Below are 125,598 nucleotides of genomic sequence, written 5' to 3' on the forward strand. Positions count from 1 at the left end.
AAAAGAAACTGGACTGTATCTTACGTTTTTTTTTTCAATCTTTGTTATATATAAATTGGTAGGAATAGCTTGACCTTCTAATATTGGGGTAGAGGGCCCTATGTGCCACCATGCATGTATATATATACCAATAAATAAATAATGTTATAGGGAAGTGTCTGCATGACCCATGTGATCATATGAAATGAAACCAATAAAATTAAAGAAAGCTGTACAAAAATCACACTTGTCCAAAACCCTCTACCCACCTCACGTACCATCATCTTATTTTTACCCAAATAAAACGATCCATCCATATAACCCAAAAGTTCCATTTATTTTTTTCCTTCGTCATAATAAAATCTATATATTTATTAAAAATGTGGAATCTAGTGCTTTTCCTCGACCAACTTTAATGCGTACAACTTTGCATCTGATGATTCTCATTTAAACATCTCTCTCTCTCTCTCTCTCTTACTCACTCGTGTGTATATATATATATATATATATATATATATATATATATATATATATATATATATATATATATATATATATATATATATATATATCCAAATTAATTAGTACAAGCTAGTTTAATCATATCAATCTAAACCTACAAAAAGAAAGTCCTCCTTCACGGAATATTAATATTGTTCTTAGAACTGTGACATTGATTATCAGTACTATGAAGAACTGACACATTTTTTTTTACATAAGCATCTGTATATATAACTCAGATTCACGTATTCTTGGCTATCTAGGAACTTACTCGTACCTCTTCCACCTATTATACCTGATACGAATACTTCTCACTAGTTCACTTACTTGCATGCCAACTAATTTAATATACAATTTCAAAATTAACTTTTACTTTAATCAACATTTATATATATATATATATATATATATATATATATATATATATACACACACACATCGCTTTTCTAACAATTATTTGCTGCTATAGTTAGCCGTAGACAGGGTTTCTGATGGAACAATTCTCCAGTATGAAGTATGAACTATGCAGATTCTCCCATAATCGTTATTAATACATACATACATATATATATATATATATATATATATATATATATATATATATATATATATATATATATATATATATATATATATATAGAGAGAGAGAGAGAGAGAGAGAGAGAGAGAGATAGTGTGTGTGAAGAGATGTTTAACAGATGAATCCATTGTATCGTTTGGCAGTTTAAGGATGCGAATTACATAAAGCATTGTTATTAATGTGCAAAACAAATGAAGATTCTACTCAAGGATTACTCAACAGATGATATTATTTAGTCTGCATAAAAAATTATGCGTCGTTCAATAGTTATTCTGCAGAATAACTTGTATGTTTTGAAAGTCTGTGTGCTAAACTTTACCACCTATACCTACATGTATATATATACACTGGTTTTTACTAACCCTACTCTTGATAATATTTCACACCCTTGTTTAGTTTGTAGCAGTTTTTGTTTGTGATGTAATGGTTATTGGGTTGGTTGAGATATGCAAGCCTAAGATAATTTAATACTTGGTCTTTCTACTTTATTTACTTTTGTCGTGTTAAATTTTATTCCTAAACTACTATAACGGATATATATGTATCATAAATTTATTTCAGAGAAACACCAAGGCACACTAATTATGACACACCTCTATATTCATATAAGTACATACAGAAAATCTGTGTGGGGCTTTACTACAAATTAAACTAAAGGTTCACAATTAGTTAACCCTCATTGATAATTCCTCCTGAAAAACTCAAGTATCTTTCTTTTCTTTTTTTCATTTTTAGGTTAAAATAAAATTAATTTGAAATAAAGGAAAGATAATTAGAAGGGGTAAAACGAGTGATAAAATATATATTATATATATATAGAAATGTTGAATAGGCTTTTTTCTAAATTTCATTATCTGTCACGTCATTTTCATGTCTCTAATAATTCAGAAGGCTCTTATCTGATGAATTGCCAGTTTGTACCAGAGCTGAAGGGTACCTGCTGTTTGACAACATAGACTCGTAATACGACACACTTGGTTTTTTTTGTGTGATACCCCTATTGGCCGTGTTTGTAAGTTGGTGGCTAAACTTTTCTCACCACTTAAGATCCATCTGGTTTATTCAGAGTAATTAACATTAACTCAGTTCATTATCTCACTAATTAACCAGAAGGGGGTGATTAGTTAGTTTCTAGAAGAATCTGCGTGTGTGGGATTTGTGTGGATGAAAACGAAAGAGTGAGAAAAAAAGGGTAGCATGGATTAGGCATTAGGAAGAAAAAAGAAAAAAAAAATGGTGATGAGTGATGAGTGATGAGAGGCAAAACTGGGATGAGTGTGTTGAGATGCAGAATGGGTGTGGGTGGGGAAGGGTTGATGGAAAGGACAGCACTAGTTGTGTTGTGTGTGTATTATATATATTTGTAAAAGTTACCTCTTGCCAATGCCGACTCAATGCGCAATTCAAGGCTTTTCCAAGGGTTCTTGTCCTAAACCACTTAAATCTTCATCCCTTACTTAGTACTATCATAATTAGTTACTAATACGTGTTTAAATTAGAAAAATAAACATCTATGTTTTTTTATCATATTATTAGTGATGAAAAATTTATTAGTGTCAATATTCAAATTTAAGTCACACGTGATAAAAAAAAATAGTGAGATATATAGGAAAAGTCATACTCAAAGGGTGAAGATTTCGTTGTTCTCAAATTGTGAAACACTTTAAAATCTAAAATTAGAAAAATAGTGTTATACTGATTTCACAACACGAGATGTTGCAAAATTGGGTGAAAGATTTAGAGCATGGAACATTAACAGATGTAATTAACGGATTAATGAAAATATTGCATAATAATGAATTTGTATAAAAGGAATACTTTAGGATGACATTGGTTTCAAATAAGTAAAAATGTAAGAATAAATTGAAAATCATTAATGAAAAATTGGACTAATAGATATTAAATGATTTGTTTATAATTAATTAGCTATTCTATATATTTCTGTCTTCACTTCACTATACACACTTTACTGGCTATTTATGAGATTGAAAAGTAAATTTCCAATATTACATTTTTTATATCAACAAGTTTAATTTTACTTAAACCTCATTTTCATCTTCCTAATGTGGTTATTTGACCAATTTGATTCTTTCATTTTTTTTTCAGAAATATTTAATATATTATTATATATATATATATATATATATTGACATTTACAGTAATATTAAAAAAATATTTAAAGATTTTATTTTATTTACATGTTAACAGATTGATATTAACAGATTAACTAAAAATATGTATTTTTTTTAAAAGATTAAATTCACAAAATGAAATCCATTTTAAAACTATACAAATTTAAGCTTTTAAGAAGACTTTGTTGTTTTGAAAATTTTAACACATAATTAAGCAATTCTTTCAATTATACTTTTATGTGGGGTTGAGTGATTAATATTTTTAGTAGACTTTTAATAATGTGGAGTTTTATATTGTACTTATAATAGAATATTAAATGCTATTTATTACTCTCTTTTCATTTTTGAAAATGTAAAGCTGAAAATAATATGATTACGCTTTTTTTTTAATTTTCAACGTTCTTTTTACATTTTAATTAATTTATTTATATATTTGCATTAATGATGTAAAAAACTCTCATAACATTTTTATTAAAAACTTATTACATTTATACAAAAACCTTAAAACACTGGCAGAAATAAAGAATATAATAAAATAGTAACGGAAACTTTTCGTACATATGAAATTGGTGGAAATCATATCCAGAGAATTTCTATATTAGGATAATTTATTTTAGGATATGCAGTTAAATGTTTTAAATTTTTGCTATAAATCTTATAAACATCTAATATCTGAATAGTAGAAATCGAATAAAATAAAATAAAAATACCATAATTAAGTCTAACATTTTAAGGACAACTTTATGTAAGTTATAATTATCAGAGAAAGTAATGATAACAGTACTGCAGGCATATGTACGGATTAATCGATAATGTAAGGGTAAAAACACACGTAATTGTTGTAAACTAAAAATTTTAAATATTGTTGAATACTACCCTACTTAGGAGTGAACAACGATAACGTTGAATCGAAAGTATAATTTTAATTTAGTATTTAAAATTTATATCAACCATTTAATTTATTGAATTAATTAGATTTGAATTGAGTTATAGATTTATATTAAATTATTTTTTTTAATATTTTTTATTTGATAAATATAGTGAATATTAACTAAAAAACATGAAATAGATTATGAATTTATATAATTTACTATAAAATTTTAATAAAATACTACCATATCAAAATCAAAATTTAAAGTTTAAAATCTATTTACAAATTTATAAATATTAAAATATAAATTTGAATTTAATCAAATATCTATAAAATTTAAATTTACTATATGAATTTGATCGTAAAAATTTATTTTACTCAATTTTATTTATCTAACATTATCTTTTATTCGATCCAATCATGTGTTCAAATCTACTTAAAATTCTTCGAACTCAGTAAGATACAATCTTTTACTTTGACCTAACACTAGTTTTTCAAAAATCAATTATAATATAATAGTTTATAAAGAAAATCTTAATATACAATATTAACTTTTTATACAATAAAATAATTTAACCAGACATGTTTTTTTAAAAAAAAAAATATTTGATATTTTAATTAAAGTTAAATATATTTTTATGTCTTAATTTTTTATTTCAAATTAAAATAATCCATTTTCTAAATTTTGGATCAATTTGGTCTTCTATATTTATAAACACGTGAATATAATATTTTTAACTAATATTTGTTATTAAGTTTATCTAACATTTCAAATACATTTTTTTAAATAACATTGAAGTAAAGATATGTTAAACAATATAAACGATTCAAATGTTATCTTAAAACGTTAAATAAACTTAACAAAATTTAATTAAAAGAATTAAATCCACGTATCTCTAAAAATGACAACTAATTTATACTTATTAGAGATGATAATTGTAAGAGTATTTTTCAATATATTTATACTTGGCTTCAAAACGATAACATATATACAATTCTGCAATTACTATACTTATTCAATTTACAAAAAATAATGAATTCAGTAAATGTGAATTTGAGTATGTGTATAGAGTTTTAGACTTGTACTACATTCATTAATAAGACTTTTATGGTTGTCTGAAACTAAATTAACTATGTCTATAGAGACATGTAGACAAGTTTCACATCCCAAGAATATATGTGGTAAATTCGAGTTCGATATGCTCCATATAAGTGTAACACAAAGTACTCATCCACATTTTTTTACCCACAACTGTTATAAAGGACCATGAAAGCGATTGATAAATAACTTCGCACTTTGATGACCACCAAGTATCACTGATAGTGACATAGCATCAAACTTAATATCAGTATATGTTTGGAAACATGATAACTCAGCATGTACAAAATACATTTTACTTTTTATAAATTTATTTTTTCATTGCTTATGGACTCATATATATAAGATTTTGGGTAATTTTTTTTTCCTACTGTTGTGTTTTGTAAAAGGAAAAAAACAAGTCATTATGTTATAGAAAATTTTCACTTAGTGACTTTTTTTTAAGGTTTAATTATTTTTTATTTATTTTTACTTTGATTTTTTTTATTAAAAATTTATTCAAAATAGTTTGTTTTGATGATGGTCTAAATTTTTTATATTTTTTGTTTGATGTTGTCGTCAATTGTTTACGTGAAATAAAGTTTTTAAGTATTTGAGTTTTTTTAATAATTTAAGTATTATTAATTAAATTAATATTAAAAAAATAATTTTATTGAGTATCTAAAACTTTTATAATTTGTTTATGTTTTTGTTTTAGTAATTTTAAACATAACACCATCAAATTCAATAACGAATCTTTATAATTTTAGCTATTTTTAAAAAAAAATGTATTGTATTTTTTTTTTCAAATTAAATACTAAAAAAATCAAACCAACCATATGAAAATATAAAACAATATCATTTGATAAAAATAATTAATATTTTAGAATTTCATTTTTTACAATCCAAATTTATGGGATTGTGTTTGAAACTATAAAATCATACAGCCAATTTAGATAATAGCTATTCAATTAAAAAATATATTTTTTAACAGATTTATAATTAAAAATAACTAAATTTACAATAAACTCTAAATTTAATTATGTTTTTTATCACCTAAAAATAATTAAGTTTATTTAATTGTATATGTAAGATTACTAATATTTTTTCACTCGTTAAAATACCATCATCTCTTTTATAAATAAAACACGATATTAAGTAAATATTTAATAAGAAAAAGTCATATTATTATAAATTAAAAGCTTTAACAAATTAAAATAAACACACAGTCTTTAGTTTTACAAGAATAATAAATTAGTTTATTGATAACATTCTTAACTTCAATTAAAATTTCAAAAGTTTAGGATGTTTTACTTAAACTACCACTTCATGAAAAGTACATATTAAGCTATATATGGTAGTTTCTTGCATATACTGAATAACTTTTCCATGTAAAAATCTATATATGACTTTTCATAATTAAATGTATTATCCAAGTGATTTCAAAAATAATAACTAATTATTAATGTTAAGCTTTTTATAAATACAAACAAAGAGAGTTAATTAACTTTAAAAAACTGAAAACTCAAATTACATAAAATCTAAATCAAAACATAATTAAACCTTTAATTCTATAATTGTCATTACTAACCCGTCAATACTATACAATGAGAAACTGTTAATACTTTTTGTTTATACTTATCACAAATAATGAGTGAGGAAAAGAACGACATAATAAACAGCACTTCTCATGCCAAAATCATCAAAATCTTTTTGTAGGATAAACGAAGTTTAACCATCTAAATTAATATGTTTAATGTATGGAAAATTATTTTCAAGATCGCCAAGGATTAAGTATGTTGAAAAACATGAATATTAATAAAAGTTTATAAAACACTATTTTGCAAAGAAATTTCACATTTATTATACGAAAATATTTATATTTAATGTAAAGCGCTATTTTACTATAAGTTTGAATTTTTTTGATAGGAAAACAAATTTAAAAACTACAACATTTTATTACTTTTTAGTTGACATTTTATAAGTTTTAGTTTCTAAAATACAATAATCTCTACAAATATAGATTATTTATATTTTTATTCTAAAAGGTCAGTGGGAATGAAAACACTTTTCCGTAATCAGTATATATTATTCTCATTTCATTCTATTACATATTTCTCTTACTTTTGGTTTATTTTTTAATGGAATATATTTTCATTTTTTCCAATAACTAAATACCGAACTATTATGTTTATAAGAAAATCAATCATAATCATTTTCATTGACAGATGAGAAAATTAATCCTGGACATAAAAATCTTAGAAATAGAATTCCTAGAAATTTAACATCATGGTCGTTTTAATTTGTATGCTCACAACCATTTTAAATTTAGATTATAATATTATTAATGAATAACCAATAATCATAATTCCTAATAATTTATTAAAACCAAATTATTAAATTAAAGCAAAATTTATATTATTTTGTGTCGAGAAAGGTGAATCAGGTAGTTATGTGTGAAAGATTTGTAACATATTATTTAGTTTAATTGGTCGGATGATGTTTAATTTTATTTGAATGTATTAGTTTAGTAGTTGTTTTTAAAAAGATGTTAATTTGAATCTTAATTAGAAAAATGTCTTAATTAAATTATTTTTAAATAGAAATTATTAAAGTTAATAAAAATATTAATATTTAAAATCACTTACAAATATATTTTAATAATTAATACAGTTTTAAAATCGAATACCAATGCATCTAAATATATGTCGGTATCATCGAAGTAATTAAAATGTATTATTTTATTTTGTATTTATATATTTGAAGACGTCGTCAAATTTATAAAGTCTGCAAGATTTACTCCCCCACTCATTGGATTCAATTAGCGCCAAAATGTATATCCGCACTAACCTGAAAGTACCGTTACCTTTTCACAATCCAACGGACACAATTCACTTCAAGCTCCCAAAGAAAATCTCGATCGTCCATCAAACCTTCCAACTTATTCAATTCAATTTTCAAAATCTCGAGAGGGAGAAAGAGCTGTCACTACCAGAGTCTTCCTCAGAACACCCTTTCTCCGGCGACACCACAATAAATTCCGTTTTCATTTCACCGAAGTCCGAAACTCTCCTTCTCTTACATAATAAATGCCGTTTCATTCCTTTTGCGCTTCTTGCAATTCATAACGCACGAGAATTTATGGACGCTCACGCTTTTTCCTTTCGCTTCAACTGACCTCGGCCAAGCCTTTTCCGCACGTTTCGGGAACGCTTCTCCAAACGGCGAGTCGTTCAGAATAACACCACTGCCAACTGCACCGCTGTTTGGCGAGATCGGCTTCGGATCACTGTTCAGAAAAATATGGAACCGAGCGAAACGACGTCGGATTCAGTTCCGCGGAAATTGGCCAGGCAATTGGATTTCACCGTCGTTTACGGAGATCCTCCGCACCTGAAACTGCCTCCTCCGTCACCACCGCCGCATTCGCTTCTGGAGCTCTCATCGCATTCTCCGTTGCAGTTGCAGTTAAATTTGCAGACACCGGGGCAACGGCCGTGGTTATGTTCGGAGCAGCAGGAGCAACAGCCCTGGCTACACTCACCGCGACCGAAGCTAGTTTCACCGGTTCGTCGATTTCCGCAGCCGGTGCAGAAACTTCCGGTTAAGGTGTTGCCAGTGGTGTAAGTATTCTTATGGCTCAAAAGAAAGGAAATAGAAAACGGTAGCGTTTTGAATTTGATTAGCCCTGTGTCAATGATAATGAATGCCCGGATCGTGCTAAAGTGTGCCGATATGCGTTAAGAGTGTTGAATTGGATATATGTTTTGAAATTTAGTACGATAAAGATTGTTCTTGGCTGACATGATTTGATTAGATGCCTCCAAAAAGTAATGATTCTTGAGAATTTTGAGTTTCATAATTAGTTTGGTCCCTGTTTTCGAATAATCTTTATGTTGTAGTCCCTGTACAAAGAAACTCTACTCTCTTTAGTTCCCTAATACATACATTTAGTCTATTTTCGTTTGACTGTTGTATAATTGTTCTGACTAAAATGGATTAGAAAATGTATGAGTAAGGAGTAAAATGAGTTAAAAAAAAGTGTGCTTCCTGGGAACTAACGAGTACTAAAATGAGTTATTTCCAGGTATAGAGACCAAAACATAGAAGAGTTGTAATTAAACAGGAAAGTTATAAAGGTGAGATGGGTACATAAGTACTGGACTAGAGTGTTTTTGGTGGAAAATGTAAGTAGCGATCGATTTTTTGGACTGGAAGCCTTGAATTCCTTCGTGCAATTGATAAATCATTTCAATAATCATAAATATTTGCATCCGAATGCAATGTGGGCTCATTGTTATCATTTTGAGATTGGCTATAGTAATCTGAATTGTGGTAAAAAAGGCAAAGAGTGTAGTATGCATTTTGGGAAAAGAAGTATCTTAAATTTGCTACTAAACTTAATGCTACTCGATAGAGCTAAATTAGTTGTAAAGGAAAAAGCTCCAAATATTTTATTAGTCCATATAATAAGGGGTTAGAAATACTGTTTCATCTCTGTACTCACTATTAAGTTTTGCGTCACAGTAAGAACTTTTGTACTAATTTGAATGTGAACTTATTTGCATTCTTTCAGGAAGTCAGAGTCTCCTATATCACAACCTCGATTTAATGTGGAATTAAAGGACACGACACCAAAGAAACAGAAACAATGTAACTGCAAAAATTCTAGATGCCTCAAATTGTAAGTCCTTTAGTTTATCCGAATGAAAAACTTATATCAAGAATACTTATCTCATGGCCACACAATCTTGCACGTTTTTTTCCTGCTCTCTCTCTTTAACATGAAAAACCTAATTTGGCAAATGAAATGATAGGTATTGTGAGTGCTTTGCAGCTGGGATCTATTGTGATGGCTGCAACTGTGTAAATTGTCATAATAATGTGGATAATGAGGCTGCCAGACAGGAGGCAGTTGGAATAACATTGGAACGGAACCCAAATGCTTTCAGACCAAAAATTGCTAGCAGTCCGCAAGAACAACGAAATTCCAAGGTTTAAAATTCCTCGAACTCCCTCAAAATTCAATTCCAAGGTTTTTTAATGGTACTTAATGCTCTAGGTTTTGGTGATATTTTAGTTGACGTGGTGCATTTTAATGTCTTGTATGAACACAGGAAAGTGAAGCTCAAGTTATAGGAAAGCACAATAAAGGATGTCACTGCAAGAAATCTGGTTGCCTCAAGAAGTATTGTGAGTGCTTCCAAGCCAATATCCTCTGCTCTGAAAATTGTAAATGCATGGACTGCAAGAATTTTGAAGGAAGTACTGAAAGAAGAGCAATTTTTCATAGAGAGTATAATGTAGTTCACATCAATCAGGGAACTAATGCTGCTGTAACCGAAGTCGTTGGATCATCTGGCTATAGAAACCATATAACACCCAAGAGGAGAAAAATTCAGGAAATGTTTTCCGGAAAGTCAGCTGCGGATCAAACTGTTAACACGACTGCCCAATACCTACAGGTGCTTTATTCTTTGCCTTTTTGAGTCTTGACCGGATTTACTCGGATCTATGTAAATAATAATGTACTAATTCTTTATGTAGCAGGTTCATTGTAATTGGATTGGAAAATGAAAATCATATGAATCCAACAATGCAATAACTTTTTCTTGTAATTATAGCATCAAATCAACAATTCAATCCTTGTTGTATCCCTTGGAACCCTTGATTTCCTTATTGTTTACCTGTTAGTTTACTGATCAATTTCCTCCATCCCTGGAAATCCAAACATAATGTAATGCTTTTTTACATTATTTTGCATTTTAATCAGGAAACTGATCTTATGGCTTCGTCGTTTTCAACTCTGTCATATTCCTTTGTTTCTGACCAAGTCAACACAAGAATTTCAGGGTCTTCAAGGTCTATGTACCGGTACGTGACTTTTCTAATGATTATTTGACGAATTTCTATATACTTTACGTATAAGTGTCAAGGAATTACAGCTAACAATTTATTCATGCTGAAGGTCGGTATTGGCAGATGTCCTCCAGCCACAAAATGTGAAGAATCTCTGTTCACTTTTTGTTATTCTCTCAAGAGTATCTGCAAAGACTAAAGCAGGTTTTGAGCAACTCATGGATGTATACTCTATTTATCATTTTCAGAATAATTTTATTTTTTTCTAATGGTGGTGAATGATTTTATATTCCGAAAATTAAATATGTACTTGTTATCTAAGGGATATCTTAGGGAGAAGTGCTGTTATATGTCATGATATATTTTATTGGGGAGTTACAGGGAAATAGTAAGCAATTGGGAAAGTATTATGGGTACCAGAACAATAGTTAACTGATTCATATTCAAAGTAATGATATTGAATTACGTTCGAATGCTAGATGCTCAAAGCTTTGAATTTGCAATATCTGATGGGAAACTATTGTCGTTTAATAAAGTTAATGAGTTTTTTTTTTTTTTTTTTTTTTCAATGAAACTAGTGTCACACTAATAATATGACTAAGGAAGGGGGAACTGGTAAAAAAACCCTTAGAGGACCTTTCATACGCAGAATACTTTCAGCAAATTTTCATCTTTGAATTGGTTAGTTAGGCGATCAGATCATGAACACCACTAATGTGCCTGAAGTCTTTCATTTTTTGCCATAAACGTGCTTTGGCCACAATTGTCATCATGCAGTTGCATACCTTTTGGAAATACAGGTTTCAGATTCAGGTGTACTGCTCACATTTCTGACAATAGTTGTCTTTCTGTGCTGCTCTATAGCTTTCACTCTTTCCATATTTTCCTGACATGTTTTATCTGTACCAAGTTTGAATTTTAAATGTTTCCCAACTTTTCAGAAGCGAGAGGGAAAATAGATCGACAAACAAAAGCTGGGAACTTTAAAGCTTCCGTTGCTTCATCAGCTAAATCGCTACAAAAAACTAAGGATGTTCGCCAACCGGTCTGTGATGATCACGTGAATAAAGCTGTGGCAGATGCAGTTGATATTGCCAATTATAATAGGCCATTGTCACCAGAAACACTGGCATTGATGTGTGATGAACAGGACAATATGTTTTTTGGAAATACTTCTGCCGATGGAGCTTCATATCAAAACTTTCAAAAGTCATTAAATTCTGATGGAAGCTCGGATGCTTACGGAGAGCAGGAAAGGCTTATAATGACCAAACTCTTGGATGTTCTTCGCGAACTCGTTACTCTTGGTAGCATGAAAGGTTAGGCTTTAGTGTCATGGTGTTCTAGTCTTCACTATTACAATTTTGCTTGGCAGAAATGATCTGGGTGTTTTTCTGTTAAAAATTTTCTGTAATATTCTATAAACAGTCATTGGGGAAAGTCCCGTTTGAATGACATAGCTAACAATTTTTTTACTTATGTGTTGTGACAGGAATACTAACTCAGCTGACCATGTAGTATGTCCATACCTACTAGTCTCACTCAGCTAACTTGTATGTAAACAACTTGCATCATCATAATCATAAAACTAAGAATGTCAGGCTAGAGCAGAAAAATTAGAAGACATAGCCACCCATAGCAGACCCCCCTTGTTGCCATGCTTAAGCTTATTATGTAAAGCAAGTAGCAATTCTAATGAAAGCTAATTAACTAATATTATTTATCTATACGTTGTAGAAACGTGCTATTATTCATCGACCAAGAAAGGTGAGAAAAGCAAGAAAGAACCTGCAGACCATGGCAATATTGGGGCCGAAACTGGCGTTGGTAGTGAAAAGAGAAATAATACCAGTTGCATTGCAAATTACCCCATCTCATCTGTTACTAAAATATCCCAAACATTTATGCCATAACTAAGGGACATGTTGATAAATGATTTTTCGTTGACCTGATTGGTTGTGAAAAATGTTGCTAGTGTCCGTGCACCAGCCAGGAATTTCTGGCACTGATGTGCATTAATTTCCCTTCTGTAAATTAAAGGTTATGTAGAATTACAAGATAACTGCAACCACACTTCTTTGCTGCGCTGACATCTCAACACCATTTAGTATTGCCTTGAAACATTGGTCAATTTTGATCTTTTCGATATTAACAGGAACATTGTTGTGTTCATAATGCCACAAAATTCTGTTGAATGAAACGGTTTAATTATACAAGGGAAATCCATTTCTGGTTTTCGTTTGATTAAGACAGCTACTGTGTGTGTTCCTAGTTTTAAGGGTTATAGAATATTATTTATATTTGGATATATAGTTGAGGATTTTGTAAGAAGGTCAAATTATAGAATATGATAAAGTGAGACCCAGTTCTCATCCCACAAGTACAATTTTAGGGTAAAATTAAATTTAAATCTAAATTTAAAGATGATTTTATGGTTTGTTGTTTACATTTGTTTTTGTTTATTTTATGAAGCTTATTATCAAGTCATTCCCAAATTTGAGTCGCTCATCCTTAATGATTTAGATAAAGTAGGCCATTTTAACTTGGATAAATTTAAAATAGAGTATGTGAAAGTCAATATCCGCTAAAAATAAAATAGAAAGTGACGTTCTAAAACATCGGAACTTATTCAATTATTGAAAAAAATAATAATAACAGTATCAAAATTCTTTTAATTGCTTAGAATATGACATTTTATAGTAATATACCAGTCACATTTCTGATGTTTTATTTTACTCCGATGAACATAGTTTCTTAATTTTGGGATATATTCAAAGCCAAAAACTTAGGAAACTGTGAAAATACTTGTTATTTATTTATTTATTTTTATTTGGCAAATAAGGATTAAAATTGGAAAGCCTATTAATCACTATTTTATAAATCAAAGCCTTAAATACATTTTGAAAAAAAGATATTTTTATAGAAAATGCAGTTTCAATAAGTTGAATTAAAGAGTATTGTAGATGTTTTTAGATAATTAGTTATAAGTCTGTCGATGAAAGCTGTAGAAAATTAATAATCTTCTAGATAATCCATTATTTATTGAGTTATTTTTTTGTCAGGATAGATAATCATTTATCGTTAGTGAAAATTACATCATTACTTATTTGGGTTAATTGATTTCTGTGATTATGGTGTGAAAATTTGAGCTGTTTTGGTTTCTACAATTGGACGTAATATACTTTTTGTCAACCAATTTCATTAAATGCTTTTTTTATTAATGATTTTAGTCAAAATTTAATATTCTTGTTTAAATCAAATTTGAGAATGTACTTTTGAAATTTAAATACGTTGGACTTCAAGTAACCAATGGGTTTTATCATTGAAAACTAAACAAGAATTACTCTTTCTATAACTGTAACAATAAGATAATAAAAGAAAGAATTTAGACTAAAGAGTAGAATTGAGATACTTAGTATTAAGTGTAGTTGGAGTTTCAAATTGTGATTATCCTTAGGTTGATCTTAGAAAGGAATTTCTTGATATTTTTATGTGTGATTAGAAAGTCATTGAAGTGAACAATGAAAATATTCTAAGCATTATATAGTATTTTTTTCATGAAATTTGTAAAATATTCTTAAATCACTTAATAAATTTTAAAATTAAAATAAAATTGATTTATTCTTAAGGGTTAGTACGCGTTTAGCTCTTAAACTTGATGTAAATTTACAATTCATCTCATATTTTAAATTTTGATTTTAAAACTATATATATGAACAAAAATTAAGAAACCGAAAAGAACAATATTTAGTTATTTATAAAGTTTGAGTACCAAACTCTAAATTTGGAAGAGACGAATTCCAAGCAAACTTTCCCATACTTAGTGTTGCTCCTCGTAATTTTCTTATTGCATAGGTTTGGAAAAGGGAATTTACAATATGAAAATGTACCTGCCTTAGTTAAATTTAACTTAAAAAGTTAAAATAAAAATAAAATTTGAGGGCCTTTTATCAGCTGTATTAATAATTAAGATACTGGTCCACCATGCAGAACTTAAATCGCCATCCACCACAGAAGCATGTTTATGAATGATAGTTAAAATGAAATTACTCCACAACTAACTTAATAGCATTCGACACTGCAATTTTCGTAGTTTACCTCTTCCTCTCCTCTTGCTATGGTGGTTGGTTCTTACTCACCCAAAATCCAAACAAACTTGGCGGGAAAAGACGCCATTGAAGAAGGTCAAAGTCAGAGTAAGCTCCTATCTCAGTTCCGGCCAGGGCCAGTCCTAGTAGGCCACACGCGCAAGGTATATAATAATAATAATCATCATACTCACTAGCTTATATATGAGTGTTTCATTTTCACTAACTGTTGAACTCGCGAATCCGGTGACGGATCCTCTGTAAACAAACTCTCCTCCAACGAAGGAAGAGGTATTATCAAAATTCGTAGCATCATTTCATTTTTTTTTTATAAATTCTGATTCATTTGTCAGTTCAATCGCATGAACCTTATTACAGATCAGGATATTGGCGTCAAATCCAAAGGCAGATATAGAGAACCTTGAAGAGTTGCTACAGGAAGATAATTTTCTTCTTGAATATGGAGTTAGGTAACTGATTCCATAATTCGATTCTTCTAGAGTTTGTGACTTTTGAATCGGTAGTTTTGTTATTCCGATCTGATTCGTTAATTTGTTGATTTTGAATCCTGGAAAGGAGAACAAGGACGGTTTCCGGTGTTGATTTTGAAGTTGAAGGAAAGCGGTATACAGAGAAAAAGGCCTGCAGTTGTTTTTCTTCACAGTTCGTAGAGTGACAAAGAAGCGGTGCGTCCATTGCTTGAGGTTGCTATGGTACCACTACTACGTCTTCTCTGCTTCACTCAATCGGTTATTTTTTACTTGCATTTATTTGTACTGTTCTGGTGTGCGATAATTTGATTTGATTGGATTATAGTAACCGATTTTCTCAGGCGCATGCGTGGCGATGTTAGGTAGCAATTCGGGTTCATTGTCGTTACTATGGAAAACGTGCAACCAACACAACCATCTATCTCCATCCATGTAGTATTGCTATGCTATTTACTATTGAGTTTTTTTACCGCATAATGTTATTTATGAAAACAAAAATTTCAAATAAGAGAAAAAAAATTCCATTAATGATGTTTAGTTCATTTTCCCAAAAGAAAATATCAACCAAGTCAGATAAATAAAATATAAAAAATTTGAATTATATGTCAATTCCACATCTAATTTATTTCATATCCCGTAATTTACTGGAAGGAGTGAAGGAGAGGAGAAACTGGGAACGAGAGAAAAAAATTGACTTACACTTTTTAGTTTTCTCACAGTCGATACTTTTACGTATTTCTAAACAATACTTTTCGTAACAAATAAAATAGTAAGATTCTATTTCTCTTTTTCCCTACTTTTAGATGAAACTCCTAGAAGCATTTTCTCTTTTTCTTAAATATGGACCCTATTCTTTTGTATCTATTAGCCACTTTCTACTTTTATTCATCTAATTTATCGGTAATGTGTAACTCAAACTTGATGGGATTGCAGTTCAGTTTTAATTTTTTAACTGCTCCCCAATAATTTACTCATTTACGCATTCAAAGTGACGGTAACAAGAAGTTAATTGAATTGTCTATAAAGCCCGGACACGTCGTTTCGTGTCCAACACGTATCAGACATCGACATGTACATACTTTTAGGACACATGTGTCAATAAAATGTCTAATTTGAAAGATAATTTTTTGTCTTTGACATAATTTTGACATGACTCCAACATAATATTAATAATCACAAATTCAATGATATTTTAAACAATCCATAAACTTGTAAACTTATCACATAATTTTCTATTATGATTATAAAAATAAAGAAAAAAAATTATATGATCACTATTTTTTACTTTTTTGGATATAAGATAGATAGGTTAAATTTATTTTTGTGTTAGTTGACAATATATTAGTTAAAAATTTGAAACTAATATATATATATATGCTAGGTCTCGTGTTCTGTGTTTTTTCAATTTAGTCATATCTTCCTACCTATGTGTCCGAGTCTCTGTCTGTATTCAGACTTCATACATTGTAAGTTTCAGGGAAAGAGCCGACTTTGAGGAGTCATGCCTACACCGAACTTTTTAATCCTCTTCAACTTATACTACTTGAAAGATATGTATGTGTCTGCTTATCAATGTATTTTCTTTTTTTATAAATATATTGAAAGGATAAGGAGAATAAAGAACATGGGTTTAAACCTAAAGAATGCTAAGAAAAAAAAAAAAAAAGTGAAAGTGCAGAATTAAAAGTTACAGGAAGGAAAGAGAGAGGAAACCAAGGAACAATTTATGGAGATATAAAAAAGTATATACAGTTGAAGTGTATTTTAGTAGTAAAAAATTGTAAACGAAGATTTTCTGGAACTTATTATTACAAGAGAGACAACTTGTTGTGCCTGATTTTTCAACATTTTTCAGTCATAAACATTATTGTTATGATTGAAGTTCCTTTTATTATGCGCGCAACTTCTTTAAAAAAGAGAAGAAGTAATCACTTGCTCCAGTTTTTCAGAATAAACATGAATCACTGTTTACAACGGTTTTTAATATAATCAACTGTTTTATAATGCCTTTTAAATCATACGTAGTAACTTATGATTTCTTTAAATCTCTAAAAAATAATTACTAAACTATTTAATATTAGGATTACTTCTCTAATCTATAATTGTCCTAAGGGGATGATGTCTGGTATAATTAAATGGTAAGCAATTTTCATAAAAAAAAAGGTAAATAAGTTTTAAAAAAGTGTAAACTAAATGTAAACATGGCCTTTATTATACTTGGTGAGTTTGTCATTGTATATATAGTTCAATTATTTCTTTAATAATAATAATAATAATAATAATATAATAATAATAATAATAATAATAATAAATAGAAACATATAGGAGGAGAAATTAATGTTAGTATAATCTAGTATATAATTTTATATTTCAAAGAATAATTTCACTGTTCAAACTGTTTGAGTAAGACCTAGAAGGGAATGTACATAATTAATGTACTCAATAGGGGTACTATTCATTCAAGCATGCCAACAGTCTATAACTGAAGTCTATAACTGAAGGTCAGCCTAGTATTTATGAATTCAATTATTTCGCCTGAACTGTATATATGCTTTAATTTATTGTTTTTAACATCATTGAGAATGATCACGTGTATACAATTTCTATCTGTAACTTTGTTCTTGTTATGATAGTGCGTTTGCAGTTAATACTACATATTAATCTCAAAATTTTATATTTTCTATTAGGTTCGGGACAGAATTGCTCCAGGTTTACCTTCACAATTTGATTCACCTTATTCAATTCCAACCTTCGTGCCCTGTCTTATTCTTATCGGTAAGACCCTATTGTATGTGCTGTACATTGAACATTTTCAAATCCAATCTGGCTCTATACCTTAACAATAACAATATAGATCTCTGATCCATCCACATTTGTCAACTTAGTTATTCGTTTTAGGTTTTATGAATTTTTAATGCTAACATATGGAATTGATCATTTGCTTGGATTTTGGGAACTATAGGTGCGAAAGATCCCCTGGAAATTCCAAGAGCAAGGCAAGCCTGGTATACAGAAAGTTTCACTGTTTAGATAATTTCAAGGTATGAACCTGAATTGTTTGGTGACTTCGGTGAGAAATTTAAACTTGCCATTGTGATCATCCGCTATCACTTTAATAAGAATGGATTTAACAGTCGGTCGAAACCTGAATCTTCCGATTTAAACGAACAAAAACGATAAAGGCAATTTCAATAATAATAAAAATGACATGGAGCACTGATGGTGGAGATTTTAGATTGAAGAGGATCCAAATGAAAATCCAATGTAAGAAGATCCATATATATATCGAGATGTTGAGACTTGGGAAACGACACATGTGTTGTGTTGATCGTAATCTGAGTTGGGTAGAGTTATCATGTCATGATAGCATTGAGGTGAGTTGTTACTACTAATATACTTCGAATGTGAATTTTCCACAAAATGATGAACACTTGCTGGAAAATTTATTATATATTGTGCATGGATCACAAGGTGAATTGAAGACATACTCAAAGCAACAGGGCATGCTTATGCTAATGTTATAGTGGATGTAAAAGGTGAGTGATCGAAACTCTTAATAATTGAGTCACATATGCTCTTAAGTTTTAGCATAATAGTCTCAATTGAGTCACATGTGCTATGTTTTGTTACAATAAGAGGATTGCTCATTGGGAATATGGTTTTGAGTGATGATATTTTAATATAAGTCAATTTATTATATATTTTTTTCTTTGACAATACTAAACCTGTCCAAAAAAACCGTTATCTAATCATTAATATTGTTAAAAACACTAAACATTAACTAGTTAGAAACACTCTTCACGACTTAAAATATGAACATTGTTTTTCAAAAGAGTAACAGTTTAACAAGACAATTATGACAACAACTTTTAATTAAAAATAAGATATGAATATATCTATTATTAGCTAATAAAGAAGAATTGAAAATAAAATAAATAGTTTTGTCAGCATTTGATATTATAATATGTAGTACTTGTAAAAAAAGGGATGTCGAGAAAAGTTTTACCAAATCTCAAGGGAACATTCAAATTTCTAGTAAAAATGAAAATCCTAAACTAATTATTCAACTTAACGTTTTAATATCAGTAAAGTGCTCTCCCAATGGTTCAAAATCTTAATATAAAGAGAGGAAGGTGAGAACAAAAATGAAACAAAGCACAAAGAAAAGAGGGTTGGGACATCCGTACATTGAAGACTATTGCCATGACTTTTCCTTTCAGTCCTTCCTCGTCTTTTTCTTATATCATATTATCCAACACCATGATTAACTAAATCCTTGTTTACTGGATTAGATGTAATGATCAAATTGTCTTTTCTTTTTTTTATATTTATATATAGTTATATATTTTGAATTGACAAAGGATTGCGATTCAATAGAGTATACTTAGGTTTTGCTTTGAGAGATTAAAGCATACATATTTTTTATAATAAGGATAGGTGACAATGAAAAGGAAGAAAATTCTAATTTGTGAGCTTATAAGAACAAGAGAATGGATCACTAAAGTCTAGATCCAACAATATTCATTTGTATACTTTTACTTTACTAGTTGAATATAAATTTATGATACTGACATAGTTGGAATTAGATTTTATTATCTCACTACCTTGTTTTCTTAATTTATAAAGTAAAGATTTTTGTCTTTTTCATTTCCATCGATCCTTATCGTGAAAAAATATATTCCAATTGTATAACCTATTGAATTACCATATTTTTTTAACTCAATTAAATAAAGCCGAATTAAGTTGAAGGATTTAAAGATGATTAATAAGTTTTACAACTTCAACTAATATGGTTGATCAAGCCACAATAAACAATACACATAAAGATTAAACATCAATGGTGAAAAATAATATAACATTGTATATAAATATAATCATAAATTTACTCATAAATATAATCATAAAGTTGAATAGCAATCTAAACAAAAAGATTAAAAAGAAATGAAGGTGTTTCTTAGGAATGTCAACGAGACGGCAGGGTATGCATAGTAGTTCCCCATATCCTATTCGTTGGATAAATATTCACCTCGTACTCTCTTATCTATGTCCGTCGAGTATCCGTTATATGGATACCTGCTTAATTTTTTAATATCCACGGATATTCACGGGTACCCATGGATATTACAAAAAAATAAATGAATATTTAACAACATATTTTAATGGTAAATTCAAATAAAATACAATACATAATATTCATAAATTTCAAACAAAGCCTAAATAACTCATTTAAATAGTGTTGAATGACAGTTTATAAAAAAATAATTTTTTTTAAAACTAATTGATAAAAAAAAAGAACTCATTTATAATCAATATGTTAATATTTTAATAATCTTTTTAATTTAAATTATAGTATAGCAGTACGTGTATCCACAAGTACGGATATTATGATACCCGTATCCGTCCCATTAACATACGGGTATAAAAAATCCCCGTACACGTTACCCACGAGTATCCATTTACAATATTCATTTCTTACTCATTACGAATTTTATCTGCAGCTATCCGCAGGTATAAATTTTTTTGACATCCCTAATGTCTCCGGTGGATGTATGTTCCAACCTTCTCTTCTCTGCACTTGGTTCCTTTACTGGCCATGTCTTTTATGCTCTTATATGAGACTTCAAGCTAAAAGGAGAGTATTCTACAAGTTGAGACAAAACTTAGATTTATTGGGTGAAGTCCGTAAGCAATGTTCTTATGATCTCTACCTGCAAATCTCACTACCTAGGCTAGGATTTGTTGTCGCCATACGAAACATGATGTGCAAGATATATTGCTCTTTAGTTTGTGGTTTGACTGAGCAAGAAAAAGTCTAACTTAACACGAAGTTAATTATAGTTAAATAATGAGCAATGTTAAATTAGTTAGTTTGCTTCTTGCATATGGTCAAGTTAAACTTAATTCCAACCCAATTTAAGAGACCTAATTCAATATCAATTCAAATATATTAAATTCATATTTAACTTAAGTTAACTATTTGAGTCACAAATTAATATGAGTGTATTATTTAAATTTGATTTATATTTGGTTAATTTTTTTATATATGAAATAAAAGTATTAAACCTTTATTAGAAAAAAAATTGTGTAATTTTAATAATTATTTTTATAATGAACTATTATTCTAAGTAATTTATTACTACATTTTAAAAAAAATTGATCATATAAAGAGTAAAATTAAAAAGTTAATAAGTTGTTTTATTAAATTTTAACAAAATTTGTTAAGATAACATGAATGATTTTAAAAAATAGAATTTTACTTGTGAATTAAAATTTATTAATCCGAGAGTCTACTTGTATTATTTACAGAAAGGAAAAAAAAAATAGAATATTGGGATAAGAGAGACACAATTGTGATAATTTAACCCCTCACTCTCTACAGCAAAATGTGTGGATACATATATATATATATATATATATATATATATATATATATATATATATATATATATATATATATATATATATATTTTAAGCCATAGACTAATCACAATCAGTCTTGAGCCTTTGATTAACCTAATATTTTTCCTTTCATCCATATTATTTGGGTCAGTTGACACATGGTAATAATTTCAACATTCAATCATTACAACCCAACTGCCAAAGTCCCGTAATTATAAGAACCGTCTCAAAGAACTCACTCTCACCCTGAATCCCAAACGAAAATGGCGGAAAAAGAAGCCATTGAAGAAGCTCATAGCAAGCTTCGATCCAAGTTCCTTCAAGTAATTCGTTTTAGTACTAGACGACGATGTGAATGTATAACCCAATCGACTTCATTCGTTAACTTTCACAATCTTGCTATGTGTTGTGCAACGATTCGTTTAATTTAATCTCATTCTTATGTATGATGCTTGATCAGTTTTCCCCATAGTTCGTCGTTATAAGAAAGCGGTGAGTCGTTTGTATGAAAACTCTCCTCCAACGAAGGAAGAGGTACTGTCATTATTGACATTTGCAACGTCTTTTGCTTATTTTTATTTGTTTCTTAATTTTCATTGTCGTCTTGTTCAATCGCCTGAAAATTATAGATGGAGATAATGGAATCGTGTCCGAAGATGGAGACAGAGAACCTTGAAGAGTTGCTTCAGGAGGAGAACTTCTACTTGGTTATGAACTGGCCAACTGGTGAATGGGATGATGTAGGTGACTAATCAATTTCTTAGGAGTTGAATTTTGAATCGGTATTTTTGTTATTCTGATTTGATTTTGTGCTTCAGGAGCTCTGGGAGGGCGAGAATGAGAATTTGGAGTATGTAGGTCACTAATTAATTCAATTTCGTCGGAGTTGAATTTTGAATCGATATTTTTATTATTCTGATTTGATGGTTTGCTTGAGAGATAACCTCATTGATTTGGGATACTCAGGAAGCTCACTCCGGAAGAAGGATACAATGGCTGCCGGTGGTGATTTATAAATTAAAGGAAAGCGATGAAAGCGATGAGGAGAAGAGAAGGCCAGCGGTTGTTTTTCTTCACAGTATGAACAAAAACAAAGACTTCTTGCGTCCATTGCTTAAGGTTCTTCTCACCTCATTTTTTTTATAGGTTTCTTCTTAGTTTTATTACGAGATGGAGTTGAATCATAACATCTTCCACTTTTTTTTGTTCTAATTTCCTTAAAGGGTCTTGCAGTGTTCTCAGGACACTGCATAACAATAATTAATATGCATTTAATTTTATAAATTTAATACATTTTGATTTCATTTAAGGTTAAATCATTCTGGAAGTTCTCATTTTTGTAGCGAAATATCAAGTAAGTCAAGTCCTCCATAATTATTTGACTCAATTGAGTCCCTATTTTTTAAAATTTATTGCAATCAGTTCCTTTCCGTTAGTGCTAATTATGTGTCACGTGTCAGCACGTGATTTTTTTATTTTTAACTTTTTTTTATATTTTTTAAAAAAATAAAATAAAATTGCCACATGTCAATCTGACATTGTGCCTATTTTTTAGCACTAATTATTTGACTCAATTGAGTCCCTATTTTTTAAAATTTATTGCAATCAGTTCCTTTCCGTTAGTGCTAATTATGTGTCACGTGTCAGCACGTGATTTTTTTATTTTTAACTTTTTTTTATATTTTTTAAAAAAATAAAATAAAATTGCCACATGTCAATCTGACATTGTGCCACGTGGCAGAGACAGTGTGATGTGGCAGTACGTGTCACTATTGGATGTCAAAAGTCTCGATGTAGTCTTTGTATTTGTTATTTTGTCTCAATTTGGTTCCAATTTTTTTAAAACTAAACCAAATTCATCCCTATATTAGATTTAATTTTTATATAAATTTACAATTGTATTTTTATTATAATTGATATTTTTAACAAAATTAAGTTTATTTAAATGTATATTTTACATTGAACTTTATTTAAATATTGTTTCAAATATTTATATATCAATAATTTATAGACAAATGTTAGAATTGTTATAATTTTTTTTTTAAATTTTATATTTGAATTTATAAAGTTTTTATTTTTAAAGCAACTCTAACATTTAAATTAAAAATGGGAGGACCTACTTGAGATTCACTACAAAAATGGGGACCTATGGAATGATTTAACCTTCATTTAAAGACAAAAATATCATAAATTTTATTTAATATTTATTAACAAAAATTAAAAAATAATTAAATAATAAAATAAATATATTTTAATGTTTTTAAAAATTAAATATAATTAAATATAAAATAATTTAAATTAACAAAAAGAATAAAAAAATAATGTTAAATATTTAAAAAGTTTGTAAAAAATATTAATAGAAATTTTTTTTAGTAAAGACTTTAAAAATTTAAAGTTTTTGTTTTGTATCACAAAGTTATTGTTTAAAAATTTAAAAAGTTATTTTTGATTTTATAAAATTTGATATATGTATTTATATTATTTTAATTAATATATTTAATTATTTCAGATTTTCAATGTAAAAATAATGGAACCAATACGTTTTAATTATTCTTTAATCGGTGCTTTTAGGTACGGGTTAACAGTTTTATCCTTTGAACTAATCTTATAATTCAAATGTTGAATTTATAATTTTTTTTTCACATCTCTTTCTAATTTTTATATTTTTAAGATTTTCATACAACTTCTTTATATATATATATATATATATATATATATATATATATATATATATATATATATATGTCATTTTCTTAAAAAAATTTCTTAAATTTAAACAACTGTTCATAATAAAAAAAATTCACATATAAAATAAAAAATGAGCGAGGTTTGTCTTTCCACTCGTGTATTATAATTCTTTTATAATATGTTGTTTTTCTTGTTGTTTCAGGCGTATGCTTCGCGGGGATATGTAGCAATTTCGGTGGATACATGTTACCATGGAGAACGTGCCACGAACACACATGCCTACAGAGATGTACGTGTTCCTAAAGAAAAAACGTTCGAGTTGTGTCTTTTCTTTAATAATAATAGTAAATAAAATAAATAAAGATTAACTATTTTAATATTTATTAAAATTAAATTGTATTATTGTAACTTATTTTAAAATTATAAAAACTTGTTAACAAAAATAAATTAATTTTATTAACTTTTATAATTTAATTGTGGATAATAATTTTATAAATAGTAAAATACTATGTAAAAGAAGTTAAGTTGTTTTCATAAATAGTATAGAGAATAACAAAAATGTGAAGAAAAAATAATAGGTTATATATACAGAAGTTGATGTCAATATTTTATAAGAGTTAGACCGATGATTTATTAGTATATTGGTTAAATTTTTTTACAAAATAAATATTTCTTATATTTATTATAAATTTAGTAAGTAATTTGGTTTCATATTTTCTTTTACTAAAATAAATTTAATATTTGTTAAATAAAATTAATGTGATTTCTTCTATTAAATTTGAAAGATGTCATGGTATAAAAATTTAAAAGATATCATGTGTCAAAATTTAGAAGGTGTTAGATATTAAATTTGAAGTCTCAAATAATGACCTAGATTTTAACATCTAATTCTTTTTAAACTGTGCTAATGTTAATTTATATAATGATACCAAATCAAGTCTTTTTAAAAGATAGAAGACCACTCTTTTAAAAGAAATAAAAATTCAGTAAAAAAGAATATATAAACTAAAATGAATTAAATTTCTAAATATAATTAGGTCATTATTTTAAAAGATATCCATTAGTATGCTCTCCATTTGATTGTTCTATTATTGTTTATTTTGTCCTTACTTTTAGGTTTAGAACCCTGATGAATAAAGCAGTTTTATTCAGGGAGAAGTTTTGGCATGAACTCATATTTTAAGATTTGAATGCTTTGTTTGAAACAACATCTTTTATTCCTTTTGAAAAATAATTTTAAATTTTAGGTTCTGCAACTCTAATTTTGTTGAATTTGATTGCAGTTCAATTTAAAATATTTAACAATGGAACTTTTATTATGGTAATAGTAATTTCACAAAATAAAAATTTGAAGTTACAACATAAAAAAATTGGTTAATAAATTAATACAAAAAACTTTTTGACGAGTTTCATAATAGTTGGATTACTATATCAAATGAAATTAGTATTCCGGTGACTGTGAATTTGCCTTGAAGAATAAAAGAATATTATTTTTATGTTTGTTATATGTTGTTCATATAGAGAGAAATGGACATATAAAGATTGTTTGGAAAGTTAAAAAGAAGTTATCTATATAAAATTTAAAACTAACCATGTTTTCTTTTATTTCTTTTGACGGCAACTCTACTAAAAAAAATTAAAATTCTCAGGCACTTACTTATTCGTGGGCTTCAGGTAAATCGAAGCCATTCATATATGAAGTGGTAATTTCTTATCGACTTTAATGATTATGCACTGTTAGCATGACATTATTAAAATTATTGTTTTGTATTGGTTAGTTTAAGATTAGATGATAATTGTTATATTACACTTATTAGTTTGTGATTAGATCACAGGACCAAACTGTTTTATATTATAAATATAACCAATCTCCTTGTTATTTATCAATTAACATTACCATTTTGGATGTGATAAGTTGAAACCTTCACAAATTTATGCAGTCATCCCACAGGGAATTTTGTTAATTTTTATGTTATATTTTAATTAAATACCTTAATTTAATATTTTATCATTATTTCAAGATATTAAATGGTTGTAAAAATACTTCTTTTCTTCGTCTATTTTTGGGTCATTCTTTTTCTGAAATTTAATTAAAGACAATCAGTTCATTGTATTATTTCGATAGAAAAATAATTTTTTGAATATTAGATTTTGACAATTTTATCTTAAAAATTTAAATAACATTCTTTTAAGTAATTATTTTTTTATTTTTAATATTTCAAAATCACTTAAAAAATATATTTCATAATATAAAAAAAATTATCAAAATTTAATAATTAAAATACCATTATCCATTTCAAAACCATGACAAACTTTTACACACATCTTATATTACATCCAATATTTTACTTTTTAATCTCTCTTTTTTCTTTATAAATAAAAAAAGTTTACTTTTTTTAATGAACAAAATCCTTTAAAAGTAGATTGTGGTGCCTGTCAAAAAAAAAAAAACATTTTCCCAAAATATTTTAAGAACACAGGAAATTGAAACTCGACGACCATTATACTAGATTTTGTTGTCAAGAGTGTCTCAAAAGCCACAAATGTCTGTTTCTCTCCCTATATATAATTATTTTATTTTGGTCTGGGGACCCTTTATCTGAGTTGGATTCATTCAAGATTATATTTGGTAGTGAATGTGATACCATCATTCTGTGACGGGTTATTGGCCTGTTCTGGAGTGGGATTTGGTCCAAAAAGTCTTTAATATTTTTTCTTTCATATATAAAACTCAAGTGGACTTGCATTTACCAACGCACTTGATGCTCCAAACGTTTTTGTTTCAATAGTGTGATTAATTAGCAGTTTAAGATTACGATTTGCTGGGTTAAAAAACAATTGTGTATTAATTATTTGATGTTGTAGCAGGTGTATGACTTGATGAGATTGGCAGATTTTCTAACAGAAGACAGAGACGATATAGATCCTTCTAGAATAGGAATCACCGGAATATCACTTGGAGGTTGGTTGAGAGATGTTGATCAAGGAACATGTTAGAAGACATGTTTCATATCATTATTCATCACTTTTATAATTGTTCGATGCAGGAATTCATGCATGGTTTGCTGCACTTGCTGATACTCGCTATTCTGTAGTTGTTCCTCTTATTGGTGTTCGGGTGAAACTCAATGATTGATTGAATGGAGCTTTTGTTTACAAAATTGTGTTTCTGAAACAACGACCCCAAAACTTACGTGCTATATATATTGCAGGGATTTCGATGGGCCATAGACAACGATCAATGGAAGCCTCTGGCTGATGACATGGAGGTTTTGTTTGACGGTATGATAATGCCAAATCAGTTTATGAAATTTCTTTCGTGTTTTTCCTGTTTTCTTATCTTTCATATGTTACTTTCCTGCACTTCATTTTAGATTAATATAATATTGAAATTATTATTGGGTTAAGTATATTTTTAGTCTCTGAACTTTGATTCAAAATTGGAATTTATATTTGTCCAAAATTTTGATATATTTTGATTCTTAAATTATTTTCATTAACTTTTTCTTTAGACGTTGATATTAATCTGGGAATGTATTAAACGGTGTAAACAATTATAATACTAATATGAAACATGTTTGACACGTCAAAAAAATAAAAAAAATTAATATAATTGAGTTAAAATAACTAAATTTATTCATTTTAAAGTTTAGATATCAAAATATAATAATATTTCGTACAGGAACAAATTTTAATTTTAAATTAAAATTTATAGACTAAAAATATAGTTAACCCATTATTATTCTTGGGAGTCTACCTGCCTACCACTTTACATATGGAGCATCTAATAAATTCTTCAAATTGACAAGTCTTTTTATAGGTGGCTATTTAATATATTCCAATTTGGGACAGGAACATGATTTGGGATGGCTAAAATAATAAGAGTAAAACATTTTTATTTATTAATAAACAATTTATGTAAAAATATATCATAATTTTGAGAGACGTGTTATTGGATGCTAAAGTAACGACAATGTTGTTGGATGCAGTGGCTCGTCATAATTTGGGTAAAGATCGTGTTGACAAAGAAGTAGTGGAGAAGGTGAGCTGAGTTTGTATGAAATCAATTCCAATTTCTGTCTCCAAATGAATTGCTTTATGCTTTGATTTATTGCTATAACAAAGCATGATTGAGAATGCTTGGCACCATGTATGCATCCCTTATTGTTGTATTTTAAAGTTTTGGAAAATGGATCACATAATTTTTTATTTTGATCAGGTATTTGACCGTATTGCTCCAGATTTAACTTCCGAATATGATGCGCCCTATTCAATTCCAGCTATAGCACCACGTCCATTGCTTATTATCAATGGTAACACATTTTTCATTTTCATTTCAACCGGGTTACCTTATTCATACACAACTTCATACATTCACGATTCAGAGTAACCACACTGCTGCAACATAAGATTGTGCTTATTTGGTGTGTGTTTATATATATATATATATATATATATATATATATATATATATATATATATATATATATATATAATATGTGTGTGTGCGAAAATTATATTTTCACTCTCATATTTTATTTTCTGACATAGCTTAGTGTGGACCATTAATTCTTTTAAAAGAAAAAATAGTGATATATTAATCAATAATTCACGCTAAGTTACATCAGAAAATAAAAAATGAAAATTATATTATTATTATTTTGTGTGTGAGAGAAAGAATAAATAACATGTTAAACATTTGCATGCATCCCTGATATTTAGTCAATTTAATTATTTTTGTGAATATTTGTAACTTGTAATTGAAATATTTGGTTGGGTTTTGGGAAGTGTAGGTGCGGAAGATCCACTATGTCCCGTTGCTGGCTTGGAAGTTCCAATATCAAAGGCTACTCAGGCATACGAAGCGTTTCAGTGTTTAGATAATTTTAAGGTATGACCTCGTGTTTGTGGGTCACTTTGGTATAAGGAAAATAGACAGTATAAGAAAAAGGTTACTTAACAATTTTTTTCAGAAGTAAAATAGTATAAGAAGTATACGAAGAAAGAGTTTAGTTTTCTGTGCTGACTTTCATATTTTATCTTCTACATGATTTAGTGTGGATCATTAATTTAAAAAAAATAATGATATATTAATTAATCAATTACTCACGCTAAGTTAATTAGAAAATAAAAAAATTAAAAAATGAAAGTTATAATATTATCATTTTATGTGTCTGTGAAAGAAAGAATAAATATTTTAATGTTTTAAAGATATTTTTAATATATTTTAAAACTTCAAAATGAGTTGTTAGTATATTTTTAAGACATAACAGAAAAATAATATATAAAAATTGGATAATGATATTTTGATGAATTTCTTTTATTTTTTTAAATTCATCATTCTTTTTCAATAACTTATTTTGATTTTTTTAATAATATGATGTAATAATTTAAGAATGATTGAAATAATAGATTAAAAATGAATTAATAATTGGCTTTTTTTTTTTTGTCCAAGTTTATGATCGGTAGCTTTTACACGCAGTTTATTGCAGAAGCTGGAGTTGGACACCAAATAACGAGATTGCAAGTGAAGGAATCATGTGATTGGTTTGATAGGTTTTTAAAGCCTGATACTTAGTGTCCTCAAAAGTGTTGATGAATTATAAATTAGCTTGCTATGGCTCATTCCATTGTCTTTTTCTGAAATTAGTGGGTCTCTTATGACATTTATGTACCATCCATAATAATACATATGTGTAATCTCTAAATGTAGAACGTGGATCCATGTATTAATTTATATTCAATTTTTTATTAAAAAAATAGTTAAATATAATAATCTAAATATATTGTTCTCACATTATATAAAAATGAATATAATTCATTTAAGATGTTTTATCTTATTATTATTATTGAAAAAAAAATACTTTAGTTGATGTTCATTGAAAAACAAAAAATAACTTCAAAAAATTCTACAATATAATAGAAGATTAAATAAATGCATTTGCAATAATATATATATATATATATAATTTAAATATTTATGATTATGTATAGTTTGTTTCTTATTTATGTAATTATAATAAAAGCCTATAAAATAAATTTGAGTTATTAAAAAATCATTATATTTGTACTTATTATTGTTAATGTGATGTTACGATCGTATCAAAATTATATCAATAATATAAAAAAATAAAAAAGTTCTCTTCTAAATTTAACCCTTCATTGATATTTATTGTAAGAGTGTCTTATGTATTTTAATGTCATGTTGAACACATAGATACACCATTTAAGAAGTGTATTTGAAAACCTTACCACAAACCAAAATGTTTTTTTTTACAATAGAATATTCCTTCTACTTCAACATAAAATGTACCTGTGTTCCATTCTTCGTGCCCAAAAAAAAAAAATTATTCTTATCTATTTTAGATACTTTATTTTATTAAAGAAATTATGTCTCTTTATGATTCAGTGGATAAATTAGATAAACTAGAATTGTTATGGTTTCAATAACGTATAATGGAATAAAGGTAATCACTACATAGGATATAATTAGTTAGAAAATTAAATCCTTAAAATGTCGAGCAATTTTATTTTAGTATAGCAGATCTCACTACTTTATTTATTTTGTTATTTATTAGTTTATATTACAAAGTTTAATATTAAATATATAAAATATTAAGAAAATAGTTAAATTATTTTTAGTGCTCGATCTCAATTTATAATATTACTTGTTACCTTAATTATATTAGTTAATATTTTTAACGTTAAAATAATTATAGTTAAACATAATTATTAAAATATCAGATATTAAAAAATTATATTTTGTTCGGAAATAAATGTGGATACATTAATATTTTTTAGATTTAAAAGCACATTTGAAATTTTAAATATTACAAGTTTATGTTGATTTTTTTTATCTCAATTATAAAATCATAAATAAATTTAAGTTTCTAATTTAAAAATTCAAATACATTTCCTAATTTTAATTTGAAATTATTTTTTCTTAACATTCCTTTTTCATTTCCCTTTTCTTTATCATATATTCAACAAACAAAGCTATTTTCTTTCTTCTTTATCTGACTATAGAGCTATACTCATTAAATTCACAAAAATTCACAAAAGGGAGACAATAAGAAGAATCCTTTCTATTAAAAGAGTATTTCAAAGTCTCTCCACGTACCAATTAAACACCTTACTTTTTAAGGATAATGGTATTTTACATCCAATTTTATTTTTTTACTAATTTTATATTATGTTTTATTACTCTTCATTTTCTTTTTTCTTTCATAAATAAAAGTTTGTTTTCTTTTTTATGACTGTTTACTTTTGTATGTTAAATGACTCGTTACTTTTTCCTACTTTTAATCTTATTCTTTGTTAAGACACATCACGCACATTGAGTAAATTTCATAGTTCAATGTAAATTGTAAATATCTCAAAATTTATATTTGACTATTTGATTCGTTTGGTCAATTAAATATGGATTATTTGAGTTCCGAATTAATATAGTAGAGTATTTAAATCTGATTTATATTGGATTAATTTCTTTTAATAAATGAAATAAAATAATTGAACATGTAATAATACGAAAAAAAAAGTGTTTAATTTTAATAATTATTTTTATCATGAATTATCTTTTATGTAATGTATTACTAATTTTAATTAAAAATGGTCGTACATAAAAGTAAAATTAAAAATTTTAACCCAGTTTTTATTGAATGTTAACAAAATTTGTTTAGATGGCATTATTTTAGTTGGGTTCAATATAAATGAGTTTAAAAATTGAATTTTCCCTGTTCTATTAATCAAAAAGTCTACTTGCATTGTTTAGCTCGTTTATTTCTAAAATATGATCACCATCAATTGCTTTCTTCTCTTTTTTCATAATTGTTAATTAAACAATGTTGAGAATAATTAATATGCATGAACTACACTATTATAATTTATAAGTCAGGACTGAATATTTATATATAAACTAAAAATGATGAAAAAATTATTGATTGAGCTTAAAATAAAAATTACTTTAGAGAGTAAAAAACCAATAATAATTATAATATTTCTTGTAATATTTGATCAGTTATTTTGAACTAATAATTTTTCTTCCATCCATATTATTTGGGTGAGCTGACACATGGCAATCATGAATTTCAACAATCAATCATTCCAATCTAACTGTCAAAGGCACGTAACTATAAGAACCGTTTCTTAAACTCACTCTCACCCTAAAATCCCAAGCAAAAATGGCGGAAAAAGAAGCCATTGAAGAAACTCAGAGAAAGCTTCGACTCAACTTGTATCAATTCGTATTTTATGAATCGGCAGATGACCAATTTACAAGTATAACAATCAAATTCACCTCGTTAACTTTCACAATCTCGCTATGTATCGCGCAGCGATTCGTTTAGTTGAACCTCGTTGTTATGTGTGATGCTTCAGATCCGTACTGGGCCCAAGGTGATCAGCCAGTGGCGAATCCTATCTATCAAGGTTCACCTCCGTCGGAGGAAGAGGTACTGTTTTTTTATTTATTTATTTTAAAATCTGTACTTAATTGAGTGGTTCAATCGGTTGAAAATTATAGATCGAGGCAATGGAATCATGTCCGAAGGCCGATATAGAGAACCTTGAAGAGTTGCTTGAGGAGGAGAACATCCGGTTTGATATAGACCCAGTAGGTCACTAATTCATTCCATTTCTGCGGAGTTCAATTTTGAATCCGTGTTTTTCTTTTTCTGATTTCAATTTCTGCTGCGGTGATGAACTCGTTGATTTTGTGCTCCAGAACTACGGTTGGGTACGTACATCACTAATTAATTCAATTTCTTTGAAGTTGAATATTCTGATTTGATTTTTTCTTGAGAATTAAACTCGTTGATTTCGGATCTCAGGCACCACACTTTGGAACGCACACAATGATACCGATGTTGGTTTTGAAATTGAAGGAAAACGATGAGCAGAAAAAAAGGCCTGCGGTTGTTTTTCTTCACAGTATGTACAACAACAAAGAGTCCTTGCGTCCGTTGCTTAAGGTTGCTACTATTCCATCCATTCTTATTCCTCGTCTGCATTATGAATTTTTTATAAGATAATAATATTTTAATTCTCATTTTTTTTTTATTGTTTGACATAATTCAGTATGAGTTATTGAATAATGTAACATTATTTAAAAAAAAAATCAATGATCATCTTAAATCATGGTAGAGAGTAAATAATTAGAGTAATTATAATCACTGATTCTTTCTTTCGAACTTGTTTTAGGCGTATGCTTCGCGGGGATATATTGCAATTTCGGTGGATACATGTTACCATGGAGAACGTTGCTTAAGGGACACAGGGGCTTATCGACATGTACGTCTTTCTTCTAAAAAAACACACCTAATTAATTAACCACTTTCTTTGTTAATACGGGTGAAAACATATGAGATGTGTCTATTTTTGTATGATGATAATAAAGATTAACTATTATAATATTTATTCAAATAAAATTTTATTATTATAACTTATATTAAATTATCATAAAAATTATGTACACAAAAGTATTTTAAACGTAAATCAATTTTATTAATTTTTATAATATTATTGTGGCTAATATTTTTATAAATAGTAAAAGTAATTGAGTTTAAAAGAGTAAAAATACATAGAATCGTTTAAAACATAAAAGGTAAAATAGTAAAAAATAGTTAGAAAGAAAAATCTTTTTATTAATAGTATAGAGAATACTAATCAAAAAAATAATTTTTATAGTTATCGATATGTATATTGTATTAATAGAGAGAGTTGTTAAGTATAGGTGTTATTTTGGAAGATAGTATAGAGTTTATACTACTGATTTGATTATTTTGCTTCATGTTTTTCTTTGCCTTATTTTCAGGTTCAGAATTCCTGGTGAAATGACGCAATTTTATTTAGGGACAAGTTTTAGCATAAACTCGTATTTGAAAATTTAAATGGTTTTGTTTGAACAACAAATTTTAGAAATTGATTTGCTTTTAAACTTTTTTGTTTTTGTTTTGCAACTCTAACTTTGTTGAATGTTAACAATTCAGTTTAAAATATTCATCTATGTTGCTCTTATTACGTTTACATTCAAAGTGATGGTAATTAAGTAGTTTCATAATATAGGAATTTGAAGTTAAAACATAGAATTTGGTTTGTAAATTAATTCAAATAACTTTGTAAATGAGTTCCAAACATAATAGTTGGATTACTATTTCAGTGATTGTAAACGGATAATTAGACTTGAAGAATAATGGTTAAGATTTAGGAGAAAAAATATATTGTTTTTCTGTAGTGTGGTCCTTGCATAGAGAAATTGACTATTTTTTGCTTACATATTTACCCATGATCACTTGGAAAGTTAAAAAATAAGGCATCTGTATAAAATTCAAAACTAACCAAGTTTTCTTCTACTTGTTTTGGCTGCAACTCTACCGTAAAAAAAAAATATATTCAGGCACTAGTTTATTCGTGGAGTACCCAGTACACTAGTCCATTCATATACGACGTGGTAATTTCTCATTAACTTTACTGATTATGCACTGTCAGGATAACATTATTAAAATTATTGTTCTCTATTTGTTAGTTTGAGATCGAATAATAAGTATTATATTATACTTATTAATCTATGATTAGATTACTGTATGTAACGGCTTTATATTATAAATAAATATCACATATTTCCTTATTATATTCAATTAACATTACGGCTTTGGATGTGATAAGTTGAAACCCTCAAAATTTATACAGCCATCCCGCAACCATATTTGTTAAATTTTATTCAATAATTTACTTTCTATTTTAATTTAATATTTTATTATTAGTTGAAGACAAATGGTTGTAATACAGAATGATTAGTGATATTTTAATCTATTTTTTTAATTCATGACTCTAATTATCCTTTAATTATCTAATTTTTATTTTTATAATAATATGATGTGATAATTGAAGAGTGATTAGAGTGGTAAAATAAAAATGAGTAAAAAAAAATAGATCAAATCATTATTATCTTACAGAATTTGGGTTGACAAAATATTTTTCCCATTTAGTAGTGTAACTTTTGGACATTCTTTTTATGAAATACAGTTAAAGATGGAATCACTTAATTTAATTTTTCTGAGCCAAATGATTTGTTTCAAGTGTGATTGTGATAGTTTAAGCTTACGATTTGTTCGGCTCATAAACGGTGTATTATTTCATGTTCTGGCAGGTTTTGGAATTGATTAAAATTGCAAATTATCTAACAACAAGAGAGGATATAGATCCTTCTAGAATAGGAATCACCGGAATATCACTTGGAGGTTGGTTGAGAGATGTAGAAATGATTATTTTCAATATGATATTCATCACTTGTATAATTCTTCTATGCAGGAATTCATGCATGGTTTGCTGCAGTTGCTGATGCTCGCTATTCTGTGGTTGTTCCTCTTATGGCCGTTCGGGTGACACTGAATGATTCACTGGAGCTTTTGTTTAGCGAATTGTGTTTTTTTAACAATGGCTCCAAAACTCATGTGCTATATATTGCAGGGATTTCGGTGGATAATAGACAACGATAAATGGAAGGGTCTAGTTGATAGTAGTATGAAGCCTTTGTTTGAGTGTATGAGAATGTTAAATGAGTTTTTGAAATTTCTTTTATGTTTTATCTGTTTACTTATCTTTTGATTTAGTTATATATATATATATATATATATATATGATAAATTACATGGTGGTCCCTTCAGGGACATCGATAAAATTACATGCTGAAGTGACAACAATGTTCTTGGATGCAGTTGTTCGTCATAAAATGAGTAAAGATGTTATTGACAAAGAAGTGGTGGAGAAGGTCAGTCCATGGCTTTGTATGAAATCAATTCCAATTCTGTCTCCAAATGAATTTCCTTATGCTTTGATGCAATTCTGCTTTAACAAAACATGATCGAGAATGCTTACCATGTATTTATCCCACTATTGCTACCTATATATTCATCAGCGGGACACAATTTCAATCTACAGTTTTGTTGTTGTTATTTTAAACTTTTGGCAATGGATACTACGAACTTTATTGGAAGTTTCACATCGATTATTCAGTAGTGATAAGATCAATTTAGAGTGTATAAATGAGTACAAACTTCACTTTACAAATTAGTTTTGTAGAGTTAACTTAGACTTAAAAGTACACTTTTTAATATGGTGTGAGAATCATTTCTATTGTTTGTTGGACATATTTGTCCAACTCGCTTTTGAACCATCCATTAATATCAAGTTGGTTTTATAGGGTTGAGTTAAGCTTAAAATCTCGTTTTTAATATGGTGTCAGAGCTATTATTAGAGCCTACCTTAGCTAGATTTGTTGTTTGTTAAAAATATTATTCCACCCGTTATTGGATCATCTGTTAATTTCAAATCTCATGGTCGAGATGCCGTAGGGGTGTTAAAAGTCTCATATCAACTAGTAAAAATGCTACAATATATAAGTGTTTGCAATCCTTATCTTATAAACATGTTTGATTAGGATTGAGTTAAACTAAAATCCACTTTTTATCAAACTGATCACATAATTATCAGGTACTTGACGGTATTGCTCCAAGTTTAGATTCCCAATTTGATGCACCCTATTCAATTCCAGCTATAGCACCACGTCCGTTGCTTATTATTAATGGTAAGACATTTATCATTTTCATTTAAACCGGCTACCTTATTCATATACAACTCATGTATTCACACAATTCAGAGTAACCTCACTGCTGCAGCATAAGGATTGTGCTTATTTAGTTCGTGTGTGTCTGTAAATAACATCATAGACCTTTGCATGCATACCTATTCATCTTAATTATTTCGTTCATTTAAAGTTTGTGAATATTTCTAAATTAACTTGTAATTGAAGTATTTGCTTGGGTTTTGGAAACTCTAGGTGCAGAAGATCCTCAGTGTCCCGTTGCAAGCTTGGATGTTACAAGGTCAAACGCTAGCCAGGCATACGAAGCGTTTCAGTGTTTAGATAATTTTAAGGTATGAACTGGTGTTTGTTGGTAACTTCGTTGAGGAAATGATACATTCTTATAGGGTTTTCCCTTGTCAATTTATTAAGAATGGATTTTACAATTGATTGCAACCTGTGATTTTCTGATTTATACCGGTTATAAAACAATCTCTTACAATAAAAATATGAATATAGATTTAGTTCTAACTTAATTTTACAAAAACTTACATGGTGAGACATCATAAATATAAAAATCACCTTTTGGAAAGTTTATTTTAAAATGAATGAGAGACGGTTGATATTAAGAATGTGGTATGAGAATTCAGATGGTTGGAGATTTTATACTAAGAGATAGAGTTTAAGTCTAATTTAATCCTATAAAATTAATTTGTAATAGATGAAATTTTTATTCATTTATTATGAAATTGTCTTGTCTTTAATCAAATTAATAATGACACGATAGACTTAATAAAATAAATTTTTTTGTTAAGATAGACTCTGACTCATAGCTCTAGTACCATATTTTAAGAGGTAGAATTTAAACCTAATTTAATCCACAAAATGGACTTGTAAAAAGGGTTTTTGTAACTATTTATATATAAAATTACATCTGGTTGATATAGGATCTCCGATATTCTATTTGGAGATGTATGGAAATATGTTTTGATGGGAAAGAAAGATGTCTTCTAGCTTTGTAGCAATGGCTGACTGATAATAATTGACTTCTTTTTTTGTCCATGTTTATAATTGGTTGCTTTTACATGCAGTTTATTGCAGAACCTGGAGTGGGACACCAATTAACAAAATTTCAAGTGAAGGAATCATCTGATTGGTTTGATAGGTTTTTAAAGCCTTATAGTTAGTGTCCTCAGATGTGTTAATAAATTATAAAAGGGATTGGTCTGACGCATTGCCTCATTCAATTCTCTTTTTGTGATTGTATCTGCCATGATATGAACAAACCAAAATGTTTTTTCCCTATCAAATATATCTTCCTAGTTCAAGATAATGCGATGTTACAGCACCTATATGTTAGATCCATCTTGTTGCCCAAAGGGAAATGATTCTTATTTATTCTACAAACTCCATTTTGTTGGAAAAATTTATCTCTACTTGTGATTCACAGTAAATGATGAATCAGACTGATTATGGTTTCCATCAATTTTCTAAGTTAGTACTGTTAATTTTAAATTTGTTATAAGTGTCATTTTTCTTAATCACTGTCCCTATCTAAAATGGGAATTGGAAAATACTAATTAATACAATTAGGGTAATAAATTTTTAAATTAAGATAAGTAGATCTTTTTTAGAGACTTAATTTAACTAAGTAATTTTTTTATGTGATATAAGTAAGGTAATTGTGTATATTACTTTTACTTTTATAGCAATAGTTTAATTTAATATTGTACTTTTATTAAAAAAATACATTTTACCTAAAACTTCTAAATTATTTTTATATCTTAATTTTCAAATCAAAATATTAAATCGTTACGAAATTGTTTTTTATGTATAAGGAATAAATAGTTTATGTCTAAAGATAAAAATGATAAAATATATTAGTTTTTAGAAATAAAAATTATAATAATTTTAAATTATTTGTAATATAAAAAGTAGCCATTATTCTTTCTTGTCCATTCTCATACAATTTAAAATTAATAAAATAACTTACTTAAAAAATGTTTAAATCCTTATAATATTGACCTATTTATTTTAAGTATAGAAGATCTCGTTACTTTTAAATCTTTGATTTCTTTTTGTTATTTTTTAGTTTATATAATATCAATTATATAAAATAATAATTAAAATAGTTAATTTTTTTGTTAGTGCAGTATCTTAATTTATAATATTAATTTTTTATCTTAATTATATTAGTTAATATTTTTTTATTTTAACCCTATGCCAATCATACTTAAGCAAATCATTAAGATTGTCGGTTATTAAAAATTATATTTTTGCAGATAAAAGTAAATATTTCCGAATTAATAACAATTGAACTTTTAAAAATCATATTTTTGTGTTGATATCTTTTATCTTAAACTCAAACCAAACAAGCTAAATCAAATGCATTTCCTAATTTTATTATGAAATCGTTTTATCTTAACCATCCTTTTTCATTCCCTATCTTTGCTATCACACTCAATAAACATTCATTCCCTATCTTTCCTATCACATTCAATAAACGAAGTTATACACGAAATTATCTCTTATACAGCCTGTAACCATGAAACTAGAGGAATAAAATCATAAATGATCATATAAATTTATTCAATTAACTAAATATTGTTAGTTACAAGCATTATTATGTTTTCTAATACATCCACTCTGTTACTTTAAAAAAAAAATCACAAAATGGGCAAGACAATAAGAAAAGCCGCTTTTATTAAAAATGTATTCCAAAACCTCTACTCGTACCAATTAAAAGTGATTCCGTTGATTAGTATAATCCAAGCAGTATAATCCAAACGCTTTTAGAATGCCTTGGACTCAATTTTTTGCAAATTGCACTAACTTTATAATAGTTGAGAATCAAACTATGGAATGCAAGTTCAAAATGAGACTATTTAAAACTGAAGCAATTAAGGTATTATTGGAATATATTTGAGTTCAATTCCGGCATGAATCCAGATATACGAAGTCACGGATACAATCTGTACAAGTCACTACTACTACTTTAACACACATCATTAACACAATCAATATCATGTCTTAAAATGTATACATTTCAAACAAATGAACATTATACCAAAGAAGTATTGTATCTATTGTTAACTTGTTAAACAAGTTATCCAAAATCATTCAGCCTTTCTTTGGCATTGCTGCGAGTCTTGTGTACATTTTTGCCATGGATTGGTAGCCTCTAACATCACCTGAACGCAGAAGATTGCCTGTAACAAAAAAATAAAATAAGTGGCAGAAAAAGATATCTCCTTTCATCCTCGTCAATACCATTACAAGTTTTTCATCCTCACCTTTGTTAGTACTAGATGAAAAAAAAAATGAAGGATAGTTTTGGGCTGAGCTGACAGCTTAAGGATTTGAAGTTTTTTAGTTTGCCATCAATATCAATAAATCCTTGAATTTCCCAACACATACCAATGTGCTCTTGTGATAGTTTTTAATCATCAACAAAAGTCTAGTAATATACATGAGAATTCATACATCACGAGCAATTAAAGGCAACAAATGAAACATATGATTCTAGTGCACCAACTTCCCATCCATTCTCTCAAGCACAATTGAACGTATAAAAAAGTGCTTTCGAAAGTTTTCAACCCTCAAATCTAATTTCAATTAGGTCCCATAGTCAAGGCAAAGTACATTACAACAGAGTATCACATGAATTCGAGTTTCTTTCTTGCAGTTTTTCTAGTCATTTGCGGGAAAGAGATAGGACAATAAAATCCACACAAGAGACAAATGAGAAAACAATAGAGTGGAGAAAGTTTGTCAACCTGAATCACAATTCAGTGGGCTGTCAGGTTCTGGATGGGCCATCAAAGCAATTATAGCCCTGCAGACAGATTGAAGTGTCCAAGCTGGGCTCCAAGCATTTTTCAAGATATCCAGACAAATCTCCCCAGTCTGGAAAATTACTAGATGTTTAACCAATTGTCATGGAGGAATCTCAAGAATATCAAATCCAATAGAAAAAAAAATGTATCCATTAACCTATAAAGAACAGAAGAAAAAGAAAAAAAAATAATAATGGACAGGCAATTAAAATCAAATCAAAGGCTTTCAATTTCTAATTAGTTGTGAAACTTAAAAGGGGTTAATTAATAGTATGCATTAGGTTTCTTTAACTTATCAGCTTCCCATAAAAGTTTAGCATTATTGGCCTTTTCATCATTGAGAAGGTAACTAAACCATCTGAGAGTCGAGTCAAGTCTACGAGTATGGTACTATATACAACTTTTCAGATGAAGTAACTCTTACGAGTTTACGTCGAGTCTACGTAGACTCTCAAGTCTGATAACCTTGTCTGAGACCAAGCACAAACACTCATCATTTATAAACATCACATAAGTGCACCAAAGAGTGAAATGGAATTGGAGCTTGAATTTGGAATTATGACATTTAGAAATTTATCTAGAATTAGAACAACAATCTTAAGTCCAATTCCATGGAATTCTAGTATAATTAAAGCCAACATATCTCTGCCTCCAACCTCTACCCTCTAAATTACAATTCCTAAATTCATTCTCACTATTCTGTTGTTCCCACTGTTTATGTTGCTCCAGCTACCAACCATCAATGTCATCACCACCCCACCCTTGCTGTCATGGTACCACCACTCAATAATTGCTGTTGTCATTGGCATTACTACTACTATCAAGGATTTCTACTGCGTCGCCCCCACCACCTCTGGATGTCAAAATTGTGATAGTCATTGTTACCACCAACATCCCCCATTTCCATTGATAACTACCGCCACTCCTACCATCACTGATAACCATTGTTGCACATCAATACCCATTATCCCCACCACCACTCCTATAGTTATTGCTACCCTCTTCACCTCCCACATCATACTCATACAGATAACTAACCCTAATTTAAAATGACCAAAAATGCAATTCATATTAAACATAGAATTATAGTTTTAATCTCTATTTCCTTACACAATCCAAACATGGGAATTATAACTTGAAACCAACCAGAATAGCAATTATAATTCCAAACCAATTAGAATAGGAGTTGGAATTACAATTTTGAATGCAATTCCAATTCCATTCACCAAACTAATCCAGAAAAAACTTTTAGTCTATGTATCACTTGGAAAACTTCAGCAACCATTCATCAGTGAAAATAGTGAAAAAATTAGTATAATGTAATTCTCCTCAGAAATCACACTCGCTATTTCATAACTGATAAGGTACACCAGTACAAGAACAACAGATACGGACAGATCCATCCTACCTTAAAGTGAACATTTGGATGAAATATTTTTGTCAAAAAGCGGACTTGAGGAGGCTGTAGAGGATACTGCTCCGGAACAGAAAAAGAAAGCTGGAACACCCCTCCCTCGTAAGGAGTCTCAGAGGGACCCTAATTGTAAACAAAACAAACCCAAGGAAATGTGAGAATCATCACAAACAGGTCGTAATCAACAAAGTCCTGGTTACCACTCAGCATACCTTGATAAAAGCCGTCCATTTAAAAATGTTAGATTCATCACAGACTAGTTGAATATCAGGATCAGCAGTCTTTTCTCGCTGCACCTCATGATACTCCTTGAACAGTCTTGCCTTCGATGCCTGCACTTAAAACACACGTCAAAAATCTCAAACATCTAATTATTGAAGAATCAACCTTAAGACAAATGCAAGCGATGACATCAAAACCAAAACCAGGTACAAACAAGCCACCGAAGTGAATCCAAAACACCTAGTCTAACAGATAACCCACACCATAAAAAATACATATATTCACATTAATTGCACATCATCATCTGCTATTCACACCGATAGATTTACTCGCAACAATTGCATCTATCACAAACTCTCAACAGAAAACGGAAACAAAAACAAAAGTACCAGAAACGAACCTGCATGCTGAATTGCAACCTGAAACACAATTTAGCTGTAGTGTTAGGAGATTGATATATTTGAATATGGGCGTGTGAACAAATTTGAGAAAGCTCAAACAAGATTCAAGGAACAGAGCATCTTACCGCGCGAGACTTTATTTCGCGAAAAAGAAAAAATGAATATAGAAAGAATTGATGTATAGTGTTGGGAGATTTGTAGATCGGGAAATGAACGAAAAAGTAAAATAGAAATCTGCAATGAGCAAACCCTAAAATAATGGACCCCACCAAGAAGACTATAGTCTGGAACACATCTAGCACCCCATCGGTAAATAAGAAAGAATAGATGAACCAAATCTAGTAGCAAACATGTAAGAAAAATACATGTTAAAGGTTTTATGACTATTTTATAATTATAATCTAATTGAAATAATTGATTTAATAATAAATCAAAGATTATTATGTAATTAAGTTGTAATATTAAAATTGAATTTAAATGTTTTAATATTCAGATATTAAATTAGATTTTTAATTTTTAAATAGTACATTGATACTATGACATACATTTAAGAACTAAATTTGTTTTATTTGTGTAGTTATTAGTTACGAAAAATAAATAATTTAAATAAATATTGACTAATTATTTATTGATAAATTTATATAAAATTTAATAAATATGGTAGATAATCTTCTCCAATCAAATTTAAAATTGGATTTTTAAAATTTGAGTTTTATTATAAATATTAAATTTAGTTAAAGTTTAAATTTCTCATATATATATATATAGATATATTTATAATTAAGTTTTTATTAACAATATTTGTTTACTTGTGTACTCAAATTTTTCATATACTTCTCAATTCTTACTAATTGATTTTTATTTTAAGTAAGGTAGTGCATCTTATTTTGCATGGTTATTGTTTTTTGTTTATACATGGAAAATAAAAATGAATTAAGTTTTTTATAAGTTTTAGAGCACCACCGTCAATTAAGATGAAGTGAGTAGGATTTATGCAAAATCTCATACAGAACACCTCGTAATTAAACAATAAAAAAATAATTTGCAAAACTCCAGATATCTTTATAAAAATAATAATATTGTTTTATTTTATAAATTAAATGTTAAAATAAAAATTAAGTCTCATTGTGTTTTGTTTAACAATATAAAGTCAAATTCCAATTTATTATAAAACCTTAATTGAAAAAATATTATTATAATCAATAGAACGGAATTTTTGTAATAAGAACTTTCAATTAAAAATATTTAAATTGATAAAAAAACTTCAAATTAAATTAAGTCATTATTTTATTTTATTTTTCATGTGAAAAGTAAAATAATAGTTAAATCGCACCACTTAACTACAGAAACTTTAGTTAAAATTATAAAAATTTTGTATTATCAATCAAACCAGCTTTTTTTTTTAATAGAAACCAAATTAAAAATATTCATATTTATTAAAATGTAAAACTTAATAACGTTTCAATATTACATGTTATTAAGACAAAATTTAATATAATTAAAGAATAATAATTAAAGTACCTCTATTTCTTTATATAAGTTTTCTCTTATGTCTAATATGTTTAAATAATTCTTTTTAATTAAAGTTTATTACAAATCACTTATAAGAGAGAAGTACTAATATTGTATAACTTTATTTTTCTAATTCTTTTTAAATTTATACTTTAACTAAAAAATAAATAAATGAAAAGTTTATAAAAGGCTATATTAAATTTTTATGAAAAAATAAATAAAAAAACACAAAATGTCCTCTACAAAAATTGCAAGAAACAAGGATAAAAAGATGTTATTATTGGAGGATTCGTTTTAATTTAATAATAATTTAATTTAAGTAATTTTCATAATACTTTTAAATTCATGGTTATTGGGCACCTGGACTCCCTGAATGCTTCTAACCCCCACAAAGTCAAGCTAAAGAATCCCTACTGGCTGAAGGATCGTAAACACGTACGTGGATTTGGATAAAGCAAATCTATGTTCACACCTACGAATTCATCTACGAGTTTAAAATTAATTGAGCATGCGAATTCGTTTAATACAACTAGAACCGGATCTTCTAGTCCAGTACTTTCCTATAGAAAAAATGTACATAATCTATTACCAATTGCCAGACAATGAACACTATGAGACTATAACAAATTAAATAATGTATTATGTACATATATTATTATATTTATGTAAAAGAAAATGAAAAAATTAAGAAAAAGGAGAAAAGATTTATAGCAAACAAGTGAACAATGCAAACCCCATTACAGTTTTACATGCCACCAGTAGGTTTTGGTTTCACTTTTGCCATGTTAACAAGGTCCCCAAATAAATTATCCTCTGGTTTGGAAGGCTTCCCAGGTGGCACATAGGATGTAGAAGAAACCTGGTAAGAATTTCTCAGAGCACCATCATCTCTCATTGATAAACCATACATTTGCTGCTCAACAAATTGAACCGCTGGTTGCTGACCATAGCCATATCCTACGAATTGGTTGCCATACATTTGTTGAGGATACATGGAATGCATTGGATGTGAAGCCATACCCATACCCATACCCATGTAAGGACTGGGAACACCCTGAATATGCTGCGGGTATAAGCCTGATTGATTACTTTGAACATTGTTGTTGATTGTTGAGATATGGCTAGCATTTGGCTGCATATACATTCCAACAGCCTGGTCATGCGCAGCAGCTTGAGGTCCCTGAGGATGTGCAGCACTATGTATATGGGTCATTACCACTTGAGTCACTTGCATTGGTTGTTGTGGGTATTGACTGCCTACTACTACTGGACTATCATTGTCTGTGGGTTGTGCTTCCCACGGAGGTGGCGGAAATGATCCACCATTTGGTGTACCTGTAAATCGAAAAAAAGCTGAATGATGCGAAATATCTCAAATATGAGAACCCAGCAAAATACAGCAAGCCAATTCGGAAAGAAAATATTGAAGAGATGAATTTGCCATTAACCAACTTAAAAGCAGCAATCAGGGGTCAGAAATCAAAAATTCATCACAGCAACTGCTAAAAAGAAGAGAAAGCATTAAGTGCACCGTGAACTGGAGAAGGAGACTGTTGCTGCTGCGCAACCTGACCATTCCAAGAAGGACCTGTGCTCTGCATATAAGGTGATTGCTCAAACCGAGGCGATCCAACATTTGGCCCACCTCCATTGGGGTAAAACAGCCCTTGAGATATGAAAGTCTGCTGCTGTTGACATTGAGGAGAAAATGGACTGGTTTGACCGGCAACATTAATTGGCTGGAGATTATTGCTTCCATTAGAAAACATATCAAAAAGAACAAGGGCATTCTGTTGAGACATAGGGCTAGGGCTGGGGCTGGCTGGCGGCTGTTCGCCTAAAGGGACGAGAGCAAGTGAAGTCTCTGCTTTTGGTGAGTTATAGTCGTCACCACTGAGCAGGTCCACTTTAGGATCAACCTTCGCCGGGGGAGCTGATTCATTTGATGTTGGGGGCGCTGGAAGCAGTAACTGGTTCAACGATTGAGACCCAGTTTCAGCATTAGCAGACGACCTGCAAAACTATATTAAAATGAAAAGCCGTAGAACCAGAAGGCGCCATACGGATTAAGTCAACCTGGAATATAATTTCATACACCGATCTACTCCTGAACAAAAATGAGATTCAACAACAATTACGTGAAACGAAACAGAAAGATGCAGACTTCTGACAATGGACGGCAGATAACACTCCCAGCTACCAAGATCAAATATGAAGAATGACAAAAACTAAAGTATCCAAAATAAAATAATAGCACAAAAAGTCCCAAAGCCTTGACCTGTAAAGACCTTATTCCACTGACAAAAATACAAACAAATATCTAGCTATTCATGGCACTTAGTTTGGAATTTATTTTGAATATAAAACTTACTGGGTAAAAACAAATAACAAATGGAAATGAATTACGTATTCCAATATGGTATAAAAATTATTTGATTCTCCTCCGGTGAGACTGATAGAATCATATGTTAATGAATGCAGAGCAATAATAAAGTGCAACAATAAACACGAGAAGACCTTCCATCCGTCTGTTTACTGGAATCTCCAAAATCAACCAAAGGACCAAAATCTGCAACTGCTCCAGTAGGTGCAGTCTTCAGATTCTCAGTATGATTTTGAGCAGGAGTTCCTGAAGCAGAAGTTCCTGAAGTAGAAGTTCCTGCAGCAGAAGTTCCTGAAGCAATGGATTCATGCTTGGCCAGGACACGCTGAAGATCATCATTCAGCGATAGGCCTTGGCATAGCAATGATTCGTCCCTGTAAAAGTAGATAAAATCTAACCATTATTAACAGGTTTTTTCCTTTAGATTTAAAGAAAACTAAAAATGGAGTTCACATGTAAAAAGTATATAATATATGACAGCAATTGCTTTGTAATATATTGAAAACGGGATGTGGCCTTACGAAGTTGAATTAACAAGGTGTACCACTCTCTGTTTGTATGTTCGACATTGCTCCACTAAATCAACAATAACTTCCTGCTGAAGACCCTGAAAATAGAATACAAAAAATGTCACATTCAATAGAAGCCTTACAACAACGACGACATCCCTGTAGTTGAGGTCGACTGCATAGATCATGCAATGCTTCAACATGGTAAAGGCCCTGAGCTTCAAAAATATTCTTTACTCAAGTACATCAAAAGTTGAAAATTTGGATTGAAGAACTTACTTCTTTGTTACCAGGGTCCAATGCATTGAGCATTTCTGCTAGAACATCCATAATACCACGTGCATTTTGAATTTCTGACAAACTGGCAATAGAAAGTCCAACCAAAACAAATCAAGGCATCATTATTGACCACAGTCTGTACCATGTAGCATAATTTTGTCATCATCAAAATAATTAAAGAAATGATAATGAAAAATCTATTATTGGATACTGTGTCCCATGACAAATCTGTTTAGTGAGATTCGCATGAAATTCACACAATAATAAAGAACAAGGTATACTACCAAGTGCCCAAGCACACTAGTTAAAGAGAATTTATTACACCCTATAAAATGCTTTAAAAAGAAAGAATCAGATGATTTTCTGTATGTTTTATGTCAATAGAAAATTTGAGAAATTTATCTGATATCTTTATCTTTTATCAGTTTAGTGAATCGTAGATGATGATTAAGAATATATATTTATTTTCTATTATATGATTAGTTTCCTGACTTGATTAGTATTTGGGTAATTATAGGTTTATTATATCGTATAAATAGGAATATTATCTCCACTCCTAAAAATAGAAATGACATCTCGTATATCTATTTGTATTTTCTGTATCGAGTCTATATAGAATAGTCTTTTTATTATAAACTCTTGTGTAAAGCTAGAAACAAAAAGGACGCTTGAAAATTCAATTACTTATCACTTTGATACTTCATCTAGAAATAATAAAGAAAAAAAAAAAGTGGATAAAAATGAATAGCGAATTATTAAAAATTTAATCCTCCTTTATGAAAAATCTTGCATATTTTCTTTCACTTGACACCGTCTCCCACAAACCACCTCATTTTGCTAGAATTGGTTAAAACAAAAATGATGCAACAAACCATCTTAATTGATAACAGTTCACAATGCTATTCCAATTATAAATAAAAAGAAAGTGTATGGCTTCAAAATGTGACAACTGAGCTACAAAGAAAAATATAAACCGGTAATAGATAGTAATGATAATGAACTACATAATACATTCCATCAAAGAAAAGTCTGAATGCATGAGAATAAGAAGCCCATAGATGAGCGTCAAGCAATATGAAGTTATCAACATATAAGTCAACTTCCACATACATGATGACAAGACAAGAGATAGAAATGCACCTTAGGGCTGGAAACTCAGAATCTGCAGAGGACTCAGCTGTGTCTTGTTGAGCAAAAGTATCTCGTATATTTTGAGGGTATGATGACAATGGTTGTGTTTGTAGAGGTGTGAATACAGGTGCAGATCGCTCAGACCTATGGGGGAATACTGCCCCAGCACGCTGAAACAAACAAATCCTTTATAGAACAAAAGGAATAGATAAACAAAATTAAACTTAAAAAGATTTATGAAAATGTCCTGATTGTAACAATGAATACTCAAAATAAAAACCCATATAACCAATCAGATAATGAGAATTATGTCCAAAAGAAAAGTAGCAAGGGCCTCCTTTAAGAACTGTATCTCCTCATCCTGTTTGTAATCTATAAGCAGAGTTGAATTATTTTGTAAGAAAATCTCAATGCAAATAAGTTGATGAACATACCACAAGCTCCTGGTATGCTGCATAATACTGTGGATATCTTGATCTTGGCCCTCCAAAAGCCTCTTGCCAACTATCTATAAGAGCCAATATCTTCTCTCGGACATGATAATTGGTCTACAGTTTTCATAATAAATATGATAAACATGCTTTTCACGATGAAGTCTCGTATAAAATAGGAAGGCTCTGGAAACTTCTAAGAAATATCAATACCTTTTTCTTCGCTATTTTAACCATCTCATGAAGAACATCTCTCTCGGCAACATGCATGTGAATAATGTCTCCACAATTCTTAATTATTGTCTCCAGCAGCTAAAATATAGCAGTCGAATTGATAAACAGATGAGTTTTTCCAATATTAAAGACGAAACATGTATTTTCATTATAGGCAGGCTATACAGAATCCTCCTTATCTAAGCAAACCTAATTTATACAGCTCTATGGTATTCTCAGAGGGAAAGGAACTCAAACATACAGACAATCTGAACAAAGAACAGCATCTGCCGCATGTAACATTCTATTTCCATGTACATCACAATGTTGACTTTTACTTAAAGCTAATCGAGTATTTTTTCGTCCCAAAAACATAATTATCAGCTCAGCTTGTTAAGTATAATAAGTTTAAAATAATGATAAAATGGAATTAAAAAGTATAATTCTTCCCACTCCATTTTCCAGAAATGGTATGAAATCTTGGTTCTGTTTCATTATAAAATTTCCGAAATAAAGGAATGAAATTTTATTTCACTCTATTCCAATCCATCTCATTCCGTTATATTTCATTGTGTACCACTAATCCAAACATAAACATTAGTAAAGTACCATCTCATGGCAGACATATCTAAAATAAATTCTACAATTTCTTTCCAAGCTGAAAACAACATACAATATAAAACAATGCTGTTTGAACATTCTAGAGGAAGAGTCCTTTGCAACAGTTCAGCAAGCATACCACAATAACTGAATAAACATAAAAAAGAGACTCATACTAAAATTTCCATTACATAGTCCCCAAATAATAGTCAATAGATAACAAAAGCTTCCAGCCAGTTATTTATCGATCAACAGCAAGAAATCAATCCAAGGAATCATACAAGTTGAAAGTTTTCTTCTCTTCCAACAATCTTTTTACATTAATTGACGAACATATATGGTAGTTGGGGAATGTGTGATGACATTGTTAGGCCCATAGAAGAACATGTCTTAGATGTGGCTAAGATTCCTAAGACGTGGCACATGTGTGAGTATAAGGCCGTGTTGTATACATACCTTAGTCAGTTGTTTGTAAGAGTCAACTTTGGATTCTTTAATCGTACCTGGGAGAAAGCCACTTCCTCTGTTTGGAATGTTGACTATGGGAACTCTTAAAGTTCTATCTCTTGGTTTCAAGAAACTTCTTCTTGTTCTTTCCCAAATCTCTCTCTAACATCTTTTTTCCTTCCTAATTCTTTCAGTCCCTAAAGACATCTATTATTACTTGAATCTATAATCAGACAAGCATTTTACTATAGGCTCTTAGCTTATTGTTGTTTTAAGGAAATGTCTATTTCGGACGATTAGAGAGAAACATTAAATCATACTTTACTGTTGAGTAATCTAAAAAAGTGAATAAATAAAAGAAACAGTGACCCTAAAGCAGATTGAATAATGTATGAAATATATGAGCTTACAGTTAATGCACTTATTTGAACTCTAGGAACTTTACTTCCAAGCCGCTTCTTTATACCTTTAACAACATCCTTTGTTTGCCTGATAAATCATATAACCAAACTGAGTTAGCAAACTCTCAAAGCCCAAACGAAGAAACAAAATTAAAGTTTTAAACAAAAAAATTGCAGTTAAACATTTATATCTGTTCCAGCTCATCCCAGGTAAGTATCAATGGGCGCCATGAATATTTGCCCCACAGTCGGATGCCACGCCTCAGTTAAGACAGAAGGAACCTGGAACGCCTACCCCATGTTGGCCCTAGCAAACATCGCACCATTGATTATCTAGAGCATTCATTCCATTCCAGTACATGGTAAAAAGGAAGGTACAGGTCGCATTTATGAGGTACTTCCCATTCAATAAGGCCCGTATAACTTTTTTCTGCCACATAAGTCATGCCTTGTAATATAAGAACCTCTAGTGGCACCTGGTCATTGATCTTAGCCGAGACAAGAACTATTCAACGGTCCCCTGCCTTTACCGCCAAAATAGGGCTGTCTATCACCACCAACCTACTGGATTTCGTAACTATCATGCATCCAAAACCTACCACCTTTAGTAGTAAGATCTAAGATTCCACATATATTGTTACTCTTGCAAAATAACTCTTTAACTTGGACATTAATGTCTTTGCAGGTATCAGCCCACCTTCGCTGTGCAGTGCCGTGTCCAACCCTCGTGAAGCCATTCGTCATCAAGAGCAAAATTGATATATACCCCGTTCCGAACTACTTCAGACCAACACCCGTTAAAAAAAGAAAATTCCAGTTCCAAACTGTGGAAACTCAGAAATGCATAGAAACATAAACAACGAACAAAAAGAGATCTGCCGCTTCTTCCCATAAACTAAAAGACAAAAGCAACTCACAATCAACTTGGAAACAAGAAATAGGATTTTTCAGATATAATTCCAAATTACGAAACGTAACCTGATGAGCACAAACACAAAAGTATTAACTCCTATAGGGTTTAAAATGTCCCCTACAAAGGAGCTGACAACTTATAGCAACCAGAAGCAAATTCGACATAAAACAGCATCAGCCGAACAAGTGGATCATGCAGAATCCATAATAGCTATCTACTATCCCTATCCCCAATTGATCAATGAAAAACGGTACTCAATCCTCAATCAATAAAGTGAAATTTCCTATTTGAAATTCCTCTGTTCGATTACTGTTACAGATAATAAAACAATGCGAAGTTGAAATCCCGACTCCCGACGATCATTGTAGTTTAATAAATAATAAAGCAGAGGAGACATACGATAGAAGGAAGGGAAAAAGACAACTGCTAATCTTCATCCATGAACTCTAATTCACAATTCAACTCTACAACTTATCTTACCACGTCAGAATTCATTCATAACAGAAAGCGAAAGAAACTATAAATCTCGCTCGTGCATTTTTTTGTTCATAATAATTCTGCAGTAAACCGCAGAAGCAAAATAGAACTATTCTATCAAAACAAAAACGAAGAAAAAAAAAACGCGCGCAGAAAAAAAAAAAAAAACGCGCGCACTCTTGATAACGTCGAACATGAAGAAACAGCGAAAATCCGAAGGTATACATACCCAGGGTCGCGATTGAGTATGTCACAGATCTCCATGTTCAAAGCCCAATCAGGTCCCACAAGCATGCTGCTTGTGGCACGTTCAACTAAGGGATTCACCATCGTTTCTCGCCGGCCACGAGAGTATCAAAATGTTTTCCGGTGCGATGAGAGAGAGGTTCCGGTGATCACACAGAGATATAAGTAACGGCCACCCTCCCTCGGTCTCCAAAATCAATAACAAAGTTTGCTACTACGTCGCTGAATGAATAATTCCGTTGAGGTAAAGTAGGGGTAGAATTGGAAGTGAGAAAATCACATACCAATTATAAGAGTCCACGTGGCAGTGTGAAGGCGAGCTTCGCTATGCCACACCTGAGATACAGTTCAGAAACAGGATTTGCATCTGCTTAGTCAATCAAGTTTGAATATAAATGCGGACGTTGTTTCCGCAAAACCATAAAAAGGAGAATAATTATGATTAATTAAAAAAAATTAGAAAATATCAACCGAGTCTTTCGTTTTGTAGGTATTAACTTTTCTTCATTAATCTCAGATAAGTAACATTTCTCTTTTAATTTAGATCCTTTTAGGAAATAACTAAATTATATTTATACATAATAATCCTTTTTTTTCTCCAAAATTTAGTCAGACCTTTATACACACATTTTATATGATTAATATATAATATATAATTAATACAGATTTCAACTCGTATAAAAAGAGTTTTATAACAATTCACTCGATCGGAATTGTATTCTTTAATCATGAATAATAGTAGAACATTTTCCAGACATGTAATACCTTAACAAATTAATATTTTTTTAATATTTACACAAAATCACAAATTATGAGTATTGGTTGCTTATGGATATTGTAAACTTCTTATAATTTTTTTCACCAAAAGTATAATATAGTTCAATAAATTAGATTTCTATTCGTTGCGAGTAAATTTTTATATGGTTTGTTTACAATGGCATGAGTTGTAGTAGTTGCTTTATTATTTCTTATGTTAATTTAATATGTTTGTAATGTATACGGATGTCAAATAATTATAATAAAAAATAAATAAAAAGGTAAAATAAATTTAATTCCTTGTATCAACTATAAAAATGGCTTACCCTTAATCTAAAATTAAGTTTTTAATAAAATATACGAGATTAACTTCAACAAAAAAGTTAATTTTAAATTATATAAAAAAAAACTCATTTTATTTTGGCTTGGTTCAGTCATAATTCAACAAAGCTCTCTCAAAGCTTTCATATAAAAGAAAATCTTCATAAATTAAGGAATTATAAACTCAGTGGAGGAATTATAAACTCAATTGCTCAATTCCTTTGTCATTGATAGTTTTTTAATACACAACAACCTATTGATATAACCAATGGACAATGGAGGGTGTTACGAGAATTATCCCAAATAAAATATATCAATAGAAATAATAGTTTACGAGGTTATGTATTTTATGCAATTTATTTATGGTATCATTTTATCTTCTATAATGTCGATATAAACTTTCTCTTTACAAAAGTTAACAACACTGTACTGGTGTAAGAATCTCATTGATAAATAATATGATATGCCTCATTCATATCTAGATATTTACTAGTACTAACATTTATGCATAGTATTGTGGTTATCAAATGAGTCATAATCACAGCTCATCACAATAAATATACTTTATAATTCATGCTTTAAATTAAAAATTTGTATCTCTTACACGGTGAATGTCCAACAGCAAAATATATATTAATTTAAAATCATTTCTCACAATAATGTACAATAATGTACATTCATGCTACATTCCTTGATGTTGTTGACATTATTCAATAAACGTCAACACATAAAACATTATTACTTCACATATAATAAATCAATAAAATATGTTGAAGAAACTGTAGCTAAAATTAATAGAATTAAGAACTCGATGACTTGTATTATTAGGGCAACTTTCATGATTAATTAAAAATAAGAAGAGACAGAAAGTATAAAATTGTGCTTAGTTAGAAGGAAACAAATAGGATCACCTTTTTCAAGGCAAAATGGCTTAAACAATACTCAGTACATACGTATATTCTCTATGGCATAAAAAATCTTTGCACCGAAATGAATTGTATTTATTTTATATATAATTTTTTGTTGTTTTATATAATAAACTCTTGTACGTATCTCGTGATAACATTTTTTCAAAAACAGTGAAGATGAACAGTTTATATAAACACTCTTATTAATACTCTATTTGTATTTGTTTTTATTGATTTATTGTAGGTGAGGAAGGAAAAGTTAAGTGAGTAGGTCAATTGGATCGATCAATTTAAAGATAATTGTACAAATGGATTTGAGGGAAAAGTGAGAGAAAAGTTACCGCGCCTTATATACAATTATGATTTAATCCTCATGATACTTAAAAAAAAATTGCCTTGAAAGATTATGATTACAAAAAAATATATGTAAGGCCAAAGAACCCAAAATTGACTCTATTGTAATATTAAAGATAGGAGAATCAATTTCTATATTTCCAAAATCAACTATCTTTTTCATGTACATCTAGTGACACTATTAAATTATTTTGAAATATATAGTGTTTTATGTTTTGTCAAATATGTATTTTTTTAATCTGAATTTGGTCATGAATTTTGAAAAAAATGATACCATCTATTTTCTTTTTTGGTTAAATTTTTTAATCAAATCAAGGTTTTTTTTTTATCAAATTTAAAGATGGTTTGTTTTGTTGGTATAATTGACATAATCATAATGTCAATTTTTTGATGAGAAATTCTTATTTCAGTTTAAGAAATTTAACAAAATTACTAAATTACATCAATTTTTACAAAATTGTGACGAGACTAAACAAAATAGAGAACCAACTTGACGTTTTTAAACAAAAAAATGAATCAAAAGAGTAATTTAACAAACATCACATCTCTACATCCCCAAAATATTGGTTGAAGATTTGCACTGAGACCAAGCCACCTAACTCGTTCTTCAACCCAATTAACTCATTTTGTCTTTTAGTGTGATTGACTCGTTTCAATTTTTAGCCTTGACTGAATTATCTCAGATTTTGATCCCGAACAACTTGACTCTATTTTCGACTCAAATTGAATGGATCCAGCCTTTAATATGGCTCGAATGGGCTCAACCTTATGTCAAAATCAACTCGTTTATACTCACTCGTCTCGATTTCATACCAAAATAATTCGACTTGACTTTCATATCAAAACAAATTATTTTAATATAAAAATTTTAATTCTTTTTAAATAAATAAGTTATCTTTCTAAATTACCTAATTCAAATATAAGGTATTTTAATTTTAACCTACATGTAATTTGTAGTTGCCTATACCAAATTCAAAACTTCTATTTATAATCTATAATAATATATAAAGGGGATTTCTCTTTTTGTGTCCATTTTTCATTTTTCAATTTTATCCTTAACTATTACTTCAAAAATTAATTATTTTATAATTATTTATTTTTATATGTTTTTTAAATATTTTTTATTTTGACCATTATTCTAAAATTTTTTGAACAGTTGTTTTATTCAACAACTATTTTAAAATTTATTATATATATTTTAAAAATAAATATTATTATTTTTATAAAAATTAAAAAAATATGAATATACATACACGATAGTGCCTGTTCTCGATAGTGCCTGTTTTTGCTAGTATTTAGTGTAAAATCCTGTTAAAAAATCGATAGTGCCTATTTTCGCTAGTATTTACTGTAAAATCCTGTTAAAAAAGTACAGTTTGACGTTTTCTGAAAAGAAATATGGGTTGAAATTTTTGAAATATACCAGTAGTGCTTCTTATAAATTTTTGGATGGTTATCTGGAGCATGGACAATTTATTTATTTAAATATTTATTTGGTTTAATTAATTTTATGATTTAGATATTTGTAAAGTTTTATCTAATATTTCTTTATTCTTAATTTAATTCCTCCTTTATTTAAGACTGCATTCTCAACGATATAAAATCATACATAATTTTTATTTTTCAAAATTTGTATAAATTATTTTTAATTTTTTTTGTTAGACAACTTTTTCTAATACTTGAATAGACTCCATTGTCATGTACAGAGAGTCCAAAGTTCGAATTTAGTCAATATCAGTGTAAAAATACCTAATCGATAAATTAGTTTTATACACTTAAATCTGTACGTTACATATATGCTTTTTTCCATGTAAACGTCAGATTTGGCTTTTAGTCTCTGTATTTTCTTACTAACATATATGCTTTTCTCACCAGAAACTTTTATACTCATTGCTCTCACAAATCCTACATAAAACAACGGTGTTATTATGTTTCAATGTCTATATACAGTAGTATAGTTTTTTGTTTATAAATAAAAATATATATGCATTATTTTTTTATTCTATATGAATTTTTATTATATAAAAAATAAAATAATTAAATATATTGTTTATCATGCATTGTACTAAAATTAATTATATGTAAAATATGAACCATTTTTCTTTTTTTATTTATGTGGTAATCACTTTTTCATATTTTTTTCTTTTTTTTTCTACTATGTTTTATTTATTCCATATGAAATTTGTAAAGTAACTTAAATATAATCAGAAATCAAATAAGAAAATAATATATGTACTTTCAACCAAAAATTTATATTATCTATACTATTATATCTACACTTTTATACTATATTGTTGTATAAAAATTGATTCCTTTAAGTATATATATATATATATATATATATATATATATATATATATATATATATATATATATATATATTTTTTTTTTTTTTCTTTTTCAATACTACACTTTAAGTTTATATGCGTTCTTTTTCTTAAATTTACCTCAAGTGAATTTTCTAAATTTAACTATTTCTTAATTTATTTTTTTAATTAAACATATAAAAAATTATCTACAAAATAAACAAAAACTATTTATAATGAATTTGTAAATATTATTTATTTTTATTTTTATGTTATAACTTTTTATTAATATAAAAAATAAACACGCGTACGCATAACTCATGTTATTCTATTTTACTAATATATAAGTATAAGTATATTGTTATAATTATTTTCTTATTTTAATTTTTGTTGATATATAAAATTTTTAAAATGTTAAATTGCATCATTATATTATTAACATTATCATATAATATGATACCTACTAATATTCCTACATTATTATCATCGTTAATACAACTATAAAAATCAATTTGTGGGTAGATTAGAATAAACTTGTTGTTGAAAAGTTGTAAGCTTTTACTTCCTGCACCCAAACAATTTATTCGTGCACACCCTTAACTTTTTAGGTCACTTGTAAAAGTAATTTCCAGAATATATATTTTAGAATAAATTTATAGAATTTCCAAAATAAGATTTTCGAAATGAATTTTTCATAACACAATTTGAAAAAAATTATGGAACATTAGTTTTAAAATTATCAAATATATTTTTAATTTATTTTTCAAAATGAGATTACTGAAATGAATTTTTTAAAATACATATAATATTTTCTGAAATGACTTTTTCGGAAGATCCAAATATGTTTCCCTCTCTTATTCCTATGCAACAGTGAGTGGTGATGGATAGAAGTAGTGAGTGATGATGTTGATATAAGTAGTGATAAAATATAAGGTTTTTTTTTTTTTCTCTTATAGTGGGGATGCAGTTAATAATTATGGGGTATAAGAAAAAAATAGCCGAAAACATAAATCAGACTAACTTTTTAACCAACCCAATTAACTACCAATCTAAACAAGTTTAGTTTATTTTACAAAATAATAGTTATATTTTAAAAATATTTAAAAACGTTATTTTACTATATATATAATATTAAAATTAGTTTAATTAAAACAACTATATATTTGATTTTTTGACCCTTTTGAAACTAGAAAAAATAGCTTGTTATCCCATTAGTCATTTTAAACTTAAGCAGTAGGAACTCAAGATCATCTATTATACTAAATTCGTATTTTCAACACCTCTAACTATCAGTCATACTTAAACATATTAACAATATATCAATGAAGTTCCTTAATTTTGATGAACGACAACTTTAGCTAGTTTTTCTAATTTCAACGTAGAGGGAGAAATAGCTTGCATTTGATAATCACAAATATTTAATTTAATGATATATATTTTTTTATAATGTGGGAGAAAACCTACAAAATTATTATTTCACTGAATCTCTACTATTCTCGCAATTATTATTCTCAATGTCATATTACGGTGTAAGAGGGTACACACAAAGGTAAAGTCAGTATTTGGCAAAATTATTATGTTATCATAGAGGTAGTTCTATTTAGAAGAAAGTTAGCTTCTCTATCTTGGATACATACTTATTTATACTACTATTATTGAATTTTTATTTGCATAAATGATTAAAGAATATCTAAATATGACTTAATCATCAGTTGGTGTATAATTTTGTTTAATAGTCTATTAAGTAATGATTATTCATCTATTAGACTATCTACATACTATTAAGTAAGTCATTTAATTTTGTACCGAGAAAGTGAAGATGGCCATATATCGAGATGTTATCAAATTACCATTAACAAAATGTGAAGGTTTAAATATCTATTTGGTCTTTATTTTTACGGTGGTATTTATTGTTGATAGTTCTAATTTGTTTAAATGTTTAAAATAATCTTCATTTTTATAATTTGTGATTAATTTAATCTTTGTGTCACACCGTTTAGATGAGTAACGAAACATTGTACAAGTAACACTATTTGTATTACATCTTCCATTTTATTTATTACGTGGACGATTTGTATACAGTGAGGTGGAGAAACTAGGTTTAAATAGGGGTTTGGGGAAAACCTAATTAGAAATTTGGAGATTGATGCTATTAGTGGAAAAAATGAGATTCATGGTGTCGTGCTAATTACCTACTATGTTTATAATGGATTTTGAGTGGAGGCTCTTGAACTTTTCTACACTCTAAACCAATTTAAAATTCATCTCGATTTCATAGCTCTCATTAGTACACTGTACTTTATCTTTACACTAAAGAAAAAGAAGATTCACGGGTTTTTGATTAGGAAAGGATTTTTCTTGGAGGGACCAATTGCTAGCTCCCTAGTGGATATGTATGATCACAGTGGAAATGTGGAAAACTAAAAAAATATATTTAATTATGTAAAAAAAGAGAGATCTAATTTTATGAACTTCCATGATTAATGCAAATGGATTCACACCAAAGAATTAAGGGAAATATGTATTGATATCAAACATCTTCGCAGCAGGTGAAAGATGGAATGATGTTGAAGAAGTGATGTTGAGAATGAAAGGAAACGACACGAAGAAGACACCAGGATGCATTTGAATTGAGATTGAGAATAAGATTCACACCTTCATGGCAAGGGACAAGTCTCATCCAAAGTCTAATGATATTTGTCTACCCAAATATCAGTAATTAAGTTTTCCCTTAATCATGTTTTTTCACTCAGGAGCATTTTTTCCACCAACAGCACTAATCTCCAAATCCCTATTTAGATTTTTCCTAAATCCCTAATTCGAACTTCATTTCTCCACCTCATTGTATACAAACCACTCCACATAATAAACAAAATGGAAGACATAAACCGGTCCATGTAATAAATAAAATGGAAGACATAATACAAATAGTGTAGTCTGTGTTCCGTTACTCATTTAAACAGCGTGACACAGAAGTACAAAATTAAACACAAATTAAAAAAAAATGAAGATCATTTAAAATATTTGAAAAAGATTAAGACAATCGACAATAAACACAATAAAAATAAGGACGAAATAGATATTTAAGCATAATGCGAAAGAATTTTTGAGAAGCTTAGTAATAAACTTTTTATACAAAATTTTTAGAATAACCACAAATTAAAAGTTACCATTTCATGATATATAAAAAAACACATTATTGATTAATAGAAGTGATTTAATATCATTTTTAGAATATCGTTATAAATTCAAACTTAATAATTAGGACAAGATGATAGTCTAACTAAAAAAATATATAAATTGAAAAGTACAATAAACAACCTAGAAATTAAATGATGTGATAAAGTATAACAGGAAAATAATGATTCGTCAAAAAAAAAAAAAGTTTAGCTTTGCCTTCAGCGCAGCAATTCTGAGAGCAACTTGGCACCGAAATCGAATAATCTTTATCATCTTTTTCACGTTAAGGTTCCACTTCCAATCTGTTAATTCACGATTCAAAACCTATGCTCGCAGTTACTACAAGTTTCCATCACTGTCACTATTTTGAGCTTCTCTTTACCATCTTCCAAATCCCATTTCTTTGAAGCCACATATTCTTTACTAAAGCATAATTGATTGATCAGTGGGAGCAGCGTGTTAGGGTTTCGAAAAGTTGATCTCGGAAAACAGTCCAAACCCTAATTCTTCATATCCATGTCATTCTGATTTTTGCTACTTCCGACAATGGCGATCATCGGCGACGCACTTCGCCAGGCGTTCATGCCGAAGCGCGAGTACGAGAGCCTTAGGGAAGAAGAGAAAGCGTGGGGCAAGCTTCAGAGACCTGCGACTGTGGCTTCCGTGGTTGCCATTGGGCTTGCGATATTCGTGTCCACGGTTATCAGTTTGAAAATCGTGTTTCCGGGTAGCGATGGGAAGAGAGTGTTATGTGTCGATCGAAGGCTTCAGTCTATACAGATAGGGATGAAAGGTGATTCCGATTCCGATCGCTTTCCCGGTGGTTTCTATCTCACGGACCAGGAGATTGCTGATTATTACTGGATGGTTGTGTTCATTCCTTCAACGATCATTTTCGCGCTGTCGGTTGTATATCTCGTTGCCGGTAAGAAATTGGATTTCTATGTTGCCTTTGATGAGGGTTTCTTGTCTGATTGTTGTCAAGATATTGATGCAGAATTTTTGAAGACTGTTTTTGGTGTTTGTTTTGTTTCATTAAACAGATAAAGGTGTCCAATGCCACTTTATTGGCATCTTATACGATTCTAAGTTTGGTGTTAAAAATATTTATGGCTATAATATAATGATTGGGAGAATATTTTTGGGGTTAAAGGGTTTCAAGAACGTGGACCGCTGGAAATGTTTTTTAGAGAATCACTGTGGGAAGAGTTCAACTGTAGATTTTGCCTTTTATGCGGGAAGTGCAATTCACGATTGCCGTAAAACATGAAATGTCTAGGGGGTTGATCAGAAAGTAAACTTCTTCCATCATCTCATGGCTAGGAGGAAATAGCCTTGAAATTGAACTAAAATCATAAGAAATGGAACCAAGATCGTTGGTGTCCGTTGGAAAATAATCTTGATTGCAGTCACTTTAACCCTTGCACTAATTGCAGCCTCTTTAGGGTTTCCTTTAATTTCAACTTTGATTATTAGATACGACTTGAATACATCTTATAAAGATTAAGCAAACCTAAGCTGATTTTATGGAATTGAGTTAGGTTTAAACAAAATTCTTAGAGTGTCAATGAAAGATTAGGAGATTGAGAGACAGAAGTCTTAGCTCACATGGGTTGTGGTGCCTCTTGAATGAGAAGTAAATACTGCAGTGCTGTTGGATTGTTCTCCCTATTGTGAAATGGAAGGAGATTATTTTGATGTTACAATAGACTTATTTGGTTTATGCTCACTAAGATTTGAAGAGTATCTCTTGGCATTGATGTAACACGTGGGTTGTTTTCACTAAGTTTAATATGATCAATGGGACCATTGTACTATTCTCGTTGATAATTGGAAGGTATGCATTTCTGCATTCTAGAGGGGAGTACTGGGGAAGTAGATCACTTGTTCTAAAATTTCTTCTGGCATCTTGTTACAGTAATTCTACATTATAAAGTCTTGGATCCACAACACAAATTTACAGTTTGACTCACGTAAGTCAATGCTTTCTGTTATAAGCTTAAGAAAATTTTACAAATTTGGGAATCCAGTAGTTTGGCAAACGTTATCAATTACTCTGGTAGAGTGTTTCTATTTTCCATTCAACCACAACCATTTCACTGAAATTCTATATAATGCCACAGATCTCACCATGGGGATTCTTTTCACAGATTTGCTAAATGATGTGGATGAATGTCAATCACAGATAGCTACATTTTGAAATATATTCCATTTCTTTAGCCTAGGTTTTTTGCAAGACTCATGATCTCTTTTGTCTCTCTTTCGGAATTCATGATGTTCGATTTACATAGGTCAATGGTTTGTGGTGTTAAAAGAGTGCTCTCTAATCCCTACATCGTACATCCCCCCTCTTAATGCAAAACATGTTTTGACTGCATTGTACAGCTTCTTAATTTATAATTCATCTATTCTTTGATAGTGGTATAATATTTAGGCTTAATTGCACATTTATCTTGACAAACTAGGTCTTATTTTGTCCAAATATGTGGCGATAGATAAGGGATCAAGGATATAGGTTATTTTAAAAAATTTAGAACACATTTGATAAAATTTGAAGGATTTTGAAAGATAAGAGAGTAGATTTTGAAGAGAGATAATTTTGAGTATTTTTTAGTGAAACCTGATGTTTTGGTTGGTGACTTTTGAGCAAAAGACAATTTGGTCAATTCATTTTGTTAAGATTTTGAGTCGAACAGGATCATTTGCGGGTTTTGGTTATAAAAGAAGTTGAATAGATAAACAAATTTCTTACTTTTAAAAAGGGTAAATTATTTAGTATGTCCTGAGCTATATTTGCGAATTTCAAACAGACCCCTGAACTATTTTTTTAATTGGGTCCCTAATCTAAAGGTTGGTCACTGGTTATTCTTTGGCTGGATAAAACCTACACAAAATGACAGTGCTGGTTTTAGAAACCCTAAGAATTCAATTAAAAAAACTTACATGATCGATGACCTAATAAAAAATAGTTTAGGGAGCTATTTGAAAATTCATAAATAGATACATTTAATTGGCTCCAACAAAATTAGGAGGACCAACATCAGACATAGTTCAAACTGAAGGGATAAAAAGTGCAATCAAGTGTTATCCTTTTTTTTTTGGAAACATGTGTTGGATAAATACCCATTTCATTGTTCTTGGTGCATTATCTTGTTTCACATAAATTACTGTTTTTGGGTTAAATGACTTGTCTTGTTAGTTCTGAAAGCTTTGTGCCATAATTATGGAGAATTTAGTTTTGTGTTATGCCCAGTTTTAATTATGACAGTTGTTTTGCAGGCATGGCTGTTGCATATTCTGCTCCAACTAGGCATGGATGCTTGAAGGTGGTTGAAAATAATTTTTGTGCTTCAAGAAGGGGTATGATTTCTTCTATAACAATGGTCTTTCCTTTGCGACGCTCTAAAATTTTGGCGGATCTTATTCTAATGCCTGAGCATTTTATCGGCCCAAAATTGACTTAGTTTTTTGTTTTCTTTGGATAACCAACAGGTGGGGTACGATGTCTGTCCATCTTAAACCTTATATTTGCTATCATCTTTGGTCTTCTTGCCTTGTTTCTTGGTTCAAGCCTCTTGACAATGATGAGCAACTGTTCTAAACCTCTGTTTTGGTGCTACGAAATTGCATCGTGGGGACTGGTTGTACTATATGGGGGCACTGCCTTCTTCTTGAGGAGAAAGGCGGCCACAATTCTGGACGAGGGAAATTTAAGTGGTCGAAATCTGGGGCTGGAAATGTTGGAAACGAACCCCCTGGAAGTTACACCAGAGGTGGAAAGGCGTGTAAATGAAGGGTTTAAAGCATGGATGGGTCCATCCCTTCTTTCTTCTGACGAAGAAGACGAAGCTGACAGGTATGATGAGGCACCTCGTGCCATGCGATCTAACTCAAACAGGCAAAGAGTCTGAACTCGATATATTCAGGGCCAAGAGCTTGATATCATATTTTCCAGCCTTCATGCCTTAAAGAATGCTGTATGGTGTGGAAAGCAGTTTTGGACAAAAAATGTTTACATGTATCATATGACAAAAAAAAAAATGTTGATTAAAGGCGTGTGAATTTGATGTTCAACTTTGAACTACGATTTCGTCTGGGCGAGTTGGTAGTCTGTAGTTTAGTCTGTGAATAATTACTAAATCGGGAATGACCTGACTTTACTTAGGTTGACTACAAAATGTTTCCTGAACTGCTCACTGATCTTCTCTATGGAGGCCTAATTTTTTAGTTTGATTACAATTTTGTTTGTGAATTTTTTGTCTCAGAAGCATGAACATTATAAATACATCTGTTCACATTAAAATGGATTAAATATAACACGTTTATGTAAGGAAAAAAAGAATTAACTCATGTAATTGGTCCGAGAAGGAGTTGCAAAGTGTCCTCCAGATGCGGCCTCAACAAACTTGTTAGAGAAAATAAGTAGATGCTTTCAACAATTTTATTTTCAGATCCAAGACCAACTTTCCCTGCTGGTATTCGGCCTGGCGTGCTCAGCTGTTAATCAATTGCAGGCTGACTTCTCATGAAAGGTAAACAATTTTTAAAATACGAGATCATAGTGTTATATCAGCATTTCTCATATTTAGTTTACTTTATATAAATTAATTAAAAAATATGTAAAACTTGCTCTATCTGACTTTATATTCACAGTTATATATTTTTGTATAATGATAACTAAGAATAAATTTATTTAACAATTAAATCTTGAAATTAAAGTAACAAACTATAAATCTTTTGGTGTACATATTTTGTTTCCATTTTTATCCTTTATGTATTTTTTTCAAATCAAACTAATTATTTTATCAATTTTATCCTGTAAGTATTTTTTTTTTAAATTTAACCATATTTTAAAATTTGACCATTTGCTTCTAAAATTTAACTATTTTTAAACTAAAATAATTATTATAATAAAAAATATTATCTACAAAAAATAAACATTACCTGCAATATAATTGTAAAAATTATTTAAATTTACTTTAATAATTACAATAATAATAATTTTTTTATAAAAAAAAACACATGTGTTTTTAGTATGTATAAAAGGGATTTTATTAGAGTTAAGCAATATACAAAAGTTAACATCATATAACAACTGATATCTAATGATTTTGATCTTAATTTTCTCCTTTCAAAATCGTTCAAAGCAACACAAAATTTTAATGCAACAGATTTTTTGTGTTTGTGTTTCTCTACCATTGTTATGACATATAAACTATAACCAATATATATATATATATATATATATATATATATATATATATATATATATATATATATATATATATATAAAATTGATGTAAAAAAGTCTTGTAATATTATGAATTGTGTACCAATACTATTTATCTTTTACGTCATATGATATATGATAGATATTTTCACTCTTAATTTTCCTTACCTTAGTTCTCATATAAATGTAGGAATTAATATTTGCTTTTTTAATTAACATATATACTTTTCTATTAAAATACTTTTAAACACACGTGTATATATATATATATATATATATATATATATATATATATTTTTTTTTTTTTTTTAATCCAACTTATGAAATGGCATGACTCGATGGATGGTGGGTATGTTGAGATAAGGTAAGCCCAATATCTTTTCGCGGGCCTTAATAACATTAATATATGTTGAGAAACTCATTCATTTTTAATATTGTTTTTCATAAAAAAAAGAAAAAAGTTGTTAACATATTCAGCTTCCCCTTCACTGCCAGTGCGAAACCCTAACCTAGCTCTGTCGCGGTAGCTGTCTCCCTTCCCAAACTCTGTTCCAAGCATGGCGAACCAGGACTACGAAGAGCGCCAACAAACGCAGGAGCTCGGGTACGACCCGAACTTCGTTCCGGACTCTGTGAAATCGTTCGTGGTTCACCTGTACCGTCACATCCGCGAGAAGAACGTGTACGAGATCCACCAGATGTACGAGAGCTCGTTCCAGACCCTGTCGGAGCGGCTCTTCAAGGACACGCCGTGGCCCTCCGTGGACGCCGTGGCGCATTACGTGGACAACGACCACGTTTTTTGCCTCCTCTACCGCGAGATGTGGTTCCGTCACCTCTACGCGCGCCTCACGCCCACGCTCCGCCAGCGCATCGATTCCTGGGACAATTACTGCAGCCTTTTCCAGGTGGTCCTCCACGGCGTCGTAAACATGCAGCTCCCCAACCAGTGGCTGTGGGACATGGTCGACGAGTTCGTCTACCAGTTCCAGAGCTTCTGCCAATACCGTGCCAAGATGAAGAACAAGACCGAACAGGAGATCGCGCTATTGCGCCAGTTCGACCAGGCCTGGAATGTGTATGGGGTTTTGAACTTCCTTCAGGCGCTGGTGGAGAAGAGTACCATTATTCAGATTCTGGAGCAGGAGAAGGAGGGGCTCGAGCAGTTTACTGCCACGGATGGGTATGATTACAATGGGGGGAGTAATGTGTTGAAGGTTCTGGGGTATTTTAGTATGGTGGGGTTGCTTAGGGTTCATTGCTTGCTGGGGGATTATCATACTGGGATCAAGTGCTTGCTCCCTATTGATATTAGTCAGCAAGGGGTTTATACCAGTGTTATTGGGAGTCACATCACCACCATTTATCACTATGGTTTTGCCAATCTCATGCTCCGCAGGTAATAAATACTTTTGTTTTGTGACTATTGATATTGTTATGTTCTTTAACCACATGGAGTTCCCGAACTGAGAGCTTGACAATGTTCTTTAGATTTGTTTTGGTGCTTGAACAATGCTTGTTGATTTGCCATTTGTGATCAAAGACAGTGAGTGTCTCTTGTCTTTGCTTGTGAAAGACAATGAATGGACTTTGCCATCTAAAGATTCTAATCCATTTGTGGCACCTTTGCCATGTATGCATTACCTATCGTTTGAATTGCCTTCTTTTGCTATTGTAGATTGATAGTGTTGGTGTTTGACTTCATTAATCTCTCTGTTATTTTGAATTATTAATTTCATTTTTTAATTTTCTAGTTATTTGTGGATCATACAATTTAAATTGATTAATTAAATTAAAACTTTCGTTTGCTATCACTTAATGTAAGTATATTGGTTTTTTGTTCATATAACAAATGTCGATGATCGGTTTCCGAACCCAATGTGAATCATTCAATTCATGATCTTACAACATGTGTCGTTTGGACTTTGTCTTTTTGTCTTGGTTTTTAGTTCCGAGTACAATTGAGTATCTGAAAGATCATTTAAAATGGGAAAATACTCATCCATTCTGGGTTGCCATGAATATGCATGATTTTATCTGATCAGAAGACCAGATTAGTAAATAATATTCCAATAGAACCCCCATAACTTATTTTGGTGAAGTTTGTTACAAGTGGAGTCCCTTATTTATTTCATTACTGGACCTAACCAATTACTTTTTTACAGATATGTGGAAGCAATTCGAGAATTTAACAAAATTCTCTTGTACATCTTCAAGACAAAACAGTATCACCAGAAATCACCCCAATATGAGCAGATATTGAAGAAAAATGAACAAATGTATGCCTTGCTGGCAATTTGTCTTTCACTTTGTCCCCAAACCAGGCTTGTTGATGAAACTGTGAACTCTCAGTTGCGGGAGAAGTATGGTGAAAAGATGGCTAGAATGCAGCGATATGACGATGAGGCATTTGCTATCTATGATGAGCTCTTCTCGTATGCATGCCCTAAGTTCATCACCCCTTCAGCTCCTAGTTTTGAGGAGCCTCTTGTAAATTATAATCAGGATGCCTATAGACTTCAATTAAAACTGTTCCTTTATGAAGCAAAGCAGCAACAATTATTATCAGGTGTCCGGACCTTCTTGAAAGTGTATTCCACAATCTCCCTTGCAAAACTTGCGAGTTACATGGAAGTCGATGAACCTACCTTAAGGTTTATACAAAATATTATTTTAACATCCTCCCCCTTGAATATCAAGATATTTTGTTTATAATATATAGGCTTTGTGCATAAGCTTATTCGTGTATTTCCATTCTATTGTGTGGCAGGACTATCTTGATGACATACAAGCACAAGACACACGCTGTTGATAGTGATGGGAAAATTACATCCAATGCCGATGTAGATTTCTATATCGATGAGGTAAGTTTGCCCGCATTTTTCTTGAATTTTCCTTTTCTAATTGAAATTATTCTTATTGCAAATGCTGTTTGGGAATGTGAGCCATATTGTCATGTTTGTCCTTTTTAGTAGAACATGTCTCTTCGATAATAATATCATTTACTTGCTCTCAAAGTCTTTGTTAAATCAAGGTTCAAGTCTGAGCTTTGACCACTATATGCATTACGTAGTCAGTGGTACTGATTCACCATTGATGGTCTTTTTGTTGGTTTGCATCTGATAGATATTATTCTGTAATTTAATTAACTCTTATGTTGTAACTTCTATGTATATTAAGAATAATACTAGTGTAAAGGGACTATAGTGGTGAACTGACTCCCTGACTTTGTGCCAATGCTATAAACATTGGACAGTTCATATGATTTTCTGTCTCAAGCTAAATTAGGCTTTTGGAATTTAGCTCTGGCAGTTCGCCTGTTTCTATCTTAAATGGTGCCTGCAAATGTTGAACATCTTTTCAATTTGGTGCAGGACACAATTCATGTTGTGGAGTCCAAGCCTGCGAAACGTTATGGTGATTACTTTTTGCGTCAGATTGTCAAGGTATGTAAACACATTGCATCGTGGTTCATAATTTTCCTGTTTGCCACACTTCCCTTGTATATATTAACATGAACAATTTGTTCTGTTTTATTTGCAGCTTGAAGGGGTGATCAATGAGATGGACGGTATAAAGCTGGATTGAGTTGCTGCCTTTTAGATTCTTAAAGAATTTCGTAGTATATCCGTTGTCGAGGTTTTCCCTGAGGAGTTAGTGTGTTGTTTTGAGGCGGAGGATGTAGTTAGCTTTCTACATGTAATTCTAAAATTTTCTCTCATAAACTTTATTTTATTTAACCAAGTAACTTAACCATTTATTGTTTCAAAGGAGGGCTAAAGAAGTTAATAGTTCTTCAGATGTGTTACTCGTTTTAATTCATGATTATTAGTTCAGTTTTTCCGCTTCCAGCGACAAAGTTATACTGTATAGATTATGGAATACTTGAGCAGCGAAATATGTTTGACCGACGAGCGAAATCATAAACCGCTTTGTTATTCTCAATCTGTGGTCTTTTGCAAATCTCAATTCTTGAGGGTTATCGCTACACCGGAAAGGAGATTCTTTTCAGTTGTAATTGATGTGTTTGGATACGTATTAAAGAGGCCGAGCATGGAAGGATGCCATAAATACAATGATGTGACGCAATAGAACCGGTATGTCTGAGAAGCGATACATTCATAAGCGTGGATTGGGTGTAGTATACTAAACTATTTAATATGGAACATAATATTAAGCAATCAAATTTATAAGTATATAAAAATTAGGATATCTATACAATACAAAGTATATATTAAGTTATAGCTACTCACTATTAGATCCTCAATACTAGTTTTATCGTCGATCATCTTTTATACACATAATATATGATTATAACATGATATATTTTGTTCACATAAGATATGATGATAACATGTAGACAAACCACAACACAATATAAACAAGGGTAAAAAGTGAAATTTTAACAATTTATGAGTCTATAATACACTAATTTAATCATTCAAAATAAATAATATATAATTTAATCACAATATACCATTCAATAAGACAAGCAACGCTCAAGAGTATACAACGCTCAAGAGTATATATTAAGTTAAAATGTTCATAAAGTCAACTTAATCTTATAAATCATTATAATCTCATATAAGAACCTTGTTCAACTCTTATCACTTAAACTTTATTTTCTATAATGAGTATGTGAGTTTAATAGAGTTAGATTAACTTCACTTTTTGAACTCTCACTCAATACATAATCTAATACTGAATAATGTGATAATTCTCTTTAGAATTAACCACTTTAATACAATTCATAAATAAATCAAAACATTCTATCACAATCCTCTAATAATCAGGAAATCATCACATTTACCTCTTGAGTCTTATTTACTTTTTCCCATTTATACCACAAATACATTCATAAAGTACAACATTTTCGGCCAATATTTTATATTATAATCAACAATGTTTCAACTCACCTTTATCCATGATTCAAATTGTAACAAACCTTTTTCACTTAAATGTAATTTCTTGTCCAACCACCACACAATCCACATAATACAATTCTCATTACTTTAAGAAAGTAACATATGAAATACATTTTTATTAGAAGATTCGTATTTCCAAATTAACGTCCAGTGTAAAAATCGACGTCCAATACCCAATAACTAAGTACTTAAAGTAGGTTATCCAAACAAGACTAAAATTCATTATTTAACAAAAAGTTAAAATGACTATTTCTCTCAACTCACCCTACTAAAATTGGTCACTAAAATAACACGAAAATTAGAAAAGAATGATATTATATAGCAAATAGAAATTTATTCTATTTTGAAATTTGATATTCAAAATACTCATGAATTCTTCAATTTTACTATGGTATTAGATTTTTAGGAGAGGAAAAACTAGAGAGAAAGAAAATATAAGAGAGAGAATAAGAGGGGGAGAGAAAGAGAAATGTGAAAATGGAGGAGTGGGGTTACTAAGTTTACAAAGATACTTTACATTAATATATATTAACATATATATTACAATTATTAAAACAAAATATCATCATTTAAAATAAAGATAGACCAAAATAAAACAATTAACCGGTTGCGTGACTAAATATATTTAAAACTTGTTTTCTTATTTGAATTTTATTTATTTTCAACTCTTGTTTAGTTATATTTACTTGAAAAAGAAATAATAATGTTTAATTCTTAGTTTGAAAAGAACAACTTTATTTCTATCTTATAAACATTACCTCAACATTGATAGAGAAAAAGAGTTAGATAGATGAGAATATATATATATATATATATATATATATATATATATATATATATATATATATATATATATTTTACGAAGCAACTCCAAAGTATTTTATATTTTCTACAATTAAATAATTTTTATCAGAGAGGACAAAATAAGAAAGGAAAAAAATAAACAAAATTGTAGCATATAAAGTGAAGCTAACTTTGCTGTCACCCTAAAGAAAATAAAAAAAGTGAATTCATGAAACACAATGAAAGAGCAAAAGAAGAAAGTCGCGAGAAGTGAAAGAAAAGTGGCAGAAACTCCAGCTCTAGAGTTTTGTGGAAGAGAAGTGAGAGAGCTTGGTGTTGGTGTTGGCACAATGCTTGGTGCTTGTTTTGTTGATGGAAGAGGGTTGGTGTTGGTGTTGGCACAATGTTTTGTTGGTGTTGGTGGAGAACCACTCCTACTTACAAAAGCTCTACTAAGAACGTTAATCGTTAATTTCTGACCAAAAAAACAATGTGATCCAAAGGTGCAAATGTAATATTGTTTTCCAGTCTATTAATTGAGATAATAGATTATAATTATTTGTATTAAGAGTAGATTAATTCTTTTCAAAAAGATACTGGGTTCAATTTATAGACAAGATAAATTTTCACTTTTAATAGAAGATAAGAACTTAATTTTGATAACTTTTTTTATCGGAAACGGTTAATTAAAGCATTAAGATAAATGATTGCGGTGGTTAAGTAATTGGTGGTAATAAACTGATTTAGTTTAGAGTCGTAGACATGTGTACAATTATTAAAACAAAATATCAAGATTTAAAATAAAGATAATTTTAACAACGTCTAATTTTTTAAAAAAAATTGTTATGTGAAGACCAAAATAAAATAAAGAACATGTTGCAGCACTAAATATATTCAAAATCTGTTCTTTTATTTGAATTTTATTTTATTATCAAATGTTTTGTTTAGTCATGTTTATTAAAAGAATAATAATATATAATTCTTAGTTTGAAAATAATAACTTTATTTCTACCTCATAAACACCTGAATATTGATAGAAAAATAAAGAAAGATAGATAGATCAGAAAAGATAGACTTAGAAAACTAATTTCTCCCTTAGAATTTTGCCCAAACACAAGAATAAATATTGAAATAAATTATTTAATATTGTAGGGGAAAAAAGAAAAACTTAATATATTAGCAGGATTAAAATACAAGAGAGATTTTACAAGGAGTATTTTAGAAAAAAAAAATTGTTCAGACAAAAGAACCAACTTACTACTAGGACTAAATATGATGTAACACTTAAAAGTTCATTATTTATTGGAATAACTATATTTAAAACTATATAGTGGAGCCAAATGTTTGACTTGATGAAAATGCTTAGCAGGTAACTCAGTCCAAAGAGGAGATTAAAAGGATCAATGAAGACCAACACCTATGTACAAGTTACTGATGTTGACCTAATTTAAGTATGACAGCACATTTTAAATTAAACTTTTAACAATCAACGTTGAATTGTCAATTTTCTTGATTTCAATTAAATTTTTTATTGAACTTAAATTTATACGTGTATGCATTTCACAACAATACATTATACACTGACATTGACATTGACATGAGAATGGAAAGGTAAACATAAATAATGTTTTCTTGATGATTTTTGTTTAGTTTTTTTTAATATTTTTTTCCATTTTTAAGAAATATATTAAATATTTTTTAGGTTTATACTATAACGCGACAGTATATTTTTTAATATAACTTTTTTCAGGACATTATAATTAATAGTAAAGTGTCACCAACATTGTCATTCTTTTCTTATGACGAGGGTACAGAAAATCTACTAAACAATTATTCTTATGTTACCATAAATTCAAAACACTTTGTCGCATTGTACGGTGCTATTTTCAATAATTAGTTTATAATAATCTTTTTTTAGAAGGTGGTATGCAATGTCACGCTTTTATTGCATCGAGAAAATTGAATAATTGAAGGCGATAGTGTGACCAACCGAGTAAACGACACATATGGCAACGTTTTAATCATCCACCATTGCATAATAGGAATAGCATAGACGAAACAAATTCATTCTTCTATCATATAACGGTGAGAGAAAAAATGTGAATGAAATGAAATAAACTCTGGTTGCATTTCCAAGTTTGTAATTTGTGGAGGGAATACTTTTCTTTAATTCATTCGCGCACGCACGCACTTTATTACAGGGACCAACAAAACCCGAGAAAATAGAGAGTTTACATTCAGCATGCGCCCACCGGTTATTCTCAAAACTACCTCTCTCTCTGATTCTTATTCCTCTCCCTGTGATCGCAGACTCAACACTCTCGCCAGACATTTCATTAGCGCTCTTGAACCAATGGCTTCTAACGATGGCATCTCCGCTTCGCCAACCGCTGCTTCTGATTCCGTCTTCAACCACCTCGTTCGTGCGCCTGAAGATCCTATCCTCGGGGTAATATTTTCTTCTTGCCTCGCTATTTATTTATTTATTCAAATCATCGCAATTACGATTATGTAACGTATTAGATGAGATCGCGTTTTTTACTTTCTTCTTTTCGTTCTTCTAATTCCTGAGATCGTGTTCTTGACATGTATACAGCAGCATCATTTGAATGATTAATTCGAGATTGTTTTTATTTAAGGAATCTAGGTTTAGATTATTGCGGAAGTTTATCGGTTCGTTGCGTGATTTTGAGCTGTGTAATTGTGTTTGATTGCGTGTGAATTTCGAGGCCGCACGCTACGTTTCGCCGATGCCGTGTTGCGTTGCCTTTGGAAATAGTGCACGTGATTGGACACTGAGGCGTCTAATCATACGAAATTTTTTCTAGTTTTGTTATTATTTGTTTAGTTTTGTTTACTCTGATTGCGTGTTTGAAAATAGGTAACGGTTGCGTTTAACAAAGATCCAAGTCCAGTTAAGCTCAACTTGGGCGTTGGTGCTTACCGAACTGAGGTGAGAGTTTTTTCTTAATGGTACTACATTATTTAGAATGAGATAAACTAGATTACGTTAATTCGTAAATACAATTATATAGTCCTTGTGCATATAATTTTGCTGGCTACTGGAAAGTTGTGAGTTCTTGCTAATACTTTAAATTGTTCCAGGAAGGAAAACCTCTTGTTTTGAATGTAGTGAGGAAGGTTGAGCAGCAACTCATAAATGACTTGTTAGTACCTGACTATACTTTCTCCCTTCTCGTTTCCGGTGATATTATGCGGAACTTTTTAGAATGTTCTGTTCTGCATTATTTTCAGGTCACGCAACAAGGAGTATATTCCAATTGTTGGGCTTGCTGATTTTAATAAATTGAGTGCTAAGCTTATTTTTGGGGCTGACAGGTTAATAATAGAAAAAAAATTCAGTGATTTCTTTTTTATAGAGATTTTTCCTGATCAGTATTCAATACCTAATTGTTTATGCTTACTTCTTTTTTTTGTATAGCCCTGCTATTCAAGAGAACAGGGTTACCACTGTACAATGCTTATCTGGGACTGGTTCATTAAGAGTTGGGGGTGAATTTTTGGCTAAACACTATCACCATGTAACGTGTTTTTTTCTTGACTTTTCTCTCCTTTTTAACTGATGTTTATTTAACGTCACTTTAACATTTTTTACTGCACTTGTCTGTCTGTTCAGCGGACTATATACTTGCCAACACCAACCTGGGGCAATCACCACAAGGTTTTCAACTTAGCGGGGTTGTCTGTCAAAACATATCGCTACTATGCTCCAGCAACACGGGGGCTTGACTTTGAAGGTTGGAAATTACTGTATCAAGCTGTGAAGTGTGAATTACTTATTGTGTCATGATCAATTTCATATTCATCAAGTTTATTTAATATTATTTTACCCTCCGGTTCTTATAGGACTTCTAGAAGATCTTGGTGCTGCTCCATCTGGATCTATTATTTTGCTACATGCATGCGCACATAACCCAACTGGTGTTGATCCAACCCTTGAGCAATGGGAGCAGATTAGGCAGCTAATAAGATTAAAAGCTTTGTTACCTTTCTTTGACAGTGCTTATCAGGCAAGCCTCTTTTGTGTGCAACTAATTTCTTGCTTCTGGCTTCTTAGTTTTAGAATTTTGCGTTTATATTAAAATTTCAAATCTGTCCAGTAGAAATCACATGGGATCCTGATGTTTTGCATGGGTTGAAAAAGAATCAAAATCTTAGTGCTAGCTTCCTTTTTCTTGAAAATGTCATTGATGGATCATGGATGTACAGGAATTTAGGAATTTATATTTACTATGTTTCAGATGCCTATTCTTTGATCAAAAAATATTTTTAAACTATCATTTTTTTTTCAAAAGGGTTTTGCTAGCGGCAGTCTAGATGCAGATGCCCAACCTGTTCGTTTGTTTGTTGCTGATGGGGGTGAATTGCTGCTAGCACAGAGTTATGCAAAGAATCTGGGTCTTTATGGAGAACGTGTTGGAGCCTTAAGCATTGTAAGAACTTCGAAGCATTAAGTGGAGACTATGAAATTTTTGTCAGTAACAAGTGAATGCTCTTTGTCTCCTTGAATCTTATTAGTTACTTGATTACTTTGTGAATCTTTGTATCCTTAGTGCTGATTTTTTAATCTACAGTTATACTTTTATTTTTCTTTGATGACTAGCAGCTTCTTGTGTTTTGATAAGTCTCCCCTTTTTAAAATAATAAAAACTCATCTAGGTCTGCAAGTCACCTGATGTTGCAAGCAGGGTTGAGAGCCAGCTGAAACTCGTGATTAGGCCCATGTTCTCGAGTCCTCCCATTCACGGTGCATCCATTGTGGCTGCCATTCTCAAGGACGGGTAATGAGCCAAGATTCTTCCGCTTTCCTAAGAGAACATAGGGAGAAAAAAAAAAAAGTTGACTGTCTTATTCTTAATGATAGTCTTGAAATGGACAGTCAAATGGTAATGAATTTTGTGCTTGTGTAACCACTTTGGTATTTACGTAGTTCATTCTTCAAATATATGTTTTACAAGGAGGATTCTGGTAAATATTGTCGTTATCTAAGATGGTGATTTTACTGATTGTGATGGTTGGTGTCATCACATATTTTGGTTGTCTATATATTTAATAATTCCAAGGAGGAGATCCTAGGCACATTCTTTTGCTAGGTAATTTTTTCCTGTGCTAAAAAAGTTCCCACTGATTTTTGATTCTCTCTCAGAGATTTGTTCAATGAGTGGACTATCGAGTTGAAAGCAATGGCTGATCGAATTATCAGTATGCGCCAGCAACTTTTTGATGCTTTACAGTCCAGAGGTAAGCCTATCCAGAGTTCCTTCTACAATTCCTTTAGTTTTTGTCTTTTTCGAATGTACCTGGATCACTTTCAACGCTTTACATTCCCGAGGTCAGCCTCTACTGAGTTCCTTTTGCAATTCCTTTAGTTTTGTCATTTTGGGTTGATCTGTATCATTATTGTTGCTCCAGTATGCAAGAAGCTATTCCTTGTTTGCTCATTCTTTATTCTCTTCCCCTACTCTGTATTGTCTTCTGTATATGTGAAACATATGTTGCAGTTATACATATTTCTCCTTTAACTGGGCAGGAACACCTGGTGATTGGAGTCACATTATCAAACAAATTGGCATGTTTACTTTCACAGGATTGAATGCCGAACAAGTTTCCTTCATGACTAATGAGTACCATATATACATGACATCTGATGGGTAAGATATTTAGTATGACTCTGTTAAATGAATTGAAATGAATATGATATGCATTCTCTTTTTCTGTGTTTTTTGGTCCATTCAATTGTAAATATGGAAGCACGCACACCCCTGTATTCTTTTTTCTTTTTTTTTTTCTGTAAAATACACATGGAGATGAATATGGGATTGCATTTTGAAACCCTTTTTGACACAAGATAATATAAAGAAAGGAAAAAATGTTACACACGAATAACAACACAATTAAAAGTAAAAGACTATATTTTCTACTTGCTGTATACCTGAATCTGAATGCTTCGTTTCATAGAAGCTAGTATACGTCTATAGACTATTATTATATATGGCAGGGTCATCTCTTTTAAATTATAAGAAATGAAAATTGTTGTACAAATTCTGCTTTACTTTTAAAACTTAAGTTTTGAATTTTAACTTTCAAATAACTCGTAAGAAAAAAACGTAAGAGAAAATTCAAAACATATCCCCAGTATTCTAAGTAATACTATTCCGATCACTTTTTTCATAATCAAGTTGCGCATCCATGTTTCTTTGTCTTTTCCGTGGTATTTTTAGTATAGTCGTATGCTTATCCAGAATATATTTTTCATTATCAAATACAGTTTTTAAATTCCGCGATCCCTCTAAAGCAAGAGACTCTAGTACCATAGATATTCTGTTGTACTGTTTGCTTAACTTTTGGTTCATTATCATTTGCCAGATAGCAAAACATTCGAAGATTTGTTTGCAATTTAATTCCTTTCGATGTGAATGACTTTTCCTTTCTTGCATCCACACTAATATATATATATATATATATATATATATATATATATATATATATATATATATATATATATATATATATTGAAAAGTTGAGTTCACTTTGTAATAATTATGTTGAGGAGATACAAACTCTAAATTTGCTTCGGCTGTCTATTGTGGCGGAATTCCATCTGACTTGAAATACGCTGTTTATTTTGCAGGAGGATTAGTATGGCCGGTCTAAGTTCCAAAACAGTCCCACATCTGGCAGATGCGATCCATGCAGCTGTAACCGGCGGTGCCTAAAACGTGTTGCTAACTACAGTTTTCAACTTTCTCCGTAGTCCCTACAGGCAGACTTCCATCTTTTTATTTAATAATTGTCAACATCAACTATGATACCTTCTTTCATATGAGACTTAAAGGCAATATTTATGCCATTTGAGATGCTAGCGTTTGGAACTAAGTTTTGATTAGTGAAAAATAACAATAAACTGAGTTTTTAGTGAAAATAATAATAAAGTTAAGAATGTTGCATGAGTAAAAATCTCATAGCGTTAGGTTAGGAATCAATTTAAATTGGTATTGTGGAAATGTGGTAGTTCTGTCAGTCGAGGTTTTGATAAAAAAAAAAGGAGAGGAAATTTTTATAAATAGAACTATTAATAATGACAAACTTTGATAAGAAGTTCATGAATCAGATTTGTACCAGTATTATGATATTATTTTATCATCATAATTGATCATGGACTGAGTTTTTATTCTCTTGATCTTAAATTATAATAATTTGGCTCTTTAAGGGAAAAAATGACTTAGCAATATCTAATTATTTCATTCATTCTTGTTTTAGTACATCACACCAGAACCTGAAATATTAAGGAACGGTAACTATTAAAATATTCTCACTTTTTTATGAGTCTTACACAATTATTATATTTCATTTAGGAATGTTTTATTTTTTACATGACACTTAAATTCTTGTATATTTTGTCATAATTTATTTCTTTTATTTCTTCACTTAATTTTGTACATGGTACTTTTATGAGCCAAAACTATAATTTTTAAATGCTGTGTAGAGCTAATCTTAACCCAAGTATAATATGCTTCCATTTTTATTACATTAGTTGGACTTACTAACACAATTCAGCACACATCCTTGAAGATGAACAATTACTTTGTAATCTCCACAGATGTCGTAATAAGCTAATACTTTTACTTTTATTTTTTTCATTTGAGAAGGATAAGTTGAATGTCTAAGTGGAAAGTTTATTCTTTTTAAAAAAATTCATAATAATTGGTTTTTAATTAAGAAACCAACATTGATCAGCCAGCATCTCAATAAAGATAGTAAATCAATAGTCCTCCACTAAGTTATATAGTGACATAAAAAACATTTTTCATGTCATACACAAATATATTTCACGCATAAATCATATTCTTTTCAGCTAATCTTTATTATAAGATTGAATTCCGGATTGCTATAACCTTAGTTCAACACGTCTTGAACATGTAATCTTTTTTAAAGCAAGAATTTGAGCTTTCCTTGCTCCTTCCCCTCCGTAGCTGTTTGTAAATGTAGGGTGCAGCGGAAATTTGGCTAGAGGATAAACTAAGAATGTTATGAAATGTGAGAAATTTGTAGCTATTTTTGCAGAAGAGAAGTCTACATCCATCAATGTGTATTTGCCTACTATATAGATGTGACAAACTAAGAATCATGATCCGTCACAGACCGAAATAGATTTTTTTTTTCTTACAATTACGCATTCAAGTCTTGTCACTATAAACAGGATAAAAAAAATTAATATTTCAAAAATAGTAAACTATATGTAAATTATACTTGAAGATGAAGGTACAAGAACAGGAGGCTTTGGCATTTGAGTTCACGACCAACTTATCTACAGCCCTTCAACAAATACGAAGTTGGGCTTGAGAAGCTCATAGCTGAGGATTTGCTGCTATCACCTTTGACCGGAGTTCCACATTCACTAAAGTCAAGCACACGTCGTTCCACCTGCAAACAAATAAATTCCTTTTAAGCCATAAATTGACAAAACTCCTGGATCCTGAAATCTCCAATGCCTCAAATCTTCTTAAGCTCGTGGTTTATTAAAAATTGAATTGTGAAAAAAAAAAATTAACAAAGATTTTTTGTCACTTTTGCGACTGGAAAAGTCGACTCTCCAAAAGCTTTAATTCAATCATCTTCGATGCAGTTTCGTGAAAACGCATAATAAATTTCCGATAGTTTTAACTAAAATTGCTATGTTTCCCTTTATTAGGAAATCTATATTCTAAATATATGTTTCAGCTTTCCAGAAAAAACTAAAGGGTTATGTCTGACGGGAAAGGGAAAGGATAGGAATAAATTAAGCTTTACCAAGGAACTTGAAGCCGACTGAGAACAGTCCCCACGCTGATTATTAGGATCGATATCTTCCCGGTCTTCATCCTCATCGTTTCTGGACTTACCTTTAGGTAACGCCTTAGGAGTTTCATTTCCTAAGATCTCATGAGCACTGGCATACTGAGCAGCAGTTTGTTCATTAATCTGTTTCATCAACCCGATTGCATCATAGCTTCTGTCACCAGGGCTCATAAAGTACCCAAAATCCTATTAAAATGCTCCTTGTTGTTATTGTGGTAAAATTAATATCTACTTAAACAAAAATAAATATCCAACAGAACCAGCAGTACCTCAATGGTAATTTCAGTATCAATCCTGGGGCTGGACAAAAAAGTGTTGATGAACCAAGGAGATTTCCATGCTGAAGGCGACTCGATGCTTTTCCTAAATGGTGTTCCACCAAATCTGAAATCAAAGACGCAGTCAGATAAAAGCGCTGAAAATTGACATTGAATAATTTGAAAATGAAAGCATAATATCAAAATGTTGCAAATAAAAACTAAATAAATGAATTTTCCAAGTGCTGCGCAATGAGATAACTTTTCAAGGCTACTTAGAAAATCAACAGTATCATCATATAAGGTTAAACGGATTAAATTGATATGGTACTTAAGCCTAGAGGTTCTACCACTACTGGACTAATATTTTTGGGTTGGACACTCCTTTTGTACTCAATCCTTAACTGTCTGTATTAAAATGCAAAATTGAATATCATAATCAATAAGTGAAGTCGTCTAAAGAAGAAAAGGAAAGCCACCGAGTCTATAGTGTAGGAATCTAATGTTGAATACAATAAACTATTAAACGTGGTACTCAAGTTTAGAGATTCTTCTACCTAACGGACTGGTCTTTTGGGTTAAATTCTCCTCTTTCACTTAAATCCTAACATAAACCTCACACTCCTTATCAAAGTTTGATCGAAAACTCACACACTCACCCTAATAAAATAATTAATGGACCATGGACTCAGTTGGCAGTAACACAAAAAATGATGATACAATTAGTTAGAAGAAAATTACATGCTACATGTTTCCAAACCACCATCATTTCCAGTGTGATCACCCGAATTCTCCCCCGGGCCTGATGAACTGACAGAATGTATACAAGTAACGGCAACTGAAAGTCTTTCATGCTCCTTTAACCAAACAGATGGTGAATTAATCCTTGAGCATGGATTTTTTTTAGTTCTCGCACTTAAACTAAGAACTTTTACTTGATCTGGTGAATACATTAATAGGTCATTCACATCATGTTCAACCAAAACTCCTGACGGTTGTTGGACCTGACAAACAAAATAATGGCATAAGCCTTTGCAAATTTTGGATAACAGTTTATTACAACAGAACAATACTTACAATCTCCGCGGCAGCGCTACCGTCATTATCGATCGCAGAACCAACAGCAACAGGTTGCTGCTTAATTTTTTCCTGAGAATTACCATCACCTGAATCTTTTTCAGATATTTTGTCGTCCAAAATAGCATGCTTATTTTTTCCCCCTACTAGTTCCACTTTAACAGCTTGTCCACAATTCTCTTTATCATCTTCAACAGAGGTACCAGAGTCCCTTTTTGGCATTGAAGATTGAGGAATCAAATCTGCTCCCTGAGTCTCATTGTCATCAAACATGACATCCAATCGGGAAAAGTTTTTTATCAAGGTTGATGTCATTTCAATCTCAAGTTTCTTGTCAATTCTTTTATCCGACAATGGAGATAAGAGATCTCGGTTTCGTTTCTTTAATATAGATGGTGTACTTGTGAAGGTTTTAGCCGCACTTTTTAACAAGGCATCTGGGCTATCATCCCGAGAAGGCGAGTCCCATAATCTAAAAGGAGTTAGACAGTTCATAGAAGACATCATAAATTGGCGGATACCAAGGGGACTGAATTCTTGCTGCATATCGCCCCCTGTCTGTATAAGATCACAGCTTAAGAAAGGAATGTCCAAGCTTGGGAAGCGGGGAGGTTCATAACATAGAGCACCTGTGTCCTGTTCTGTATGCACATTTGAGTTTTCGTCCGTTGGATATGAAGTTGACTTTGCGTCTGATCCACAGCCAAAACTATTTACAGGGACCAATTTCGAATCATCTTTGACAACATCTGATGGCTCTTGCATTTCAGTGTTGTCTATCCTACGAATACAAGGAGGACTGGACAAGTCACTGGCATAAATTATGCTATCCTGCGTTCTGGAGACAAACTGCTGATCCTCTGACCCAACCAACTGATTGGCTTCGGCCGTATACATCAACCTATCTCCAGAAGAAGAAACAACTGAGGGGACAGATTGTAATGTTGACTGACAAAGAAATGAGGGGCCTCCTAATAAATCAACCATATTTACACCTTTATTATAATCTTCAGAAGAAAAACATTCATCGCTTATTGCTTCTGAAAATAGGATTCTGCAACATTCATCGTCAGACATCAACATGTGTTCGGGTTTAACAGAGTCCATAGATGTCGGTTGCATGGTTGTTGCGACACCTAACCCCCCCGAAGTCTGAAACGGAACATTCATCATGCAATCATTTTGGAACTGTGATGATTCCTGCCCAAAGTCCAGTGAGGAAATATTGGTCAAGTCAATTAAATCAAGTTGGCCTTCCCCGTTATTGGAATTTCCAGGGTTGTGTGAATATTTCTGTTCAACGAATTGAGAAGTGCAAATCTCTTGGTCAGGCATGTCTGGAAGTGATGCAGTTACTTCGTCGAGAGACACGTAATATGGCTCTGAACAGGATGCTTGACTAGGCTCATCATTTGGCCTGTATTCCTCTCCAGTGAGTAAAGCAACACTGTTCATCTCTCTGGCTGATGAAAAGTAACCGGCATTAGCTGACTCCTGGCTACACTGTGAAACTTCCTCTCCTTCAGTCCCCCTAGGACCATTATCTTCTCCACTCTGCTGCAACCTCGAAGAGACAGAAGCAATAGGTTGATTCGGATTTCCAGCAAGTGGTACATTTTGTAACTGAGTAAGCAAGCCTGATGCCAAGTAAGAATCCAATTTCTTTTTTACGGAACTGTTCCAATGGTTTTTTATAGCATTGTCTGTCCTGTTTCCACAAAGCACAAGCGAATTACAAATATTTACAGCTTATCGAAACAGGAGAAGAATGAACTTCAACCGCACACGGAAAACCAGGAACGTTGTGGTCAGAAGAAGCCCAACGAAATCAGTCCCAGAACTTACATACGAAACCACAACTCCAAAAATGGAGTGAAGGCCGTTAAACGTGTACCTAAATAGATAGTCGAAACTTGAACTACATATCTCTTTATTTTCAAAATTATTTTTTGCTGAAAATGTGACTTATTTCTACCAGCACCCTGTCACATTTCTACCAGCACCCTATCACCTATGAAATCTATTTTCCAGAACACAATAGACAATTCTGGAATTTCTTTTTTTTTTTTCGAAAAACACCAGTTTCTATTAGGGAAAAAGTTTTCCGGAAGCTTTTTTGATGGGGTGGAGAAGAAATTTGATGGAGTGTAAGAAGCAACAGCCTAACTTTATTCTATAAGGCCCAATAAGGGAAGTTTGTGTATAAGGCCCATTTTTCTGAAAAAAGAAACAATGGATTCTCGCAGCGCACCACCCCCTCCCAAAAAAATCTAATCCTCTTTCAAAGAAAAGGAAAAACTCGATATACCTTCCAGGTAATAACTTCGCTAGTTCTGCCCATTTGTTCCCATAAATCTGATGCGCACGTATGAGAGCCAACTCCTCTTCCTGAGTCCATGCTTCCTTATTTATAGTAGGATTAAGATGATTATGCCACCTGTACATTATACAAATCATATAAATGAAAATTAACTAAATCCTTGAAATTCTCTAACGCAAAGTATATACAAAGCAACAAGGATGAAGATACTAGAGGGTTGAGTAATCCTTAAACATCACTCGACAGACTATCTAAAAATTTATATAAAGTTGCATTGATCCATTATCGAAACAAACCGTTATGTAGAGTTAATAAATTAATTTTAAAAAATATAATATTACTAATATATAATTTATAACACACACACACACACGTATTTTAAAAAATATAATTATTCAAGAATAGACCAACAAAACTATGGATTGGGATAACTTAAAACACATTTAATCTGGGATATAGTCCAGACCAACTTAAACCATAACATTTTCTGTCAGATCTATTTGGTTTTAAAAAATTTTCAATTCTATCTATTAAGCCAACCTATTTTGACATGTCTAAGAGATCTTAATTGAAATTGTTGAATTATCAAGGTATAATCACAAAATTACTGTTAGAAATATTAAAATTTCAATCAGGATATTTTATTATTGTATCCGCAAAGAAATAGAAATCCAATTGGCCATACCTTTCTCGACATTGCTTACCAATGCGTCCAGGTAACTTCTGTGCGATAGTAGACCATTTCTTGGGCCCATATCGATTCACCAAATCAATAATGATTTCATCCTCCTGTTTGCATTCAGTTTGGATAAGCAACTTCCGATTAGACAAGAAACAGAAAATTGGTACAATCTAATAATATAATGTCAGAATAAATACCAGCATGTACAGATAAAATCAACTGGGGCAATAGGATGGAAAGTACAAATTACCTCTTTAGACCATGGCCCTTTGACAAGTTCTGGATTTAAGACTTTCTGCCACCTATGCAAGCACTGTACATCAGTTCTATCCTTGAAACACTCCGCTGCAAATAAATATGGCAATCAGAACAAGGTCAACAAAAAAATTGCATATAATAAGTTGCATAAATTAAGACGTGTAAAACTATCAGGTGTAAAAATTATGAAAAAAAAAAATTATGTACGACAACATTATTAGAAATATAAAACTGGTCGAGGGGGACCAACATATAGTCCCACGAAAAGTATTCCTTCGCCCCCTTTATATCTTTTTGATTATTCATATTACTTATTTAGAATTGGAAGTGTGCACCACATAAGAGGATCTGCTTCCAAAATAGTACCTATTTTTTTCCAGTTCTTTCCTTTAAAACGCTGGACAGCCTTCCGCAAAGTCTCGTCCTGTAAAAACAAAACACATGAATATCCCCCAATGATATAGTACAGGACACAGTTATCAATCAAACTTTACATATAAGAAATCAAGGAAAAACTGTCAGTCCTGAAATTTTAAATGCTCATGTGTATCAAAAAGAGAGCCGGGTATTATTCCATTTTCTGCGAATAAAATTATGAAAAATAACTATGATTGGAAGTAAACAAACATTTTGAATGCAAAATTTATTTGAAGGGCGTTAACATGCTTCACTTCACCAGTTACATGGTTTTATAGTGCAAAGAAAAAAACGTTAGCGGACAATAAAAAGATAAGTGAGTATATGAAATTGTGTCACAAACTAAACGTTACCGAAATTCCAAAAGAATATGTCTCAAGTGTCTAAGAAACCCACCTCTTCAGGAGTCCATTGTCCTTTTGTAGAGCGCCTGGTTGGGCCAGTAGTCCTCCTACAAATGTATTTAATTGTGAGAGAAAACTCACTTCATCTCTTCATAGAACCATCTTCCTACCGCTAATAATTTTTTCTTTGGTTTCTTATAAGTGAACCAAGAGAAAATGATAGGACAAACAGCAAGATAACATTGGAAATAAAAAAATTAGGAAAGTGAAGATACCAATCCTCGGCCCTGTTAAAATATAATTCCAAAAAATCAAGCAAGTGTGCGAGGCCTAAACATGTCAATTGTTAAGTGCTAAAGGTGATAAACATTGACAAGAAATGCCTTGCAGCTAGCTAAAGAGTAACACATTCATCTATCAAGCTAGTTCTATGTCTTAGATTAAAAGAACAGACGCTGCTGTTAATCTGAGCGTAGTGAAATAAAGTTGATTTTGAGAATTACCCGTGCAGAGCTCTAATTTTCTGAACGCCATCTGTCACCCCATCTACAGCAGGGATCGTCCTCTCACCTTCCATAGTTTGTTGCTAGATAACTAAAATAGCTTACCCCGACTCCCACTGGACTGCAATTGTCTCTCCAATTGCTTCTCCAAATCATTATAGTCTCTCCCTCTATTAATAAATCATATGAACATAGTTCTGCAAACAAACACAGGCAGGAGAAGTTAAAAGCGAAAAAGAAAAATAAAAATAAAGGCTCTAAACCAAACAATTTAACGAAACAATATTCAAATCTTCAAAAAAAAAAAAAAAAAAAAAAAACTACTGTATATTACCATGTCCGTAGATTTACCACTTGGATCACAAGCACAAGCGTCAACCTCTACCCTATCGATCTCTCAATTACATAGTTCTGTACTAAATAACAGTCGAAGAAAACTATTGACATCTAATTAAATAAAACAGGGCAATTCAAATTCAAATTAAAGTTTTTCAAAAGTTAAAATTCCAAAAGTAGATTTATAAACCTCCTCAGTAAAAATTTATCTTGAAAAAACATTTCAAGGTCAGATCATTTTTCCTCAACCAAAAAGGATATTCAAATCTTAACAAAACCACAATATATCACCATTTCTGGAGCTGAATTTGCATCATTCAAGTCAACATCCACCTCACCATCCGATTGCCTTAATTACATAATTCAATAACAACATCGCAGTGGAAGAAGACTAATCTACAGTTTCAAAATCATGCATAGGATTTCAAAATTAAAACACGCACACACAGAGCAATTCAAATCAAAGTTGCTAAAAACCTCATACTCCAAAACAAAACCTGAAATTCATTGTCGAACAAAATCAAAGTTAAGAAAACACGATTCGAATTTGGAAAATGGAACACGCGAACAAAATGGAATGTGACCGTTAAAGGTTTTACTCACCGCGATGAGGTTCAGAATCCAATTAGGATAGAATACTGAGGAAGTGATCGAAACGGTGCGCATTTGCAGATCCAAACGAGAGCGAAAGCGAAGTAAGATCTGCAAATGCACGTCAACCACCAAAATTGAAGAATGGAAGAAGAAGAAGAGAAAAGAGAGTTTAAATGGTCCTTCTCTATATTCAAACATAAAGGGGCGGACTCTTCAGTTTCAAACCCTATGGCTAAATCTTGAACATTTTTCAAATCTGACGGTGTAGATCTTGACACCTTTGATAAAGGTTTCCATAGCTACAGTGTAGCACACAATTTAAAAAAAATAAATCACGGATAAATTTATTTTTAAAAAATATACTATTCTCTTACCTTTTTATTTTTTCTTTACTTCAAAATTCCACTGCCATTCATTATTTTAGTATTATTTATTTAGAGCGGTCATGTTTTTATTTTATCCTAAAGTAACTATTAGTGTTATGACTTTTGTTTTTAATTTACTTTTAATAATTATTAATAATTATAAAAGAAATCAAAGCGTTTAATAATTAGTCAAACTCACCTTTCATGAACGTTAATGTACTTATGACACTACTTATGTATTAGTTGAAATAATTCATACATTTAATTTACTTTTACTCCTACGTCGTTAAAATTTAAATTTTAGTACAAATATAAAAATTATACAGAACAAGTCCAAGATGTGAAATTTAAGTTTACTTTTAAATGTAATTTGTTAGAGATGGAATAATAAAACATACTTTAACATATGATATACGGCTTACTATGTGAAAAAATAATTAATATTTAAACGTAGCGATATTAATTTCTTCTTTAATTCTTTTATTTGTAACTTATAACTAAGTGTTTAATAAAACATTGATATTAATTAATGTTTTATTTTATCATTAAACTTTATTAAATTCACACTTAAATTAATTAATGTTTTATTTAGTGGGTAATGATTTTATGAAAAACAATAACTTTTAATTCTTATAAATGTATTTAAATTTTATGTTATGGAAATATGTTATTTTAATTTTTCTTATTCAATTTAGTCCTAACTTTATTTAAAATGGTTATGTTAATTGGTGGACACTGATTAAAGATAATTAATATGTATCAATCTTATATTAAATTAATTATAATTTAGTAATCACTAATACAAATTTACTTTATTTAAGAGATAAAAATATTTATAAATATTGTACAGTTGTATTTAATATTTTATTTAATATACACCAATCAAAAAGTTACAAAATAATAAAATAATTATAGTTTAATGTTGCTAAAAATTAAAATATAGTTAAACATAAAAAGTTTAAATTAATAGAACAACTAAATAAAATAGTGTTAAATATCTAAAAAACATTAAAACATGAATTAAATAATAAAATAACTATATTTTACTGTTGTTATAAATTTTGAAATTTTTTTAAATATTTCAGGTCTTCACATTACAAGTTTTCACTAAAAGATCCTTCGAGTGTCGGACATGTATTTTTTATATTTTTGTAGGTCAAAACTTTAGAAATTTCAAAATACTTATTTATTGTAAAAGATGTATTACTTGGAAATTTCAAAGGATAATTTTATCTTAAAATATGTTATATGAATTTATAATATAATTAATTGATAGAGTTAATTATTTCAGTTTTCAATATAAAAATATTGAAATCAATGATTATTTATTATAGCTTAACCAGTGTCGTAGGGTCACTGGTTGGACACTGGTTAACATTCTCTCCTATTTAAAATTGGAGAATGTTGGTCAATTTTTAAATTTTGTTTATTTGGTGGTGTCACATTATCTTTATTTTTTCTTTCATCTTCTTCCCCTTCCTCCTCCATGAGACTATCACCAAGGTATTATATTCTTCCAATGTCTGTCATTCTCCCTCTGCAGCAGTGACTTTATGCTCTTCCTCCATTTTAGGAATTGAGTTGTTTTTATTATTTAACGTTCTTTAGCTTAAATGGCAGTTTGGAACATCATTTATCATGTAAAAAAGTGACGTTGTGAGGTTAAAATGATAATATCAATTTATTTTTTAAGTTTAAAACCATAATGTAACAAAGTATTGGAAAAAACTAATTTCAATTTTAGGTAAAAGTTTATGAATAAAAGAATATTTAACCCTTGCAATAAATTTAATTCAATACTACTTCATATTTAATTCATATAACTAATATTAAATTCATACAAGTTTAAATGGATGCCCCAAGCAACTTTTTTTCACAGAATAAAATTATCAATAATTTATAATACTTTGAGTAAAATGTTATGATTCTTAAAAAACCCTTTCTCTATTTTTTTTTTCTTTTTAAATTTATGATTGCCTAAATTATCTATCTTAACTTATGATAATTTTTCATATATGCTTTTGAAAGGGTAAGAGCATTGTTAATAAGTAATAAGAATAGAAAAAAACTCGTTCATGTTAATAACTTATTAATTTTTTTCATTAGGAAGATTAGGAATAACAAAAAGAAAACATGGGTTTACCTATCATTTTCGAAGTAAAAAAATATTTTTATCTTTATAATTATGAGTATGAAATTTAACTTATCTCCAAAATGAATATATTGGCACCTACATGCATATTTGTCATTTATTATCATAAATTTAATTAAATATTTTATTTTTCAAATAATATAAATCACAATAAATTATTTAGTATTATAAAATATTATTCAGATACACTCAACAATAAAAAGTGATACCTTAAAGTAAGTTATGAAATTAATGATAAAAAAGAGTTAATTCATAATTTTTTAAATTACATAAAATATTAAAAAAAATTATAAATACATGATGATAAAACATAAATTATTAATAACATTACGAATAAAATTTATCAGTACAATAATTTTTCGTAAAAAACTTTTAAATTAAAAAATGCAAACACCATTTTTTTAATACTCTAGTACTCTAAATAACAAGTTATTAATACAACAAATCATGACAAATAAGGAAAAAGTTATTTTGACAGTCTTTCTGATTTTGACTTCCATTTAATACTAGATTTAATAATAAAATATTATATTAATGTTATAAAAATAAAAATAAATAAAATATTATAATAAAATAATAATTTTTTGAAATGTTTTAATAGAAATAAGAAGAAATTTATGGTGTCAAGTACCACTCCCCGACAAATAAAGCTACTCTTCTACTGAAATTGAGCAATTACAGACACTTTTTTCCTAAAATGTTTTTTTCTTTTTTTTGCAAACCAAGTTTATTGAAGATGAAATATAATGATCATGTGATAACAATTCTTGCTTTAATTTTTTCAATTTAAAAAATACTCATTTTATTAAAAATTTCCACTATTTTATCGAAAGAACCTCACATTGTATATTTTCTCCTTAGTTTTCTTCTCTTAGTTTTTCTTTCACTCCCTCAACTTTTCTTCCGGATTCAAAAATAAAATAAAATTAATGCAAATAAATAAACATTGTGTTATTGGTCCATCAGACTGCAACATGGAAAATATCAAATATGGCGCATGTGGCTATTGCGTTATTCCATCGTCATACTAGCAAGTTTTCAAATAAATAAAATGAAGAATCTTTTCAAATATACATATTATTTTATTCAATGACCGTGTTTCTAGGTATTTAAATATTTACTTTAATTAATATATAAAAATGTAATATTCACATACAAGTGTGCTATTTTATTTTAGTTTAAATTTCATTAAAAATATGACATGATATAGTATATTATAGTATAGTTAATGATAAATATACAATACCATAAAATAACAATTAGAAATAATTACAGTTTTAAATCCTTCTAAAAATAATTTTATCAATAAAATTAAAACGGTTAAAAATATTGTATAAATATGTCAAGTTTTATCAAGTATACCTTGTGTATTATTTTACAGATAATTATACGGAATACTTATAACCAAACAGCCTAATTTAACATTTTCTACCACTGATGTTCATAAAATCTATTTTTACATATATATTTTTTTATATATTATTAACATAAAATTATCAAAATTGCATAATCAATGTAATTAATTTGGATACCTTTTTAAAATATAATTAGATTCATTAAATTTAACTAGATCTCATAAATGGCTATTCTAAATTCCAGAAGTAACCATAGGAAAATTACGCATCATTTTCAATACTATTTTTTCTTAATTTAATAGTTATTTTATATAACCGTTATATTAAAAAAATGAAAGATAAAATTCAAGAGTTATAAAGAGAAATTACAATTTTTGTAATTAATTTAGAGTGTAAATATACTTTAACTTTTTCAACTATAAAATAGGTTGAAATTAGCCTCCAAGTTTTATATTTTTTAATTCTTACGCTTTACCCAAATAATTTTTTTGTGTAGTTTTCATAGGAATAGTAAATGACTTTAATAGGAAATAGCAAGTGTTTTAAAAATTCATGAAAATCCTTAAAAAAATTAATGAAATTAAGTAATTTAAAAGTAAAATAAATATAAAATATTATGCTTTTGACAGTTTTTAGTTTTAGAATTTATTTGAAAAGAAATTAGTTTTTATTTTAAAACATAAAGAAATTATGTTTCCCAGATATATAAAGTGATCTTAATCTTAATATTATGAATCTTTAATGGATAAAATTTTAAATATATCTAAAAGTTCGGATTAGTTCAAATGGTTTAGTTATTGTACTTAATTATGATATTCTGCAAATGATGCATGAAGTTTAACATGGTTTGGTTGACGTGCAGAGATTTAGAAGAGTACAAATCACAATCATTCAAAAAAACAAAACAAGGATAAAATAAAGAATATAAAACATAGAGATATAACAACTTCAGAGTTAAAATCCGCCAAAAGAACAACGAACATGAAGTTTGAAAAGAACAAAATATAAATATCCCAATAGAAAACTGATAATGCAACATATCAAAGGTGATACTTTTTAACTCTTTGGGTAAATAAAGATTTCAATCTTGAAATTTTAATTAAATTTTCTCTCAACACAAACAATTGTCGTTTGTTATCAAATATTTCTTACATTCAATTACAAAAATATTAAATAAAAATCATCTTTATTACCAAACATGTTTTCTGAAAATATCATATATATATATATATATTACTATATTACACATATAGTATGTCTAAATTATTCTAAAAAAAATAGACAATTATAAATTAATTGTTTCCTCATTATTCTAACCCCTCTTCTAGAAATGCTTTAAAGATAGACTTGATTGAAAAATAATTCCTAAAATATTATATTCTTGAAAATATTTTTTAAATATTTATACAAATGGATTTAGTTTTCTTAGGATTCCTGACAACTTGTAAGAATTTTTGTACTAAAAATTTCTTCAAAGTGTATTTGAAAAAATTAAGAGAATTCCCCACCCGACAAGAATTGTGGTATGTTTCACCAGATCAACGGACTAAAACAAGCTTCATCATCAATTTACTACACTGAAGAAAACGCAAATGCGAACAGCAATATATATATTTCCTCTAAAAATTTCCATGTTTTATCCTATCATCGAACACGTTATTTTATTCTACGTCATTATGTAAACGGAAAAGAAAAAAACAATATATATATATATATATATATATATATATATATATATATATATATATATATATATATATATATATATATATATATAAGGCATGTGATTATAAAGAAATATGGCAAGTAATGATCATGTTACCATGTTACAACGAAGAACCATAAAAACAAAACTTAGTATATTAACGGAGAATTCAAGAAGCAGTAAGCTGGTTGGGGACCTTGCTGGTTGATATGGAAATTATGCAGCACCAATTTTCTTAGCCTTATTTGCGCGACCAAATGTAGAACCATTCTCTCTAGAGCGTGCATGTTTGCTCCCTCTACCATGCCATCCTCCCCTGCAATCAGAATATAACTAATTTGTATTCCACCCTTTTAAGAGCAACCAACAGAATAAAGGGAAAAAAAGTCCATAAAAGAAAAACAAAGGTAAAGTAAAATTCAAAAAATCGTTGATTCCAACCACGTACCTTCCCTGCTTATTCATAAATTGTCGGTGCTTGCCTTGACTACCACGAAGACGGCTCCAGTATTCTTTTTCGGCATCACCTGAAATCATTATAAAAAACAAAAAAGACTCTCAGCTTATCCAAAACATTTTCAGTCAGAAGATACCAGTTTGGTACTAATCTCATCAACTTCTGTACTAATGATGAAAAATAAGATTTTAACCCGAAATCCAAATAAAAATTAGATAACTGCTTTAGTAACAAAAGAAAATGAAGTAGAACTAACCAGTCAGTGGATCTAAAATAGCAATGAAATTCTTTACCACCAAACCGCACTTTTCTGAAATAACTGCAGCAGCACGAGCTTTCATAGAAGCTTCCGTTTCTTCAAATCGGATATATCCTGACACTTCTCCAATCTTGAAATCGATGTACTAAACAGAAAAAACAAGCATATTTGATCAATTCAGAAAGCTTGTTTATAGCATATTAAACAATAAAAACTACATAAAAAGAAGTATCCTCCTTCCTGAAACAAGAAAGTAAACTCCAGGGGGGTGGGTGACGAGTTATATCAGACAGCTGCCAAATCTTAAATAAACAAGGCAAAAAGCTCTACTAGCTGAAGGAAGGGGAAACCCTACTACCTTCACTGTACCAAATTTTTCGAAGACACTCTTTAAATCCTCACGTGAGACTACATCCATGTTGTCCTTGTAAGCAGCGGCAGAAAATTTTTCACCAGTTTGTGGCTTCTTTTCTGGGCTTTCATTTTCTTTTGTTTCATTATTTTCTTTGCTTTCAGTTTCCTTTTCTTCTTCCATCTCATTGTTGTCCTGACTTCCAGTTTCCTTGGCTTCTCTCATCTCATTGTTGTCTTCACTTCCAGTTTCCTTTGCTTCTTTCACCTCATTGTTGTTTTGACTTCCAGTTTCCTTTGCTTCTTTTGTCTCATTGCTTTCTTCATCTACCTTTCGGTCATTTTCTCCAGCAGCAATTTCAGGCTTTTCACCTGTTTTGGGGACAGGGCTATTATTTTGATCAGCAACGCTTTGGTCTGAAGGAATGTCATCTGAAATACTCTTTAGTTTGAAGGCAATAATTAAGCCTTTAGGGTAGCTGTTATGAAAATGAATAAAAACTGTAAGTCGGTGTGTATATTTTCCTTTGGGGCGATAAAAAGATTGACAGCTTTTTACCTTTCTTCTTCTTCCTTTGAGTTATTCTGGTGATTTGAACCCAAAGGTGGACGAGATTTTTTAAAATCTTCTAATTCTTTTTCCCTCTCTGCATCAAAGTCCTTCCTGAATTAAGTAAATATAAACATTAGGTATATCCATATATTCTCTGACACAGTATTAATGCATTTCGATTAACTGTTTCAAATACCAAAATTCTCAAATTCAGTAATTCGAGTATAAGTTATTAGCAATCCGTGAATTTGAATTATTGATAAAATGAAACCAGGACAATGTGGTACTAAAGAAACACCCGCGCTCATGTTTTAGAAATTAATCAATCCCAGGTAAAGGTATTCGAAGGTTCTTACTTGAGTTTTAATTCTAACTCAGCCCCGCCATACACCAATTTCTCTTTCATAACCTTTTCTACTTCTTCATCTGATGAGAATTCAACAAGGGCAGTGCCACAGAAGAACCTTTTGTCTCCAACATGAGGGGGAAGCCGAACACTATTAACCTGAAACCACAAAAATAAATCCATAAACTATAAAAAGGAGATCATACAAAGTACTTCGTACTTAAAAACTACCAGCTAAGCAACAGTGTTTCTCTACTCACTAAAAGTAACACATAAATCTAAAGCACTCAAGATTAAACAGACAAACACAATGTCATGGTTCATCTCTTAGTGGATAATAACGTATTATGACAACAATGTTGGCAATGATCTTAATTCCCTTTCAAGAGCACTAAGAAACTTCTTTTATGCAGATTTGACTCCTGTTGACTTGCACCACACATTGACAAAGCACGAAGAGTAAAATATACATGGTCCATAAATGTTTGCATGTCGATCATGATACTGACCACAGACTCCCTGGTGTTACTATTACCTTAGCATATTGACCAAAGAATTTCTCCACATCTTCAAGTTTCAGATCATATTCAAATGGTGATACAGCAAGTGTTCTTATCTCCACCTGCTCAACCACTTCTGGTCTCGGAAGTTCTGTTGTTCTGCCAACTTTTTTCCCTAAAACATACAAATAAAAATAAAAAACGAAAAAAAAGGAGGATGTAACTGATCATTCTTCATCCAATGTAGGAACATTTTCATCCACATGGTGAATACAATGCTCAACTGAAATCATTCAATTGTTTTGTAAGCTATTCATCCCAATCACCAAAATAAAAACTTAGTTGAAAAACAAAACACAATAGCACATTATTTTGAGATGTTAATGAACACTTCAAGTAATCAAAACTACAGACTCCCACAAAAAAGAGGGAAAAGTAACTAACCATCTTCAGAGACCTTGAGTGAAGCCGAATTTCTCAAAGTTTGGGCAACAGCATTCACGATATCTTCGGGCACTTCTTCGAGCTTCACATCACCCAAACTAAGGTGCGTACGCATCCGATTAAAAGAGCAAATCAGAGCCAAACTAATCACTGTGCGATCACAGTCAAGGCTATTGATTAAGACAGCTACACACAAAAAAAGAAAACAAAAATGGCTAATACGAAAATGACGAAAAAGGATACATCCATCTTCGCTTTCAGTGATATTCTTCCTCATAAAACCATCGGTGAGAAGGTTGCTGTCGCTGAAATAAAACTCCACCTGATAGAAGAAAAGAAAAACAGAAAAAAAAAAAAAAAGGTAACCAAAAATTGAATGAACAATGATAGTAGAAAAATGAATGTTGAAATACAAAGCGAGAATTAATACGACTCGTACTTGTCGTATCACTTTCTTAGTTGTTTCTTCGTCTAACGATTGCGTTGCCATGGATGAGTGCAGAGAGTTACAGAGTGGGATAGAGGGTTTAGGGTTTTGTTGATAACTGCCAAGTACCTTTAACTTTGGGCTTGATTTATGTCATGGTCTCGTGTTGGTAGTTTTAAATAACCACTTTCTGAATTCTGAAAATAAAACAAAATATTAAGCGGGATTATTAAACCATTAGCATCTCCTTTTCTTTTATTTTTTTTTTATTTGAAATTTTGTATGATAAACAATATTGTTTTCATGATAAATTTTGAAAGAAAATAAAATTTCGAATTTTGTAAAAATAATTTAATTAACTAAAATTAAATGATTTTAAATTTTACTCAAAAAATATAACATTTATTATATTTTTTAATTTATCAAAATTATTTTTTTTTCATTAGGCTGTTGTCTTTCAATTGGGATAGTGTCAGATTATTATTAACTTGATCTCATTTGATTTTTCTTCCAAATTTTAAATATTTTTTATATTATTGTCAATTTTTCCCCACATATATAAGTGTCATTTTCTAAGCGGGGTTAGTAAGAATTTGTTTTACTAAACCTAAAAAAGATAGTTATAAGGATAATTATTTTATTAATAGATGTCTCCTAGATATATTTTATACTTTCAAACTGAAAGATGCAAGTATTAAATTCTTTTAAATGTCGACTCTTCTCCTTTGTCAAATGCATATACATTAATTTTCATTAAAAATTAAAAATAAAATAATCGAAGTTCTATTTTGGAGTTCGTTTATTTATTAAGATGCATAATATAAAAACCTCTCTGCCTGACAAAAAATATTTAAAACACAACTAGCCTTTCTCTGTTTGTTCTCTCACCCACTATCTTGATCAGTTAGTAACTGGCATAAATCCTACTTCGTGCTTTATCACACCTTAATTTACAGTTACTAACATTAATATATACATACCCACACACACTAAAAGAGAAGAAACTCGGATAACATTAATATGACTTGCAACTGATACTGTATTTTTAGTAATTTTCTACGAAATGTAATTTTAATTTAGTTAGTAATAAATTATAAAAATGTTATATTAATGATATATTTTCAATTATATAATAACATGATGACATAAAAAAAGATATTGAATGTTTCTCACTTAAATGTATAATGAAAATTTAAATTGTACATTCAATTTTTATTTGTACACATAAAACATCATTTTCAAATTGGTACAGGTTTTCTTAACATGATTTATGAAAACGAAATTTTAAATTCAACAGTGAATTTTGAAAATATTCTTACATTGTCTGAGTTATGTTTTCCATGTCAAATGTTACAAAATGAGATTAAAACCATACATCCTAAATTTCAAAAATAAGACTGAACTAAAATAGTGAACTCTGATATATAAATGAAAGTTGCGACATATCTTAATATTGTTAGTATAAATATCATATCACATTATCTCACCAAATAACAAATTAAAGAATAGTTGTGACTATTCTCTATCTTTATACAGCCCTTATCTTATGAAAGTGTAAATACAGCTATAATATTACTATAATTGACTATTATTACCTTATCATCAACTTAGAAACGAATGTGCAGACGAACAAAATATCATCGTTCTGTTACAAGATTTCATGGGCAACATACAAACATTCATATACCAATGCTAGTGAACAAACCTTACTGGGTACGGTCTCAAGCTAAAATGGTGTTCTATTAGTTTTAATATCAACAATAAAAGGCTTTTCTGCCCGTACCATCAACACTGGAGATCATTTTGCAACAATTTCGCAAGCGGGGAAAATAAAATTAAAAAGGGGAAACTAAATTCTAAACGAGCCAAGCGTAAACTGCCACTAAATGTAGCAAGAAATATTTCAGTTTTTGACTCGACTGTGAGAACAATAATATAAAAACCATTGTCCCAAGCAAGGTTATAGATAAGGTACATTGCCTTTGCGAAGAACATAGTCCAATCATTCCGTTCCCCCCACCCCCCTCTTTTTCTCTATCTGATCACAGTTGGGTAAACACATTACTTGGTTTCTTCAAGAAAGATAACATAATGCAGCTTCAGATTCCAGAAGTAATCAATATATAGATCTGCCAGATAGCAAGTTGATCGCCACTCATCTGCCTAAAACCCAATAATCAAATGCTTACATGAAATCCTCCTCCAGTTCCTGCAATGATTTGCTTCCAGATGCAATTTGTTTGTTTGATGTCATATTTTCAGCAACCATCAAACCCTTGTAGCTCCGAAGCTCTGCTTGTCTCTCCTTGTCGAGTCTTTCCAATTCCTCACGGCGTTTCTGAATGGAAAAACATGTGGGTGAATGAAAAAAAATATTCAATAAAATGTTTTCATAGTGTCTTAGAAGAAAGATTGAAATCATAAACAAGCAGGAAGGCACCAATATAACGTATCAATTAAAGTATAGTAATTAACTTTCACCTATGCTACAGCTCAAAGCAGACGTTTGATTTTCATCATACATTTTTTACAGAGTCAGACTTCCTAGAAACATTGAGCAGGATCTTCTAGTCCTTAACAAAGTTAACAGACAAAACCCTAAGGGAAGAAAGCTAAAAAGTGACACATAACTCAATTGGTGCACGTGGACAAACAAAGATGATAATTTTAAAAACTATGAATCAGAAAGGTAAGCAACATGGTGGTTGATGCTCCAACAGTATACAAATATTTCAATTACATCCACTGATATAATAACAAATTACCAGATGAGCTTAATAAGTTACGAACTACTCGAGAAGTTAAGCTAACTAAATGATGAGGTTGGCTGAAAGCGTACAACATATTCTCACTGCCAATCCATCAAAATTAAAGTATACTTTCAAATCCAAGTCTATCAATATAATCGACTATGCTTAAATACTGAGGTTAGTGACAGCAATGATTTTGTTGTGTGCATGAATTAAGAAAAGAAAAAGAACAATACTCACCTTTTCTCTTAATTGTTGTTTTCTCTCAGCTCGTTCAGCTGCATTAACTGCTTCTCGCTCAGCTGATGCACACGTACCAAATCAGATTTGTAAAAATATTATACATGATACACCATAAAGGGTAAATAGCCAAGATAACCTATAAAACATAAAGGTGTGCACCATTTGCCTCCTCGTCCAGAAAAAAATTAGCATTTTTACTATCCAAACTTAAATGTTCTAAAGAAAATATTACTCAAAAGAAATGAAGCAAACTTATTAAGTACCTTTCAAATCAGGTTTCCTTTCCACTTTTGTCTTGTTTAGCCTGTTAACAATCTCATTTATCCTCTTCTCAACTCTCACTGTTCGAACCTAAAATGCACGAAAACAAGAAAATGATACTCTCTTAAAATGGAAGCTCAACCATTTAACTACCCACCCACCCACTCTGAAAAACAAAAATAAAAAACACAAAGAACTAAAAAGGTGAGAAAGAATATTAAAAAGATTCAACTGTGAAAAACATTCACCATTTTTGAATTGTGAAAACCAACTTGACCAACATCCATTGAAGCAGTTTTCTTTAAATTAGACCATGGAGTGTAAACAACATCAACATTGTTCACTTTATTCCCTGCCATGAATAAAGAAAAATGATAAGCACTACGCACATAGTACGAGCAATTAGAAAGATACATATGAAAGTCAAATAATAACTGCATATATGTTTTTGAAATAGTAAGAGAATAGCCTTACCGAATTCCATTTGTAAACATAGATCCTGTTTGGATAAATCTCTCTGTAAACACTCATAGGAGCAGAAAAGAAGAAAGGTACAATACATTGAACTTCTCCTATAAACTAAAATCAACTTATGCACCTTAGATTCTGAAGAAATGAAATGAATGAGTTTCTATAAAAGTTAAATGCATAAGCTGATTTTAACTTATAGGGGAGACTTAATTCATTTTACCTTCTCATTTTCTTTTCCTATAAGTGCTTAAGGAAAAAATAATCCAAACAATACCACAACTAATGAAACCTTAATAAGGATAAAGTACCATGCTATTTAAAAGCTTTTGCAATAACACATAAATTTGGCAGCTAAATCAATTAAACTAATAAACCAGAGGAATATACTGTCAGGCTTTCACCTTGAATTGAATTTGCTTTGACAAGCTGAGCACAGTCTTCCAGTAAACCTTCACTCATGCCATCAATAGTCTGGCCTTTGTGCAGCCGGACATACACATGGGCTGAAGACATTTTATCAACATGGAACCTACAATAAACAAACTTTGTCAATAAAGAACCTCGGTGAATGAAAAGAAAAACAACACAACTATCTCAGCAAGCATTAAATCAAAACAAAAAGAAAGCAGTCGCCATTAAAGGAAACAAACTTAAGAAAAAACGAGTGAAGAAATTACTATCTTCCAGAACAAATAGCCACAAGCAACATCACATCCCCAAAATGGGTTGCCCCTTACACGAAAAAAACTCAATTTTCGTCCCCCGGACAAAATAAATACAGTGTTCTTAAAACAACAGAATTGGTTGAATCCCAATTCTAAACAAACCCGACTACTGCACGGTAATAATATTGAGTATTAACCACAAAAATCGACAATCCTTCTCTTTCAATTAGTGATGCAAAAATCGAGGCCAAACAGCACAGAAACCTCTGCTACACAAACGACACAACTGGTAATCAAATCAAATCGCGTTCAAGACCAAGGCCAAGAGTAGAATTTCTACCGGAAGCAGAGAATTTGAGGAAACGAAAAAGAAATCAAGAAATTGAAAAAAAGAGAGCGAGACAGAGAGAACGAAGATAAGAATGAACGTTGGGGTTACCAGATATCTTCGGGAAAACCGTATTTGATGAGCTCCTCGTTCTCGAACTTGTCGAGACCCATGAAGATAGTGTAATCGCCGGCTTCAGGACGCGCCTTGAAGTAGAACACCATCGTGCGTGTGTGGCGTTGTTTGGACGCAGAGGTTGAAGAAAGGGTATGCGGTTAGGTTAGGGTTCTGAATGGGAACTGTTGTGTTCCTCAAAACAAATCAAAATTGGGGAATTGCTTTCGCTACACGAATCGCTGCGTAAATCATAAACACCGAACCTTTCTTCTTTTACTATACCCAAATGCGCCGTTGTGTTGTGGTGGGTACAACAAAATACAATTTCTGCCACGAAATTTCCAGATTCTAATAAACTTCAACTGTGGTAACAAATTTCACCAAAATAACAGAAGACACAAATTATATATAACAGGAAAAGATAGACGTGAAAAGATAGACGCTCACCAAATTTACTAATATATACTATAACAATTATTCTTCTTTTTTTATACTATTCTTCTAAAATTCTAAAATAAAGAATCAAAGAATATTTCCGTCTTTAAAATATTATATATATATATATATATATATATATATATATAATAATTTTTTGACAATTAAATTTTGGTTAAATTATACTTTTAGTCTCCATTTTCGTAACAAAATTTGAATTTGGTCCCTCAATTATTTTTTATCTCAATCTGGTCCCTATTTTGGGAAATTTGACCCAATCAAGTCCTTTCCGTTAGTGGTGGAGTAACGGTGTTAAATGGGGTGTCACGTGTCAGCTTCTGGATTTTTTGAATTTTTTTTATTTTTTATTTTTTATTTATTTTTTATTTTTTATTAATTTTTTTAAAATTCTTAAAAAAATTAAAAATTTTGTCATGTGTCAAGCTGACATCGTGCCACGTGGCAGTGACAATGCCACGTGTCACTATTTGGGAAGTGTCATTTTCTCATTATCAATTTGGTTCCTGTATTTTATCTTTTGTCTCAATTTAGTCCCAATTTTTGTAAAAATTATGCAATTTCGTCCACCTCCAAATTGAAACAAAAATTATAAAATGTTATACAAATATTTTTATTAAATTTGATTTTTTTATTCAAATTGATATTTTTATTATATATTTTCAATAAAACCAAGTTTCTTTAAATTTGTTTCACATTAAATTTTACTTAAAATTGTTTTCAAATTTTAAATTTATTTATTTTTTATTGTTACATAAACTAGTTAATTTTTCTTAAATTATATAATTTTTATTTTTATACTAACTAAAATATTTGTATAGAAATTATTGAATTTTACACATTTTAAAAATATGCAATTATTTAAAATATAAATTCAAATAAAAAACAATATTAAAGTATAATAAAATAAAATATCAATATAATTTATGAATTTTTTTATTAATATTATTTTCTATTAACAACTTTAAAACAATTTTAAATAAAGTTTAACGTAAAATATAAATTAAAATAAACTTAATCTTGTTAAAAATATTTACTTGAAATATCAATTTTGATAGAAATATCTGTGCATATTTATATAGAAATTAAATTTGGTTTCAATTTGGAGAGGGACAAAATTGCACAATTTTTACAAAAATTGGGACTAAATTGAGACAAAAAATAAAATACCGGGACCAAATTGAAAATGAGAAAATGACAACTCCCAAATAATGACACGTGGCACTGTCACTACCACGTGGCACTGTCACTACCACGTGGCACGATGTCCGCTTGACACGTGGCAAAATTTTAATTTTTTAAAAATATTTTAAAAAATTCAAAAAAAATAAAAAAAAATTCAAAAAAAAATTCAAAAAATCCAGAAGATGACACGTGGCACCCCATTTAACACCGTTACTCCACCACTAACGGAAAGGACTTGATTGGGTCAAATTTCCCAAAATAGGGACCAGATTGAGATAAAAAATAATTTAGGGACCAAATTCAAATTTTATTACGAAAATGGAGACTAAAAGTATAATTTAACCTTAAATTTTAACAATTTTTTATATACAAATTTTGACAACTTCATATCATTTTTTAAATAAATTTGTACTATTTTATTTTTTCAGAAAATATCTCAAGTTATAAAAAAGATTATTAAAACTTAATAGCAAAAATATCGTTGTCATATATATATATATATATATATATATATATATATATATATATATATATATATATATATATATATATATATATATATATATATATATATATATATATATATATAAAGGTAAATCATCATTTTCCAACTTGAGTGTTCTTACTTTTTTCAAATTAACAGTTCCTTATATTATTTTACTGTAATTTGGACATTTTTAGGTTTAACTTGGATTTTATTTTTTTTGGATTATGGTAATTAAAAATACCATTACGTCACCCTATACATCATTTGCCGTAAATATAAATAAATTTATAAACTAAAAAATTTATTTATGTAGTAAATTTTGTACATAATTTTTTTATACAAAAGAAAAATAGTTTTTTGTTTACTGATTTTGGTTTAGTTGGTGATGATGTTGGAGCTTTTAGTTTAATATAGTTGTTGTAACATCCCATTTAATAGTTTTCACACTACTAAATCAAACATTATATTATGATCGAGCAAAACAGGTAGTAAGATATAATTGACATATAATTTATATGTATGAATATAAAGTTAGTACAGTCATCCAAAAGCCACATGAAAACACTCATGGTAAGAGTAGGTACAAGAAAATGCTAAATTGCACAACTCTAAAACTTTACAGCATCAAACCTAAAAACTACAACGGAAACGCGAAAATTCTCAGTAAAGTGTCAACTTCTGCTCAGAAGGGGGTATCTTCATCTGGTTTCTGCTCTGCTCACACCAACCATAGGTGATAATTGCAAAGGATAATATACAAGAGCAAGCAAACACAAACAAGAAGGGTAAGCTAACGGAAACGAGAGACACCAATAAACTTCACAATTAGAAATATCATTCATAACACATAATTCAATTATAAATTTCTAGACTCGATATCTGGATTGTGTAAGCGAGATTGGAGCTCTTGGTGGCTTGCGCCTGTAACGGTTCCCAGACTCTGTAGAGTCTGGACACATGGAGTATTCACCCGACCGTTCCTAGGGTAAGTCCCTTTCGCGTCTAGGACTGGATCAAGTCCAATGACTAGGACCTCCTGTTACTCCTCACGACATAATCCATTATACTCTATTTGAGCATGAATGATTATTGGAGTTTCAGGATACCAACCAATATGGATTCCTCACGTCCTTACACACACTATAAATTCACTTGAATTTCCCTTGAAATTCTATTTCAACCACAACTCCTCATAATTTATATTCATCCAATTTCGTCATGCAATACATCGATAATGACATTTCAACCATACAAGGTCTGATTTACACAAAGCTACATTAAAACATGCATTCTCACTAATGAAAACAGAAACTAAAGCACCCCTACTGTAGTGGCTCTCGCTCAAGCTAGAAAATCTAGCCCAGGCGAGAGGCCATCTCGCTCAGGCGAGCCAGTCTCGCCTAGACAAGACCCTAACAGTGGCAAAATAAGAAACTTGGGCGAACTCTCGCTCAGGCTAGACTGATTCGCTTAGACAAGATCGTCTCTTGCTCAAGCGACCCCAGCTCGCCTAGGCGAGACTTCGCACAGGAACAGAGGTGTGTTTCCTGGTGTTTTCGCTCAAGCGAGAGTCACTCGCCTAGGCGAAAATACCAGGTCACGAACTTGTTCCCACATGCAGTAGCCCAGTTTTCCTCATACACAATTCAATCACTCACCACAAAATGCAATTCAAACATCAATTCAACAATTAAACATACAATTCAGACCCATCAACGAATTTTCTATGCAATTTGAGTAAAAGGGGTTAGCTTCCCTTACCTTCTCAATAATCACAACCAAATTCAGCTCTCAACTGGAAGATGGTTTGATTTCAGCACTTAAGGAGCTGGAAGGGAAATTTCTAGACGTGAGTATGATTCCTAATTCAACCCAAAAGATTGAAGGACCCAAAATTCAGAAAATTTGAAGGTAAACTGAGAAATTGGAATCAACTTACGCGTAGGGATGGATTGAAAAGCTTGGGGAGGAGATTCTGTGCTAGCCTTAGGTTGGATTGCTGTTACAGAAGGAAGAAAGCAGAATTCAGAAACTGAATTGGAACCCAAACCCCTTTGTTTGTTAGAGAGAAGGAGGAGAAAATGGTGAGGAAGAGAGGTGCAAGATGAGTCGAGTGTTGCTTCTTTGTGAGTGCTAGCAAAGGAAGTACATAGAAAAGAAAAACAAAAGGGGTTCTCACGGTTGCATTTGCTGTTTAAATTTTTTAGTGTTTTGTTGTATTGTTGTTTGTGTTTGTTACTTTTGTTTTTTTAGTGTTGTTGCTTCAGTTTATATTTTTCACTGTTTTGCTATATTACAGTCTTTTTTTTTTGGATTGTTTTTTTAATGTAATTTTGTGATTCATTACTTATGTTTCTAGGTAATAAACACTTAACTTCTTACTGTCTAACATACTCTCATAAATTATAAGTGTAGCTTAAAATAATAACCAACACTAAAAAAACTTTTGCATCAGAGGTTAATGGTGTAAAATTTCTAAACTAAATATTTGTAGATAATTTCAAATATAAATATATTCTTTTAGTGAAAATAAAAAAGTTAAAAAACATATCACGTAGAAAACGTACACGTTTTTTTAAGATTTTGAATATCAATCATGGAGTTAATTCAGATTTCATAAATGAACTTTTTATGTAATTTATGTTTTCTGAAAATATCTATCAGTAGTATTAGAACTAGTAATTTATCTAGTAATAAACTCATACTGGTATAAAAGATGGATTATGATTCATTAACAAACTTTTTTTAATAAAATTTATTTTCTAACACATATCAAACATTTTTTTTTATATCAAATATTTATTTCATTTATTAAAATATTGTCACGTATACTTTATCAAAAATTTGTTAATAAAACTTTATCAAAATATAATTTTTCATAAAAGATATGGTATGTAACTTCTATATATTCAACTTTATTATATATTTATGGTATTCAGGTGATTTTATATTAAAAATCGTTATCTAATTAAAATGTATTTTGGGAGGAATTCGAACTTATTTCAAACTATTCTCTTTTTTGTCTAACACGATGATATAACTTTCCAACATGACAAAAATGTCTTCAACTGGTCTTTATAAATTCTGTTAAGACAACAACCGTTTTACCAAAATAATAATTCATAAAAGATATTTACTTGTTATAGTGATATTGTTTATTTATAAAAACCTGAAATTTTGAATTATGAACTGCGACATCCTTTCCTAAATGTGAAATAATCTGATTTTTAATTTAACTATTATTTAAAAGATATATATTATTAAATTAAAACTTGAATTTTTGTAAAAATAAGAGATATAATCTTAAACATGTATATATATATATATTGTACAATTTTAACGTCATACTCTACAACATAGATCTTCATAATGTTTGGAGAATGAGAAGAAATTTTATTTGTTTATTATTCATTTTTAACTAATAGTGTTATTACCATTAGTCTTCATATAGAAAAAGACTATACAATTTATCATTTTAAAATTATTGGATCGTGTGTAAACGCAAACGTAAGAGTCGAGAAGTTTATATCGTTTGAGGTATTGAATTTTTAACAATATTTGGTTGTCAATGTTATTGAAAATACAACTGTAATAATTCCTGAGAAAGATTTTAGAACATTTGATACCTTCATTTATTTTAAGTGAGATTTTTTAATTTTATTTTTCAATAAAATGATGATAAATATCATGTAAATTATAACATTACAAAATTATATATATATATATACTAGCGTAACACAGGCGCTATCACGCCTGTGTATGCATTAATATTTATTAAAATAAAGTTAAATATATCATAACAGATAAAAGAATAAATATTGATAAATAAAGAATAAGAGAATAAGCAGAGACATATGATTTTATAAAAAGTTTGTAAAAGTAACGGTCAATTTTTAAAAATTTAATAAATTATTATATTTAAAGGGTAAAATCGGTATTTTGAAAAGTGGACACAAAAGGAGAATCCCCTTTATATATTGTTATAGATATAATATAATATTTTTTTTAAATGTAAAAAATCTACTTTATTATACTTTATAAGTATTTAAAATAATTTTGTGGGCTAGTCCAATAAATGAGTTTAATCAATTTATAAAAAAATAATTCAATATCATTTCATATTACATAATTTCACAGGTCACATTTTTCATTACAGTATTCAATTTTCATTTACAAAATAAATGACAAATAAAATAATAAATATTAAAATCAAAAGATGTAATTAAATTAAATAACAATATTTTTGTGTCTAGTTTTTTTAATAAAAATAATGATATTATGATTTTCATTTAACTTTTATTTTTTATTTTTTGATATAATTTAATTAATATAGATAAAAAATTAGAATCTCATTTAACTTTTATTTTTTATTTTTTGATATAATTTAATTAATATAGATAAAAAATTAGAATCATAATATAATTTTTTTTAAAATAACATGGTGCAGTACTCCGTCGTCGCTGAAGGAGGAGCTTACGCGTTAGGGTAGGGTAGATGTTGTTGACGAATTAAAATAATGGCTACTTTCTTAGTATTCTAAAATTCATAATTTTTATATAAAACATAAATATTAATTATTTTATGTTTGAAATGTAAGTGCTTTTTTTTATATATTTTACAATTATATCGTTCAAATTATTTTTATATTTTTCATTGACATTATTTTAGACCATTTTTATATCTTTTATTATTGAATTTCGTTGACATTAACATTATTTTCAACTGTTTGGTATTATTATAATAACGTTTGTTGTCATTAAATAATAGAAAGAAGTAACTATTTAAGTAGTTCATTAAAAAAATTTAAAAGTGGTTGTTATTAAAAAAAATATAAATCAACAAAATGAATATTCGGAATATTTCCCTCACTACATCACTTCACAACAACTATCCATATAATGACACATCACCAACATAGTTGAAGCCATGCCAATAATTGAAAGTCAATTTTGGCAACAGGAGATTTGGCCTCACCAATAATGCTGCAAATAGGACAGAATAATATTTCAAAATTCGCTATTATCCATACTTGCAGAGATTCTCAAATCCCATGTACTCATGATTCTCTATTTTGTGTATCATATTTGCAATACCAACTCCACCTAACATGCGAGCCAAAAACGATTCAAAATTCATCAGCACATGCACATTAACATTATAATTAGCAAGTTTTCACCAAAACCAAAAGAATTGCATGCGATTCTCACCTAATGAAACTGCACTGATAAATATTGTAGAAGCTAGAATGAAGATAATAAGAGATGCTCTTCCAAAAAGGATGATCATTTTTCTCACAATGTGCTGTCCAACTACAGCAGCAATGACAGCCACAAGAGTGAAGTATCCAGCTGTGGAACATTTACCAAAATTTTGTTATAAAATTTTATATAAAAAGTTTTTTTTTAATTTTTTTTAAGTTTGAATTGATTTATAATTATTTTGTGGATAACTATTCATCGAAATGAAAAAGATTTTATAAAAGAAATTGATAACAATTTTTTTAATAGCATTAAATTAATTAAATAAATGAATCGCATCACTTTATGCTATTTTTAAGAGTTAATTTTGAAGTTCTGGGGCACTAACCATAAGGAACTGGAAAACGTTTCAAGAGATAGTATTCTATAACTGACATAGATGAGGAGAAGGTCATGGCAAAGGTGGCTGTGGCACTTGACACCTGCACATAAGACGTTGAATCGTTTTAGTAACAGAAATAAACTTCTTTCATCTGCTTCTACGCTCACCAAATATCATTTCATATTTGCAATCATAGATACTCTAAATTTACATCTCTCACGCATTGCTTCATATATTTACATATCTCCAAACATATCCTTCGTAACAACTTCGCATTTTCAACATAAAATTCGATATTAACAGTGACGAATACTATTATCATAAATCTAACAAATAATAAATCTCATTAGAATTGATTTTGGACGATTCTAATACTAGATTCAAGTATGAGTTTAAGTCCCGCATTGAGTAAAAATGAATAAATTGAGGAACATGTAAGGATCAATATCCATAAACCCATTGTCTTATAAAATTTTGAGTTAAAAGTGGTGTGAATGCCTTATATGTAGGTTGGGCTCGTGCTTATTAGTGTAGTATCTTTCCGATATCCTTTCTCGAAACACCCGAACACTTTCTAAGATAAGATTTACATTTATAAAACTAACCTGAGGTGGGACTCCGAGCTCGAGAAAAAGTGGACCCATAACGAATCCTCCTCCTAGTCCCAACATGCCACCAACTACGCCAGCAAGTATGCCAAAGACACAATAGACAAATAGCTGTAAAACAGTGAAATCTTTCCCTTCTTCTCCGATGGAAGCTATTACTCTGCGTCCACTGAACAAGGCAGCTGCCTCATATGCAGTTACCCCAATCGAGACAGGAATCTGCAGAACATGGAAACCATGTTTCGAAAGGTTTAAAGATGTTGTAACAGACAGTTTTCTGACAGAAGAATTGTATAAGAGTAAAGCTATGGAGGAATGTCCCGAAAACAATTACCTGTAACAAGTTCAGTACCCAATACCATGTTGAACAAGTAGTCGTGTAGTTTTCCTGTCCATAATAGCACATTATTTTTTATCCCTAGTTAGAAAAGTTGCATGGTGTAAAAGGTACAAAGTGTTGTTTGTTAGTAGACATGAAAGAACAACCTTGGCAATCTGTAATGCAAGGAACGAAACCCAAACAAACATAAGAAGTCCAAACTCCTTCCAACATACGTTTTCAATAATAGTGACCTGCAGAATCCACATTATTAGATATAAAAGGAAAATCAGGAAGTTCATAAAAGAACACAGTGGAGAAGAGAATATAGTGACCTCATGTTCAATGGTGACACTCTTGATGTCCTTCACAGCGACACCATTTGGCCCACTTGGAAGAGGCTTGTATTCCACTTCAGCTGAAGCTACACCAAAATGAAAGTTGCAACATAAGAAAAAAATTGTTCCGGTAAAACTTAAATATGATTTGGTGTACGTTGATGAATATCTGAACTCACCGTTTGATTGTTGCCGCCTAGCAGCTTCCTAGATTGATACAAAATGTCAAACAGTTAGCCCTCAATTCCAGGTTATATACACCAAAACAGTGCTCTCTTCTTGTTAATTATATTGAAAGATACAAAGTCAGTAACAAAACAATACTTCTTTTTAGTGTCAGTGTCCAACTTATATCCAAAATTAAAATTCATTCATGACCAATATTTTAATATATTTTAATTTTTAAATTTAAAAAATAAATAAATATTATCCTTTTAGTTAAATGATATTAACTTTTTTTTAAGTGTTAAATTATATTCTAAGCTAACATTCAAGTGAATTTGAATTTTTTGTTGAGTTTTGTATTATTCTTTGTTGTGTTTTCAAAATATATTAATAACCATTAATTTTTAATTTTTAAAATATACTAAAAAATTTTTAAAGTATTAATATAGTGTATTTTTAGCGTTCAACACAAGATAACATCTAAAAATTCAACATAGAATTTGGAAATTTGGACTTGATCGGAATTGTTGCATCATTTAATATGTTCCAGTTTAAATAACAATATGAAATACCATTAACTCATAAAAAAATAATGTTATTAGATTAAAAGGATTATATCCATTCATTATTATTAACATTATAAAAATAAAGTGTATCAAAATTTAAGAGAAAAATAAATTTCAATTTCGCGTGCATCCAAGTTGAGAAAGCAAAAAACATATTTAACTGAATTATTTATGTTATATAGTTATGGGAAAGTGTGAGGTAAAAAATGGAAGTGAAAATATAAATGAAGTTAAGCAAGACCTTTTTCATTATGGTTTCCTTTTTCCAGGTTTCAACCCCCTTACAGAATGCTTTTGTTGAGGTGCCTGCAAGACAATAAAATGAGTTAAAAAATATAAAAGTGGCAAAGAAAAATGGCAGCTTCAATGATTGTTACCTAGAAAGAGAACAATAAGCAATATTGTGACTATCCAATCAGGAAATACAACATTGAAGGCTACTCCAATGCTGATACCCAGCATGAGCATTGGTTGAATGAGAAGAGCCAAATCATAGTCTATGATTGGCTTATTCATCGTAGGATGCCTCAGTTTAAGGTTGTAGTAAACCGTTGACACAGCTGCACCCATGATCATACCTGTAATAAACATTACGCACATGATGATCGTTAGAAATCTAAAGTGTAAGTTTTAAATTTTGTTAATATTTATTTTTTTCGGTGAAATTTTCTCAGTAAACCTAACGATGATTAAAGATAGTGAACTCTTAAAGTTGTAAGTCTTTTATTTCTCTTTTTATAGTGCGTTTGAATATAACTAAAGAAAATAGAGAATGATACGAACAACCAGAAAACTTTTTAGCTTGGCCGAAGAAAAAGAATGGGAAATAAAAGAGAGAAAAAATCAATGATTTTCAAAATTTAAATTTAAATATAACATTTTTTTTTCATTTTTTCTGTAATCTTAAATGTAATTTTAATCCTTGAAATATAGTCTTAATTTATCTGAGTCCTTATTTTTTAATCTTGGTAAAAGTTCCGCTGTTTAGTTTCAGTAGTTCTAGTAGTTCTTGTATTTTGTTTTAATTTTTGTAAAATTACTATTTTATTTGTTTTAAATTAGTCTGTTTGAAAAAAAAAGGGAATTACGTTTTACATTATATGAAAAAAAAAATTAGCAGGAATTAAAATAAAACAATAAGAGAACTGAGACAAAAAATAAAGTTACAAAAGCCAAAAAATTAACAAATATTTTGTAAAATCCAAAGATAAAAAATATGGGACAAAAACATATCTATTTATTTTTTTTACTTCAATATTTTTTTCTTCCTCATTTTACATTGATCTACCAATAGTAGGATTATGTCGGCCGGGGGATATTAATTATGGCAGATTTTTATGATTTTAGAGTACTTTAGGGTTGACTTTGAATAGTTAAAAATGAAAAAAGTACCATGAAAAACACAACATATTTATTTATAAAAGGTATAAAAGAGTGTAATTAAATTGTTTATCTTAAGTAAACCGTAAAACTAAAAAAATTAAAGAACGCATAATCGTGATTAATCTTACATTTAGAAATAGCTGTGGCTGATTTAGGATCAAATCCAATGATTAGACTGAGCATAGGCACGAATATGCCTCCTCCACCAACACCACCCACACTTCCAAAAGCCGCACCACAAAACCCAACAAATGTACTCACAACAATTTGCCATCCAAATTCCAAATCCTGCAAACAAAAATGTTTTTTTTTACAACACTTCTGTCACTTTACAACTCACTTTCACAAATATTTTAATTATTAAAAAAATTAACTTTTATATTTGTTAAAAATATATATATAAAAGAATAAAATAATAAATATAAATTCCATGTAAAAATTTGTTCTGAAAATAATAGTAGCATCGTCATGTGAAAGTAACAACACCATAACTTTTCTCTTGCTTGCTATACCATTGTATCTATCTACTTTTCCATTTTCAGTTTATAGGAGAAGAAAACAAAACAGAGCTCCAATTTGTTTTTTCTTTAACTAACTAAGAAATCAACAGAACAAAAATAGAACAAAAAAAAAATCCTTCTATTTTCGCTTTCATTTAGATAATTTATTTTTCTCAAATAACCCACATATACTATCCTGAAAACATTATTTTTCTTAGATTGTTCATAATTAAAGTAAAAAAAAAAACTATTTAAATAATCCTAAAATATATAAGAAATCATGTTAAACAGTACCTGAATATTATTGAAATACATTACTTTTAAACTAAAATGATAAATATTTCAATAGTTTAAAAATTATTTAAGAACAAATGATGAAATTAGTGGGTCATTAAAAAAACTTACTCTTACTTAACAGCATATTTGGAATAACTTAAAAGTTATTTTCAGACATTTTGTTGAAAAACAACCGAAAAATTTCAGAAAATTTGTTAATTTTCAACTATGTTTATCTTTTCTGAAATTTCCATTTTCTGCCCATACAACTCTGCTGTACAAAAACTTTTTTTCATTATTTAAACATAGGTAATCATCCTCACATTCATTTCCTCAATAAATTTATTCAAACAACAACGAATTTATATTAAGATTCATTGCATGTTAAGTCACTAAAATAATGGAAAATAATTTTTAATTATTAAATTTGGATAATTTTTTCTCTAATTTAAAATATTTGAAGTGTTATTTTTTAAGTGATTTTTTTTTATATTTTAAAATTACTTAATAAAATATTATGCCACCTCTTACATATAAGAAGTTATCAAAATTTAATTTTTAAAATATTATTATCCGAAAATAATGTAATTTTTAAGTTAGCTTTCTGTCTTCACATGGTTATGTTTCTGATCCAATCATCGAATCGGAACATTTGTGAAGTGAATCATCAAAATGACAAGCAAAAGCAAATCAGACAGGTCAAATGAAGTTATCGCTTTCCCAATCCAAAAATAAAACAAAACCAAATCCCATGAATTTTCTGTGTCTTTGTCTTCAAGAAGAACGAAACCAAGAATTCAAAAGAGATGAAGAGCTTACCGGCCACACGTGATGATACCCTGTATCCTCAGATTGCCACAAGAAATTAACAACTCTCGTGAGAAAATTCTGTGCAGGATCTTCGGTAACATTAAACCGTGCCACCTCCATTCTCGTAATGCTTCTTTCTGCAGAAGCCATCGCGAAAACGCACGCAGAACAAAACAACAACACAATCCATGTGGATCCCATACGCTTCTTTCCTTCAGAGAAATTGAATTTGGAATTTGTTCTGTAATCAACAGAGTCTCTGTTTGACCGGAAGAAAGACTCGATCGGACGAAGAAAAGAAGATGCGAAGAAAAAACTTGGCTGAATTGGATGAAGCTATTTTCTAGGAACTAATTTTGAGAAACACCGATTTTATAAATTTTTGTTCCTCGGAAAACGAATCAGCAACCTCCCAAGAACTTTCACTTTTTGCGTGACAAAAAATACCGTGAAAAAAAAAATGTAGAAAACAAGAAAAAGATTAAATTAATAAAGAAAATGAACAAAGGATGTTCACAGCAATTTTCTAGCAGTGAGTGGATTTATCAGCAGCGAAGTTTGCGCTGTCTCTTTCTCTCTCTGTCTCTTTCTCTTTCTCTACTGATTCGTATTCTGTGCCATGCTACCTTAGCTTCAATTTATAAAGATCCAAAATAATTGAGACTCTGATATTTACATGTTTATAATGTTTATTTGTAATTTCAGCCAATTTTTTATCTAAAAGTGTTTACAAAAAAGCTGGTCTAAATAAGTCAATAATTACACCTTCCATATTCACACACTGCATGAACAACCTATATATATTTTATAGAAAAAAAAATTCACCACGTGTAAGATTTATTCGACCCCCATAAAAACACACAAATAAAGTAAAGTAGGTGCATAAATAGTTACGATGTACCGATACTTTAATTTGGGTTACATATTGGTATCTAATAATTTAGAATACTTTATCGATACTAATAAGTGAAGTATCTCATTTACAAAATCGTAGTACAATACAATAAAATATTTGAATAATGATCAATTTTAGTAACAAAAATAATTAGTTACTTTATAGTGACCAATTTAAGTATCAATTTAAAAACTAAAATTATTGGCAACTAAAATAGTTCCAAAAAATTATAATTAGTCTCTAATTGATAATTAAAATAATTTTTATTATAAATTGATTTCTAAATTTGTCACCGACATTAGTTATCAAGATTTTGACTACCAAAATAATTGATTTTTAAATTAGTCACTAACATTAGCTACTTGGCTACCAAAATAATTAGTCTATAAATTGGTCTCTAATTAAGAAATTGGTCTCTAATATAATTTTGTTACTAAAATTGGTCATTATTTAAGAGTTTTCTTAGAGTGTTACTTTTATGATGACAATAATTTATATTTTTTATGTTAATAACTTTAGTACATATAGTTTTAATTTGAATTAAAACAAGACAATCATATATTTATTGTGTTTTTAAGAATTATTGTACACACTTCTCAATATTCATATATCGCGTATCTATCACGTATCATATCTTATTATTTTTCAAAATAAATATATTGACGTATTAGATATGTGTCATATCCGATCCGATACATGTACTGTATCCGTGCATCATAGATAAAGACACATCGATAGGTAAATTTTACATTAAGAGTATATCTTTATTTGTTAATAATTGAGTTTTATGATAAATATTTAATTAAACATTAATCAAGCAAATAGTAGACACCAAAATATTTAATAAAGGACCCATGGTTTATACCCTAATAAAAGGAAATAAAAAAAAATGTATGATAATTATTATTGGTGATTATTTATGCTTCCAACAAGTTTGGGGTATTCCTTTTGGGAACAAACAGGTCGTGCCCAAAACGGAAAAATTTTCATTCTTATCACACGAATGCAATATTTTCTCATCTTATTTATGGAATGGTTGGGGCAATCATTATTACTAGTGTCATTATAAATAGCAATTATACTTAATATTACACTTCAATTTAAATTTATTGTGATTTTGAAATGTAAAATGATATATGTTCATAAAGAGTTTACAATTTACTTAAGTAGTTAATGTATGTATATGTTGTAAAATATATGCTTTTGTCTTTTCTTTTATTATGGTCTGTAATTTACTACTAATGGAGATTAAAATTATCTGTGTTTGTATTTTGTTTTAAATTTTATTTTGTCTTTAATTAATTTACTATTCATTGTAAATAATTGAATGTCACAAAACAACTCATCTTGTCTGTAAGCTATCCTGAACAAGCGTATGGGCATGGGTCATCTGACAAGTTTATAATAAAAACAATATTTAAAGTTTATAAACATTTAATTGGATCGTTCAAAGTATAAAATAAAATGAATTAAAATTATTTAGTGAAAATGTTAGTTTAAATATTGTTTAAATAAAATAATTACTTTCATGTTTTCATGTAAATTAAGTTGAATAATTTGTAGAACTTAATATAACTCACGTTTTGATAGAATAATTCACAGTCCATACTCATGACATAATAGATCGATGAAATCTACACAAGTGAACGCGTTTATTTGATTAAAAAACAGAGTCACATGAAAGAATTAAAATTGGTCAACTTTGCTTTTAGCCTTGTTTTCGGCCAGATTGAGTGTTTGCATTCTTTAAGAAAAATATTAAAAGATAAATCCAACACGTAATATTTTAATTTTTTTGTTCGATCTAAAGAGAAAAAGTTAAGATTCCTTCCTCAGTATATCGAATTCGAATGTGAGGAATATTCGATTATATTCACAGGAGAATTTTCAAAGACAAAACACCTGCCAAATTTTTATACAAATATAAAAGAAAAAGTTGATATTGTTTATTAATGTTTCACGTTTACAATACTCTTATTCTTTCTTATCCTATAAAATAATAATTTTTTTAAAATATTAAAAAAAATTATGAGAAAAAATTATCAAAATTTAATTATTAAAAAAAAATCTATTTTCTTGACGAGACGTTCTTACGTGGCACAGATGCAGCAATTCACTGGTGTTTTGGATACAAACATTATAAGAGTCAAGAAATCTAAATAAAAACAAAACTTTACCATTTATTCAATTTTATCGGTGATCTAATGTCTGTAAAAAGACAACTCTTTTATTTGAGAATAAGTTAGCAGACATTTGGCAAAAATAGATCCACCATCTTGTTCTTAATAACATTTATTTAAAAAACATCGAATTTGAAATGTTCTACTGTTCCTCTTGCTTGCTATTATTGAAAAGAAATAATATTCTAAAAGCAAATGTACTTTAACTAATTCAAGACAAAGCTTAAGGTTGGCAATATTCTCTATTCATATTGGGATGATAAGATTAAGACACATCACAATCTCATAATGTTGTGTCAGTATTTTAGAAAAGTAAATTTGAAAAATAAGACAAAAAAACAAGAAACTTTAGCCTCACGTTCGATGCTGCTACAATTTAAACCTATGCGATGCGTATAAGTTAGTCTTAATTTCGGTTTTATTTATTTATTTTGATCTGCGTGGGTCTGAGATAAATATTTCAAGAAAAATTTGAATTTCTAGTTTTGTAAATAAAGCGAAAGAGATTAAAAATAAATACCTCAACCAGAGTAATTTAATAAATTTTCTTATAAAATTAATTGTTAATTAAAAAAAATAGTAAATACTTTACACTTATAATATATATAATATAATATACCTTCATTAATGATAGTACGAAGTGCCTATCAAACTGTATAAGTGCGTGATACATGTTCTCACTGTAACATCTGACATTGACAGCCCAACATTACCTCTAATAATGTTCACGCAATCATTGATTTTTTATAAATAAAAAAGTATATATTTATGTCTTATTACGTTTGCGATAATATTATATAAGTTATCAATAATACAAGTCCCCAAGCGCGAGAATTGTGTACCTATAAAATATTACCATGATGTTAAAATTGTCATAAACACACGACATGTTTATTTCCAATAATGAAAAGCGTAATTATGAAAAGAAAGGAGAATAAAAAAATTAAACACATATTTATTAAAATAAAACGGACAAATCACAAGAAATATAAATACTAAATTTCTTAATAAAGAAAAAGAAACTTGCGTAAGAAAGTATGTACGTAATTTAAGTATGATATAAAAGACATAATTATTTTATCTATACCTATAGATATAAAGAGTTCTTCTTTTTATATCCATATTAGTTTTCTACATACTTACAGATCATGATTTAGTAAAAGTATAATGATATATGATTTCTTTTACTCTTATTTTATATTTTTATTTTATAATTGTTGACGTCATTTAATGTAAATTATTAATTAATATATAATTATTTTTTATTTTAAAAAATTAATGACTCATATTAATTCATATTGTGAAATAAAATATGAAAGTCAGATTCTAGAATTAAAATATAATATTTTTTTAAAAAGAATTATGTAAAACAAAAGTTATGTACGTCAAATACTATTTTTATGTTATGAAGAATAGAAAAACAAAATCATTTTTGTGTAGTTCGTGGTGTTTACTCAATTTTGTAACTTTTTATACCATTTATTTATTCTGATGATTTTTCAAAAAATTATATTAGAATGGTAATTTTTTTCACCCCGTACATATTTTTCTTAAACTATTATTATATATTGGTGTTTCATTAGGTCAAAAACATCAATTACATAATATCAATTATGAACCCGAAAAATCAATTGGTGGCAACAGAGAGCACAGTGAGACGTGTAACTTTATATCATCTTTGAAAACTCATATACGTAATCTGCATGCTTCTGAAAATTTAGCAAACAATTATTCTATTTTTATTCAAAGGAATCGGATCATCGAGCAATTTCAGTCTATGTGTGTTTCTAAGAGATAACTAACAAAATATTCTTAGTAGTTAGCAACAAGGATATGTCTTCTTTCGGCATTTGATGATTAAAATATATATTATTTTCATTTAGGAAAAATTCGGATAATGACTTATCAGTCAATGAATAGTAAACATCGAATGATAATTCATTAAAATATAACAATATAATAAATAAAAAAGTAGATAAATAGATGCCACAATAATCTATGTGTTTTCTTAGTAAAAGTATTTATATATTAATATATCATCTGTAACTTAAAGTTATGAGATTGAATGTTATAGACACTGAGTTAATTAAAAGATCTGTCAAATTTATCACAGGGACATGATATTATATGTTAGGTATAATTATTGATTTGATTCTTCAGTTTTTTGAGTTGATTCAATTTAGTTTTTAAATTTTTGAAATGTTCAATTTGGTTTCTGAGTTTTTGAAATATGTAATTTGATATTCTTATTTTTGAAAGTAGTTCAATTTATTATCTTCTGTTATATTGCAGTTAATGTCGTTTATATACTGGTGAACTGTCACTGTGCAATAGAAACGTGAGTAAAGTTTTTAATTTGGTTGTTTGTTTGTTGGGTGTAGTTAAATTATTTTAGTTTCTTTGATGTTTTCTTGATCATGTATATTCAGTATGATATTAAGATTAGTTGTTTAATTTGTTGTACAATAACAATTCATCACTATATAAACGACATAAATTGAGATGTAATAAGAGCTACTAAATTGATCAACTTTAACAAATAAAAATACCAAATTGAATCTTTTAAAAATTCAGAAATCAAATTAAACAAACTCAAAAAAAATTAGGAAACCAAATCAATAATAATACTATATATATATATTATTAATATTTCTCTGAAAAGACATACTTGTAGAATTATTTTTTGTTAAAACTTGAAGATGAAATTGGTTGTGTCCCTCTGCAAAATTCAAAAGATATGTCTGTACGATAAAGCTTAAAGTCACTTTTGGTATTTTATTTGTAAAAAGTCATTTTTCAGGTTTTGTCGTCTCAATTAGGATGGTTTTCATGCCATTTTTAGAAAGTGGGGCTATTTATCAACGTCACCTTACCATTTTTCAGTGTATTGTTGCGTCAAGGATAATCAACATACAAATAACGTATATTTGAAAAAGGAAAATATTTTTTTCCTTACATCATTTCACCCACTGACAACTTATTTTTAAATATTTTAGTTATTGGAAAAATAATTTTTTATTTCTAAACAAAAAATTAAAATTAAAATAATATACGTAAAGAGTGTATAAAATTTGTGATATAAAAAATAATACTATCTATTTTGTAATCGAAATCTGAAACCAAACGCATATCGCATTGAATACATGACCCAGATAACATTATGATTCAACATGTGTCGTGGTTTTAGTCAGATAAAAACCCGTAACATACACGAAATCTTGTTGCACCAACATCGGTTACACTATAAAAAAATTAATTTATAATGTAATAAGTTAGAAAAAAAGAAGTTATGATAAGAAACAAAAAATTAAAATAAACACGACTTTGGATCTCATAAATGTTAGACTTGAGTGGATATTGCTTTAAGAATGATAATAAAAGTAATTTTATATTAGTTCAATATCGCTATCTAATAACGAAAATATCATTTCATAAGTTTAAGACGAGTAACTCGAAAATATTTATATCCTGTAATCTTTTTTATAATAATTATTCTTGTTTTAAAAAAATTATTGTATAATTTTCATAACTTTCTATATACATATTCCTTAAAATTTGATAACACACACACACACACACATATATATATATATATATATATATATATATATATATATATATATATATATATATATATATATATATATATATATATATATATAATTAAAAAAATATATACTGATTAAAAATTTCACAATAACTAATGTAATCGAGTTTGCAATATTTATTATGATAACTTGCACTTTTTGTGTAGTCATGAATAAAAGTAATAATTATAATTTACTAGGAAAAATATGTATTCTATGTTAAATCTCCATAATAATTATAATTTGTTTATGTTTTGTGAAGTATATTTTTTATAATAAATTTGATGTGATGGGGTCGTTTATTTTTTATATTGTTTTTCTTTTTCTTTTATGGTTTTTTATGTGATAACAAATAATGAATTTTCTTGAGTGTTAATATAATTAAGATATTAAAGTTTATAGTACTGTAATAATTATCTTATTAAATAACAATTTTTTGAATTTAAAGATTTATTGTTATTTTATCCTTGAATAATGTTATTATTATTATTATTATCACAAATAGATTATGCGATATTATTTTAGTTTTTTGTTTTCAATATTTAGATTAATGTAATTATTGATTTATATGTATAGGATTATATTCTTAAAAACATTGGGATCCAAAGTCTAATGTGATGGATCCTTCCGGTTTAAAAATAAAAATATAACATCTCTATAATATAACATATTTGCATACAACCTTGCTAGTATTAAGAATACATGTTATTAATTTGTTATACTCATATTTAAGTTCAATGATATGAAATTCTTAATTTCTTGAGATGGGGAGTGGAATTATATTACTCAAAGGCTACCAGCTAAATCTTCCCAATTATATATTTGAAAAAATTAAAGTCTATGATAATAATAATAATAATAATAAGAGAAATGATGTTTTATCATTTCCTTTTCATATACAATAAATTAAAAATTTCTTATAATAATAATAATTAAACTATTTGCTAATATTTTGATAAGTAATTAAATAAATAACTCTTAATTAATTGTGTGATTAATATTAAATATATGACATGTGACCGACATTAATTTAACGTCAAAATTAATATATCATATTATACTGTATCTTGCCGTTGATCGACATGTTTAATATATATTTTTTTCTGATTCGGATCTGTTAGTGAATATTCATGAGAAAGACTAGTTTCAAACTACTACAGTTGTCTAATAATGAAAGATACATAACATGATAAGATCATAAGATACCTTAGTCATGTTTAATTCACATGATACTTTTCTCAAACTTCTTCTTTCCAATTCGTTATTCCTTTCCACGTGCAGGTAAGAAAAACCCTGATTAATTAATCATTTTTCATTAATTCAGAGTGTTTATAATTAACAAATAAGTAGTGTTAAGGAAATATTTAATTATAATAGAATCAGCCAAAAGAGGTTTTCTTAGCATTATGATACAATTATATGTGGATTTCACGGAATTTTGTAAGTTTCGAAAAAGAAAATTATGAAAGCAGACAAATTGTGCTATGCGATTTTAAAATAAAGATGCTTTAATGTAAATACGATTTTAGAACATCTTAATTTTTATGTTTTTTATTTTATTGAAATCGTGATGTTATTTTTGTAATATTTAAGAAACACGTTTTGTTGTTTTTTTATATTTTTTTCTAAAGTCATGGTTGTTTCATGTATGTTAATGTCATTCTAATTTTAATTATCTAATCATTCACTTGATGACAAAAGTGATATATACTGAGACAACTCATTTATATATTTGTTTATAACCAACTAGACATATAATTTGCTATATATTTATTTTTCTTCATTGTTTATTATGTATCACTAATAATAGTAAGAATAACTCTATATTAAATACGATTTTATCTTACTTTTAAAACTAATTTAAGAAAAAAATTACCATCTGAGCTTGATGTTATTAATACTTTATCAAATAATTGTTTAATCATGCAACATATAAATAGTTTTTCTTAACACCATTTTATTATAAGAAAATTTTTAATTACTGATAAAATGTTACCAACAATAATAAATTTATCGATAAATTCAAATTACTTGACAAATTTTTTAAACAGATTTTACATTTTAATTTATCAACAAATACTTTCATCAATATGAAATTGATTTGTAAAATATGTTGGAAAGATCCGTAAGTAAACTTATTATCATTAAATATATTGTGTTGAAGTAGGAAAAATTGGAGAAAGAAAAAAGAAGACAAAAAAGAATATGACGACGACAACGAATATAGTTGACAATAATAAAAATTTTATCTTTTGTTATAATTCCACTAATGGTCTTTAATCATCAAATAGATAAAAGATAAGTTAAAAGCATATGAAACTTTAGAAAAGGTTTTTTGAGATATAATAATTTTTATAAAATGATGTAAATCTATTTGTAGTTTAAATTTGTATGAATAAAAATAATTGAATGTAATTCTTACAACTTTACTACTCTTAAAACATTTTTAAATATTTGTATCTAATATAATTTAAAATATTACATGACCACTACTAATAGAATAAATAATTATTATAAAAAGTTAAATATTGATATCATCATAATATAAAATAGATATATTATTTTATAACTTATTTAAATATCATTTTTCAATTGGATAAATTTACTCTTTAATAAACAAAATAGTTTATTTATTTAATTAAATAAGTAGTTGAAAACTTTTTATATATGTTAATATAATTAAATAACTTTTCCTTTTAAAAATAACCGTCGCGTATTTTTTTAATACCATTAACTATATATATACATATATATATATATATATATATATATATATATATTAAATTGCATATTTTAATGTGATAACGATTAAATACACATATATGGGTTACACATGTCATTTTTTAAGTGTGTAAAAATAATTTTAATTATTATAATTATGTAACAAAAACACTTTCTTTTTGTAGTAATTATTGATTACGAATTGTTTAACAAAAAAAATAGAAATATAGAATATAAATACAAAAATATTAAAAGTATATAAAAATAAAATAATTACTAAAATTATATAAACTACACACAAAAGCACTTTTAACTTTGTATTACTGTGGTTCATTATTGTAGTTTCTTATATTATAGAACACCTAAAAAAGTAGTTAAGGAAGATAAAATACTAATCTAATATATTTCTTATTTTTATTAAAATAGTTTCGTCAGTTTTACATTTATTATATATGGTAATTTTACACTAAATTTCTACATATATTATCTATTCTAAAAAGCTTGATTTAAAACCGCCCCTTGAGATCGTATTCGGGTCAAACACGTTACCAAGCCAATTTTAATAAACGCTTTTTTCGAACAGGGCCCTCACGTGCTCTTAATAAAAATTTGTTTCAATGCTAAAGTTGTTAAAACTGAGCATTTAATTCAATTTGATACGTCTTATTATTAACATTAATATTAGCACTTAAATTATTTTTTATTAACTTTCAGCATAATTTTTACTTATTTAAGGTTGGAAAGCAGTACTCTTTATCAATTTCTACTAATAAATGATAATTTTTAAAGCATATTTCTTATATATATATATATATATATATATATATATATATATATATATATTACTTTTTATTTTCTACAAATTATTTCCATCAAACATGTTTATGTTTACAACAAATAATACAAGAAGGGACACCCTTTTTGTAACTTCACCTTTTAGTTAAAGTTTCTTTAACAATATGAACTAAGAAAAATATATTGTAAAAACTAAAATTTTCAAAAATTATTTCGTGGAACCAAAAAATAAAATAGATAAATATCTATGCAATAAATTTGAAGAAAAAACTAACTCAAGAACAATAGATGACGCCATTAGTTTAATATTTATGTAAGAGAAAAATATAATAATTTTTCTTGGTTTTAATGAAATAGTTGTAGATTTTTCTATTTGACTTATTTCTCCCCTTTCCCAATACTGTAAGTACGCTTGTGTTCTTTTTAGTGTTGTTTAATTTTTTTTTTTCAATCAAATATTTATGAAGCTTTTATTTACTAATTCTATATATGCATAATAATATGATAATTAGATAAAATACTTTTATAGATTAGAGGTACAGGAAAATATTATTTAAAAAATATTATAAAAGTTAAAAAAATATGTATAATGGGGGAGCAAATATGTTATTGAAATTCGAAAAAAATAATATATATTTTTGTTTGAGACAAATAAAAAGACCCACTTAATAAGAAAATATATAAACTGTCGTTGAATGAGATGGTAACACTTATATGGGCATTGACAACATAGTACTTTTGTTGCGTCTTCCTTAAGATTCACATTATAATAATGTGCTGACGCATGTACTAAATTATTGCTAATCATAATTGTGCTCAAACTTGCAACTGATTGAAAAATGAAAATGGAATTGTATCGTTAACATGTGTTACTAATTCCACAGATATTTATGATTAGAAAGGTAAATTGGTCTTTGATGGTAACTAACAAATTAATCAAGTATTAAAATTCATGTTAGAGATATATTAAAGTTAACCTAAAGGTACATTATAACGATGTTTACTAGACTTTTTTTCCCTTAGAGTTGACATTCATCCTATTATAGCTAATATCTTCCCTTTTAAATACTTTGTGTCTAATCAATGGCATTTTTTAGAAAGTGAGGTATTTGGTTCATGCAAACCACATATATTAATAAAAAAATAAACAGAAGATCGAAATGTAATCTAATTTTATGGTAGAGTTTATGAGTTTAATTTTCTCACTAATAATTTAGAGATATAAGATTCATTTGTAGTATTTGGAAAAAAAATGGAAAAAGTTGTGATTTCAATTTTTTTATTAATTACTACTAATAACTAACATTATATATATATATATATATATATATATATATATATATATATATATTAAATTACCATATAATTTTTATGTATTATTATTCTGAATTATTACGATTTCAATATATGTATAAAATTTCAAATAACTATAAATGAATTACAATTTTTATTATTTTGCTTGATATTGTTATTTTTACCAATAAAATCATTTACTCTAGTAAATATGGTTATTGTAATATAGTAATATATAATGCAAAAAAAAATCAAAACATATATATCTTTTATAATAAAATATTATTAATACGTATCAATTACATCATCGCATCATTTTTAATTTCCATAACAATGTAATCAGAAATATTATACTATAGAATCTTCTCAATAAATTGAACCATATTCACAATTCAAGATTATAGAGATTCTCAATTTTGTAACTTATAATATCACAATGATTTGCCGCACTAGATATCTTTAAAATGACTTGTATTAAATATATTGTAACAAAAATTAACATCTAACCTATAAAAAATATATATTAGTAATCCAGCTTAAGTTAATTCAAATGGTTCCTTTTACTTACTTTACGAAATTCAATGCAAAAACCTCCTTTAATTTCTCATGTGGTTTAGTCTAAAAGTAGTATAATTCA

At 29.3% G+C, this 125,598-nt stretch overlaps 13 protein-coding genes and 1 long non-coding RNA gene across 33 annotated transcripts; 7 read left to right on the forward strand and 7 right to left on the reverse strand.

The window, feature by feature from the left end:
* The first annotated feature begins 7,995 nt into the window (after positions 1-7,995).
* Positions 7,996-13,176, forward strand: LOC114163011 (protein tesmin/TSO1-like CXC 5). Of its 2 annotated transcripts, XM_028047055.2 has the most exons (8): positions 7,996-8,764; positions 9,718-9,825; positions 9,959-10,136; positions 10,259-10,606; positions 10,915-11,015; positions 11,110-11,204; positions 11,942-12,319; positions 12,738-13,176. In XM_028047055.2, the coding sequence occupies exons 1-8, from the start codon at positions 8,445-8,447 to the stop codon at positions 12,911-12,913; spliced, it is 1,704 nt and encodes a 567-aa protein (XP_027902856.1). In that variant the 5' UTR covers positions 7,996-8,444; the 3' UTR covers positions 12,914-13,176. The 2 variants fall into 2 exon arrangements, with proteins under 2 accessions (XP_027902856.1, XP_085522539.1); XM_085666413.1 differs by lacking the exon at positions 12,738-13,176 and having other exon boundaries at positions 8,004-8,764; positions 11,942-12,701.
* Positions 13,177-14,998: 1,822 nt separating this feature from the next.
* LOC114164725 (uncharacterized) lies at positions 14,999-19,264 on the forward strand. Of its 7 annotated transcripts, XR_003599591.2 has the most exons (5): positions 14,999-15,252; positions 15,467-15,558; positions 15,665-15,801; positions 18,267-18,354; positions 18,542-19,264. XR_003599591.2 is itself a non-coding variant. In XM_085667135.1 (4 exons), the coding sequence occupies exons 1-3, from the start codon at positions 15,118-15,120 to the stop codon at positions 15,762-15,764; spliced, it is 327 nt and encodes a 108-aa protein (XP_085523261.1). In that variant the 5' UTR covers positions 14,999-15,117; the 3' UTR covers positions 15,765-15,801; positions 15,905-16,678. The 7 variants fall into 7 exon arrangements, 4 of the variants coding, with proteins under 4 accessions (XP_085523261.1, XP_085523262.1, XP_027905277.1 ...); XM_085667135.1 differs by lacking the exons at positions 18,267-18,354; positions 18,542-19,264 and adding an exon at positions 15,905-16,678; XM_085667136.1 differs by lacking the exons at positions 18,267-18,354; positions 18,542-19,264 and adding an exon at positions 15,921-16,677 and having other exon boundaries at positions 15,665-15,792.
* Positions 19,265-22,212: 2,948 nt separating this feature from the next.
* On the forward strand, positions 22,213-30,381 carry LOC114163707 (uncharacterized). Of its 2 annotated transcripts, none has more exons than XM_028048001.2 (14): positions 22,213-22,335; positions 22,439-22,512; positions 22,608-22,718; positions 22,797-22,832; positions 22,945-23,097; positions 24,869-24,955; positions 26,316-26,369; positions 27,535-27,628; positions 27,714-27,784; positions 27,879-27,948; positions 28,656-28,708; positions 28,886-28,979; positions 29,460-29,557; positions 30,149-30,381. In XM_028048001.2, exons 1-14 carry the CDS (start codon positions 22,242-22,244, stop codon positions 30,242-30,244), a joined length of 1,185 nt encoding a protein of 394 aa, XP_027903802.1. In that variant the 5' UTR covers positions 22,213-22,241; the 3' UTR covers positions 30,245-30,381. The 2 variants fall into 2 exon arrangements, with proteins under 2 accessions (XP_027903802.1, XP_085523259.1); XM_085667133.1 differs by having other exon boundaries at positions 22,231-22,301.
* A 2,401-nt stretch (positions 30,382-32,782) lies between these two features.
* LOC114162203 (uncharacterized) lies at positions 32,783-38,700 on the forward strand. 5 transcript variants are annotated; one of them, XM_028046013.2, is made up of 14 exons: positions 32,783-32,943; positions 33,043-33,116; positions 33,188-33,277; positions 33,389-33,400; positions 33,495-33,635; positions 33,865-33,954; positions 35,060-35,113; positions 35,813-35,903; positions 35,974-36,020; positions 36,133-36,205; positions 36,381-36,433; positions 37,156-37,249; positions 37,502-37,599; positions 38,338-38,700. In XM_028046013.2, the coding sequence occupies exons 1-14, from the start codon at positions 32,847-32,849 to the stop codon at positions 38,431-38,433; spliced, it is 1,110 nt and encodes a 369-aa protein (XP_027901814.1). In that variant the 5' UTR covers positions 32,783-32,846; the 3' UTR covers positions 38,434-38,700. The 5 variants fall into 5 exon arrangements, with proteins under 5 accessions (XP_027901814.1, XP_027901816.1, XP_027901812.1 ...); XM_028046011.2 differs by having other exon boundaries at positions 32,784-32,943; positions 35,974-36,044; XM_085667134.1 differs by having other exon boundaries at positions 32,857-32,943; positions 33,043-33,093; positions 35,974-36,044.
* Positions 38,701-40,130: 1,430 nt separating this feature from the next.
* Positions 40,131-43,459, reverse strand: PEX4 (peroxin4). Its single transcript, XM_028086412.2, has 6 exons — positions 43,245-43,459; positions 43,119-43,137; positions 42,709-42,828; positions 42,491-42,619; positions 41,023-41,152; positions 40,131-40,455 (listed from the first exon to the last, which is right to left on the reverse strand). Exons 2-6 carry the CDS (start codon positions 43,122-43,124, stop codon positions 40,367-40,369), a joined length of 474 nt encoding a protein of 157 aa, XP_027942213.1. The 5' UTR covers positions 43,125-43,137; positions 43,245-43,459; the 3' UTR covers positions 40,131-40,366.
* A 1,790-nt stretch (positions 43,460-45,249) lies between these two features.
* On the reverse strand, positions 45,250-53,000 carry LOC114164245 (TOM1-like protein 9). Of its 7 annotated transcripts, none has more exons than XM_028048837.2 (11): positions 52,645-52,999; positions 51,723-51,802; positions 51,035-51,113; positions 49,578-49,676; positions 49,368-49,481; positions 48,943-49,103; positions 47,803-47,884; positions 47,536-47,621; positions 47,149-47,388; positions 46,163-46,644; positions 45,250-45,966 (listed from the first exon to the last, which is right to left on the reverse strand). In XM_028048837.2, the coding sequence occupies exons 2-11, from the start codon at positions 51,767-51,769 to the stop codon at positions 45,377-45,379; spliced, it is 1,980 nt and encodes a 659-aa protein (XP_027904638.1). In that variant the 5' UTR covers positions 51,770-51,802; positions 52,645-52,999; the 3' UTR covers positions 45,250-45,376. The 7 variants fall into 7 exon arrangements, with proteins under 7 accessions (XP_027904638.1, XP_085523251.1, XP_027904636.1 ...); XM_085667125.1 differs by having other exon boundaries at positions 51,209-51,802; XM_028048835.2 differs by having other exon boundaries at positions 51,723-51,805.
* Positions 53,001-60,691: 7,691 nt separating this feature from the next.
* Positions 60,692-64,738, forward strand: LOC114195993 (uncharacterized). The gene is made up of 3 exons (XM_028086463.2): positions 60,692-61,411; positions 63,766-63,846; positions 63,979-64,738. The coding sequence occupies exons 1-3, from the start codon at positions 61,033-61,035 to the stop codon at positions 64,395-64,397; spliced, it is 879 nt and encodes a 292-aa protein (XP_027942264.1). The 5' UTR covers positions 60,692-61,032; the 3' UTR covers positions 64,398-64,738.
* Positions 64,739-66,150: 1,412 nt separating this feature from the next.
* LOC114163934 (RNA polymerase I-associated factor PAF67) lies at positions 66,151-69,515 on the forward strand. Its single transcript, XM_028048328.2, has 5 exons — positions 66,151-67,115; positions 67,882-68,370; positions 68,487-68,580; positions 69,091-69,162; positions 69,260-69,515. The coding sequence occupies exons 1-5, from the start codon at positions 66,274-66,276 to the stop codon at positions 69,302-69,304; spliced, it is 1,542 nt and encodes a 513-aa protein (XP_027904129.1). The 5' UTR covers positions 66,151-66,273; the 3' UTR covers positions 69,305-69,515.
* A 3,994-nt stretch (positions 69,516-73,509) lies between these two features.
* On the forward strand, positions 73,510-78,302 carry ASP3 (aspartate aminotransferase 3). The gene is made up of 12 exons (XM_028048560.2): positions 73,510-73,873; positions 74,306-74,377; positions 74,530-74,591; positions 74,680-74,763; positions 74,867-74,966; positions 75,062-75,182; positions 75,292-75,455; positions 75,741-75,878; positions 76,105-76,226; positions 76,592-76,686; positions 76,976-77,096; positions 78,077-78,302. The coding sequence occupies exons 1-12, from the start codon at positions 73,667-73,669 to the stop codon at positions 78,159-78,161; spliced, it is 1,371 nt and encodes a 456-aa protein (XP_027904361.1). The 5' UTR covers positions 73,510-73,666; the 3' UTR covers positions 78,162-78,302.
* Positions 78,303-79,481: 1,179 nt separating this feature from the next.
* Positions 79,482-87,267, reverse strand: MYB3R-4 (myb domain protein 3r-4). Its single transcript, XM_028086620.2, has 12 exons — positions 87,081-87,267; positions 86,142-86,338; positions 85,691-85,745; positions 85,244-85,301; positions 84,870-84,964; positions 84,623-84,726; positions 83,926-84,054; positions 81,618-83,325; positions 81,282-81,544; positions 80,553-80,667; positions 80,236-80,469; positions 79,482-79,869 (listed from the first exon to the last, which is right to left on the reverse strand). Exons 2-12 carry the CDS (start codon positions 86,213-86,215, stop codon positions 79,750-79,752), a joined length of 2,955 nt encoding a protein of 984 aa, XP_027942421.1. The 5' UTR covers positions 86,216-86,338; positions 87,081-87,267; the 3' UTR covers positions 79,482-79,749.
* Positions 87,268-92,730: 5,463 nt separating this feature from the next.
* Positions 92,731-96,163, reverse strand: LOC114196060 (la protein 1-like). The gene is made up of 10 exons (XM_028086561.2): positions 95,998-96,163; positions 95,802-95,880; positions 95,559-95,708; positions 95,150-95,289; positions 94,625-94,773; positions 94,275-94,379; positions 93,723-94,194; positions 93,362-93,509; positions 93,097-93,175; positions 92,731-92,964 (listed from the first exon to the last, which is right to left on the reverse strand). The coding sequence occupies exons 1-10, from the start codon at positions 96,046-96,048 to the stop codon at positions 92,865-92,867; spliced, it is 1,473 nt and encodes a 490-aa protein (XP_027942362.1). The 5' UTR covers positions 96,049-96,163; the 3' UTR covers positions 92,731-92,864.
* Positions 96,164-97,857: 1,694 nt separating this feature from the next.
* On the reverse strand, positions 97,858-101,194 carry LOC114164540 (coiled-coil protein). Its single transcript, XM_028049250.2, has 6 exons — positions 100,815-101,194; positions 100,112-100,239; positions 99,488-99,591; positions 99,242-99,329; positions 98,976-99,037; positions 97,858-98,323 (listed from the first exon to the last, which is right to left on the reverse strand). Exons 1-6 carry the CDS (start codon positions 100,925-100,927, stop codon positions 98,171-98,173), a joined length of 648 nt encoding a protein of 215 aa, XP_027905051.1. The 5' UTR covers positions 100,928-101,194; the 3' UTR covers positions 97,858-98,170.
* A 2,300-nt stretch (positions 101,195-103,494) lies between these two features.
* Positions 103,495-105,070, reverse strand: LOC146883970 (uncharacterized). Its single transcript, XR_014984383.1, has 3 exons — positions 104,885-105,070; positions 104,707-104,773; positions 103,495-103,659 (listed from the first exon to the last, which is right to left on the reverse strand). It is a non-coding gene; the product is annotated as an uncharacterized LOC146883970 (long non-coding RNA).
* Positions 105,071-107,738: 2,668 nt separating this feature from the next.
* On the reverse strand, positions 107,739-114,113 carry LOC114164672 (sulfite exporter TauE/SafE family protein 3). Of its 2 annotated transcripts, none has more exons than XM_028049412.2 (12): positions 113,500-114,113; positions 112,033-112,192; positions 110,899-111,099; positions 110,763-110,827; positions 109,970-109,997; positions 109,788-109,870; positions 109,620-109,706; positions 109,468-109,521; positions 109,131-109,352; positions 108,532-108,625; positions 108,153-108,293; positions 107,739-108,047 (listed from the first exon to the last, which is right to left on the reverse strand). In XM_028049412.2, the coding sequence occupies exons 1-12, from the start codon at positions 113,689-113,691 to the stop codon at positions 107,965-107,967; spliced, it is 1,410 nt and encodes a 469-aa protein (XP_027905213.1). In that variant the 5' UTR covers positions 113,692-114,113; the 3' UTR covers positions 107,739-107,964. The 2 variants fall into 2 exon arrangements, with proteins under 2 accessions (XP_027905213.1, XP_027905212.1); XM_028049411.2 differs by having other exon boundaries at positions 109,788-109,876; positions 113,500-114,112.
* Between the last annotated feature and the right edge of the window lie 11,485 nt (positions 114,114-125,598).

The sequence above is a fragment of the Vigna unguiculata genome, chromosome 9 (genome assembly GCF_037176805.1).
Source record: "Vigna unguiculata cultivar grain cowpea cultivar isolate G323 ecotype 2 chromosome 9, ASM3717680v1, whole genome shotgun sequence".
Lineage (NCBI taxonomy): Eukaryota > Viridiplantae > Streptophyta > Magnoliopsida > Fabales > Fabaceae > Vigna > Vigna unguiculata.

Coding starts and splice junctions, on each gene's coding strand:
- LOC114163011 (XM_028047055.2), top strand. CDS start 8,445: ATGGAACCGAGCGAAACGACGTCGGATTCAGTTCCGCGGAAATTGGCC. Junction 9,826..9,958: donor AATTCTAGATGCCTCAAATT/GTAAGTCCTTTA, acceptor ATGAAATGATAG/GTATTGTGAGTGCTTTGCAG. Junction 11,016..11,109: donor TCTTCAAGGTCTATGTACCG/GTACGTGACTTT, acceptor TTCATGCTGAAG/GTCGGTATTGGCAGATGTCC.
- LOC114164725 (XM_085667135.1), top strand. CDS start 15,118: ATGGTGGTTGGTTCTTACTCACCCAAAATCCAAACAAACTTGGCGGGA. Junction 15,253..15,466: donor TAGTAGGCCACACGCGCAAG/GTATATAATAAT, acceptor ACCTTATTACAG/ATCAGGATATTGGCGTCAAA. Junction 15,559..15,664: donor CTTCTTGAATATGGAGTTAG/GTAACTGATTCC, acceptor AATCCTGGAAAG/GAGAACAAGGACGGTTTCCG.
- LOC114163707 (XM_028048001.2), top strand. CDS start 22,242: ATGGCGGAAAAAGAAGCCATTGAAGAAGCTCATAGCAAGCTTCGATCC. Junction 22,513..22,607: donor CTCCTCCAACGAAGGAAGAG/GTACTGTCATTA, acceptor TGAAAATTATAG/ATGGAGATAATGGAATCGTG. Junction 26,370..27,534: donor AGCCATTCATATATGAAGTG/GTAATTTCTTAT, acceptor ATGTTGTAGCAG/GTGTATGACTTGATGAGATT.
- LOC114162203 (XM_028046011.2), top strand. CDS start 32,847: ATGGCGGAAAAAGAAGCCATTGAAGAAACTCAGAGAAAGCTTCGACTC. Junction 35,904..35,973: donor CACCGGAATATCACTTGGAG/GTTGGTTGAGAG, acceptor TCTTCTATGCAG/GAATTCATGCATGGTTTGCT. Junction 36,206..36,380: donor TATGAAGCCTTTGTTTGAGT/GTATGAGAATGT, acceptor TCTTGGATGCAG/TTGTTCGTCATAAAATGAGT.
- PEX4 (XM_028086412.2), bottom strand. Junction 42,620..42,708: donor AATGGACGGCTTTTATCAAG/GTATGCTGAGTG, acceptor GTTTACAATTAG/GGTCCCTCTGAGACTCCTTA. Junction 41,153..42,490: donor ATCCAAATGTTCACTTTAAG/GTAGGATGGATC, acceptor GTAATTTTCCAG/ACTGGGGAGATTTGTCTGGA.
- LOC114164245 (XM_028048834.2), bottom strand. CDS start 52,745: ATGGTGAATCCCTTAGTTGAACGTGCCACAAGCAGCATGCTTGTGGGA. Junction 47,885..48,942: donor TCTGAGTTTCCAGCCCTAAG/GTGCATTTCTAT, acceptor TTCTATTGCCAG/TTTGTCAGAAATTCAAAATG. Junction 45,967..46,162: donor GTCTCCTTCTCCAGTTCACG/GTGCACTTAATG, acceptor TTCGATTTACAG/GTACACCAAATGGTGGATCA.
- LOC114195993 (XM_028086463.2), top strand. CDS start 61,033: ATGGCGATCATCGGCGACGCACTTCGCCAGGCGTTCATGCCGAAGCGC. Junction 61,412..63,765: donor GGTTGTATATCTCGTTGCCG/GTAAGAAATTGG, acceptor GTTGTTTTGCAG/GCATGGCTGTTGCATATTCT. Junction 63,847..63,978: donor TTTTTGTGCTTCAAGAAGGG/GTATGATTTCTT, acceptor GATAACCAACAG/GTGGGGTACGATGTCTGTCC.
- LOC114163934 (XM_028048328.2), top strand. CDS start 66,274: ATGGCGAACCAGGACTACGAAGAGCGCCAACAAACGCAGGAGCTCGGG. Junction 68,371..68,486: donor GTCGATGAACCTACCTTAAG/GTTTATACAAAA, acceptor ATTGTGTGGCAG/GACTATCTTGATGACATACA. Junction 69,163..69,259: donor TTTTGCGTCAGATTGTCAAG/GTATGTAAACAC, acceptor TTTTATTTGCAG/CTTGAAGGGGTGATCAATGA.
- ASP3 (XM_028048560.2), top strand. CDS start 73,667: ATGCGCCCACCGGTTATTCTCAAAACTACCTCTCTCTCTGATTCTTAT. Junction 74,967..75,061: donor TGGCTAAACACTATCACCAT/GTAACGTGTTTT, acceptor CTGTCTGTTCAG/CGGACTATATACTTGCCAAC. Junction 75,183..75,291: donor ACGGGGGCTTGACTTTGAAG/GTTGGAAATTAC, acceptor CGGTTCTTATAG/GACTTCTAGAAGATCTTGGT.
- MYB3R-4 (XM_028086620.2), bottom strand. CDS start 86,215: ATGGAAGGTGAGAGGACGATCCCTGCTGTAGATGGGGTGACAGATGGC. Junction 85,302..85,690: donor GACAATGGACTCCTGAAGAG/GTGGGTTTCTTA, acceptor TTGTTTTTACAG/GACGAGACTTTGCGGAAGGC. Junction 79,870..80,235: donor AGTCGGCTTCAAGTTCCTTG/GTAAAGCTTAAT, acceptor ATTTGTTTGCAG/GTGGAACGACGTGTGCTTGA.
- LOC114196060 (XM_028086561.2), bottom strand. CDS start 96,048: ATGGCAACGCAATCGTTAGACGAAGAAACAACTAAGAAAGTGATACGA. Junction 95,709..95,801: donor CACTGAAAGCGAAGATGGAT/GTATCCTTTTTC, acceptor GTGATCGCACAG/TGATTAGTTTGGCTCTGATT. Junction 95,290..95,558: donor ACTCAAGGTCTCTGAAGATG/GTTAGTTACTTT, acceptor TGTATGTTTTAG/GGAAAAAAGTTGGCAGAACA.
- LOC114164540 (XM_028049250.2), bottom strand. CDS start 100,927: ATGGTGTTCTACTTCAAGGCGCGTCCTGAAGCCGGCGATTACACTATC. Junction 100,240..100,814: donor GGTTTTCCCGAAGATATCTG/GTAACCCCAACG, acceptor TGTTTATTGTAG/GTTCCATGTTGATAAAATGT. Junction 99,330..99,487: donor GTTTTCACAATTCAAAAATG/GTGAATGTTTTT, acceptor CGTGCATTTTAG/GTTCGAACAGTGAGAGTTGA.
- LOC114164672 (XM_028049411.2), bottom strand. CDS start 113,691: ATGGGATCCACATGGATTGTGTTGTTGTTTTGTTCTGCGTGCGTTTTC. Junction 110,828..110,898: donor GCTTATTGTTCTCTTTCTAG/GTAACAATCATT, acceptor ATTGTCTTGCAG/GCACCTCAACAAAAGCATTC. Junction 109,522..109,619: donor TTGCATTACAGATTGCCAAG/GTTGTTCTTTCA, acceptor TATTATGGACAG/GAAAACTACACGACTACTTG.